Raw genomic sequence first — 144179 nt, forward strand, 5'->3', positions numbered from 1 at the left:
CTTTGATGCTTCTTGTAATTCTAAGGACTTCTTAGTTTTGACCTAAAATTCTTGGGGGTTGGTTTTCTGTGGGATTGATTTTTGTTGGTTCTTAGGTGGCAGCACTTACATACTCATTTTCACAGAGAGACAGAAAGCTGAATGAAAAGATCTGTATCACTTCAAATTAAACAGGAACAGAGAAGCATTGTCTATTAGAATTGTTAGTGTGAGCAGTTGCCTACAGAGTTGCTGGCACCCTGTTCTTAAAATGCATAAAAATAAAAAACTTACTCTAATTTAAAGAACTCCTTGCACTAGTGACTTATTAAAAAATAATAGAAGGCTAAGTCTTGCTGCAAGGCAGATTTTCCTTTAATTTGCACCTATATCTCCATCATAGCTGTCATGGTTTTGGTAAATATGAAGTTTTAAAGTTAATAAAAAAGAGTACTATGATCTTGTTTTATTTGGTCTGTGTCAACTACGACTTGTATTTACAGCTCTTCACTGCAAAAAAAGACCAAGAAATCCAAGAAAAAAAATGGAGCATTCTATAATATTTGTTTGACTTCAGACATCAGGGATTCAAGCAAAATGTTAACTGTTTTAGACATTAATTAGACATTAACTATTTTAGAGTTCCTGATGGAAAGTTGTGAAAGTTAGGTATGTGAAACAATTGAAGCATCAGTCATTGGGACTCACATATTGCACATTTCCATATTGTTTCTATGGAAATCTTAAGAAATGGCATCATATGACTGGCCACAAGCATTATAACTGCTTTAATGCTACCATGTATGAGTCTGTTTCGAGAATCTGGGTCCAGATTGTGAAATTCATGAGAAAAAGTTATTTTTTAATTGGATAAGAGTGGGAATAAGACTGACTTCAGAAACGGGGTTTTTTTTCAGATAGTTTTCTAATTGTCTAGAGGATTGAATCTGCTGGCCATAAAATAATTGCAATTATGAGTAGTGGATTGGAAATCAAGCATGCACAAATGATAGTCACAGTCATTCTCTCAACCTCTTCCTATATATTAAAATATTTAAACCAGCATATCAGGTATTTAAGAATAAGGTTGTATGACAGCTATACCACCACATTACTTAAAATAATATTCTTTTGTTGATTTTCTCAGGTAACTGTTGTGACAATAACTTTCTCACAAATATTATGACTAACAGACCTGGTTTTCTGTGTAAAATTTCAAAGTGATAAGATTTTCTGTCTTTTTTTTTTTTAAGGGGATTCAGCAATATTCCTCAAGTTACTGACATCTGAATTTGTCAAATTTCTGCACAACTGAAGGTAGGAAACTAAGTAAATCAGGGTATATTATCAAAATGTGTTAATTTGGATAATCATAATATTGCAGCCCGTGGGGAGGAAGAATGCATGGGGGGAGACATGAAGAATTAATTTTCTAAAAATAGTAAACAGAAAACAAAATCAAACCCTGTAAAGATTATGTTACTCCCTTCTCCCTTGTACTAATAAATAACTTTTGACACAGTTGAGAAAAGATGCTTGAAAGCCTTTTATGACTGCTACTTAGGAAACATAAATTAAAAAAGAAATTGTAGCAATGTAAGTCTTCCTGCTTTAAACAATGGAGCAAATTGTATACTTTGAGGCACACCTGACTCTCTAAAACATGCTGTGGATCTTTCAGCAGCAATTAGACTGCACACTGCATATTCATGTTTCATGTGAATGATGCTTAAGAAAGGAAAAATTAATGGGAACACTGATTTTCATCTATTCAGTTCTAGTAAAGAAGCTGTAGTCTATGAAAACCCAGAACATTTCAGATACAATTATTCAATCTTTTAACGGGGCTCTGGGTAATTTTGGTTCAGGTTTCTAAGCGCTTCTTAGGCTGTTCAATCAGCTGCCCTTTGTAAAGTACTATGAAAATGTAAAACCGTATAAATGCTGTGTATCATAATTAGTTACTCACTAGTTTACTTTTACATGTACATTGAGTATCTTAGACAGGAAATACAGAGAACGACCATACCTGTACTTTGGAAGAGAGTATGTTATAATGAAATGACTTCTTCAGAAGACTCCTTAAAGACAGCAATATAGGAAATGCTTTATCTTAGAACAAAAGCATGGTGACTTCTGAATATTACATCACCAAATGAGGAACCCACAAGCAAGACATAATTTTTACTGTAAGTACTAGTACTATAGTCAAATACTTAATTTATTTAAACTTAACAGTTTTTAATCAGTTTCCATAAGTTGAGGTGGTGGACTAGAATGTAGAATTAACTTAATAGATCAATATTTAAATTGGAGAAAATGGCTCAATGACCTCACATCTGTTCTAAATAAATGTTTCTTATTTTAGTCAATGGCCTTTCTTTTGAAATATTGACTCTGTAGTAAGGTCTGTTTAGGCACAGTTCCTCTATATGTGTTGAAGACTTACCATATCTGAATGGCATAATTTAGGCAAACTGCATCAGTTATCAGTTAACAGTGCATCATTGCTAGTATGCTAGTAGTGAGAGTGATTATTTGGGAATTTAGAGATAACTTTAACTTTGATTTGACCACAAATATCACTTAAAAACTCTGCATATTTATTTACATATGGCAATGTGATATTTAATTTGGAACTTGAAGAAACTGTTGAGTAGACTGATCTGTTTAAAAAACCCGACACTTAGAGCATGCTTTCACTTAAACTTGTTAGTGTGAGTAGTCCCTACTGTAGTCAGATATGGGAGGACCTTGTATTTTTATTTGGGAATTATCAGCAGGTATGTAAGTTTTAACTGGAAATTTTTCTTGAGCCTTTAGAAAAATCCTAGCCAAAATCTGAGAAAAATATTAATGCTCTAATTCTTAGACTGCATGAAAGAGGAAACTCTGTAGATCTTTCTTAGACTAGAGACTTGCACTGTAGGTTTCTGAATTAGAGATTAGTCTTTTGAGCCACCACAAAAGGGTGTATTTCTTTTACTTTTGTGTAATTTTTCTTCTGTTTTACTGTCTTCCCCTCCCTCCCCACCCCCCCAAAAAGCCACCCAAAACCCCAAACCAAAACAACCCAACCTTTAGAAAATGTGTGCATCCTTCCAGTGGGATGTATGAGGTTTTGTTTGTGAGCAGGAATTGTCTCCTTCTGGCTGGTTGTCTGTATCCCTCACTGAGCATAAGGGTAAACATAATCTTGAGTAATTGTGTTGGATTGGGGATAAACAATTTATCACCTTCATAATGGAAGCTTTAGTACCATGTAACAAAACTTTATTCTTTGATGCAGTTCTATTGCTTGCAGAGTTATGTGTGTCCTTTGATCACTTTCAACTGTTCAACATATCTGAAAGTGAACTAGAATTTGTCTCTGTTTTGAATACTTAAGTATGCTGAAAGAATGCCTTCCAAAATACTTAACTCTTTTTATTGAAGGACCACTTTTTCTTGAATTGCTCGAATCCTTTATTTGATACTCCTTTTACTTCTTTAAGTAAGTGGGAATGTTGGGGCTGAAATCAGTGATTAAAAAGCCCAATTTAAGGTGATTTCTCCTTGGTTTACTTTCATCCTTTCTCTGCTCTCTCAGTATCAGTGATTACATACTTTTCTCTAGAATTAGTTTAACATTGCTCTCTGAAGCAATGTCAGAGTTAGATAGCCTGTCAACCATTAGCATTACAGCTGGAGGAGTGAGTAGTTAGGAAAACTATTTAGGAACCCTTAGGAAGCTGATAAACTCAAGCGTTTCTTTTTAAATACTGAAAATAGCACCACCACCACCACCAAATTATTTCTTATCATTTTTTAACCCAGGATTCTAAAAAGTACAGAAAACAGCTAAAGTAAGTTACGCTGAGGTACCAAGACTGCTGTAGCACCCAAGTGCAGCAGTTCCATAGCCTGCAGCACCACTACAGACTCATGACAAATGAAGAATACATTTGCAAAGTCTAAAGGAGACCTCAGGCAGACAGAATGTAATTACCTAACTAGAATTTAAGTAAGGCCGTAGGACCACCTGGGAAGGAGGGTGTTGCTGACTCTTAGTGGAGTGCCAAGCAGGAAATGTTTTTAGATTATTTACTACATAGAGTAACCTGCAGTGCAGTCATATTTTAAAATGATAGAATACTAAAGAGAAAAATATGCAGTGTCAGTAATTTTCAACCCAGTAATGAAGCATAATGGAACAGAGCCATCATGCTATATTAAGCAATCTGCATTTTATAGAACGTGTGAATATAACTTCAGGAATTTGCTGTCTATTGGGTGAAATTACACCAACTTAATATTTATAAACAGAAAGTACTTTTCAGTAGAAAAGTGAAGGAAGCAGCAACTTTGTCTTCTCTGAAATGGAGGTTTCATACAGGGGCTTGTCTTACTAGGGCACCATCCTTTTCTGTACCAATCTGTGGCATTAAATCTGAATGGTATATGAGAGCACATCTCCAAAGAGTTGGTGCACCACATATAAGAGGGAGGTGGATATAAATAGTAGCTATGGGCTGTAGCACAAAACCCTTGTCATATGAAAACCAAAACATAATGCAAAAAAGCCAAGACATCAGTTGTGATTTGCTTTGAAGTCAGCATCTAATACACATTTAATCTGTACGTCTTTAGAGCTATTGTTGCTGTTTCAGTATTTGCAATATGGTGTTGCCAGAAAAGCCATAATCTAAAATGAGACAGGTGAACTAAGAGCAGAAATAAGGAAAATCATAATCTGAGGTAAAAGTCTGTCAAGAGAATGGAAAAGAGAAAATATCTCTGGTTTTTCTAAATGCCTTAGAAACGTGTGTTGTGTTTGAAAGCAGACGGGAAAAAGTAGAAGGCTGTCCCAGAACTGTTTGACACTTTGACTAACTAACTGTTTGCCTTGCAAATATTTTTGGGACAGACTAGATCATGCTCCAGCCAATAGATGATGTTTTATTCCTGTAGTCTCTGGTCCATTATTCCATTGGTCTTCAAAGTTTCTCATTTTCTAGATTAGTTAATCTAGTTATCAATAAATATAGCCAGACATTTGTCAGCCCACTCCAGATGTAAAGACTTAGATTGAAGAGACTATTTGAATTTATGTACACTTAGTATGTATGCTTTGTGTTTCTCCTGGCCCTTGGTGAGACTTCTACTGTGGTCAAGATTTTAAATTTGGAAGTATATCAGGTGAGGAAACAGGGCAAAACTGAAAATTCTCAGGGAAAAGAAAATGAACTAGTGCTTGAAAAAGACAGAGCAAAAAGAATATATGGAAATTAACTCTTAATACATTTAAAGTAAGAAGTCAAAAAGATAAGCGGTACTGAAAACATGTTAACATGCATCATGTTGAGATTAGCTAGATTTTTCATACTTTTATTTTAATGTGTTTTATTGACTTAGATAAAATGGATGGTAGTTTAATTTTCTCATATGTATAACCATTTCCCATCTTAATTAATCTGTAATTAAAAGAGAGGATTTACTTCCTACATCCAGTTCTGGAAGAGAAAGGAGCCACTCTATGCTGGCAGGCAAATTCATATAACATTCAACACGGTGTAACGCTGAGATCTTTGGTATGATGCGGTAAACCACAAAATAACATGAAGGCAAATACCTTTTTGGCCTCCTTCCACTGTTTTATTTATTACATCCTTCTTCATTTTTGACTGGTGCAGAGGAAAATAATGCATGATTTAAAGTAGTCATGACCACTTTTCAGCAATCTTGTGTTTTGAGACAATACTTCCTACATGAAACATTAGAGAAATATATAGAGTTATCCGTGTTTGATTTGAGTTACTCACAGAGAGCACACCTTTCTAAAGAGAGGTAGGAGTGGGCTGAGAGAGGGATGATTTTATTCAGGCAGTGTTTCCTGTAATGATTAAATGCAGGTCAGCAGTGAAATGTAATATACCACAGTCCAGGATTCCATAGGGATCTAGTGCACCTTTACTGTTTTTTTTTGTTTGGGTTTGTTTTTTACTTTCTGGTTTAGACCAGCATCTATACATTCCTTTCTGTCCACACACTTTTGACTAATTTAACCCAAAAGTTTGGGTAGGTTCTGGTTCTTGTCAATACAAGCAATCCATAGAATTTTGACCTCTTGAAGCATTGTTGCAGCAGCCCTCTCCTAAATGAAAATGAGTGACAGACATTGCAGAATGTTCCCCTATCTTCAGTGTTCAGCTTCTCTTCCTCGTGTTTCAGAAGGAGATGGAGATGAGCTTTCTTTGGTAACAGTTTATTCCTTGAAATCGCATGTCTAGCACTTAGTGGATTAAGTAGATGTTATGTTCTCTGTAAATTACTGTAACTGTCATAGATTAAATGGTGCTCTGCAGCTGTGCAAGGATACAGTATCAAAGCAAGGGCTTCTAGTGTTGGGACCAAGGGAAGGTGAAGAGCTGAGAGCGGCCAGTGACAAGGCTGTAACATTTAATGCTCAGCCTGTACAGACCAGGGAAGAGAAGAACCAAGTACTAATCCAGGCAAGAGAGACACTGTTGTCAGAAAGAGGGTGCCTGGCAATAGAGCTTTCTGCTTTATAACTCTCACCTCTATCAAATGCTCAGAATGACCTCAGTACAGCTCTGCAGCTTTCCATCTTTGTATGCTTCAAAGAATTGAAGTCCTTTCTATGCCTAGACTAAAGCAACCCCACTTCAGTAAAATAATTGTTACTGGATTGTTACTTTAATCCTTCTGCTGAAATGTTGATATTTTATAGAACAGCATTAACAGCAAGGCTTTTTTCATTCTTAAACTTTAAGATCAGCCCTCTGAAAGGAAGAGTATATCTTAATTCTTGACACAAGTCCATTGCATTGCGGGGACATTTAACAAACACGTTCTGCAAGAATGTGCACTCTCAGTTCTATAAAGACATGCTGTTCTTAGGCGTAAAAGCAAAGTTCCTTTGCCAGTCTATAGTGTTTTTAGCCAAAATCCATCTTAACAGCTACATTTATTTCAGAAAAGTATGAAATCAAAACCAAAAATCAGGACATGCATGAAAGAGCAAAAACATTAAATTGAAGCATCAAATTTTGCAAAGTTCTAGTTTAAAAAATAGTAGGAAGAGAATCAGGATGGTTTTAAAAAGAAAAAGAACATTGTTTCTTTGCTCCATAATATCTAACATGCTTTAACAACTGCCTAAGTTAAAAGGAAGGCATTTTCTCACCTATCTAGGGTGCACAGTAAATATTGAACTAAATGGAGTGTCTTTTGTTTTTTCTTAAACTGAAGTTAGAACTGCAGAGCTGCATTTTTTCCCAGGATGAATACTTCTGTAGCAGAAGGAGCACTTTTAGTCAGCTTTCTAGTTTTAACTTTGGAGCCACATCTTTGATTCCATCTTATGAAGTGAGTTTACAAACATGCAACAGTGACAAAAGTCTATCTTGAAAGTCTTTTCCCAGCAGGCAAGAAACCTCATTCTAGAAATGTGTCATCTATGTGGAGGTCTGTACAAGTGTGAGGCCATTGGGCTGGTGACACTCTAGTGTGGGAAGGACCAAACAGGAGAGGTGCCTACATGTGAAGTTGGTTCATGTGTTCTGCCTGCTTTGGGTAAAAATGGAGATATTTTCAAGATATTGTTAAGATTTTAAACAAATGATTTAATAAATTTAGAGATGTATGAACATCAGTTTTTTCACTAAATGAAGAAAGTATCTGAAATATGATAAAAATCAACTACCATGAAGAATGAAAGGTTGTTTTCATTACTACAGGATATTTGTTCTTAGAATTAATAGACAAAGGAATTGTGATTCCTGGAAATTGAATATATAGCACTAAAGTGATAGTCATCAAAACCTACAAGTTTGATTCTTGGGTCAAATTAAAAGCTGTATCATCTACAGTGTTTTATTTCAGGTGATGTTCGAAGAGGCCAGTGTATCCCATATTAGTTATTTAAATATTAACCTGACCCATGTTAGATGAATAATGCCTGTTGCTGGTAGTGTATAACTAAGAAGCCGTCACTTCTATTTAATTTTGAACCTACACATGAACCAATTTAAAAGACCCAAACAGATCCTAACATCTCTTTTGAACTGATTATTTTTTTGTCTTAGTCTTGGACTCTTTACAAGTTAGAACAGCCACTTATATAAAGCTTGACAGCCAAATCAAGGGATACAAAATACATAAACTTAATTAGGAAACTATTTCATTTACTTTGGGATCAGGATTAAGATTATAATATAATGCTTTTTACTGATGCTATGTGGTGGGAAGAGAAGCCTGAAGAGTAACAATTTTTCCAGAAAATGAGTTAGTAGTTTTAGAAGCTGTTGTACTGGAACAACATATTGGAGATAAACAGATCAACTAGAAAGCAACTCAAGGGAGTTTATAACCTTGCTTTTTCCTGCTATCTGATGACCATATAAGTCTCCATATATAAAACCAGTGACATAGCAATCCATTCAGGAATGATTGACAAATAGAAGAAACTTTACCAACCCTATGTTCTAAGAAAAAATATGTTGCTTCTTTCTGTATTTAACATGGACCAAACCTTGCACCAAAGCTGAAAAAAAACCCCATTAATTTCATATGTATGGACTAAAAATATTATGTATATATTATTTAGGAGAAAAATTATTTAGATTCATTTTTACCCTCAAAGATTTGCAGTAATATATGCTGTATCATATTATAAACTGAGCATCTATTAATACCAGAAAAAATTCTTTCTTAACAGTCACTTGAATGATGGAGTAGTAGTTGCTGAACTGTTCATTTGAAAACTCATTGAGTTGCACAGTAATCACAGAATCTCCAGTTTTATTATCCTTTATACCGTTGAGAAATGCCTGCTGGATTGTTGTTCTGTTTTCATTTTCATCATGTTCCAAACCAGAATGTATCACTGTCTAAAATGTGTTGGTAGATAATAGAGAAAGGCAAGTGAAAGGTCAAATCTCTTGCAAACTGGTCAAACCACATAACTTAAATTTAAATTGAAACCACATTATATGACCAGAGATAACCGACTTAAGGATTGTAGTGTAATTTATTAAATAAAGAACATTATCATTAAGGGTGCCTGGGACTGCAGCACTGATGAATAAGGCAAAATTCCCATTGGCTTGCCTTTAGATGTGTGCTGGGTTCTTGCTTGTTTGAGGAAAGGGCATTTGTTTGGATTTTCTCTGCTTCACCTAATACCTCTTTTATTTTTTCCTACTCTTCACATAAAAACCATGTACAAAACAAAAACTCCTCAGCAGGAGACATGCCTACATAATGATTTCACCTTGCTAATATTGCCATTATTCCCTCAAATAGATCTTTCAATTTTCCCACCTACCATTTGCTTTATATCTGCTCACAAAACAACTTAGTCTATTGTGTGCACTTATGTACACACAGGGAAGTTAGTACAATGCTAAAGAAAGTGCTGACACCATGCTCCATTTTCTTAGACTTGTAAGTTTAACCCAAAAGTGCTCTTAAAAGGTTGCTGCAGGATCCCTTGTTCTGCCCCATTCCTTGGCTGATGAGAATAACTTCAGAGTTGTTACCACCAAACCAGAGCTGTCAGGAGGGATGCAGAGGTCATACCAGAGACTGTGCAGGTGATCTTTGCCACATGGAAGGCAGAAGCTCAGATCATGTCTCCATAAACATAGGGCTTGAGGATGTGCAGCCTCAATAACTCTGAGAGTTGAATCTTCACCCCCTTGAGTAAATCAATGAAGCCATGAAAGCTGCTGGTCATATGTGCTAAACTACACATATACCAGGAAAAATCTGCCTTCAGCCCCACTGTTCCTCTCACACGGAGGAAGCAGCGCTTTGAACAGCTGGTTACACATTTGAATAAGAGACTGTGTTTGACTATTGCAACACCATTGCTGCCCAAAATGCTTCTGTCCAACTCTCCTGTAAAAAGGAAAGCAGAGCAGCAGGGTCCATCTGTAATGCACACATGTTGCTGGCTCAGCCTTGGTGTACGTAGTCTGATCTCTCCCACAAATATGCATCTGCTTCCCAAGAATTCCAGGCAGGCAGAAATCAAGCACTGGAGCTGAATGTGACATTCTGAAAATCTCAATGAATTTGTATTATATGCTTTCTTTAAAGGTGTGTTCTCTCCAGTATAACTTTGCTATTGCAAAGAATCAAATCCAATACTGAAACAATATCCTCTATCAATTAATATAGGAAAAGGTTTCTAGAGTTTTCTTGAGCTCTTTTTTAGAATGTTGTGGTGCTTCAGATGAGACATAGACTACTTTCAAATGTTACTGTAATTATTTTAAGGAATTTTGAAAACCACTGTCAAGAAGAGTATGAAAAGCACAACTGTAGAAATTTTTTGGTGGATGGGACTGAAGTGGGAAGATATATAGCCTCTGTTGCTAATGTATATGGAGAAGTAACATACAACAAAGTGATGGGTGTCATCATACTGTTGCTTTAATTTGGAAAACCCATGTAAAGAATAAACTGTAGGACACTGAAAGTAAAATCCTATTAATGTATGAGTCACTTCTGCTTAGATTTGATGATCTCTGGAATGCAATTTCCTGTGAACAGAACACTTGCAAGAAACCAGCAGAGAAGGGCCTCACTGAAGAGCTCTGCTGACGTGGCTCAGTCGGTATTTCACAATATGAGCTATACTTCACCATCTGTCTTCTGTGCCATGATCATCTCTCTTCATACCGTCAGCAAACAGAGACAAGACACTCAAGAGGTGATGCACGCTACAGCTTCCCTTGTTCTTTGTATGAACTACTTGGAATTAAGTCCTTTTTTAGCAATTACCACCCAATGTGACAGTAATGCCCTCATGGTGGATGTGTTACTGAGAAATGGTTGTGTCTCAGTCTTTGAGACAAAGTGGAAAGCAACAATACTTGTCCTCCTCAAAGTGGGGCAGACTTCTTGCTTTTACCAGTGTATGATGCAAAGGTAAAATTAGCTGTAAAGCTCCACTGATATCAATAATGAAACTCAGTGAAACCAGTTGCTTTGTGGATACTCAACTAGACAGTTTTTCTTCGTTGTTGCCTGGATGCTGTATATGAACTGTGTTGACATGTTGACATGTGTATACTTGCTTGTATAGCAAGTGTTCTGGGAATCTTTTCTTTAGCTACCTAAAGTTGCTGCAAAAGTCTTCATTTTCTTTCTACATAAATGCAACCTGATACCAAAAAATGCAAAAGAAGATGATATATAACCTGTGCCTGCTTACCAAGGGTAAGAAAAGATTAATTTAATGAACAAAAAATTGGTAGCAATGGTATATGTCTGGTTATCTTAAAAAATTAGACTATATGTATATAATGCACCTGAAAAGCCTATCCTTTATGAATGTGAGGAGAAAAACCTGTTCTAGCATAAGCAAAATTCTGAGAGAGAAGAAACCAGATGTTACTGACTTTGCAAAATGGAGATTTTTGGTCACGCTTCATTCCATTCATCCTGTCCCCATACAGACTGAGATGCGAGAATCTACTTCAGGTTTCTGTTCAACTGAGGTAAGTATCCAGCAGAAGGGACATCACCAGAGCTCTCCCAGAATGCTATTGTGTAGTAAAAAGAAGGCACACAGATGAAGAATGAAATTCTGTATGGAAGTTTTCCATACATTACAGATGCTATTGCTTCCATAGAGAACTGAGCACTTTGTACAAAGAAGAGAACAACATCTTCACAAGTGCAAAGATGTGGAGTAGGGTGGCTTAAAAGTTCAAATTAGAAGCTGGTGGATATGGAATATCTCTCAACAGAGACATAATGACAGGAAAGAAAAATGCAGCTATACTATACAGGAAACACATTTATCAACAGGCTTTGCTGGTATTTCTAATAAACCATAAGAAACACTGCTGAAATCCTGGTTTTAGCTGTAGGTACAGATGGGCTTCTTCACAAAAACTCAAGTATTTTTAAAGCTGTGGAGAGATAGGACTGTAACAGCACAGTGATGGCAGAACTGTGGGTCTCCAGCTGTATGACTTGAGAATGTACTGTAAGGCAGCCTGTATGACAGATCTCTGTAGACAGAAAATCCTCAGCTCTTAAGCAGAGCTGGCACAGGTTGGCAGCCCTTGGAGATAAGAAAAGGGGGAAGTGTAAAAGCTTTTCTAATGAACTCCCAACCATTCTTTGGAAATTCTTCAACTTGGTGGGCATTTGTCTGGGAACCTCTGTGTTGGCTTCTCCAAAATGTATTCAGTGATCCATTGGGCACTGTGCACTACGATTAAAGTGTGCATCAGAGCTCTGTTTCCCATAATCTATGGGAAAAATGATGGGGTGGGAACTTTGCTTTAACAGCATTTATTCAGCACAGCATAGTGCCTTAGCCATGCACAGCTTTTGTGCGTGGATGTAATTATACCCTGTACTCTAGCTATGGGTGTCTATTTGCATTGCCGAAGAGTTGTGTATAGTAATAGGGATGTGCGACACTCATGAAAGCCTAATGCCTTCATCCAGCTTGGTGGCAGACAGAACTAGACAGCAGGAATGCACATCTGACATAGCAGGGACAAAGCTGTGTTATCCTTTGCTACCATTAATTGGAGATGGTGAGAAATTTTTTTGAGGTGTAATAAAATGTCTTTGATGACAGATGCCAGTCCTTCAAGGAAAAAATCTTTGCTCACAGTAAAGCATTGTCTAACTGAAACTTCCCATGGGAACCTGCATTTCAGCTCCACTATGGACACAGTAATGTGATTGATAATGACAGGCTAGTTAAGGTGCTGGATCAAGCAGATCAATACTGGCTCTTGATTCTTCCATATTCCAGGTGAGGATCCTGACCTACAGTCTAGTTGCTTTTGTGGGATGTGTAAGGGACTTTTAGTTAGTACTTAACAGAAAATAAAGTTTCTAGAAGTTTTAATTCTCGCAGTATGTGGAAGAGGGCATTCGCATGTGTGGAAAGATCCAGCTTTTGACTACCCATGCAGCCACTGCACACACTGCCACTGTCCTATCAACCTCTAACACCCTCTAGATGGAACAAGGAAAACATTTTATTTACCCAAAGTCAGAAGAATAACTCTTAACGGCAGAGAAGATGGAGATGGAAGAATCCAGAAAAGAAAACATTTAGTTAACCCAACAACCCACAGTCAGCCCATGCCCACTCTTCTGATTCATTTTCCTAGCTCTATCCACAAACACATATTTTGTTCCCTGTGACTGCCCCAGAAAGGGTTGTCCTCCTATTCACTGTGACATTTTTTCTATTTCACAAGCACACCCTCTTCTGCGATTTCCAAACACATATTATAAACAGAAGTATGTTGTAGGGGAAAGTAACCTCACTAACCTATGCAAATATCAGAGAAAGTGTGAGGATTATATTAGAAAGGATAAAAAAAGGATAGTAATATGAAGAAGTAGAAGAAACAGAAAAAAGGTGTTCCCACTATTTTTTAAATGTGTCTTTAAATTATTTACTCAGCACTTTGACAGCTTTTTTCATTCATCTTAATATTTAATCACATTTTTTAATTATATTAGTAACTTGAGGCTACTTCTTAACTCAGCAATAGCTTCATCTTCTATTAATAAATGGCACATATCCTTGGCTTTGACACTTACTTGCTGCAAATGTTTTGGCTTTGGTGGAACATGCAGTTCAGGACATTGTTATTGCCTCTTAAATCTCAAACCTTCCCAAGTGATCAGTACAGTGCTTCACCCTGATGATAACTTAGCATTAAAATGTTTGATTTCCACTGTGGTACTTGGTCCTACTGTTACTAAAAATACAGGAGACCAGAGAACACTTTCTTTAAAAAAAAAAATTATGTTCTTCTAGATGATTTTTTTTCTTCTCCTTAGTCTAGAGAGGGGACAGCATGGTACCTGAGAGCTATAGGTTGGAAGAATATTATATCTCAGTGTGTGTGACTGAAAGGGTTTGAGATGAAGGTCCTGGGCTTTTTGAGCTGCACACCAAATGAACTCCCTCGCTGGGGTTACAGTGCTCATGTGGCAGTGGGCTGCACAGTTTTGGAGGTGGTTGGGGGAGATGAGGCATTGGCATGACTTCTGGGATGCAGAGGCCATCCAGCCCGAGTCCTCAAGGGAACAGTAAAAGATCTTGGACTTGCTGAGCTATCCACTCTCCCCACAGCTCTCTGAAGTCTATGTGGCTATGAGGTCAGGAAGACTGACCACGTCTCCCCTGAGCCTCTGAGACCAATCTCCTGTTTTTGCGGGCAGCATGTCAGAGAAACCTTTTTTATAAATCAAACAGCCTCTATTTTACATTAGGTTTTTGTTCTCATCCTCCCTATTGTGATTTTGTTTCAGAAGCTGGCTTTTCTCATGTTTTTTGTGATTTCCAGCCAAAATTTATTCAAAGAATGGTTTGGGTTTTTTTTTGCCAACATGGTCCATTAACTCAAAAAAAGTCTTTTTGATTGATCTACACACAGAGATCAGATGTCTTCTCAGCCTTCATTTTGCCAGAATAAGTGAGCTGATCTCTTCGAGTTCTCTCTGACACAATCTATCTAAAGTGTCTTCTGCTCCTCTTTGAATTAAATGTTAGGGAGCAATGATGACTAGAACTAAGTGCACTTTTCCCACTGATATTTTACTGGGGCACATGCAGTTGCCATGCAGTGATCTGATAGCACTTTCTGGGCAAAGCCCATCTCCTATGTATTGTTGATACCAGCAAAAAGAATCAGTATAAAAAAGATGGTGGATTTAACAGGACTTCTAACAAAGTCATGGTGGCCAGGTGTAGTCCCTAGTGACTGGAAGAGAGGAAATATCACAGACATTTTTAAAAAGGGTAAGAAGGAGGACCCTGGGAACTACCGACCTGTCAGCTTCACCTCTGTGCCTGGGAAGATCATGAAACTGATCTTCCTAGAGCCTATGCTGAGGCACACAGAGGACAGGGAAGTGATTTATGACAGCTAGCATGGCTTTACTAGGGTCAATTCCTGCCCAATCTAACTAGTTGCTTTCTACAATGGAGTAACTGAATCAGTGGACAAGGGAAGAGCTGTGGATGTCATCTCTCTGGATTTTTGCAAGGTCTTTGACACAGTCCCCCACAACATCCTTCTAAGTTGGAGAGATATGGATTTGATGGGTAGATTGTTCAGTGGATAAGGAATTGGCTGGATGGTCACATCCAGAGGGTGGTGGTCAATGGTTCCAAGTCCAGAAGGAAGTGGAGTTTCTCAAGGGTCTGTGCTGGGACTGGTGCTGTTTAATATCTTTATTAATGATATTGACAGTGAGATTGAGTGCACCCTCAGCAAATTTGCTGAGGACTCCAAGCTGAGTAGTGAAGTTGATGTGCTGGAGGGATGCGATGCCACCCAGAGGGACATGGAAAAGCTGGAGGAGTGGGCCCAGGTGAACCTCATGAGATTCAACAAAACCAAGTGCAGGGTCCTGAACCTGGGTCAGAACAATCCCCATTATCCATACAGGTTAGGAGATGATGTATTTGAAAGCAGCCCTGAGGAAAAGGACTTGGGACTATTTGTAGGTGAGAAGCTGGACATGAGCCACCAAAGTGTATCTGCAGCCCAGAAGGCCAGCTGCATCCTGGGCTGCACCACAAGAAGTGTGGCCAGCAGATTGAGAGAGGTGATTCTGCTCTGGTGAGACCTCACATGGAGAACTGTATCCAGCTTTGGAGCCCTCAACACAAGGACATGGACCTGTTGGAGAGTGTCCACAGGAGGGCCACAAAAATGATCAGAGGTCTGGAGCACCTTTCCTGTGAAGACAGGCTGAGAGAGTTGGGCTTGTTCAGACTGGACAAGAGAAGGCTCTGGGGGGACCATATAGTGGCCTTCCAATACCTGAAAGGTCCCTACAAGAAAGCTGAGGAAGAACTGTTTATGAGGGCATGTAGCAATAGGACAAGGAGTAACAGTTTTAAACTGGAAAAGGGGAGATGTAGGATGGATACTAAGAAAAAATTCTTCAATATGAGGGTGGTAGCTCACTGGAACAGGTTGCCCAGAGAGGTAGTGGCAGCCCCATCCCTGGAGATATTCAAGGTCAGGTTTGATGGGGCTCTGAGCAACCTGATCTAGTGAAGAACTCCCTGCTTACTTCAGGGGAGTAAGATTGGACTAGATGACCCCTAAAGGTCCCTTCTAACCATACACATTTTATTATTCTATGAAATATGGTTAAAACAGACTAGAAGGACCCAGCTTATTATGGGGCACTTCTTTTTATTCATACAGTGATGACATCAGGATCAGGAACCAGAATGCACTGGCCCACATGGGTGGGGCTGGTTGTAGGTAGGTGTGAAAGAATCAGTACCCCAAATATGTGATGTTTGGTGGCTTTCTGCTCAGGGGCTGGCCAATTTGGGATCCTTTTCAGAAAGTGCTAACTGTTCCTCTTTCACTTATAGGGGAGAATAAGAATCTCCTTCCTATGGCCATAAAGCTTATTTTAGACTCAGATTATTGAAAGGGTTTAAGGATGATTGAACCCTGAATAGTCTTAGGCAGAAATGTAAGATTCCCTGTGCAATGTATTGCTCTGAACCAGAACAGCAAGAGGAAAATGAAGAGAAGCACCAGCTTCCCCCCGACCGAGCTCCAATTATGTATATCTAATATATATTCATCAGTTTACCCATTACAATTAGAAAGATTCATCAGTTATAATATCCAACCTGGGCACTTGCATTAATTACCACCAAGAGCACTCTGTGGTATCTGAAGAGGAGAAAGAAAAAGAAACATTCAGTGTTACAAAAGTAAGGAAAAAGTGTGAGGGGTGAAGGGCCTGGAAGCAGGTAAGGACTACAGCTGTTGCATCCAGGGTTCTCACGAACTGCATCAGGCAGAGGGATTAAAGGAGGATTGTGCCTTTTCAAAACAAAAAGTTTCTAAATAGAAAGATGGGCAAAAGCTAGCTACTACTCTTCCCTCCCCCCGCCCTCCCCCCCACCCCATAACCTCAGGCCAGAGTCAGTAGATATTATTTAATAACCTACCATTAAAGAAGAGCAGTCTAATTACCAGTTTGTGCTAAAAAAAAAGTCAAGAGAGTCATACTCTTTGAAAGAACAAAATTCTGAGAGGATTAATTACATGTGAGATACCCAAAACAGAGACATATTTAATATTTGTATAAAACCAAACATGTTTATTTTCCTGTTTATGGTATCCTAATTTTGAGATCAGATTGCAGTAGAGACCAGAACTAAGAAAAACATTGTGTGAGATACTGACTAAGGTTTAAAAGCAGCTGAGTTAGTTTGCCAGGGTGCAGAACACTCTTGGATGAGAAGGCAGGTTTTAGAAAGAAAAGAGGTAATGGCACAGTAAATTGAGATGACAAACAAGTCTTATTAATAAAGAGGGATTTATAAAGTTAAAAAACCTAACCAACTTCAGCAGTTCAGTTCTCAAGTGGAGTGAATTTGCAAGGAGCATTGTCAGAGTTTACACTTGAAGGAAAAAATGGGGAACTAAACAATGCTTGGCCTTTGATAGAGCTACTATTTTGGCAAGAAACAAAACTATCTATGGGAAGCTGTACCTAAAAGGAAATGAAGAATAAGTATTCTCTACAGTGAAGAAGATTGTTATGTGGAAATTGCTCAGATAGAGAGCCATTTCTGCTGACTGAAATGCCCCCTTGAACACGAATGGAATTGTTGTTGCTTATAAATTGGATATTGATACCCAGGTCAATATGAAATCTTAAGTCAATTTGAATATAAAGGAAAAAAGCCAGGCTGTGCAGTGACAAACCCAGCTCTGTAATAGCTGTATACAAACTAAATGTAATTGCAAAGCAGTCTCTTGAAAACAGAATTTTACTGATTATTGAGGGAGACAGAAGCTGGAAATGTGTGTGGTACTTCAACTCACAGGGAGAATGTATAAGCCAAAAAGCCAAAAGCACTTGGAGGTAGAAAGAAAAACAGTTTTTTAAAAAAACCCCAACAAACTAAATTAAGATATAAACAGAAGAGAAAGCAATATAAGACAAATTTCACAAAGAAAAAAAGAAAATTAAAACATCATTACAGTGGTAGGAGCACACTGAGGAAAACAGAAAAAAGATCAGGAGTTGTTAAATGTGCATGATTAAACTAACTTTCTGTCCATGATCTTGATACTCATTATATGTTTTGGAGATTTTGGAAACAAATGTCTGTTACAAAAAAGAAAAATGACCCCGTTCTCTCAGAGCACATTTAGAACTGTGCACACAAAGAGCTAAAGCACAACCTGTTAAAAATTTCTTGTCCACAGGGAACTCATGTTGTCAAGTCACTGTTTTCTAGGTCCCTTCGATAAAAATGGATGTAACAGTACTTTTCCACCTCAAAGAATTAATGAAATAAAGAGCACTTCACAATGTTTAACATATGTATACGCTACTGTAATGAGGCCAATACACACACCTGAGCTAGACTTAAAGGTCTGTACTAGAGACAAAATATATGGTAAAGACTAAAGGAATGACACTTTGAATAACTGGCATGCCCCCCATTCTAAATTAATTGGTGACAGTGTTTCCGTTAGGTTCATACGCTGTTTTTTAATACAATGGGCAAGTGGGTTTGTATCATAGTTCCACATTATCCAAAACCAAGCTCCACACACTTCTTTTAGTGTTTGCCTTTTGTGCTTTCCTGCAGTTAGCATTTTCTGAGAGCTGCGCTCAGCTCAACACCCAAGGAAACTTCTTAAGCAGGTAGGCTACTTCTGTGCCATGGTATGTGGTAGTCCTTCCTATTTTCCTGGGCTCAGAAGCAGATGCAGGCTGAATGACATGGCTGTACTGGGGCAAAACCATCCCCTTGTCCCAGCGCTTCCTAGACCCAGTTCCCATGCCAAAGAAAGCTGAAGCCCAGAGCCTGAGCATAGCCATGGCATGTTGTAGCTGGGTGTTGGTCTGAATGCTCAGTGGAGCAGGACCCTGGGGCATGCCAAGGCATGCAGGGGAACATAAATATAGACAGAGCCATAGATAATGTGAGAAATGAATGCCTTTAAGTTTTTAGGCTTCCTTTGAAGTCGATGGGAATTCGACTGAATAAGGTGTACATAAAAACGGAATAAAAGTCTTCAGGTTTGGCTTGTTCGGACATGGGGGCCAATAGTAAATGCTTTATTGCTGAAATCATAAGCAGCTAAATATTTGGGGATTAAGAACACCCCACCCAATGGCTTGTTGGTTAAAGTATTCACAGGGAGGTAGAAGATTTGAGCCCAGATCTGTCCTGTCTGTTGGGTGGATGCTTCAGCTACTGAGCCACACCAAGCAGTGCCTTTTAGCTCTTTGTTCTAGCTGTCCCTTTCCTTCCTCTCTTCCCACTTTTTACTCCATCCTTGTCAAGTCCCTTCAAAAGTCCACCGAACATCTGGAATCTGAACTTTGGACAGATCCTCCCTTGAGAGATATAAAGTGCAGAGCTCAACAGGGTTTAGTACACTTCTTTTTCTGTAGCATTGCCCAATGGCTACTTGATGGCAGTTCCTGGAAGACTTCTGTGAGCTCCTCCCATGGGTGACTGACTTTCTCCATATGTTATATACGGAAATAAGGTTCTAACTTCAGTCTGCATTTGTTTGAAAGGTGACTAAAGCTAGACTCATGACCACAAAACACAGTGACTTTTAAATCACTGTATTGACTAAGATTGAAGCTCAGAAGATTGTGAAATCACAAGAGAGAATGACCAAAGTTTGTCTAACTTTATTCAAGTGATGTAATCTAAATCAGTGGGACTGCTCCTCAGTAGCTGAGGAGAAGTGAATCTGGACTGCAGGAAAGATTCTTTCACCCACTATTGTCCTCTATTATTGCAGAGAGGAAAATCATATGATTCCTTCCACAAACTGGTGACCCTCAGGTTTCCAGCTTGACATTACAAATCCTTTAGCATTAAATGCATAACAGTCCCAGGAACAGAAAGGTACAGGTTTTACTACAGAAGCATCTTGTATGTCAGCATGTTTCTAGTAAGGGACCTCAGAGAAAATTCGTAGTAAGATGGGGACCCTCATGCTGCAGGGTCAGAAATTCATACATCTGCATGCCAGCAGACTGTTCAGCTAGGTGACAGCTCTATCTTTGTTGCGATATAGGGCTGTTTTAAAAAGTTCATTAAGCTACTTTTATTTATTTCATTATTATAAACTGCAATACAATAATATATTTCTTAATATTATAGTAATAATTAGAGCTTATAGCTGCTGTACAAATGCAGTATGTGTAGGTAATACAGATATATACCTAAACTGTGCAAGTGGTATATTGAAGGATGTGTCACAGTTAGTTTGTCAGTAATTGTTGTGTATAGCTTCAATGTTATTTACTTTAAGACACACGTGGCCAGGTGTGACACTTCAAGTGGTGTTTTTCCATATACAGCTTTCTGTTAAATATTCTACACTGCAGCTATCATGTGTGCAGGCTCTTCCCAAAGTGGTCATTTTGAATGGTTAGTGGTTCAGCAGCTACTGACAGGTTGCTTTCTTGTCTAAAAATAGAGGAATGTGTGAATCCTTGTACACAGCGGGTACTCAAGTAGTAATGAAAGTGATTGATGATAAAAAGATTTCTTTCTTCTCCTCTGTCATCAACAACCTATTGGGATCAAGAGAACACTGGGATAGAAATTAATCTTCCTTGAGTTATTCTGAACAGTCAACTGATGGGAGATTTCTTTGATCTCATTCAGTGAAATTGATTAATTCTGTTAATTACTCTGTTTGAACTGAGTTAGCAGGAATTTTCTGTGTGTTGCAGCATCCTTGATGGTTTGTCTTCTTGCATGCCAGACAAGTAAACTAGGTAAAGAATTTGAAGGGAGGTGGTGTCACTGTAGTGTTTGCTGACTAAGATTGATGGTGACTATCAGTGATAAATATCTGTAGAAGTGATCAGATGTAATTTCTTTCTGTACTTGGATTTTTCATTGAAACTGTCATTGGTTAAAATGCATAAACAGTCCTTGGAGCAGCAACTCGTGTCTTCCTCTGCCAAGTGAATGCATAATCACTAAGGTAGGAATGTTTCTCTTTCTCCCTCTGTTCTTTTCCCACATTTTCCTGAATTCTACAGAAGAAACGGGATTACATTAGATCTTTGTGATGCCTACTGGATTAAGAGATTGTCATAAATCTAAGGATGTCCCTTGAATCTCATGCCAACTGCTTATGAGCCTGATGCCCTCTGGGTAGGTTCTCATGACCATTGGCAGTGGGGTACTTATCTCATACCTGTAGTCCCTTTTTTTTTTTCCAGTAAGCAGACTGAATTGTACAACCAAGAGGAGAGACTTTGGGTGCTTGGGGCTGTAAGAATAGGCTGACATACATTTGTCCCATACTGAGGAGGTGGTTGCCTAAGGTTTGTCAGTCATCCTGAAATCCGTTTTTACTCTAATTATCTTTCAGTCAAAAATAAAAAAAAAATATAGTAAAATTTTGAGATTAAAAAAAACCCTCAGTGTTTGTTTTTGGAGAGAGGTGTGAGAAAAGAAACAATAAAACATATTGTAGCTACATCTCCTCTAGCTAGGCTTCAAGGTGATTTGTCTTTCCCATGTAGATAGCAGGCACTTAAGACAAAATAATTCCCAAAATAACTGGAAGTCTTCTGTTGCTGGGATCTAGTTCTCTTGCATCTTTCCTGCCATGGGTTAGTCATGGCTCAATGAAAAGGCCTTTGTACTGCCCTTCTCTGACAGTGTGGGCTCTGCGGGAAGTGGGCAGCGAACTGACTGAAGAACCTCTCTGTGCAGTACTTGCCCTGGGAGTAAACAGGTCATTTTCCTGTTTTCAGTAAAATCCTTTCTGCTGGTGGCAAGGGACATTAAACTTTCTAAGCAACCATGTATATTACCTTATTTTGCACAGATATGTAAGTCAGAACAAGAAATACAGTTCAGCAATGTTTCCTAGAGACCAGACACAATCACAGGGCTGCACTCTCGAGTCCAGTAATGTGTTAGGATCGGTGATCTCCAAGCATGGCCTGCTGGAACTGGGGGAGTCCCAGTGATAGGCTCTCTCCAGGAAGGGGAAAGGTGTGGATTTAAATTCCATTATGCACAAGAAATAATCGGAGTCCTTTTTTCCTCATATCCTCAGAGAGTCTTCCAATCATTGCACTATTGCATAAACACTTTCGTTTATGTTTTAAAAGAAAGTGGTAACCATCCCGACATATTACATGAAGTTTGTTCTGCTAGCCTTCCAGAAAAGCCTACTAAATACACTCCCCTAAGGAGATAAGTAAGGAAGGCTTATTTTCTGGATCAGCTGGGCATAAGAATGCCATTAGTGTTGAGCAGCATGGTGGGTGGCTTATTTGTGTCCAGGAGCAGAAAGCTTGCTGAAGAACACCAGTGGTGAAAATAAAGCCATGCAGGAATGAAAGGAAATATTTCTTTGGGATCACAGTTTTGCATATAGGCACTGCTGTCCAATTTGGATGCTGTCTGTGCCCTGCACAACTATACAAAAAACCCGAAGTAGCTGACAGAGGGAACTCCAGAACTGGAGGCAACGCAGACATGCCACTGTATTTGAGACAGTTTGCCATGCCAAGAGGTCGGTTACTAGTCTGAGTGTGCCACTGCAAAGGCCTTATCTGCCCCACCTTCAGGACCTGGCAGTATTTTTGTCTTATGCTTCACAATCTTATGCAGGCAGCAGCTTGCTCCTAATTCCCACATGGCTCCTTGTTCAGGGTTCTGACATGATGATGTACAGGCATATCCAAAATCCTTCACACCTGGATTATGCACATTTCTGTAGATCAGCAGGACACAGGACATACTCCCTATGTTAGGAGTAAGGGATATGGGATATTTTTCTCACAAGTCCATTTTACTAGTTACCATACTGTGATCACAGCTGACTTTCCTAAATATTCTGGGCAATTTTATGAGTAAGAAAAAATCATCATATCTTCCCTCTAAAATAAAGAAGGAAATTGCCAATGAGTCCTCAAGAATGTGGTACAAATGTTCAGCCTGAGGCTTCCTAATTCGCTGCTTTTGTTGTATTTCTTCCATTGAGATATTCTTACCGGATAATGCCTTAAGTAAATTTTTTGAGTACTAATCTCCTTAATATCTGAAGTCATTCTGAGAGAGAACATGAAAAGCTAGGAAAGCAATAATTTCAGGAATTGGTTTCTTTATGGCTTTTCTATTAACTTTTCTTGGCAATCATGCTTCTTAAATTGGTATATTCCCACTTTCAACAACAACAACAAAAAAATCACAGAAAGATTGCAAAAACTGTTTCAGGGGATGCTTATGCTTTATCTGTTACCAATATAAATAATTCAGGAAAATAATTTTTATTGAAGAACACTTTTTACACTAACGTCATGATTGTTTTACAATCTTACTTTGCCCATTTATGTGACAGAGCAAGTGATCTTTTTGGGCAAGGGATTATAAAAATAGTAGGATGTTGAGGATTTTAGAAATAGAACGGCCTTCATGTCCAGGCTGCTAAGATGTCATGGAAATTTCATAATATTAATTTTAGCTGTTTTATGTGAAGGGGTCATATAAAACAACTTTCTCACCAATCACAGTCCTATGGGTATCTGGTTCTACTTGCTGCCTGGGGTATTTACCTCTGAGGTAAATGTGGGCCAACCTTCTCCTATATTTTGTACCGACATTTTCCTCGGAGCTGGAGACCAGCTTTTATTGCTGCCTCTAATAGCTGAAAAAAAACAGGAAACTGTACAAAAACAGTGGACCAATCTCTTTGCATGCTTAACATCTGTGGCACAATGCAACTGAAAGACATCATTTCTAGAAAAAAAGTAAAGATAGATTTACAGATAATTTAAAGCTGAAAGGATGAGTACAAAACTTTATCTTGTTGTCCTGCCAACACAGCCCACAGCTGCCAGCCCAAGAGAAACCATCAAGCCCAGAATTTCAAGGTTTAAAGAAAATAGAGGGAAGAGTAACCAAGGATGCAAGCGCTGAGCAATGCCAATGCACCATGCATCTGAATGGCAGCGAATTCTTGCTGCCCAAGCACCTTACCAAAAGCGAGCTCTGCTCACCCAGCTTTCTGCCTGCATGGTGCTAATGGCATCTTTTATCACAGCAGAAAGGTTTGGTCATTGGAAAGGGCAGATGATCCTCTGCAGATAAAGCTGACAAGTTGTGATGCCCTGATTTTCAAAGTCAGACTTTTAATTTGATATGAAATTACCTCTTCACTTCTGTTTAGGAGCTTAAGAGTCAATCTGGGAGATAATTTTTTTTCTCAGAGTTTTAAAATTTGAAACTCTGTGCCTCTTTAAATTAACTAACCATTTCTCACAACTGCCACGTTTCGACACCAGCATTAGCGTACAGCTTCGTTTCAGAGCGTGATTTGTGAGCTTTGCGCCTGGTGTTGGGGGTAGGAGAAGATTAAAAAATAATTGAGAAGAGATAAAATAAGAGGTCTATCCTTAGAACAAGCTATCAAATTAAAAAAAAAGACTATCAAATGCCTGTCTTTCTATAAAAAATCTATAGCATATACATGTACATCTGCATGTAGCTGAACACGCAGAGACTGACAGAAAACGGAGTCTCTTGTGGACATTTGGAAATAATTCATAGATTTCATTGCACTTTCTCTTATGGCTATTGCCTTGTAGAGGAAGCCTGATGGTTTAAAAACATGTATGACACTTAATGTTCTCCTTTTTCATCTCCTCATTTATATTCTTTATTTCTGCTAGCAAGTTCTTTCATTATCCCTGCACGATATTTATTTAGTATTGCCTGGGTTATTTTCTCTTGTCTTTGTCTGATTTGTTTTGTTTCCTCCAAATTTTATTTGTAGATTACTCTACAAGAAAAGCACTAATGCTATTTTAGGTGGTTTCCAGTGTCCTCTGTCTGTATTTTATTTTATTTACAGATGGCTGTGCCATAGATCTGTGTCACTATTTCCAGAGTTCCCTTAAATGTGGATGTAGGACTTCACAAATATAAAAATAAAATCCTCAGCTCCTCAAGATATAGTTTAGAAGTAAGCACCTGCTTGCTCACTCAAGGAAAACTACCTTTAGAGTCAGCACAAACATTGTCCATTCTCTTGTGTTCAGTCTCATATGTACATTCTTCTTCTTACAAAATACACCAAGCTTTTTTCCAGCCTGCAAAGGCAATACGGAGATTAAGTTTCCATCTCATAAGTCCTGGAGTAGCGCCATGACAATCTACGAGGACAGTTGCATGATTGGTACAAATGGGTGTGGACAGCCAGATATACAATCTAGACATTCCCGTTGTCAGTCTCCTATTTTGAAGAGACCACAACTAGCAAAAATGAAAAAGAAATTACAAAGCAGCAATTTTGTAGAACATTTTGATGATTACAGAAAAACATTTTGTAATCATCCCAGAACGCCACTGGCTTTCCCTCAAGATCAGTAATTCAAAGTAGTAGTGAGCTTTTCCTGTGTATAAATAATCCATAAGAAAGGTGACATATAGCAATTCACATTTATCATTGATGAGAATGGCATTGGAAATTTAGTTTTAATTGTTGTTTCTGATGCTGTCCAAGCATAACAGATTTGTGAAAGCAAATACAAAAAAACAGTGGCAGAACATGTGACAAATAAATCCCATTAGGTCTGGTAACACAACACAGGCAGGGAGGAAACCCGCTGGGAGATTTGCAAGCCAGTAAAGAAAAATACACATCCACAATATTAATTACAACAGCGAATACTTTATGGGTTCTAAAACAACTTCCCACTTGCTGCACGTGGATAAATAGATAAGAATTACTAGTGATGGAAAGAATTAGAACCTAATTAAAACTGACAACTGAGCTGTATGAAAATAGATGGGCACATGTAAACAGTATTTCTAGTAATTGATGAGGTGAGAAACAATGGCTTTTCTGTTGAACAAATAATTTTGTCCCACTGTAAGACTCATGGTAGATGTAATAGCTTGCTAGTGAGGTAAAACTCATTAATACATACCCTAGTTGCACCACATATGCCTGACTCGTTTGATTAAAAGCGATTGCGTGTTTTTAAATGGGACTGCTTTGAGGCTTATAACCTTTTCAGAGGCAGATGAGTATCACTGAGCTGCCAGTGTATCCTGCCTATTGCCTTCTCTTTAGCCTCCTAACACTGGCAGTGGGCTGGCAGGGTGAGGCCTCAGCACAATCACTGGGAGAAGGCCCATGTCCTTACTGTCATGTGAAGCACGCGGTCTGTCTTCTCATCTGCTCAAAGAAGCAGCAAGCCATATGCCATTAGTTTCCCGTTTAGTGTAAATCCCCATCACAGGATATGACTAATGGTTTAATGGCAAAATACAGTAACATGGCATGGCCTTAATGTCATAATTATCCATAAAGAACTGTCAGAGATCTTTTAATGTCTCTAAAGAAGTCAAGTGACAAGTCATTTATAAGCCCCACTGAATAAGTAAAACAAATCTTAAAATGAACTTACTAAATAAGTCTGGTGGCATTTCTGTTGAGCTCTGTTGTAAGAAAACTTAGCAGTAGCAAAGATTTATCCTTGACTTTACCTGGGTGTGTAATTTGGGCCAGTTCTAAGAGAGGTAGAAGTTTCCTGCTCTCATGTCGTGAGGAAGTGTTGTTTCCTTTAGAAAGGAAGATGTTGGTGTCTGCAGCAAGACCTGATGCCTATGGCAATACACCATTTGATGAAAGGCATGGGTCCTCTGCGGCTAATTAAATAGGTGTCCGTATGAATCGTCTCTGGAAGTCAGTGAGGGAAATGCCCTCACTGGAAGCCTTGCCATAACACTCCCTTGGGAATGTAGAAATCCTTGGCAATTAAACAAGAGTGAAGAAGGCTGGAACTTGTGGTGCCTCCTATTGCGCAGCCGGTTAAAGGAGAAAAGCATGTACTTCACCCAGAGGTGGGGGCTTAGCAGGATCCCCTTGCCCCAGGTACAAAGCAAGTGGCTCTTCACGGCCTTCCAGGGAGGGGATGGCTCCTGCAGTTCTCAAGAGGAAAAGAAAAGCATTAGTGATGGACAAGGGTGCTTTTTACATACGCTTTTCAAATTGGTCTTTCTAGGGTGATACTTTTCTGCAATAACTATTTCCTTCCAAGTGTGCTCCTGTCCTACCAAAGCTATGTTTAGATTATCTACAGCTGTTATTTGTATGAATATGTGATTGCTATGTTTATCACGCAACTTTGACTTCCTCTGCATGCTGCATGCCTGTCTCTCTCCGCTGAGCCTACTTTTAACATTTCAAAGAGTTGAGCAGCTTCCAGCAGCCACCGTCTGTGAGTAATGTGGCCATACTAAACTCATGCCAATACATTTTTAGACAGCATTTGACAGTCCTGTACTTGTGAGTCTTTCTCATGTTAGCGTGAAATACACAAACCTGCCTATACTTAATCTTACAGGCATTTTTTTTCCTTTAGTTCGCTCAGATAGATCTCTTTCTTTGGCTCAGTAGCAAGGCCATTTGCTCACAAGGTTGGAGCTCCGTGTTGTAGCCCCTTTTACTACTTAATCTTGTCTGTGTTGGTTGGTCGTATGTTTTCTCAGTGACACGCTGCATTTGAGCGTGTTTGTTTAGTAAAGCCTGATGCTTCGAGCTGGTTGAATGTCAGTTCCAAATTTGAGGGCAAAATGGTCACACACAATATTCAAACAATGTGTGGTGTACGTTACAGAAAAAATATTAAAGGGCATGGCTCCACAGAGTAAACTCTGGTGCTGTGAAGGCCTCCAGAGGATAGGAGTTGCTATATGCAATGTTTTTTATTGAACACCACAATGAGAATTACTGGGTTTTTTGCTGGGTTTAAAGATCCCTATCATTAGAGGCACCTACAGTATGTGAAGTGCTTGTGTTTGTAGTAGAAGTGACAGTGGACAGCTCATGACCACTTTAAGAAAGCAGTAAGCTCCAGCTGAGGACTGCATCCGGAATCAGAATAGGTGGAAAGTATCATAGAGAAAGTATCATATATTAGAGATATTTACTAGGTAATTAATGAAGACAATTACTTTCACAGAGGCAGCTTTTCAGCTATTGAAGTTATGGCAGAAATGTGGTCCCTCCTGGAGAAGATCTCCAAATGATGTCTGTCCACTGGGTGGAACACCTGAACTTAAGGCCTGATCCAAACCCTCCTGAAACTACTGGGAAGCTTTCAAATTATAGACAATGTTTGACCCTTTTTCAACGTTAAATAATTCCTCCACTCAAGAAAAAACAAAATCTTATTCAAAATATTTAGATTGCTAAAGTAGTACTATTGTAGTATTATTTCTTACAAGATTTTATGGATACACGGGTCAGCATGGAAGAAAAATTTCATGCCTGTTTTCCCACAGGTTGTTGGAGGAAACCCTGTGAAATGTTTCTTTTCGGTGAGATAGGAACAGACAGTGCTCATATAGACTGATGGTTAAAAAATCTTTTGGGGAGAAAGGGGGAAAGATGATGATTTAAAACCAAAAAACATAAAAAGAGATCCAGTCATGAAAATTCTTCCAGCTTCAAGAATCCCTTGAGCAAGGAGTGCCAGCAGACAGGAATGGGCATTGCACTTCTGTAGTTGAGGACTGGGACTGTGTCGATGAAGTCAACCGTATGACTGAAGCTCTACTTGCAAAAGGGTTTGTTGGATTGGACCCAGTGGCTCTTGTTACTCGACAACTGCTTTGCTGGTTCATGGCGATGGGGAGCGATGAGCTACAGCTCAAACTGAAACAGCAGATGCAGCTTCCTGCCCTATGCTGCATCTTCTGGAGATGTGTGAATGCACTGGGGAAGATTGGTGTGATTGATGTTGCTGAAATTAGAGTCCTAAGGAACTCAATATTACACTCATTTGTATTATGTCACATTGATATGGAGAAGCGTTAAAATAAGTGACTTCTAAAGTGTTTGCTGATGGTGCTGCTGATTTGAGCAGGATTATAGCCCATTAAACACCCAATGTATGACTGACTTTGGCCATTTCACAGATACAGCCTCGGGCTTTAAATGCCTGTGACCTATACACATTTGTTAGGGTGAATAATTTTGTAATGAGTTTGCAGAGACTTTTTAGAGTGGCTATGGGAGCAGTTTTTTTGGATTCTCTTGGTAAATCCTCCTCTCCTTTTTAGGCAAGTGTAGATGTTCATCACCTCAGTGTCAACAGATACCCCATGGATGATGTCACAGGTGATAGATGACCGGGAAATTGGGGAGTTAGCTCCTGGCAAAGATACCGAGAATAATTTCAGTCTTTTAGTGGCAGAAACCACAGTTGAAGCAGCATTTCTGATGTCTGTCTCAGACAAAAATGGAAGGAGGGAGGACGCTGGCGGTGCGTGCGATAGGAGAGCAGCTACCATCCCTGACTCCGAGATCCCACCTAGTTAACTCCTTGCAGCAAGACAGCGGGCTGCAAAGCACACGGGTTAAAATTCAGGCCAAGCCGGGAAGGACGGAGCCGCCTTGCTCCGCAGCTCCCGGTGAGGGCCGGGGTCTCCCCGCTCGTCCCCCTGCTCCCGGCTGCAGTGACATTTCCTCTAGTTCAAAAGTTCACCGGGAGGCTCTGGAGAGGCGATCGCGTTTGGGGCTGGAGCGGGGACCGCCGGCAGGTCCTGCCTCGCCGCGGGGGTGGCCGGTGCCTTCTCCCTCCCGCCTCTCTCCTCGCTCGTTTCCAGGCGAGACCTTGATCTCCGCAGCTACCGCTCTGCCTTCCCCGCCTTCCCCCTCCATTTTTTCCCCGCGTCCCTGCAGCATCTGCCCGCCATCCCGCCGGGCTGCCTGCGCAGAGGGGCGCGGAGGGGCGCGCACCCCCCGGCGGGCCGGGAGCAGCGGGGAGCGGCGTGGCGCTGCCCTCCTTTCCTCCTCCACCCCCCCGCCGGCGGGGGGCGCGGAAGGGCGGGGGGGGGGAGTGGGGGGGTGTGCAACCCGCGGAGCGGGTGCCCGCCGCCCCACAAAAGGCATCGCCGGGCTCGGGCTGCTCCGTACGCCCGGCGCACCGGAGCACGCACGGACACACAGAGGCACGCACACGGGCACGCACGGACACACTCTCTCACACGCACACACACACACTCACACTCACACACACTCACACACTCCGCGATGTGCGATGCGCGATGCGCGACGTGAGGCACCTCGCACGCCCCGGGGCCGGGGGGAGCCGGCGGGATCCGCGCTGCCAACCCGCCCGCCCCTGCCGCTCCCTCTCCTCCAGACCCATCCATCAGCCTCTTCCTCTCGGTCGGCTCCTTCCTTTTTTTCTTCTTTTTTTTAACATTTTTAAAAAAATTTTTGATTTGCTCTAACTGTATCTACCCAAGCCCTGAAAAAATGCCTGCCCGTGGAGCGATGAGAGGGCACCGGGTCGGTAAATAAGAAGTGAGTACGAGCACAATGGCGTGCCTCCCCGCTCCCAGCCCTGCGGATGCTGCATGCGCCCCTGCTTCCCCGGGCGCGGGGAGGGGGGACCTCGGGATGCTCCCTGCGCCGCCGCGGCCCGGGCCCCCTTTGTACCTCGCCCGGCCGCCTTCCCTTTCTTCCCTTCGCTTCCCGGCGCCGCGCCCCGGCCCCGCCGCCGACCGCCTCGCCCCCGCGCCGCTCCCCGACGCGGAGCATCCCCGCCGGTAGCAGCTCGGGGCTCGCCCGTCGCTGCCCGCCGCACCGGAGCTGCGCCCCTCGGGGCGGCGGGCATCCCCCGGCGCATTGCACCGGCCGCGCGGAGGGGGCGACGGGGCCGGCGGCGGAGCGGCGGTGCCCGGTGCCCGCTCCTTTGTTCACCGCCGGCGGTCGCGGCGGGTCGGCGCTGCCCCGGGCGGGCGCGCGGCGAGCTCGGTGGGGCCGGCCGGGAGTGGAGCGTCCCCCGCCGGCAAAGCCGTGGCCTCCGGCACCGTCCTCAGGGGCTCGGAGGGTCGCGGGGACTGCGAAGGGAGAGGGGAAGGTGGGGGGGAGGGGGCTCCTTCCGCCAAGGTGTGGGGCGCGGGGGGTGTGGAGGGGGAGCGCGGCTGTCCCCCAGGTGTCCGCGGGGCGGGGGCCAGGGCGGCGGGACTGGGAGGCGTGACCGTGGTGCCCATTCTGCGGGCTGTGGGGGGTGCCCCGGGTCCCTGCTCGGCCCGGGCTAGGGGCTGCCTCTGTCCCTCCTGGCCCCTTCTCCCGGCGCCGAGGTGCGTGCCCGGGAGGTGATCCCGCGAGTGCCAGTCCTGCCGGGGACGTGTCCCACCGCCGCCGCCCGGAGGGAGGCTTTCCTCTAGGGTTAGGTCTGGGCTTTTCCCTCCGGCGGCTCGGAGCCCTGTCGTGGCCGGTCAAAATGTAGTTCAAAACCATTTAAATCCAGGTCATGCGGTCAGCTTGCTGTGGCCATCTTCAGTCCCACAGGATATCTTCACCTGCACTTGATGTGGTGGATTTTTTTCTTGGTGTGCCAGTGTAGTTACTGGTAGTCACATGAGTTACTGGGATACTTGATAACACACTCAGCCGCTCTTTTCCTAACCCAGTAGGGTTTCGGAGCTGTAAATAAAAATACATGTCTTAACAAATGGGTGACTTTTCCTGTAAGTACACATATGTTTTACTGGTATTTTCTGAAAGGTGTAATCAATAGGCAATTAATGCTTAAAGACTGGCATGATGAGCAGCGCACTGCTTCTATGGTTGTGTCTGCAGAGTTTGGAAGTGATCACGTAACTGTTCTCTCAGAGCATTTGCTGGAGCACAGGGCAAAATAGGGGAGAGAAAGAAAGATTTGTCTTTTTCTGCTACCTCTGTAATGCTGAGGTAGAACACAGCTGGAAAGATGCTTAGCAGTGCTTAGGAGAGCAGCGGATGTGAAGGATCTCTGCAGCAAAATACCACCTTATACTAGTTTAAATGCAAGAGAGCGTGGGGGGTAGTTTAAAGTATATGCAGGAGAGTGTGTGTGGGGGGAACCTGCATTAGTGAAATGAGCAAATATCAGAAGGGGACAGACGTGTATAGAAAATGTTGCAAACACGTGTAAAGTGGAAAATACTACTCTGAGCAGCAGCTCTGTCGTAACGTGGCATGGGGTTTGTGTGAAAGATTCAACAGTTTAAGAATTCCAGTTGGAAGCAACAGAATCTCTGTAATTTCTTGGCAAGAAGTTCAGTTACAGAAATCTGAGCGGCACTGTAACTTTGTTTTTCTCTTTTTGCCAGTGGCGGCACCTGACTTGCTGGATCCCAAATCGGCCACTCAGAACTCCAAACCAAGATTATCATTTTCCACCAAGCCAACTGTGCTCACTTCACGGGAGGAAAGTGACTCGGCTATTAATGTTATGAAATGGAAGACGGTCTCAACAATTTTTCTGGTGGTAGTTGTGTATTTAATAATTGGAGCAACAGTATTTAAAGCCCTGGAACAGCCTCATGAGACCTCCCAGAGAGCCACCATTGTGATTCAGAAGCAGACGTTTGTATCTCAGCATTCCTGTGTGAATGCAACAGAGCTTGATGAACTGATTCAGGTAATACACACTGAACCCTCGTCACCATGCCTTAGAGGAATAAATTATATATGGCAGCACTGCTGTGATAAAGGGGAGAAGCTTTATTAGCAAAGCTCAGTATTGGCCGAGCGATGTAACGTGTTAAGACCAGAAGTTGAGCAATGGCTTTTTCATGCAAAGTCTCATGGTTGAAAAGCTATTGCTATTTTCAGGTCCAGTATGCTTGGTAGGCAGCCTTTTCACTGAAGCCTCCCATTATGCTAATTAAATGATTATTCATCAACGATATATATAATTAATAGTTCACAAAGGAATTGATATATTGATTGTGCCTTACTAGGTCTGTCAATATTTGCAATGCCTAATTCTGAGGAAGAAAATACACCATCCATTGCCTTAAAGGACTTTTAATTTACTGTGATTGTATCAAGCTAACTTTCCTTCCAGCTGTATGTTTCTTTTTATTGATTTTGTTTTAAATAGAGGAAAGTACCATGGACTTGCTAGTTTGATCTTAAATCTTAAATTTTCTCCACTTCTTTAAGGCACCTCCACAACTGATGTGCATCGGTGTGTTCCTACTAACGTGACTTTACTCTTGCAGGTCATCTACCTCAGAACCACAGGAAATATTTATTTGTGCTAGCACAGAGCTATATTGAGAGCCTCCTGAGGCCCTCTTCAACTTCAATCCCATGCTCCTATACTCTTATCCAGTGACACTTCAGGGAACAATAAGGGCCTGCCAAATATTGTCAATTCTGGGGATGAGACCATGAAATGGGAGGCTGGAGTGAACAGCCAATTGTTGGCAAGGACTGACCCCTTCATTAACAGTAGCCATGTAGCTGTCTGGGTCTGCAGAGCTTGAGATGGGACACTGGAGAGCAAGAGAGGGTGGCGAGCATCCAGATCCTGGCTAGCATGAGCTCTGGAGTGTGCCAGTTGCATGGGCAGCAAAGCTTGCTTTCTGGAGGTGATTTTTGACAGCAGATCTGGCTGGGGATTTAGAGTTTGGTTTTGCCTCTCTAGACAAATCTGCCTTGAGCATCAGCATAGAGACCTGGTCATTTGGTTGGGTTTTTTTTTTTTTTTTTGTTTTAAATGCAGAGCTCTGATGTACCAAGTTATAGTTATGGCACACCACTTCTGAAGTTTAAAGGAAAACTGGGAAAATGTCTTGCATTTTGTGCTTTCTCCCCTGGTTTGCTGGTAAAATTTGTTCCAAAACTTTAAATGACCATCAGGCAGTTCCTGTCTCCATGTGTCCTGTCTGGGCATGCCTGAGGAGGTGCTGTCAATAGGAATTTTGATGCTGGCTAATGTTTCAATGGTTTTACCAGCAGAATGTGAGATGAACTTTCAGAGAAATACAAGCACACATTTTGATTAAAACAATCCCTTGCAGGTAGTATAAATATCCCCACATGAAATTTTTAAGTCAGATCCTGTACTCATGAAGATAAAAATAGAATTTTTGAAGTGATATTATCTTACATCATCTGTGAGATAGTCCTTAAGGCAAAAACTGTTGAAATTTGCTCTGGAGTACTTACATATTTTAGCATTTATGATTCCCTACTGAGAAGCACAGATTGGTAATAAAAAAACCTCACTTCATCAGCATTCAATGCCCATTTGATGCTCTGTGTAAAATAAACGACAGTTTCAGTAAAATTATCAGAGCACAGACTTGCATTAGCACCCATCTTCACCAGCAATCTTGGCATGGGGGGTGACACAGCCTCCCGCAGCACATGGATGGGAGGTGGTTGTGGGAAGAGTTTGCTCTGCTTGTTGTTGGGGTAAAGGGAAACCTTGATTTCTCCTTCTTCCCTTCTGCTCCTCTGCAAAGAACACCATGACATGGAGGTAGGAATGTGCTGTTATGTTCCTTCTATAGGAGGAGACATAGGGAGAGACATAGGGAGCCTGATCCTACAAGTGCATTTGGGCACCTTTCTTTACGCAGAATAAGTGATAACAAACTACCCCGAGTTGTTTAAAGGTCTGGAATTAAGTGGCTTGACCAAAGTAAAATCAGAAATCAGTGGTAAAGCAGAGTCTCAAATCCATTTTTCCAAGACTAGGCTGCTACCCTAACCATGGAGTGATATTTCTTCCCTGCTTACCACTTTGTTGCAGAAGCTAAATTACTGGAATACATTTTGTCCCTCTGGGTTTATGTCTGACTGCTATTAGGGTATAATGCAGTGTTCCTTCAGTTTGCGTTGCATGTCTGTATGAATAAAAATAAATAGTGCGTGTGAGGAAAAAGTAAATGATATTTAAGAATTCACTGGAAGCTATAAAACTGAAAATTAATACGTACTAGTGTAGTAGGAAGCTGGAATTATTAGTGTGCATGAAGAAAATTACAGTTTACAGACTGTAATGTCTTCTTTAATCAAGTATTTACCTTGAGCCAATCTATAATGAAATTCATTATAAACTTTTCCTTTTGAACTTGGTGCTCTGGGATTCCAGAAACTGGTTTGGCTCTGGTTTGTGCCAGTCATTGCTCCAGTGTCAGGCTCTTTCAAAGTCTTCACAACTGCACAACTTCTGGTCTGTCATTTAATCCTTACTTGGAAGCAGGCTTCACTATTCCAAGACTTCTAACCGACAGTATGACAGTACGATGCGTAGTCAGGTGAGCAAATAGGGACACTTGTTTGAGGGCACAAATTCAGTTAATAAAGATTGTACAAGCAGCATGAAAGTCCAGTTTGCTAGCCATCTGGTTTCCACCACCTTTGCGAAGATCTTCCCATTGCCACAGAGGCAATCACAACACAGAGTTGTGAGCTTCTATAAATACACACAGGATAGGGAATTTTCCCTTCCTGTCTGCTCCATCCTTATTTTATCTTGTCAATCACCAAAAACCTTCCTGGCACAACAATATATAACGTTGCCAACTTTTTAGCACACGCAGCTTTAATCCCTGGGTTTTGAATTCCTGAAACTGTATTTTAACATTGATTGTGTGGCTCCTGGTAGGTGTACTGGGTGAGAAACTTACTTGCGTAGACTTTATGTCTTTTGTATATCTGTGAAACACGGGGCAATGGAGAGCCGCTATGCAGCATGGAGAATGTGCATAGTTAATGAAACCGAGTGCTCTGATGATGACAGCCAATAGCCTCAGCTGCCTTAGAAATATGACTTGGGTTTTCCTCATAGCTTTTCAGCCCAGTTGAGCAGCATTATTCATGTGTTGAGAGTGAAGTGGTCTTCATGACCTTTTCCATCTCTGACTTCCATGGTCCAGTGTTGCAAATCTCTTTCAGTCTAAACCACTTCAGGTACTTGTTGGCTCACTGTGATAAAATATACCTACGATGAACAACAGTGGCCTATCACCCTGAGATCTGCTTCCAGGTACATATTTTTTTTGATATTTCATGAGCACTTTTATCTAGTACCATACTTAAAGTGTGCAAAAGTCACGCAGAGCATAACTGTACACCCAAGAGGGCATTTTTCCCAGACAATTTAAACTCCTTTTGCTGTTGCCTGAAGCCATTATTAACAACACTAAGTAGATCTCTACATGCTGGTCACAGCAGTGCTGAGGTGAGCAGTCCACACCGCCTCAGTGGTGTTATATCTAAATATACAGTTAAAGAACTGTCCCGGGAAGCTTGTGAACATACAAGCACTACCTTGGTGAGTCTAATCAGGATAGACCAGCAAGCAGTGCATGATTGGATGCTAGACTTTGGTTTTTAAAGTTTCAGTTGGAAGGTCTTGAAATGATCTCCATTATAAACAGATGAGAAAGCATTGGTTTGGTGAAGGTTATATATAATACCTAATTCATTATAAAGCTGTAGAAAGGGATGTGACCAGACACTTTGCTACTGTTCCTTCTTTAGGAAGATGAACTCTTGACAATTCATTAGGGATGGTGTTTTGGTTTCTCTGTCCATGCTTCGTCTCAACTTGGCCCTGCCATGCAATGCAAAGTAACTTCCAGGTGACAGAATAAAAGAATTAATGTAGTTCAGACTGTGGATTTTATGTATATATGTGACAAAATATATAACCCTGATCTTCTTTTACACAAGTGACTTTTTACATCTCTCATGGAACAGGTTTTACCCCACCATTATGCTTTTTGTGGGCAGAAGCTGTAGAAACCCAGGAGCAATCCAGCAATACACATGTAAATACCAATAAGCGTTAAAAATGAAAAAAAACCCAAATGTCTAATTAGAGAACTTTTATCTCTAATTATTTCAATCCAGTTCTAGTTCTCTTTTATTGTGTTGACTGTTCCCTACAGTAAGCTTGCTGCTAAAAATGTTGGAGCTGGTTTCCAAACTCAGATGCACAAAGTGTATTGCCAAGTACCTCGAAAAATCTCCTGCTGTATTTATGCACCTGCACATAGTAGCAAATGCAAAGATACCTCCGGTTATATTGCTGATGTTCAGGTTGTATGCATGTCCTCCTGCAGTGCTGTGCAGCCATCAAATGCAACGCATATACCTTCGTGACATCTCTTGGGGTTAAAGTTTTGTCTCTGGGGACGGGTGAACCTCACTGAGTGTGATATCCAACAGCTTTGCAAAATTGTCATTACTGTGGTTTCATACACTTCATTTATCTATGGGGGGGAAATGAATTGGCTTTCTGCGCCCCGAAACTCATGTTGCCCCTAGGAGGTAAGGATGTGACCAGTATTGTCTCTTGTGGGATGTATTGGCCATGAGAGACAAGTATTTGTCCCCCTGCCAAAGAGAAAGCTGACTTTAAAAAAGAGAAGAGTTTTTTTCACCTAATTATGTGTTGCTCAGCAGTTATTTGTTTTAGTGTTGACCTTTATAAAACAAAATGGAAAAAAAATCCCTTAATCCCCAAGCATGAAGTTTGTTGTAGTATTTTTACATACTTTTTTTTCTTGCAAAAATTGGAAATAAGAGAAATTTCAGTTGTATTATTTTAAATATCTAGAGTACACCATCAAACTGGTGTGAATTATTTTATTTATCTTAGTGAGTTAATTCTGAAAGTTTATAGACTTTTCAAGTAAAGGTACACTGAAGCTTAAGTTATAACAGTATGTACCTAATTTTTGGTTCCTTTAGCAGAAACATCCTCCAAATGTATTTATTCTGAAAACCCTAACAAGTAGAAAAATAATATCACACTAAACAGCACTATCTTTCAATGTGTTCAAAGTGGTAATTTTTGTCTTATAAAGCCTTCATTTTGAAAGCTGAGGAAGTTTTCAGGGTGCTGCACCAAGCTGTTTCAGCAATAAAGGACCCTTGTAGAGTTCTAAATCCAGCCCCTTTGATGGCGTGTGGATTCTTCTGAAAACTACCCACAAAAATGTGCTTGCATTTAAAGCAAAAGAAAACAAAACAAGAATTAACAAACCACCAAGATTAGCTGAATTGACCTTGATACCACAAGTTGATCTCCTTGGGTTGTGTGTGGGCTTGTGGTTAACATGAGGACAACAGCTCTGTGTGCTGGGGTCCGCAGTCATGTCCCATATGCCTGTTTTCCTCTTACATTTGTGTCAACTGCATTCTCCCTTAGTCATCTCTTTGACTCTGAATGAGACCAAAATGTTTTTTTCTTTTTATCTCCCTTGAGGGAAAAGGTGGATTTTTTCTTTCTCTCTCTCAAGGAAAGACTGACACATTTAGGAATGACATGAGAGCAGTGTTTCTTTCACCAACCTGGCATCACCAGAATGTCATCCTGGCTTTTTATGTGATGAATCTTTTCTAAAATATTTTAATTTAAAATACATATTTTCCTTGGCTTCATGTTTATAGTTCAAGATAGCTAGGTACATTAAATTACTCCTCCACTAAGAGCTGATTTTATGCCTTTTTCATAGGCTTTTTTACAACATGCATTGTAGCTCCAAGGAATTAGTTTTGCTGCATCCTCATTAATATGTTGCTTTATGTCAGCCAGATAATCTCCATGAGCTGCAACCTCTCTGATTATGTAGAAAACTTTTAAAATAAAGAAGTGTAAATCCTTCTTTCTCTCTCAGAGATTAGAAGGTATTTGAGCTTGCTGTATAATTTTTGAGTTAATAAATCAGAGATGCAAAGATCTTGTTTTAACACAAATCTGAAATTTATCTAGACAAATTTAAAATTTATCATCTCAGCCTATAAGCTTGAATCAAATTTTAGTCATTTTTTTGAATCACAATTCTTAGAGACATTCTCAGTTCTGTGAGCTGTAGCTTACAGGTCCTCTGTGATAATTTTTGGAGGGAGTTTGAAGTTAGCAGTTTTAACCCTAAATATTCTTAGTCTTTTGGAATTCCTTCCAGCTTCTCTAAAAGAATGTGGGAACCATCCCACTTCTGGATCCTAACCTGGAAGCAGCAGGTGTTTGTGCTTTCTAAAATTTAAAGCCTTGAAAAGATTGATAGACCAGCAAAAAAGAAATTGATGTCATGACATATTTTATATATTTATCAGGGGATTCAAAATACAATTGCATCAGGTTTTAATGTACATGTCAGCATGTGAGACATGAAGCTTATGACAAATCACAAATACCAGTAGTAGGTTGCCTGTTGGTGATTTCAAAGCAACATGAAATGAATGGCTTTTAAAGTAGTTAAAACCTGGAGCACAGGAGCTGTAGTTTGTGTTGTTACCTTCTGTGTGTGTCTGTCCTTAGTAAGATGCCTGCCTGTCAAAGCACTCAAGCTTATGTATGCTTAATTTAAGTACACAGGCACTCCTAGCTGGTCCAGCAAGGTCTTGTTTCTCTTTTCTTCTCACTGAGTCTGTAAGTCTAGTTTTCACCTCCATCTTTTCTTTCTGCTTCACGTGTGTCGCAAATGAATGTTCAGATGCTGTTTTCTTCTTCCACAGTAAAGCTCCCCAAACTCTCCCTGTATCACCAGATCAGAGGAGTATTTATTAAATAAAAGATCTCTGTGACAGACCACAGACAATAACCTAACCCAGACCTGTCCTCCACACAGATACCAACCTGCTGTGGCCGAGTGGAGATGGGCTGCACAAGCCCCTGTCATGTGTGTGCTACTTGCTTAGGTTTGCTCATCTCCTGCTGGCTTCTTACAGCCCGTTCCCCTCTTCTGGCTCTGCACTTAGCTCCAGGAGGGAGGGTATTTTTTGCCAAACTTTCTGTTGCCTGGGAGAGTTCCCTTCATGGGCAGGACAAGTCCCTTTTCTGCAGGGGTTTTCTACATGGCAGTTAAACCAAAAGGAATTCTTCTAAGTGCACAATCTTTATCCTGTGTGAGCTTAAGAGCAATGCAGACTTTTGGGAGAATAATAAATGCGTTCTAACTGTCCTTGCCACTTTTCTGTTCAAGCAGGCTTGTTTCTAACTTTTTTTTGCTCCTTCTGGTGCTGGGGCTCTTAGAGGATACGTTTACTTCAGATGAACAGTTGCACAGGACCTAGAACCTAGCTAGCTTGCCTGCATCTGAATGACAGCTTTTGTGGTAGAAAGGGTGGCAGATATGACTCATTGGTAAGTCAGTTTTGCTAAGCAGCTGTCTGCATAATTCTTCCAGTCTTTAATCGCAAGCAGCAAAGAAAAGCTCTGTTCCCTGAACGTGTATGTACACACACATATATATGTATGCACACACAAAATTTATATACGTAGTCTGTTTGCAATGCATATTTAGAAATAGAAGTATATTTCAATATTTCTACATGTTTTTAGTTCAAGTACATTGTGAACATAGGGTGAAAAGAGTTTTGTAATTTTTCAATGTGTTGGGTACTAGTCTCCAGTGCAGATTACAGTCATGTGTAATACAAACTAAAACCATGGAGTCACAGAATTATTATACAAACATCATTGAAGTCTCTTTTCAACAGCAAGACTCAAAAGCATGTGCTTTTGGAGGCTCAGGAGTTGTTTGCTAACTGTGAAAAGCATCCTAGTGTTCCTGTGAACAAAGAACCAGGATTTCCATTCTTTGTAAATCAAAGCTGAAATAAAAACGCAGGACTTGTGCAGTAGCTGGGCTATATGAGATTTATCGTTACACTGGAGAGTGAGAGAGTGCCCTTGTCAAACGGCAGCAGGACAGCGAAGAAAGAAATCCAGGCTGAGAAATGAGTTTCCAGAAACTTTGAGGCATACCTGACTTTTAGACATCGCTTGTTAAATGATTGCCAGGAAGCACAAGCTAACTCCTGACAAGCTGGATAACGAAAGACTGCACGCTCTGTATTTTATCAGAAGCATAATTTAAGGTGCTTCTATTTTAATCTTTGGATAGAAAAGCTGAGAGTAATGAAGTGTTGTGTTACATCATTTCATGAAAGTGAAGTGACTGGAAGATGGTACAAAAGCACGTATTAAGCGTATTAAGAGCCGGGTGCGGAACAAGGAGATGACTATTAGGGTGACTGGCTTGACACAAACTCATTTTTGCCTGATCCCTGTATGAGACAGGGGTACAAGAGGCTAGCCTTCGCAGTTTATAACCTCTCTGCATGGCTCCTGTGGCTCTGCAGACCCCTGCATACTGAGCAGAGCTCTGCTGCCAACAGGCTGGCCTTTGTCAGTCATCTCCATTGACTTCTTGCAGGGTCAGAGGACCAGAGGTTGAAATCCCTGACCTAGGAGAATTGTCTTCTGTTTTCACAAAATGACTGTGCTGTTTGAAAGGCTGCTTTATCTCTTGTTATGACAAAAAAACCCCTCACAAAATTCTGTGTCTTAATCTGCAAGGATAGCTCAGCGCGGCCTCTACGGACAGATAATCAGCGTGAACACAGGGAGGTGATAATACAAAACTGTGCAATGCATTTACCAGAAAGTGCTTCTAAATTATATAAGAATTGAAAAGCTGACATTCAATTAAACTGAGATTTTATATTGTCACTCTCCTTTTCCCAGTGTTTGGCTTTCGACCAAAAAAGCACAGCCTGAGTGCAACGTGTATGTGTCTGTGGAGCTCAGGGCCTGGTTTTGAAAGTAAGGCAGGTCATGCCTGGCTTAGTCACTCTGGGCTCAAGTGTCTCTGTCTTTTTTCTTGGCTACTCTACTAAAGCTTATTCCTGAATACAGGTGTAAAGCCAGGTGGTTTGGATGTAGTGGAAGATAGGAGTTGTACTCAGACACAACTCCTGCCTATTCTAAGGTACAGTACAGAGCTAGCCTAAGAGTCCACATAACAAAAATGAAGTTCCCAAAATTTTTAGATACTCAAAAATTTTATCTCAATTTATTTCTACTATCAAAAAAGCCTACATTTTCACCATTACAAAGACAATTAAAGAAGAGCAGATGGTGAAAAAAACATCCCTTTTATTGTAACCAGAGGCCTTGATTAGGTGCTATGTGCAAGGTGACCCTTCCTCTGCTCAATCTTCAATCATCTCATATGAAAGAGCTAGCAGACAAATGCTCTGAAAGTGAAATAACCTATATAACTTGAGAATTGAATCTGCCCACATCTCTAGTTCTGTAGTGCTGAAGTGAAACTTTCTTAAGTCAGATTTTTGTTGGTATATGGAACAAAACCCAGAAAAAACAGAAAAATTGCCACTGAGGTGGTCAGTAAACTTTAATACTATAAAGTAATTTTTTAAAAGACAAGAAATTCACATCTTAAGATCACAAAAAGTGTTAACAGTCTGCAGCATGTAATAAATGTAGAGACAATGTAGAGTTTTCACAATTCTGACTAAGATTCAGAATGCCTGGAGTTACTATTCCTATTGTGTAAAGTGGGATAAACTGAAGGGCTCAGGTGTCAGAAAGAAGTCATGAAGGAAGGAAGGAGTGACATGCCCAACATGTGACAAATGAAGCGGTTGTGTTTGCTCTAGAAGTAAGGCATCAGTCAGGAGAAAAGGCTGAAGACCAAGAGTAAATTGGCTAAGAAAATTGACTCTAGCAGTACTGGTAATGAATGGTATGCTATTTGAACACTGAGGGTGAGATCCTGGCCCTTAGTGAAGTTGATTGAAATCAGCTTCATGAGCCTGGGTTTTTATCCCAGGCTAAGTAAATATTAATATCCAGTATTCTAGGTAAGCTTGTGCAGTAAATACAGTCAAAAAGAAGATGCTACCCTGCAATCAGTGCTCTGAAATGTATGCGTGTTAGTAGTTATGTTATATATTAATAATAATTATTAGTTTTAATATTTTAAAATTATGCTTGGGGACAGTCTTAGATGAGCATCTGCTCATAGGCACCGACCAAACTAAGAAGAAAATATGTCCTCTGATCCAAAGAGCTGAAAATGTAGTTACCCCTCCTAAAAATGTGCAGGCAACATTTAGAGACTTCATGAGATAGTAGTACTGATCTCAGTAAACCGGCAACCTTATATAAGTGTGGTCCTTGTTAGTAAGGAAGGCTTTTACAGAAGACTCTGAAGGAATATAATGCAGCAGCTTCATTAGTATTTAAGGCTGGCTCCTCCCAAACAGGGGGATAATGCAGAAGAAAGCATAGGAGTTTGGTAACTGAATAACTCAGTGATGAAGAAGGTATCATCTGGCCCTTCATGACTAAAATTATGTTTAAAACAATCGATAAGGTGAATCAGTAAAAATACGAAGAAAGTCAATGAGAAATACTGGCAATAAAAATACTTATAAACAATATTCAACAGATTTATTTAAATGGGTAGATATATTACTTAATATGAAAGAGTCTCTGATTTGGAAAAAAGAGGCAGCTGATGGGTCGATAAGATCATTAATTTCTTGAAGGAGACAAATAAGAAATTGTGTTCAAGTGTTTCTCATAACATAAGAACTAAAAATTACCTTGAAGCACATACAAATGTCACAAGGGAAATGCTTTATAAATGATCCACAAGTAAATTGCAAAACTTACTGCTACAGAATGACTTGGCTCTCAAAATGCAAGTGAGTTCCAAAAGGAGTTAGATAAATTCATGGTAAAATAATCCACTCAAAAACCAACCTGAACACCATGATGCAGATACATTCTCCCACTCAGAAAGTCCCCAAAACCATGCTGAGTCAGAAACTGGGGGGATGTATGAAGAGAAAGCATCACTTGCATACTTGCCCTGATTTTTTTCCTAATTAGCAGTTGGCAAAAATCAGAGATGTAATAATAGCGGCTAATTGTTTTTTGCAGCCATCTGTTGTGTTTTGTTAAGTCTGGCCCAATGGAGTAGTTTTGGGTTAAGTTGTATTTTTTTTTTTTTCCTGGAAGACTGTAGGTGCAGTATGGTGCAGTTAGGAAATGCATAGCTGTAATGGATGTTTGAGCAGTTCAGATTGGCACACCTTTCATATAAAAAAGATGCTGAGGTAGTGTGGCTTCAGAAATATGTAGGGATGATATAAAGCTCTGAAAGCATTTTACATCTGGGTCTGTATAAAATTTGGTCATGCTAAACTGCCTAAACAGGTCTGTTGCTCTGGGTAATGCATTCATCCAGTACAATAAACTGCAATAAAACATGAACGGCCCCATAAAATTATACTGATCCAGTGCTTTGCCCTATGATGTCCTCACTAGAGGGCATGTTCCCATTTGCAGGTACAAGGACTTACGATGAAAGTCCACTGCAATGAAATGGTACTCAAAATGTGTTCAGTAGGCTTTATAATGCAGCATGCTGGGGTTTATAAGTTAAAGCAGTATCTGGATTGCTTAAATTATAAAATCAATGGTTTTCACATGCTGCTTAGTCTGATGTGTCCCTTCCTTCAATAATGTAAGCACCTGTCAGTATCAGTGCTGCTGTAATTATTATTGCCAAGTTTTATGTGATGTACAAACATAGAAGAGGCTTTCATTCTTGCAAACCAAAGGAAAATTGAACTCTCTTCCCCTTACCTATCCTGTCTCCTTCCTTAGTAAGAATGAAAATTCCACATCTTTAATGTCTGCCATTCTGGTGTTTTAAAAAAATATATGAAAACAATTGAAGGTATAGAAGATAAAATGGTGCAAGTCTCTGTAAGATAGCCCAGCTGGCTTTCTGTTGACAGCCCTGGGTGTCAAAAATGGCTTAGGTGTGCCAGCAACTTCCTTGTGGCTGCAGAGATGCAGCTGTGGAATTTAAAATTGCTACTTTGTGCATCTGAGCTTCGAAAATGGCAAACTGGAGATGATGAATTTAAGTTGGGATCCTGTCACAAAGAATCAGTGGCCCGGTGAATTCAGTGCTGGTACTTTGTCATTTCTGTCCAGATCAACTGACATCCATGGGCACTGTTTTGAAGTACAAATGTTTTCATTTGCAAAGTATCACTGTATTTTGGGATTGAAAAATTATTGCTACTGCACAACACTGTTCCTCTGCAACAGACTGCCCACATGGAGAACCCTTCAGGTCTGCCCTATTGCCGAATGTCTTTATGTGCATCACTATTGCTGGACAACTTGCCAAGCAGAAACTGTTAGTTAAATGTTCATTTTAGCTTTGTAGTATTGCTTCCTCTCTTGTGCTTTTATTAAACATCAGTTATTATTACTATAAGGATCATGATTTTGACATAAGTCCTGTTTTAAAGTTTCAGAATGAAATAATAGCTTACATTCCTTAACGTATTTATTGCAAGTTTAAAAATACTTTTCCTTGATGTGTGCTGTTCAACTCAAATACTGGTATATATCTGCAATAGAGATATAACTAAACAGGAATACTCTTTGTGATAAGAATTTACGGTAGGTGACACTGCTGAAGTAGGAAATGTTTTGTATTTCTCGAGACCATGAAAATGTCACTTGTGGCAAGCCTGTTTATTTTAGCTGCTGAAACGGATTTTTTCCAGAGCCACATTTATGAAGTACATACCTGTATAGAGAGACATTGACACTTATTTTTTTATTAATATAAGGAAAATTTTATAACCAGAAGTGTAATTGATAATCTTTAGTTATTTAATTATCTGTTCTACCAAAGTGTTTTAATTCATTTGAGTTCATTTGATCCAAAATAATGCCTGGGTATTTTATCTTGGAATTTTAGAATGATTTTAAGAGGTACATTTGCTTGCCTAACTCAATAGAGGAGTATTTGGGGAAACAATCATTGTAAATCTTTGTCTGATGCACATTTTTCTTCATCAAATAGTTGCAACAGTAAAAATAATGGTGTTTTTCATCTAGCTAAGGTCATGCTGTTACTGATACTGCGGATTTTGCATTATCCTTAATGTTCTAAGATTTTACAGCTCTGCTGCATGCTGAAATGCTTGAGGTGTCTACTGAAGATTAAATTGTAGCCTGACTGATGAAACTCAAGCAGAGCAACACTGAACCTTTTCTGGTTTATTGTTTAGATTAAATAAGCGATTTAATCAATTTACTGTGTAATGTATATTAATGTCATTGTTTCATGAATATTGACAAAAATCTTTTTAAACTTGCAGCAAGTAGTGGCAGCAATAAATGCAGGAATCATACCTTTAGGAAACACATCTACTCAGATCAGTCACTGGGACTTGGGAAGTTCCTTCTTCTTTGCTGGCACTGTTATTACCACCATAGGTAGGACACAGCTTATTATCTTTTTATAGTAAATGAGCTGAAACTGTTTTGATTTCCAGTGTGTGTGTGTGTTTGTTAATGGTAAATCTTCCAAATCTTCTGGTATAAAGTAGAGAGTTACTTTTTAGCTGCTGGGGCAGAAATGACAGCTGTCTGTAAGGATCCTTAGCTGAGTAAATAATTGTAGGAGACAATGTTGTATATTTCTGGAAGGTCAGAAAAGAGGTTGTGGAGACATTTTCTAGGGAAAATTTGGCCAACTGTACAATCATGTCTCAAATAGTCCAGGTTTTAAAGCACATGTGCATTAAACCTTGGCTGAGAAGCATGGAATTTCATGTCTGTATAATCCCACTCTGTAGTGTTGTTTCCTCTAAATTCTGAAAAAGGTGAGAACAAGGTAAAGATTCAGTTCAACTTAATTTAATCAATTATGAGTGTTGGTAGGCAAATTTACATTCCAAGGCTTACCTGGAGGTGTCTATTGCATTCAGAGAAGTCCAAAGCTGTGGGGGGATTTATCCATGCTCACAAACCCAGGGAGTTTTCTGTGTCCTTTCTGCATCCACTGTCCCTCTGAGCCTGTGTGAACAGGAACAGTGTTTGATCTTTCAGCATCTTCCCTTTGACTACAATATAGTGCACATGACATACAGTTCAAAGGTGTAGTGTAGCTCACAGATCATAGAAGGGGAAGCCACAAAAGTGGCTGGAAATTTGAAGAAGAAATCAAATGAGAAAAATTTAAGACCTACATTATAAAAGTAATGTATAAGGAATTATAGCATTGTTACAATGATTACCACTATGTAATATTCATATGCAGATTGTGTTCTTGTCAAGTGATACCTGTTCTTTATGTAGAAGTTCATGAGTATTGTTGCTTGTGTTTGTGTATGTACATGTCTCTATGTATGTATAAATATTGCATCTACATGTAATATTTTTCCACATCTAGAGTAACAGGTTTAGTGCAGAGTTAAACTCTTACCCCCCCCCCGAGTTTAATAATATACTCAGTGATTTTATAGTAGTATGTCCACAAGGTGATAACCTAAGAAGTATTGAGAAATGTAATTGTAACAGATTATAACAAAGAAAAGCAAGAACCTTGAGAGGGTAGCTTTACGATCACTCTTATACTCTTCTGACAGCACCAAGGTTTATGTCATAAGTATCCATGGTCCTGTAGAAAGTGCTTAATGTTTGTTTCAGTTCTCAATAAGGATAAAAGCTGACATGTGCAAAGTGTTCAAAGGATTACAAAATTCAAAAATTATTTTAAAGCAGTGCAACACTTTGTTTCACCATTTTATTTCCAATTAAAACTAAGGCTTTTCTAAATCAAGACATTTCCTTATTTGATTTTTTACATGATTCTACCAAAACATGTGTGAGTCCTGCTTGGAGGAGGGGTGGGGGGGTGTGTGTGTCTGCAAAGGCATCCAGGCCTCAGCTCTGCTGTCCCCAAGAGGCAAGATAAACTAATAGGAAATACATATAAAAATTAATATTTCAGGTCATCTCTGCAAACCAGAGTAGTCAGAATCAGGTCAGACAAGGCAACTGTAAATATTTATTTCAGGTTTTATGATAGCAAAAAGGGGAAAAGTCTTCTGCAAAATATTTCAGCTTTGGAGTAACTGTGTTTTTGGTCAGAGACCCTTTCTGAGGGGAAGCTTCCAGTCAGTTGCAGTTCTGAGCTTTGCTTCTTAAGACTTCAGGACAGCGTGCTTACATGAGAACACTGGTGTCCTTGGTGTTGTCTTGCTGCTGTGAGCCATTGGGAAGATGTTTCACAGGACTTGAAGTGTGACAGCAGGTGGAGCTCTCATCAAAAGCCCTTGGAATAGGGGTTTTCTCAGGCAAATGGTGACAATTGTGACAATTGGGTGTGCTTCCCCTTGTTCTTTGTATTATTATGTGCCATCAAGCTATTTGGAGCTCAGAACAGTATCTTTTCATATATGAGTAACCTTTTGAAAATGACAGCATCCCTCCCGATTTGGGGACATATGGTTGTCATGTAACTTGATATTTTAATTTCCCAAGACACTAAAGATGCGGTTTATGAGCATCTCCAGAGAGCTGCCATAGGTTTCAGCCAAACAGATATTCTCAGCAGAGAAAGGCAGGAAACTTTACAGAAATAATTTCTAAATGTGATTTTATAAATATGAATAAAATTTGTAAATATTATGTTCTTTAGACTGTATACCTCAAGAAAGAAGTACTTGAATAGAGGAAAAAAGGATTACTACCATTTAGAGAAAATGATAGCTTTCCAGTGCTGCAGCAGATTCTCTAGCTTTCCAAACCTCTTATTAATATAATTTTACCTTATCATTTAGCCTACACTCCTCCTATTGATATCTCAGAATCCAAGAAATTAAAATGAAACCGTGAGTTTTTATCGACAGTTTTCCCAAATCTTTCTTTAATTACAGTAGCACTTGCATCCCACAAGTATTTGGCTCCTGGGGAGAGAGTATAATAAATAAAGCCTTTAGCATTTCCTTAAGCCATAAGTTATTGTTTTACAGTTGCTGTTATTATTGTATCACAGTAACGATGAGAATTTAAGTGAAAAATATTGACTGTGTATTTTGGTGGCTATTGGCAGCAGTCCAGAACCATCTGTAGTTTCTTACTCTTCTGGGTCTTCTGTATGCTGCTGAAAGGCTTTGTGATGGGGACATGTAAATCTGTAGAGCTTCAAAGCCAGCTTAACAAAACCAGAGGTGACACTAGAGGAGGCATGGCTTCATGTTTATTTTCTTTTTATTCTCTTATAATGTTTTATGTTATCCAATAAATGTTACAGTGCATATTATAAAATTAACGAACTCAATTTTAATAGGACATAATCTGTCATAGTGCTACTAGTTCTTTCCTAAGAAATGCATTTTGTTCAGGGCCCAGGTTTAAACAATTTCACAAGACATTATTTAGAAAAGTTCCTTTGTTGCTTTTTTTTCCCCATGTCTGAGTGGGTTGGATTTTGCATTGCACTTACTACTGTGCAACAGCGTGGAAGTTGTTTCAGGAAGAGACCTCACTGGTTATTGGTTTGGCTTGCTTAGTTAGGTATTCTCTCTGGAACATAAAAGGGAAGTGGGTAACATGAAGAAATGGGAATGTAAAAACTGTCTATGAAAAATACTGTTGCGTTGTTCCTGGGGATACCGTGCATGCTGCAAAGCACAAAAGGTACTCTATTTTTCTACCTCAAAATGTCATTATCTGGTCTGTCCTAAGACCTCATGTCCAAAGGAAAGGAAAAAAAGCTTTGAGAAGTAAAAAAACCCTGGTAACTTGATCCTAAAGGTAGAGATAATGCTGAGGAAGAGGGGGAAGTAATCTTTATGCTGCCTCTTTATTCTTAGAGCTCATTGTTAACGCTGCACATGGTTTTTATCCTCTAGATCATTTTCCTCAATAGGTAGCTTAACTCAGAAATAGGCACATAGGAACAACCTGCGTGTACCCAGCCTTCCCCCAAACAACTTTATTTTAGGGCCTGAGAAAGTCTAATATTACCCGCAGAGTTGGAAAGGAGATGTCTCTTGCTGCAAGCTTGAGACCTGTATCTAGAATAATGAAAAAAACAATGTAGACATGCCAAGGCCTTGAGCTTACCAGTTGTTTTCCCAAACGACTGCTGTCTCAGCACATAAAAAATGTAGTGTCAACCGTAATATTTGAAACCGTGTTATGAAAACCTCTCCTAGACTCATACAGATCTTCATCTAAAATAGCTGTATAACATCTGCTGTTACTCCAGCCAGTCTACAGTGACCTTGCAAGCAGACATGTAGTGGAAAGTGCACTTATTTAGACCCCTGGAAGGTGCAGTATCTTAAATAGCACTTGTGAGCATGTTGGAAGTGCCAGCAACCACAGTGGTAGCTGTGGTTTGCCAGAGCACATCCTTTCAGAGCTGTGTCTACATGGAGGCAAGCTCACAGAGCTCCATTAGTACCTGAGCACTTGAAGATACTTTGCAGCCATATTGATATCCAAGTCCAATAGTTTCTGATAACTGTTTACAAATCAAAAAAAGAACACATCATTTTCTTTTGTCCTTTTCCACTTTTTTTCACAGCCCTTGATTTTTCAACAGAGTTCTCATATACACGGGAAACTGAAGCTCTTCAGTTCACTCATGACTAAATTCTTTAACTTAGCATCTTATAGCTAGCTATGGCAGTATGGTTATATTTTTGAGTCCAAAAGCTTAGCAACCATTATTAAGGAGCGCAAAGGAATGTGAATCTTTAAAAAAAAAAAAAAAAACCAACAACAAAAAAGAAACACATTGTAAATATTTATGTTTTAGGGAACAGTTGTGAACAGCAAGCAGATAAGATTCTGAAAAAGGATTAATATTTTTAATTAGAAATCTGAACTTGATTTTTCCCTTTTAGATTTGCAATTATTTATGTAGCTTCAAATGCAATTTTATCGTTTTACCATTTTTCTACTGCCTGGACACAAGCTTTTCTTGAGAAGGCAGGGTATTTTAAAAAGCCTTATTACATTGCTTGTTGATTTGAAACAATAATAAAACCCTGCTGCTAAATCTGTCCCTTCTGGCACCATTTCCCTACATTTTTGAAATACAAAGTAGCAGAACAATGTTGATAACTAAAATATACAAAATACATTTGTTGTTATAAAAAGCCGGATGTTCCTGATAATACCTATTATGCCAGGTAATCTTACAGATAAAAAATTGCAAATTATGTTGAAAAATTTGTTCCATTAGTTCAGAAAAGTAAAATACATAATGTACTTATGTTCGAACGGTTTGTGCTACTGAAGAAGAAACATAGCAATCAAGGATGAGCATAAAAATTTTATTTAAAAACATTATTCCAATTTGCTCTTCACAATATAAAAGATGGGATTTCTGTTTCTATTTTGCTGGGATATCTGTGTGCATATTTGAACGGAAAGAAAGAAGAAATGAGCAAAAGAGAGTGAAGTCCAAATGTTGAGGTAATTGATGGAGGAGAGGGTTGATGAAAAAATTCTGAAAGTAAAAAAAACCTAACATACATTTTCCTGCAAATTATTCTGATATGTTATTTTCTCCATCACATCAACATTCAGATCTGCATTTGGCACTATGACTTAAATGAACTTGACTACGTGATGGACACTGCAGTATATGGTTTGTGAGGACTGGTTTCTTTCAAGGCTCCTCAACTCAAAATAATCCTTTTTGGTTACCTTTCCAAAGCAACAGATAAAATTTTGTTAAGGCAGGTTCATGGGTCTTATCCTCCACCAGTAGCTTATATGTGTGTGTCCAGATTACATATAGCTTCTAGCAGCAGTAAAGCTCAGTGTAACCAGTTGGTAAGACAAGCTGCAGAGCAATGCAGTAAATACATGGTCAAGATCCATGGTCTGTGAAAATGTGGTAGTGAAAGACATGCTGAAGGGGTTTCTAGGGATTAGGGTGGAAATGCTCCTTCTGTCTCCTACTCTGCAGAAGACTCCACCAAAAACTCCTGCTGTGTTACTGTGGTTACTATTGACTCTCAAAGTGTGTTAAATATGTATATCTCATCTGATAAACCATCAACAGAAAGAGCTTTTAAAAAAATAATAATCCCCAGGAGATGTCCTCAGAATTCAATCTTTCTTCTAGGTTAGCACTGTTCTTACCTTCCCATCCCTCTGCTACTGTTCTTAGAAGATATTAGGGCTAAAATAGCTTTTTGTTCTCTCTTTGTCCCATTCTACTTTTTCTCCTTTGCTTCTTTTATTGCTCCTGTGAAAAAGTGTCTGAATTTGACCCAGTTATTGGCTGTTGACAAATAGTGATTCACTCGTGCTCCGGGGAGACCTGGTAGGATTTGGCAACAAAATCTCCAAATATTTCATCTGAACTAAGCATACTCTCTCCCAGGACAGTAGTGACTAAACAAGATTTCCCCTGTAATTATTTCTCCCAGGAACAGTGACTAGAGACTGTATTACCACTATGCCCTCAATTTTCTCCTGCATTTGTTCAGGCAGCGAGAAAGAGGGCTTATCTGACTCGAATGCTGAAGAAATAACACTTGGACTGCACAAGGTTCAGAAGTAATAATTAGGATAAGACTGCTGGGAGCTAGGGAACCTGGAACAACAGTGGAGGAAGGACCATGGTGAAGAGCTGAAAGGAAATGTTATTAGGTGAAGAGCTCAGTTAGAGACATTGAGGGCTTGTAAATCAGAAAAATGGCATTAAATTGAATGAGCAAATCAGAGAAAAGAAATTGGGCCTCACTGAGACCCAAGAGAAGGAAAGGACTGCTTTTTTCCCAGCATATGACAGAATACTCAACAATGCTAAGGGGTGGCTCTGAAATTGAAGAAGTTTATGGGATAATACACAGCTTTAATTACACAGGGAAGTTCTTTCTTCCAGCCCTGTTTTGATACGTAAGTATCTGACATTCAGGTGTATGGTAAACTGCAAGCACAGAAAGGATCTGATTTTTCTGATGATATTGTTAATTTAAGTTATTAGCCATATCAGAAAAGCTTAGTGTGATGTAGCCTCTTAGTAATATGAATGTACAAGGGATTTTTTGTTGACCTGGTAAGTTCTAAATTCTGGACAAGAAATAGGGTAATGTATGGTGTAAAGGGATGCTGTCTCTTTAGGAAAGGTGGTGGCATTGATGAAATTTTGTATAATTTTTCATATGTTTTTTGCGCCAATCTTTTTTACACATATTTGATCTTTTAATCTTGATACAGAACACTACCAGCTACTCCCTTTTTGTTGTAACATTGAGTTTCCAACTATGTTTGTATTTTGGAATATTTTTTCTGACCACTTGGAAAGTTTTTCAGCATTGTTGTGATTTCATTACAAATTGATTTTGTCAAAACAGCCTTTTCAATTTAATTGATAAGCTTCTTTCTAGGCAGCACTGATGGTTTTCTTGAGTTGTGATGTCTGTGTGTCCCTGGAGCTTGCAAAGCAAGGACGAAGACATACCATTTTTTGCAACTTGATGTGCTTGTGCATTCTGACCTTTTCCTTAAAACTAACAAGAAGTTGTGTTGAAACAAATTGCCAGGTGTACAGCTTTCCATCACTGTTCTGCACCATCTGTAAATTCCTAAACAACAGGCTATGCTTACTGCAGTTCTGCTGAGGTCTTGCTGTGGAGTGAAAATGTCAGTTTGTCAGTTGTGACACAGTCCCCATTCTACACTACAAATGAGCACCGAGCTTTTCACAGCTTACTCTGATAATGCTAGTGTGCTAATGGAACTGGATTTGGTTTTCTTTATTCAGATTTCTCATTGCTGGCTGACCACTATAGGGTTTCTGAGCCTCCTGGTCACATCCTTTTTTAATTTCCAGGTTACTAAAGCTTGTTGTTTTTGATAAAGGAAAGGCTGCCAGGAAGAATTGGTGAATATGGTTATGCTGTTTTGCAGAATGCTAGGGTGAATGAAATTAGCTCCTGCTTCCTTTTTGTTTATTTTCACAATTGCATCAGGAGTGGTGAAACCAACCATGAGAACCTCAAATCCTATAAGCAGACAGAAGCACAAGATTTTGGAAAACACAGGAAAAAGTGAATGTTTTGTGCTTTTGTTTCTACTAAGCAAGAAGTAGCAAAATTGGAGTCAGTGTGTAGGGTTTAGAGATCAAAACAACAGCACCTGTATGGAGCATGCATATCCCAGCAGAATGACTGTTGGTAAGTTCCCCTTTCACCATTTTAAGCTGTTTACATTAGGTGCTGCTTTGTTCACAGATGTTTGCACTTACTGTGTAGTTGAGCTGCTAAACAGGACCTGCTTTTAAAAGGGGAATGGCAGCTGTAATTAATGCTACATTGTTTCTGTTTTTGGGTTGTGATTGCCTTTGAAAGTGAAGCTAGATATCAGCTAGATTTTCTGCCTATTGATTGTTTATAGAACGTAAGGTACTTTTTAGGTGTCTTTAGTATAACCTCTGGCTTCTGAAGGCTTTTAAGATCTCCGGTTAAGCAGTTTGTAAAATTTGGCCAGGTAGAATATTGCTGTATACCTGCCTGCCTAATTCAAGTCTTGATCTGTTTGTATACGGCATTGGCCTGAAAATACAATGAGGTTGGTTTTTGATTCCTGAAAATGTAAGATTGAAAGAATATTGCTTGTGTTGTGTTGGGGCATTGTTTGATGTATACATCAACTGTATGTCTGCTCAGATGTCTTGAGAATGTCCCTTGGCCCTCTGGCTGGTGGGAGAAAGTCATGGGCTAGTGATGATTGGGAAAAGTTTTCCAGTGGTGTACTGAACTGAAGACCTAGGATCTGCTAAAGAAAAGGCTCATTTGGTCAGGGTAGGCTCTCTGCCCACTATTCACTCAAGTGTTTGTACGTAACCTGTACCATCCCTGACAGCTGGAACTGGAAACCTGATGGATTCTATTTCAATTGCATTTGAAAGAAAACTATCACTTTTTTTCTTTTTTCCAAAGGATATAAAAAGGGAATTATACTGATAGTGTAGAAGAGTCTAAAGGCCTCATGAAGAGGTGCCAGTAATCTGAAGTCTGATGTGTTCTGCCACCAGCACTGTAGAGTAAAATAGCATCAAAGTATCACTACAGCACATGAGAATATCCATTAGCATTTTATAAAAGTTGTTCTTTTTTATACACTGAGAGGTCTCTGTATTTTATAGATTTCTCATTATTGCCAGAAGGTTTGCAGGTTTTTTTATGGACCCAAGCAGAAGGGAAGCTGGGTAGAAATACAGGCAAAGGGGAAATTAACAAAACCCATTAACTTCTTCAGTGAGTTTTTCTGCTGTATTGAATCCTCTGGTGCTTTGGAAAATCTCACCCTCTGGTGTCATCCTTTTTGCAAGAGCTGCATCAGTCAGTATGACTTCAAGCAAAGTTCTAGCTTACATCTCAGTGTGGGTTAGAAATTCATATTTTTCAGGACTATAAGTTTATTTCTACAGCAACTTACATATAATATGCATTTACAACATTTAAGATTAAAAGGATAAAAAATAAGGTGATTTGAACTGCTGGTGCAAGTGTAATTGTTATGTTCTGATCACTTCTGTTTTTCATTTGGGAGGAGCAGACATTTACAAATGGCACCCATGACTTTCAAGCTAGCAAAATAAAAGTTAGTTAAATAGTAAGACAGGTGGAAAAAGGACTCACAGGATGCCAATTTAGATGGCAGTGCAGAAAAGCCCTATATGTGCATTATCTATCCTTTCCTGGGATTGCTGGATTTCACCAATGAATAGTTAGGTGGTTTTCCATGTATGGAAGAAAAAAATCCAAGATATGTAAGCTAAAGGAAGGATAATTGTGTGCTACATACTAGCTAAAAGCAAGCAAGTAAGTATGTGTAGTAGTACAACTACTAGCCTGTAAAACATCTGATGAATTGCTTTCTTTCTCAGGGAGTACTTATATTGAGTACTAATGGTTTAAATCTTAATCTGGATTTGTGCAGCAGGATCAGGAAGAGTAACATCTCTTTTCCTTCTAGTTTGCTTTCTGAAAGCCACCCATTGTACTCTACCTAAGGCAGTCTTGGATTGATATTTATGTTTTAAGAGAACTGCTTAGAAATACCCTTTGATGTTAGCAAGAGATTAGCATCCAAGTTTTTTGGCGTTTTGGTTCTGTAGAGACAAATCTGCAGATAGTTTTACCCTTGTGGCTCTCTAGAGAAGCACTTTTCTCCCTTTTCTGCACTTGTGTGGGTTTCTGATATGTTTTGCTGGACCAGTAACCAGTCATAGAGAAAGCCAAATATAACTAAAGAAAATATATTTCTTCATATGGACATCTTTATGGTGGATGCTTCATAGCAATGATCACTGTAAATTCAAGCCTTACTTGGCAGGCAGGAATTTGATGGTAATCATGGTCCCAGTTAGTCTGCCTTACCTGCTGGGATCCTTATTCAAAACCAGCTGCCCACCTGAAATCAGTAATTTGGTATATTCAGATGCTGCAGGCATGGACGTACTCATTTAATACCTAGATGAATAGGTGGAAAGTATAAAGCAGTCTGAGTAGGAAAAAAGAGTTCCAGTCTTGAGAATTCAAATACTTTATAAAATCCATTATGGCAAAGGTGTTGCGGGGTTTTTTTTTTGGGGGGTGGGGGTGGGGAGATGGAGTGGGGGTGGTGTTAATGCTTTGAAAATAACTACACTTATTTTATTCCACAGAACTTTTTATTCTTTTAAATTAAAACACATTTAAGTTCTCACATCCTTCTGTTTTTCCATGTTAAGACACTATAAGGGTAAGGATGACCTTATTAAAAGTGGTGGTGGTTGTTATCTGCCAGAATGTCATGAGAATGCTTGAAATTTTAACCAAATGGAAGGATTGGGTACATTGCTCTTGGTTCCCTTCTTGCCAGATAGTCAGTCTTCAACTGTAACTTCTGAATAATTGCTTCCTTGCTGTCATCTCTTTCTGTACAGACTGTTCATCTTGCTTCCTTTCTTCAGGCAGAGAATCTGAATTAAATACTGCTCAAGAATGGATTGATGATGCTCACTACTTGTGGGGCTAACAAATAAACTTCTTTTCTGTCACTGGGGTTAGTTGTACAACTTATTTTAGTTCAGGATAGTTTTCTTTTTGGTAAGGATAAATAACTTTCACCATATGAAGAAACAGTGTAGGAAGGGAATTCTCTCCTCTCCTCTTTTTCACTACAGTTGCTGTTTCTTCTGGTCCAAATTCAGAATATGCCTTTTCTAGCTCTTCAATGATTATTCATAGTTGAGTTTATTTGTTCACCAATCATTTTTGCACTTTCATTCTGAAATTACATAATTGAATCATATTATTGATGATGTGCTCAGCTTACCTGCAGTCCTGGTAGTGTGGCACGAAGCAGTTATTGGGGGAAAACATGTGTGCAGGAGTGACCTCGGTTTACAGGTCTTTGAGGCTTTTTGCTGCGTGATGCATCACAGCAAACAAATGACTGCAGAACCAGCATGATGCTTGCCATCCACTGTTCTGTTCTTTGTTGTTCTGATGTGTTTATTTAGATCATAAACCCTTTGAAGAGTGTATTTTGGATCATAAGGGTAACAACATGGTCAAATTCAAGATATCTACAACTACTTGAAAGGTTATAGTGAATTGGATGTTGATCTTCTAAGTAATAAGTGATAGGACATGAGGAAATTGCTTCAAGTTGCACCGGGGGGAGTTAGATTGGATATTAGGAAATATTTCTTCACTGAAAGGGTTATCAAGCATTGGAACAGGGTGCCCAGGGAAGTGATTGAGTTACTATTCCTAGAGGTATTTAAAAAGCATGTAGCTGTGGTACTCGGGTACGTGGTTTAGTGGTGGATTTGGCAGTGCTAGCTTAATGGTTGGAAAAGATCTTTAAGATCATGAAGTCCAATCTAAATGATTCTATAATTATCCCACGTGTCTGTATCGCTCGGTTTAACTGGTGACATGTTAGGGAGATATCTTACAGTATGCAGTTATAACTGTTAATTTTTATTTTCTAGCTCTGCATTAAAAAAATAATCCTGCATCAAAGTTCTCTCAGATTAAGGATCTCTATCATTTAATCTAGTTTTATGTGATTTTTGAATACTTTAAAAAAACCCTAAATAAAATCCCACAATAGGCTAACTTAATCAGTCTGAAATGTTTTTCAATGCAGTGGTGAATCTTTTAATATTACTGTATAATGCTTTCCTGAAATAAGGTAATGTCAGAGTCTTCTTCAGACTGACCTGGTGGTACCAATTAATGTATTTATTGCACCACAGTCTGGTAAACTTCACAGAAAAGAAAAAAAAAACCCTCAAAAATATTTGGGCTTGATAAACCATTGTGACTGCTGTTTGGAGAAATGGCTGTGGGAAAATATATTTGCTAGAATTGAGGAAGTGTTAGGGCACTGGCAGCCATGGACATGTTCCTCATGAAGGCAAAGACACTTTAGCTCTCTGGCTTGCTCTATCCTTTCCCTGATAGAAGAAAGGATGGTGGATGCAAAAGGAGGTGTATTAGGGGTTGTATGTATTTTGGACAGTGTAATTAGAAAGTGTAATTCTACAGTCTGAGAAAAGGGAACTTCTCTGTCTACTGTCCATTTAGGAACTGGCCAGAGAAAATGTGCTTACCAGAACAAGAATCTGACTCACTGCTCCACTACAGATGATCAGGACTCAGAAATTTTTTGGTTTTGTGTATCTTATGTGACTTATTTAGCTTCATTTGAGCCCCGAAATGATAATTCCTTAGGCTACCTAAAAATGTAATTTAGGTTTGCATTTGCCTGAAATATCTTATTGTGCTGTGAGATGGTTTTTATTTAGATCATCTGTATGAAGACGCATCTATAAATTTGTAATAACTTACTACAAATAACTTATTTCAAGAACTTATTATGACTACTTATTAATGTATTTTTTGTCTTAGTAAATAGTGTTTAAATCTGTACTTGCAAGCATCGTATGCTCTGATCCTTTGACTGCTAATTAGTCATTGCTGTTATTGTTCAGCACTTTCATGTCTAAAGATAAATATGAAATATGAATTTGTTTAACTAAACTGATAGTTCCTTTGTCTGCTATAGGTCAGTGAAGACTTGAATTCATTATTCTATAGTCTTTGTTCTGGGTTTTTTTTTATTTTTCAGTCTTTAAACTACAATTTTCTGATGACTGGGTAACAGGAGTGGTAACCAATATGGTTCTGCAACAATAATTAGAGAAGTGAGTCATTGCTATCAGAAATGCACATGTTATAACTAAGCATTTGCTACTAGTAGAATATTAATAGATAAGAGTGAAGGTTCTAAAATGCAAGCATTAAAGATTTCATTGCTAGATGTCTTGCTAAATACATAGATTTATAAGTGCCTCTGAGGCTGCAGTATTACTAATAGTGTTTTTGATAGGTCCTGGCATAAAAAGAAAAAAATGAATCTTCACTAAACTAGTTGATTTTGGGTTAGTGTACAGGGTAAGATACCAACTTTCTCTTTATTTTCATTGACTTATGGGGGGAGACACAAGTGTTTGTATGGAGTGCTTCACTGGTGGGGTGAAAAATCTGAGTTGTATGTCTGTGTGGACAATATCAATTTGTCTGGGACTTTGTGCAATAGGTATTTGGTATGGAGGGACAGGGGTGTGTTGGAAAGACCATTTTAAGGGTGAAGTTGCAGGATACCTACTCTTGGAGCTCCATGTATTAGAACTTATTACAAAAACGATCATGTGATATCGTAAGTTCATCTTTTTTCTTTCACTGAAATAGTGATGCATAGAGAAGACAGGAGCATAGCTCCTTCAAGCACAACAGGAGAGCTGTGTTATACATTATACCATGTTCTGTCACCCTTTGAAGTAACCAGCCCTGGCAATTGCCCCCAGTAGTAGTGAGCTTGATGAACCTCTATGATAATGTAATAGGACAAATATTCGGTCCTCTGTGAAAGATATTTACAGAGTTAAAATCACTCTTGGTGATCAATAACAATAGGGGAGGGGAAATACAGGAAAAAAATGGGAATTTGGAAAACAAATGTAAATTCCATTTTAAATATCCTTAAAATATTTCTCAGATGAGTCTAGTGAAGGCAGTTCATAAACCTGGGAATGGTTGCATGGAGGAGTAGATTGCAGTAGGGTATGATCACTTTCTCCTGATAATCCCTTCTGAGTTTGGAAGAATGTCTTTTGTAGGGATTTTGTCTTTTTGAGTAAGTCTTGCTACATATTGATAAAACTGCAGCATTTTATGATGGAGAAAAATTACTATAACATGACCAGAATTCAATAATGTGAGATTACTTCTTTGTAAGAAGAGGTATAAATTGTAGGAAAAGGCTCGATCTTTTACAAGAGCCACTCAAAACAGCTGGAAGAGCAGATAAGCTTTTTGGACATAGCTGAGGAAGGACTCATTTACCCTGAATACTGTTGTTTTTGTGATTGTCAGCTACTCAAGTATACTTCACTTTTCTATCATTTTATCCTACTCAGTTCTTATGTTCTTCTACCATCCTGATTATATATTATTAAGCCTCTTTGAAATGTTTGAACCATCTTGCAGCTATTGAGACTCATGTCTGTAGTCCCATAGTAAAACATTTAAAAATGTATTTTTCTCATGTAGTATTTAAAATGAGATTTCCATAATGATATGCTGCTGGATCATCATACAAATAGAACCATAGAATGTGTATGGTTGGAAGGGACCTCTAGAGGGCATCTAGTACAACCTTCCTGTAGTAAGCAGGGGCATCTTCACTAGATTTAGGTCACTCAGCCATCAAGCCTGACCTTGAATATCTTCAGGGATGGGGCAGCCACCACCTCTCTAGGCAGCCTGTTCCAGTGATCTACCAACATCAATTGAAGAACTTTTTTCTAATAGCCAACCTAAATCTCTCCTTTTCCAGTTTAAAACTGTTACCCCTCATCCTATTGCTATGTACCCTTGTGAAGACTTCTTCCCCAGTTTTGTGAAGGCACATTTCAGGTATTGGAAGGTCACTATAATGTCCTCCCAGAGCCTTCTCTTCTCCAGGCCGAACAAGCCCAACTCTCTCTGCATGTCCTCACAGGAGAGGTGCTACAGCACTTGAATCATTTTTGTGGCACTCTGGATGCACTCCAACAGGTCCATGTCCTTCTTGTGAAGAGGGCTCTATTTTTTTTTATTTATTTATAAAAAAAAAAAAATACTGCTATGTCTAGGTGGGATTCTGCCTTAGAGGTGTTCACTCATAAGCCCACAGATGGTAGCCTCGTGTGCCAGTGGCTCCTCAGCCAATCACACATACCAGGGATCTGAACCTGTGGTTCCTCTTGGGCATGTGTAACTTCCCTGCCAGCCAGGATGCATGCAACAGTGAGCAGTGTGCCTTTGCTGAGATGATGTGATGTGTTTCAGAAGGGCAGCTGGCCATAGACACTTGCAATTGCAAGATGGTTCACGTGCTGGGTGTAAAGATCAAGCTACTTCATTCTCATGCTCATCCAGAAAGTTCAGGACTCTTCAAAAGAGATTTTTTTGTGATCTACTTAAAGTGCCTATGTCTAATGATGGGATAGAGGAATGAAGTATTGAAAGCTGTTGGAAGACATGAAGGATTACCAGATGCTCGTTAGAACAGTATGTTGCTAAGTAGTCATGTAGAAGCAGGATGGAAACTTTAACTCCCTGTAAATGCTCCCACAGAGATCTGCTTGTTAACTAACATCAAGAAATCATAGCAGGAGAAGCTGAAAAGTCATCTGGGATGGTGAATGCTTTATTGATGAAGGACCACTGGTCACAGAATAGTACAGAATGTGTTCTGGCTTTGGGGATGTTATGCCTCTTCCTGGTGCGTGGCCTTTGGAGAAACCAGAGAGGAGAAGCTTACCATAAGCATCAAAGCCAGGATGTTTCTCTGAGTTGTCTAGAAGCTTGAGTGGGCATTCATTCAGTGCTCTCTCCTTAGTGCCTGTCCTGGTTTTGGACAGGATGGAGTTAACTTCATTTGTAACAGCGGATGGAATGCTGTGTTTGAGAGTAAAATGGGAGTAGTGCTGATAACACCCTGATGTTTTTAATTGCTGTCAGACAGTCAAGGACTTTCTCAGCTCTTCATGAGAAAGGAGGGATGAAGCCAGGACAGGTGCCTAAACTGACCAAAGAGAGTATTCCACGCCAATTACGTCCTGCCCAGGATATCGGGGGGCTGACGGGAGGAAGGCCGAGGGCGGCTCCGGGACGCGCGGTTCTTGGGGGACGGTCGGGTTCTGGGACGGCTCTGGGTGGCATGGCCTGAGTTGTGAGGTTTGGTGAGAAACTGCATTGTGTATCAACAGCTTCATATATTTTTGCTCTAAAGTCCTGTTAGCATTGTTATATTTTATCTTTCTGTTATCTCAGTAAACTATCCTTATCTCAACCCACGGGCCTTTTAGTTTCTTGGTTTTGGGGTTATTTGCCCCTTCCTTTTCCCTTCCCTTCCCTTTCTCCCCCCCCCCCCCCCCCCCCCCCCCTCGCCCCTTCCCTTTTCCCTGCTCTTTTCCTTTAAGGAGCAGGCAGCTGTGTGGATCTCTGCTCTCAGCCGGGGTGAAATCACGACAGTGCCTCATCTTTTTCTAACAACTGTTTCATCTCAAGTTCATCTACGCTCACCTTTCTTGTCTCCTTTTCCATCTGTGCTCTCTCTGAGCTCACATAGAAAAGTAACTGCAGAATTAACAGAATATCTTGCCAGAGAAGGCTGCAGGTGACATCTGAATGAGGAAGGGGCTTTGAGACAGCAAGTGACACTGTTTAGAGCTGCTTCTTTATATCACAAAGCATTAAAAACCTTAGGTTTTCGACTAGTCCAGTTGCGAGCCTGCAGTAATAAATCTGCCACGTAATATTGCATATGGCACAATTATTAGCACTGAAGCTAAATGCTAAATCAAAGACATTTCTAAGGAAATTATAATCAGAGAAAAGCAGATTTGAGAGTATTGATACATACAGCTAGTAAATCTTCACATGAGTCAGATGGAATCATATTTGGTGAGACAGTGGCACAGGTTGCCCAAAGAAGCTGTGGCTGTCTCCTCTCTGGCAGTGTTCAAGGCCAGGCTGGATGGGGCTTTGGGCAATCTGAGATAGTGGAGGGTGTCCTTACCTGTGGCAGTAGGGTGGAACTAGATGATCTTTGAGGTCCCTACAAACCCAAACCATTCTGTGATTCTATAATTTCCTCACATAGGCATTTAAAAATAATGTGTGTGTGACATGATGTGTTTCAGATGCTAGGTCCTGAGCCTACAGATACCTGTGTGTATGCCTGACTTGAGCGTGAAAAGGATCTCTTTGGGTCAGGACCTTGGGAGGAGTCTTGGGGAAAATGGATGATTTTGAGGCTTGGAGAAGAGAAGATGTGTCTGGTGGTACAGCTGGATTCTGTATTTGTGAGTTTAGTGATGTCTAACCCCAGAACTTTTTTACTGTTCTGTTTTCAGTCTGTGGTAGAGGCATATGCTTCTGAAGTCTTCTTGTCATGACACTTTGTGCTTCCCATGAGGCCCTTTTTGGTAATATTAATACAAATTTATTTAAATATATTGGAAAAAAATAATTTAAATGCTGCTTTATTTATTGAATGCATTTGTCTCAGGGATGTCTGCAATTCCAATCTGAACTGGGGTAACAGGTGATTTCATAGCCAAATGGCTGCACCAAGGCTGTGTGACCCAGTAGCTTGTGGTGTTGGTGTGATGCTTTTGGTTCTCTCCTCTTTGCCCTGATGCTTCCCTTCTTGGTGAGAGGAGGCCTGCAGCACTGTGTGCTCTGCAGTTTTGTTCTTTGTGAAGCTCTTGACTGACAGGTGAACCTGGTGGCCTGGAGAGACTTTTGGTCTGAGTGATAGCGGGAGGGATCTTGGATGCGTATAATCGGTCCCTCTGAGAATAGAGATGTAACATAGGACTGCCTAAGGGATTCTTCAGGAAATTTTGGAGCTCTGAGCAGGGTTGTAGCTTATGTGGGTCTATGGTAGAAAACCAAAATATATCCAGCTTTTTTAAGATACTGTCTTAGGAGCTTTAGAGAGGGTTGGTGCTGTGATCAGGGCCTCTGGTTGAGTTCTGGATTCTAGTCTCATTTCTGGTCAGAGAGGTTTTAATAGAGCTAAATTCTGTGGGGCTCAATAGTTTGTCAACCTTCTTGAAGGGAGGGGGGGTATTGTGAAAGGAGTGTGGGAGCAGATAAAAGAAAGCTAATTCAGTAACTGTGGGTGGAAATAAAACCCATTTCTGCCTTTTTTCTTCTTTGCACATTCTCCCTTCTTTCAAGCACCCTCATCTGGAATGTCTTGTGTTACTTGGCTAAAAGAGGCAGTTTCCTCCAAGTTAGAAGATAACAAGCAACACACGGGTAGTGGTAGCTGAAGCCAGAACCAGATACATGGATAGTAAAATTAGGGGATGGTGGGTGACCAGGTCTATCCCTTGTGCTTGCTTAGAAATACAGTGGGGGCAAAAAAAGGACACACTCATGTGGCTTCCCTGAAGAAGAATTGAATTAGCAATCTGTTTGATTTTCTTTTTCTGAATGAACAATGTGGAGAAATTTTAAATTGTTGGTTTTGTTCATCAGGGAGCTTTTTCAGGAAGAATTTGCATTATGATTTATATTCTTAATTTTATTACATGGCTATCTGAAGGCCAGGTATATATCCAGGCTTGAGGTCTGTGGTTTTTTGTATATATGACAACTCTGCAAGGAGATCTTCATTCTCAAATCAACTTGAGAGTGGTAGGGGTTAAAAAAAGTGAGATAGTAGTAAAAGGGAAATATTAGTTACTTCAAGAGATTTTTTTTCATGATTTTTTTTCTCTAATCTTAAAAATTTGATTTGAACTTCCTTTGCTGTTAAATCACTTGCCCAGTTTCCCTTAACCTTCCACTGTTGCAGGAAGGACTGCATCCTAAAATACTGATGGCAAATACAAAAATAAATTAACAACTTTTTTGGTTAAATGCTGCCATGTGCAAAGGTGATATATTGACTGGAGAAACTTCTGGGTTTGAGGATATTTTCACGTGGAATCCTGTATGTCCTAGATTAAACCATTCAATTGAGTGTTCAGTTTGTGTGGTAGTTTCTAGATATTTGGTTCATCAAAATTATAGCAGCGCTGTAGGAAAGACTGGTTGAGCACTAGATGTTTATTAGTACTCCGTAGTGTTTACTAAGAGTTTATGAGTACAGGGCGGTATGACACAGCTGAGGCACCCAACGTAATTTTCAGCTGAAGAGGGCTGCACTGAAAAGCTCTGTGCCAGCTTCTGCTAAATGCAGATTGTATTTCTCCACTGCAAACATCAGATTTTTTTTTTTTTTCTCCCAGTTCTACAGATATATGTAAATGAGCATCTGGAGGCTCTTGTTCAGGACAGAGGTAGCATCAAGTGGCTTAGTCACATGCACTAGATTATATTAAGATGTGCAGGGAAAGAATTGTGGTATATAGAGCCAGTCACTCTCTCTGTAGTATTATTTCCAGTTCACAGTATGTTCTTTAGTGAAGAATTTGGGAGGGTTATTACCTATTTTGAGATGGCTATATAGAGAGTTAAAGTGGTTCTAACTTTTTCTTTGTCAATGCACACCTGAAAATATACTGAATCTACTTTAAAGATTATTGTTCTAGAGATCTGTGGAAAATTGTTGTACTGGTCTTGTATTTAGTTTGTATTTTTAATTGGCAAAAATCTTCAAGATAAGGAATGTTATTCATGTATTTTATGATCATCATGTGATGTCCAAGAATTTAGGCATCTAATCAGAACAGATAACCTGAAACTTCAATTTCAAAACTGTCTGGTACATGTGTTTTGGAGGGTTATGTACCAATTTGAGGATGATGATTTTTAAAATTTGATTCATCTTTTTTGTTTTGAGATATGAGACTGGCTCGTTGTCTGCAAATGCATGACTTTGGTCTATTTTCATTATTGTCTACATGTATTTCTCCTGTATGTGTGCATCCTGAAGGCAGAAGTGCTGAAAAGTTAGTCTTAATATCCTTTTTGGAACTGCATCTTTTTTTTTACTTAAATATGTCAATATGCATTCATAAAACTATTAGTGTATTTCTGGAGTCCTTTGGTTTAGTATGAGCTAATGTCTGGAGTGATTTTCTTGAACTGGGAAATAAGAAGGAAAGGCACATCTGGTGTACCTAATTAATTTTTTCATGAATGTGATTGTAATTGAAGACATGGAAGGAACAGGATACTATTATGTTGAGTATTTATATATTCTCTGTGTTTCCTGAGTGTGGGCACATGTAAGACTGATTTCTACTTATTTTCATTATGACTATTCCAGGTAGAGACAGCTTTTGGTCATTCAGCTCTACTTCTTTGGCGTCCTCTAGCATGTAGACATAACCATTTTATTCTGGTAGAAAAATGCATTTGGGAGCAATATTTATTTGGAGAACACTTCAACTGTAGACATTTGATTAAGCATTTATTTCTGTTCAAAACTTTTTTTAATGTATTTTAAGCCTTCAGAACTGTAGAACTAAGTGTAAATTATATTTGTGTAGAATTGTTTAGAAAAAAAAATATTTCTAGTCTGATAAACTTCATGTATGTAGTGGTGTAATACTTATCTACCAGGTAACCTAAATTGCCATCAGTCCCATCTGGAAGAACTGTTACTGCCATTCATTCACTTACAATGCTTGATGTCTGGTATGCTCCCCTTTTTGGAGTGGTTGCAATACACTTTTGTTATGCTCTAAAGACTAAACTACTACTTTAGATTGATTTCAGGAACTTTAGGATGGAAAACTCTGAACTCCCAGAGTTTCATTGTTTTGATAGGAGCTAATGTATGTTGGGCCACAGAAATGCATGCGATTAATTTTGTGGCCTTATTTGAGGGGTGCAAAAAAGGTGCATAATTACTTTAACACCTCATGAACTTTAACAACTAATGAAATCTAACAGGATTTCATTAGTGTCTTAGTCACCAATTGAGAGCCTAAGATGATTTTTTTGTTAGTTTGGAAAAAATTGAAATGCAGGATAAGAAATACTGTAACACTTGTACATGATCACTTTAAGTCTTTTGATTCCCTTCTTTCAGTAATGAATCCCACTGAGTCTTTGGGCATATGAATAGACATATGATAATTTATCTTTCATCCACTTGTGGTTTGTCTGTGTGTAAATGTAAAGAATTCATTTGATGGTTCTCTTTCTACCAAGAGACAGAGCATGCTGAAAAAACAAACTGGCAACAAACAATTTGTTTTCCACTCTTGAGTCAACAAATGAAGCTGTGAGATACCAAACTGACACAAATTGCTCATAAATATTTCTGGTACAGGAAAAGAAGTCCTGGTGAAAGCAGGGTAAAAATCATTAGGCTTTAAGTTAGATAGCTAAGTTACGTGCTACAAAATTAACTGTTGTAAACAGAGGACTGTGGTGTTTTGAATGAATAGCATCCAGTAGAATCAGACAATTGTAAACAAATTAATTTAGGCCTTACAAACAGGACTTCTAAAAAATAATGTCTCTGTTTTCCCACTTACAGTTCCAGTTAGGTTCAACTCTGGTTGACTGAGAAAAATGAGATCTACAATCAAAAGCTGCTGGAGTCAAAAATGTTTTGAGTAGTAATCTGTGTGATAACTCCATATAAATTACATGGGAGACAATAAATTTTGTTTAAATATTTGGACACCAACTAGCTACTCTTATTTCCTTGTTCAATGTAAAGAAAGTAATATGGTTGGGAAAGTCTACTTTTTCTTTTCCATGTTTGTGATTGCCATGCAAAACTAGCAGTTATTTAACAAAAACTTACAGAATCTCATTTGCAGTATTGGGCTTCCTTCAACATGTACAGGCTTGGTTATGTTTGTGTGTCTTTTTTTTAGGATCATATATTCCTAAACAAAAATGGAATTTTTGGAGAGAGCAGATGAAAGTATGATGAGTAATACTCTTGTACTAACCTAGACTCTTGTTCTCTGGGTTTTCACTTTGTGCCATCAGGATGGTGTGTGAAATAAGAACAAATATCTTTTCAGGATGGAAATGCTTACAATCAACCATTTAGTAAATATTTGTGTAAACAAAAGCTACATATTTAAATGTCGTGTCTTAAAGCCTGAAGGAATAGAAAGAAACATGCTTAACCTTAGTACCGGTTCAGATCTTCAAAGACTGTTTACAAACACTGCTGCAGAATATTTGTTAAAAACCCCTAGGTTTTCTGGCAATTATTTTCTGTGTGAGAAAGCAAATTGCATTTTAAGAAAACTAGTGCAGATTTTTTTCTCTATACAGGATTTTCTACCTGAAATGTAGCCTAGGGAATTTTAAATTCCATGCATATTTGCTATGTCAAATTGAAGTGACTAACACACAATTCACAGCAGCTAAAACATTGATAATTTTTTCCTATAATTAAAGATGAGTCTGAGCTACTATTTGCTTATTTTGGTAGTAATGAAGTAGTAGTGACCTTTAGTGTGGCTAATTGACACAGTTCTCACGTGCAATGCATTTCAGAATAACAATAGAAAAGTTAATATCAATATATGCTCTCTGCTATGAAGCTAATAAGAATATTACTCTTCTTATCTCTGTCTTACCCTTTTAGTTTTTGAAGCTGAATAGGGGCACAGGGTCATCATTTAATGTCATCATCCTCTTGTACCAGGAAGAGGCCTATTTAAAAGTCATTAAGATTTACTGTCCTTAGCTTGCATAACTGCTGTTCTGTCCATATGTCTCAATGCTTTCATGCTTTATGTGAAGAAAAACAATGCCATTTTATTCAGGAAAAGGTTTTCCTTGCCTTTCAGTTCAGAGATTGTTCCTTTTAATGAAAAGGGAGCAGTTGCTTTTACAAGATGTACTGACACTTAAAGGGGAGATGGAGAGGAAAAAAGTAAATTGACACTTCTGTATTTTAAAACAGGCTTATGGGTGAAGATGCTTATTCAAAGTAGGTACTAGATAAAATTGGAATCCATTAAACCTAAAGCTTTTATTCATATTCAAAGACATCAATATACACTCCCCAAAGGTGATGCTCTTTCCTTTTCTGAGGCAGTTTTACTGTTTGGCAGTGGTAATGCAACCCTGGGCTTCACTTGCTTCTGGTATCGTTTGCTTAAGGTCATGGTTCGCTTTCATGTGATCTGTCAGACACTAAAGGACAGAGAAACCAAGGAGCTGGACCCTGTAGGGTGTGAAATGCCCTCAAGCGGTTCAGTTCTAAATAGGACAGCAGGCTGATAGTTTCCACAAGGATCCAGGGTTGGGGAATGCCTTTTGGGAAGGCTAGGGAGGAGATAGGTTGTGCCTTGTGTCTCAGCCACAAAGCACTAAATAGAGCACTGAATATTTGAGTTGATTATTTGAGCTTTTGTGTCAAATTCTTAATTATTTTCCTCTTTGATTTTTTCCCTTTGATTAATAAATCATTTATTTTTTGTTTATTCTTAGTCGCTGTGCTCAGTCTACCTGAGACTGTATTTCATGCCTGATTTCAGGAGACTCTAAATACCCCATAGTCCAAGCATGACTCAGAGCTGTGTTTGTAGAGTCAAATGGCTTAGTCTAGGCTAACTTACTTGTTCATGTTCCAGCTCAGGGCTTTGGAGTGTAGAAGTAGTGAAATAATGCTTTTCATATGGTTAATCTTGGTATGTATTTTAGTGTTTCTTTTCCACCCGCGAAGTGAAATGCAAGGTTATATAAATTTAAGACCTTTAGCTGAAAGCCCCATTCTGTCTCATGCAGTATTCTGTCTCATTCTGAATTATTTTCCTAGATGTAGGTGAGGTGATTAGAGATATCTGAAAGATTCATCTTTGTAAAAGGAAATTCATATCCTGTGTATTTAAAAATAAGGTGTGAAGGAAACATTTTCTTGTGATTTTGCTACTTGCTGAAATTCTTGTCTACTGTGAATTGTACTGGCTTCTTCCAAAAGAAAGCAGGTAAAGCACAAACTTTAGAATTTTTGTAGTGCCTCACAATCTTTTTAATGGCTTTACAGCATGCATAGAGACAATTGTATATTCAATTACTGCTCTCTAAGGAATTTTTGGTTAGAATCACAAGCTCATATGAGACACTTGCCTAGACTGCTCTCTTTGCAAGAAAAATCAAGTGAAACTCTCCAGTGCGCTAGCTCACTAAGTGGCTTTGGGAAAAGGCACAGAGCTGTCCTGAGGGTTGGTAGGATGCTTGTGAGCCACAGGGTGTTCATCCTCCATTGCCTTCTGCTGGAGCGCTCTCGTTGCAGAGGAAAAACCCACACACCTACATAATTTTAAGTCACTAAAAATTGAAAACTGTGGAAGCAGAAATTAATTCCTGCTCCTTTGAAGGATTTTCAATATTTTTGTAGTCTTGTAATTGCACTTTCTTCAATTGCTTGGATAATGACATTATAACAAAAGATTTTTTGATATATAGTGAGAAATTCTGGGAAGTTAAAGAGCTGGTGACAGCATGATTTCCAGGATTGATTTCTGCCATATCACGACAGTTCAAAAATCAATTGAAGATCTATTAAGGATTTCATTTGACAAAGTACAGATGTTTGTTCATCTTTGCAGGTGTATATGCTGACAAAATGAGTGTTCCTTCAGGTATTTAAATGTTACCTGAATGGAGATAACTTTTAAAATGTTTAAATTTAAGCACGCTACTTGCTTTGCTGAATCAGGAGTATAACACATAAGTAGCAAGAACCAAAATGTAAAGTCAGTAGTAGTTAATTGTTTTCTGTATTTAGTTCAGCTTACATGTATTCCTAATTGTAAAGCTTGCCCCAGGAGAAAAGAAAAACAAAAAATAGAACAACCTCACACGTTCAGATAGTTGATGAGCCCCAATGACAAAAACATCTCATTTACTTTTTAAAGATAAAAATGAATAAAAATCTTCAGAACTTTTTCTTAATAGAAACTCAATAGTGTATTTTTTTTCTTGACCTTAACTCTTTTTTGACAAAACTTTATTTCTTAATATGCTGGTATATGTTAGGACTCACTGTGATGAGGCATTTTTTTAGTAATAAAAAAGTCAGCTATTTGACATCATATGCAAAATAATGTTTGTGTGTACATAGGTACATTCTCTTGAAGATGTCTCCTTCCTACCTGCCTTACTACATTTAAATAATCACGTACTAGATAAATATGTGCCAAGAAGGAGATTCTCTTCCCTGATAGTCTCCTTGCCTCCCATCTGCCCTGGACTGCTTTTCCTTTCCCAGGACTTCTCTGCCTATCCCAGATTCAGGGTAAATGGTCTGGATATATGGGCTGTGTTCTTGTAGCTCATAGGCAGGAATAGGTACAGGACACACAAAACCCCCCACAACCTGGTGAGGCCAAACATATGCATTTTTTGAACACTGACCTAGTGAAAAGTGTCTTGTGGTGACATAGGGTGTCTGAAAGAGTTAAAAAACACAAAAAAGTTGTAGTTTGCCTAATAGCTCAAGGTACCTGCATTTTTTTTGACCAATTGTATCAGTCTAATAGGTTCAGAGGGCCTAGCCTGCTGATTGCAGGATTATTTGACTTTTAGTTCTTGTTTCAAATCTGTGACTTCACAGACTATCTGTGCTGACACAAACATTTTTCCCAAGAGCCACTGGATGTCCTCACCACTGGGAGCAGCAGTGCTTCCAGAGAGAAAGGGCAAGCGCTGGACACTTGACATGTTTTAGCTGTTCCTATCACCCTTGTTGCTGTAAATTTGCCACAGTTGGTAATTTGCTAACACTTCTGCTTGGTAGGGAAGAGAGAAGCGTTTACAGGCAGAGGATGGTTTAACTCTGCTGGAAAGCACAAGCATTGCTTTGTACATGGGATGGAGAGGCCAGCAAGAGCTTGCTTTACCCAGCACCTACAATTGCTTTATTTCTAAACAAAATGCCAAAGCTGTTTTTTCAGTTACTTATAGGGAACAAAAAGGAAAGAGATGAAAATAAAGCCCCCAAAATCTAGGGAAAAATAATTTTGGAACTCCATTAAAGTCTGTGCTGGAAAAATTTTTCATAGATTGTCAATATACCTAATATTAGCAGTTCTTGTTTTCCTGTGGATCACTTGTCTTACTGTACTTTGTCTATACACGGATATTGTTCATGGCTTTGGTGCAGAGTGAGTGTCGCTTTGTCACGTTGATATGTCTTTACGCTTGATAAGAAGGTGGGTAGTACAAGTTTCATGATATTGTCAACTATAACTTTATGTTTTAAGGTACATTATCCTTGCTAGCTGTGATAGCCAGGTGTCTTGCTCCCATGGAGCAATATTACTTAAAGGAAAGAAGCAAGTGGGAACTTTTGAGTTTTGGAGCTGATTCAGTTTTTCTAGAAAAAGAATTAGACATAAAATAAATGCAAGCAACAACAAAAAGAAACAATTGTAAAAGGGACAGAAGTCCCACTACTGATGAGAAGTAGATACCCTCCACAGGGCAAAGTGACAGCCAAATGAAATTAAGAAGCTGTACCGAGAGGCAGAGCTATCTGAATTGATGCTTAAAAAGCCTTTTAGCAATTATTACCCAGTTCTTTGAGAAATTGCCTTAGCAACTGAATGTGAGTTATTAAATACTGCAATGGCATCTGTATCAGTACAGAGACTTTCCTTACAATGCTCCTTCACCTCTCCAGCACAGCACTTTGACTTGAAGAAAACTTATTTTCTATGAATATTTATAGCCTGTTCTTTTAAAAGCAGTTTTATTGATTTGATTACTGCTCCTACAGAACATAGATGAAAGAAACCACTGAAAGGAGATCAGCCTCTGTCTTGTCAATTCTTGAATGTTACACATTTTATTAATGTCAGTCTAGGTTTTTCCTGTTGTTATTCATAGTTGAGAAAAAGTTATACCTCATGCCTCATGGTAATTGAGGTGTTTTTTTTTTTTTAATAAAATGCCTTTTCAGGTTTGAACCAGAATTTTATAACCTTCAAAATGGTATGCTGACATTTCTGTGACAAAACTGTTTATGAGTGCATTTGTAGCTTGGAAGATGATCGGGGGCTGGAGCACCTCTCCTGTGAAGACAGGCTGTGAGAGTTGGGCTGCTTTTGCCCATAGAAGAGAAGGCAAGTGGGAGTGGCACTGTTCACCAAGGAGTGTAGTGATACGACAAGGGGCAATGGCTTCAAGCTGAAAGAGGGTAGGTTTAGATTAGCTGTTAGGAAGAAATGCTTTACTGTGAGGGTGGTGAGGCATTGGAATGGGTTTTCCCCTCCCTGGCAGTGTTCAAGGCCAGGTTGGATGGGGCTTTGGGCCACCTGATCTAGTGAAGGTATCCCTGCCCATGGCAGGGGGCTGGAACTAGATAATCTTTGAGGTCACTTCCAACCCAAACCATTGTATGATTCTATGAATGCAGATACTACCAAAGGGAGTGCTGTGCTGAGCAATGGTATTAAGTAAAGAACAAATTTCTAACGAAAACTAGTAAGAGAATTAGCTTTTAGAAGCTATAGTCACTAGTAGAGAAATGACAATTATGTAAGGCAGAGACTTTCAGTTCCTTAGCAGAGCACAGTTTAGAAAGAGGTGAAGGTACTCCTGCTATTGCACAGGATACTTCTTCAGCAAGATTAATAAGGCAATTTAAATACTTTCCTGTACATGAAACTGATTAACTTTTCAATTGAAGTAACTCAGAAGAGGAGCGTTAGCTACATGCCTGTAACGGGAGCCACAGCAACAGCATGTGAGTGGTGAATGTAAGATGCAGTGTGTGAAAACTTGTGCATATTTGTAACATAGAAATGTTGTGCTTCCACTGTAAGGGAATATTCAGTTCATCCAGTATTCAAGTTTGCTAAACTTTCCATCTATGCTTCAGGTACCCATTTGTAAACAGTAGAATAGGAATTTTCTAGTTACTTAACGTTGGGAGGAGAGTCACATGGAAGGCAAAAAGGTTTTCATACTATTACTAACTAAAGCCATAAAACCCCATGATGTGTTTCTTTGTAAGTATATATGTTCACAGAGAATGTGAACATGCAGGTTTTTGTAGCTTATGTGGAGATTTTCACATAGCCAGTATGAATACATCTACATTTGTTTAATGGTTATGTCCAGACCATTATTGAAGCTAAAAGGAGATACCTTATTTATCTGTGCATAAGTGCATATCTATGCCTTGGCTCTGATGGCAGGCGAAATACTTAAATGCCGATCTCCTCCTCCCAAAAAGCCATCCAAAGGGAAAGAGCATTTTAGCCACTAGAAATTCAGAGAGGTACCTTTCATAAAGATTTCATCAGATAGCTCCTCAGGGCCTTGAAAAAATATCTTTTGATCTCTTAAAATCAATTTGACGTTCAATATCAAAACACACATATGCCCTCTGAAAAAGGTAATCACTGTAATTGAGCTGCGTATTCAGGGTGGATGTGAACCTCTGTCAGTAGTGCCGAGAGTCGTGCGCAGTGTCTGGTGGCTGGAGATGGGCATGGCAACCAGTTCACATGGCTCTGGCCTTGTGGGGTTCAGCAGCCAGGAACTCAGCCTTTCCTCTGAGTCTAGGCAGTCTTCTTGGTGTCAAGTTTCTGTAATCCTTTTTTGAGTAGTTAAGGGGTGTGCGTGTTCACCAGGTTGTTAATCCCTCAGTATTGAGCTGTTACATCAGTTGCCCACATATCCAAACCTACAGCTGAGAGAACACTCTCATATCTCAAAATATATGATATTGTTTGAGTATAATTTCACTTTGTTTGCTACCTGCTGAATGATGTCTTGTGTAATTTTTGTATGTCAAAAACAGTGAGAAAACATTTACTGGTGTTTGAATTTACATTTTCTTGTTTGGAAAGAAAATGTTTCAAACCTTTCCCAAACCTTTCAATCCCACATGAGCTATTTGATATAAATGAATCATAAGTGGTGACACTCTTTTTCCAGTCAATTTTGCAAGTAAAATCTAGTCCTAGAACTCTCAAGAGCACCTGTAATCTCTCACATGAGAAATACTTAATTGCAGCCATCTAACTTCAGTAGATGCCCTGCTTTGTCTAGGAATTTTCTGTGAAAATACATTAATTTGGAGTCTCTATTCTTCTAAGTGGGCTTTGAAAATGTGTATCTAAGAGCTTTCTGAAAGGCAGAGATACCAGTTAACTAGAAACCAAGAGGATCTTTTTCTCCAGTTAAAACACAAATCAGTTTGTGTTTTCTATTTTAATTAGTTACAGCCCTCCCTTTTATGAAGGCTTGAATGCAAAGACAGTTTTATTTCTCACTTGCCAATTGTATGTGAATCTCTAGCATTTCAAACTTTTCCATGCTTGCAGCATAACCTATTGTCATGGCGGGGAGCCAACTAGATATTGAAACTTCAAATATTTTCTTTCTGCTCAAAAGCAGTGATATATTTGTAGTTATCAAAGTTACTAATTCCTACTTCATAGCAAGTCTATTTCAGATGAAAAAGTTACAGGCAGTTTCATCTGCAAATAAATATGTCAAAAAAGGGGACATGAAAATAAAAAAGAATCCTAGTTTATTTTTTTCTTTTTTTCTTTAGCATATCCTTGCTTCTCTCCCCAGCTGCCGAAGGGACCGAGGTTCCCTTTGAATCTGATTTGAATATATTTACAGTGGCCTCTTATTCTTAATTCACTTGGGGTTACTGGAAGTGCCTTTCAAATAGTGTTTCTTGTCCACACCTGCTTGTCAGAGCCAATGTATTCTAAAAGTCCTTAGGCCATTAAAGGCTTCCTAAACATATAGCAGGACATGAAAGGGATTTGGTGAAACTGGGAGGCAAGTTGTGCTCCTGGTTCTGAAAGTGAAGTGAGGGGGGTGCACTGGGGAAGGACAGTTTGAAAATGGTACTGACATTGTCTTGGGTGAACCAGATTCCATTCTGCAAGTTACACTTTGTACTGGTCACTGCAGACAACGTTGGTTAAAGCTCTTTGAGGGAATCTTTCTGATAAAATCAGCAAGGTTAAATAGTGATCTTAGTTTATTTACATGTTGAAAAGCAAGTGTAATGGCTTTAATGGGGAACCAACTGGTTCCAGCAACTACCAACTTAGTAGAAGTGGAGGAAGAGAAAAGCTATGTGGCACTGAGGGTGTGAAGAGTAGGCAAAGTACTGAGGCTGTCTGTACAATGGCAGTGCTGTCCTCATGCTCTCTAGGTAAATAGCAGGGAGGAAGAGGGGACAGAGCATGGTGTGATGTGGCTGATGCTCCCAGGCTTCTCAGTGAGTGAGACAGCTGTGGATAGGCTTTATGCTGGTTTCTGGAGGAGACATGGGAGCTCTGGAGCAATAACTGTGTCAGGAATTGCTGCAGCAGCGCTAAGTGTTCCTGCTCTGTGTATGGAGGAGAGCTGTGTGGTTCACTGGGACATGGGTTGGCATTCCTGTGGCTGCAGGCTCCTCTCTAAGCATAGTGCCTAAAATGGAGATTTCCTTTGGTTCTGCTGATTATTGTTTTTTTCTTTTCCTTAAAGAAAGGAATAACACTTTTCTGAGAGAACCCCCAGGAATTACATCAACCATATGAAATATAAATACATTTTCTCTCTCATTGCATAAATGATGGATTAGCTTTTCACTGGAGGAAACAGAGTAGGATGTAAGGACAGCTTGTGTAACTTGTGAAGTAGGCTGTGGTGTGCAGCATCCAACTGTTATGAAACATGAGACTGTAGGAAATATGATTAGTATGTGAGGGATGCCCCTTTGTCAATCAGTTCCCTGAAGCACATGTCCTGTCATGTGTGCACCGTGGTTTAACGTATTATGTGCAGTGAGCACCTGGATAGAGATAAACTGCAGCCTGTTGGAGTATTATCTTATCCATCAGTGTGTGAGATTTTTTTAAAAAAAGTATAATTAATAATACAAGACCTTTTTGTCCTTTAAGGAAGAAAAGCATTTGGCACTTTCCAGGAAGAAAAGCCACAATTTGTGAGGGTAGAAGTCAAATGAAGCGCAATCTTTTTCTTGAGCAAGACGTAACTCCGATTTAGGAGCCAAATGGGAGCCTTGTGTCCTCATACTGATTGACAGCAGATGAGAAGCATGCTGCAGCAGCAATTATGTCTCTGATAGCTGTGGGATTCACAGAGAAGAATGCCAGTTAACTTTATGAAGTTAACTGAGCAAAACTGCCTGCTTGGCATGTGTTTCAATGGGCTGGTATTTCATCACCATTACAAAGCACCACTTCTGTAGAGCAAGTGAATACATACCTTAAAAAAAAAAAAAAAAGGTGGGGGGGAAGAGCTATTTCCAAATTCATAGAATCATAGAATGTGTTAGGCTGGAAGGGACTTTTAAAGGCCATCTACTCCAACCTCCTTGCAGTAAGCCTGGAGACCCTTTAACTACATCTGGTTTCTCAGAGCTTCATCAAACCTGGCCTTGAATGTATCCAGGGATGGAGCAGCCACCACCTCTCTGGGCAACCTGTTCCAGTGTCTCACCACCCTCACTGTAAAAAACTTCTTTCTGATTGTCTAATCTAAACCTACCCTGCTCTAGTTTAAAACCATTGCCTCTCATCCTATCACTATATGCCCTTGCAAACTGCCCCTTCCCAGCTTTCCTGTAGGTCCCCTTCAGATACTGGAAGACTGCTATAATGTCTCCCCTGAGCCTTCTTTTCTCCAGGCTGAACAAGCTGCACTCTTACAGCCTGTCTTCATAGGGGAGGTGATCCAGCCCCCTGTGGCACTCCTCTGGACCTGCTCCGTGTCCTCCTTGTGCTGAGGACTTCAGAGCTGGACACAGTACTCCAGTTGTGGTCTCACCAAAGTAGAGGGGGAGAATACCCTCTCTAGATTTGCTGGTCACACTTCTTTTGATGCAATCCAGGATGTGATTGGCATTCTGGGCTGCAGATATGCATTGGTGCCTCATGTCCATCTCTTCATCCATCAATACCCCTGAGTCTTTTTCTGCAGGGCTGCTCTCTCATGTCATCCACCAGCCTGTATTGATAACAAGGATTGTTCTGACCTGTGTGCAGGACCTTGCACTTATCCATATTGAACTCCATGGGCCCACCTGTGTAGCTGTTCCAGGTCTCTCTTGATGTCATCCCATCCTTCTGTCATTTTGACTGCACTGCTCAGCTTGGTGTCATCTGCAAACTTGCTGATGGTGCGCTTGATTCCACTATCTGTCATTGATGAAGATATTAAACAAAACTGATCCCAGTATGGATCCTAGACGGACACTTCTTGTCACTCCTCTCCATCTGGACATTCCCTAGTATGAGTTTTATAAATCTGGTGTATCCAGACCCCTGATTCTGAACTGCATTAAGACCCTGCAGGAATTGCGACCTGGCTACTATCCAAGCTCCTGTTGATGCATAAATAGGCACGTCTAAGGACAAACAGATCTAAGCTGCTCTGTTTTCATTCCTGGTTGGTGATGAGTTAATTTATTTTAAATCTCAAGTGTCTCTTCTGCTTGATGCATGAAGGGACAGAGTGAACTCTGTGGAACTGAAGTTTTGTGAGTTATAATAAGCAGTAATTTTAGCCCTGGCTCTGGGTTAAGGAAGGATACTAGGTTGGACTAAAGGTGCTGGGACTCCATTCCACTTCCCTGAGGACAGATTTTATTTTCATCATATTAGTGCAGGGAAAACTTACCAAGTTGGAGGACTCCATGTAGTAATGAAAATTGATATTCCCTGTAACTTTGTCATTTTTGGTTACTTTGACAGGATTTTTAGTAATGAATTGGGGAAAATTTTAATATCAACTGAACTATATCTCAAGATTGTGTTTATTACTTGGACGGTTACTATATGGGAACTGGTATTGGGGCAAAATATCTGAGTGTCAAATATACTCCCAATGTGATTTATTTTTTATTTTAATGAAGTTGAACAGCTTTGTCTACCATGTAGTGAAAGGAAAGATTAGTTTTAACATCAGAGGTTTGGTGTAGTTTACCTACATGAGAGCAGAACCAAAAATTAAGATAACAGCTTTCATAAAGAAAATCCCTATATTTATGTTAAAACAACATGCTCAAACTATTCAAAGTGCTGATACATAGGTAAGCTGTTCATTAATGCTTTATGGAATCTTACAGTCATCATTGTGCATAAATATGAAGCTTTTTAAAAAGAGAAAACTGCCATTGCAAGCTCTCAATAGAGCTGATAAACAATTTTATCGGCTATTTTAGATGAAAATTTGATATATTTGCTTTATATTTACAAGCTTTTTTCCTGCTAGATAGGCAACTTTTTTAAAGAGGAACTTTGTTTAATTTCCCCATGGAAAATAAGACTGTTTCTGACAAATATTCCCCACCTTCCCACCCCCCAAGTATTTTTCCTTTACAGTGCACATTGCATTAAAAATTAAGAGTGTCAAAACTGTTGGGGTGTTACTACAACTGTGTCTGTAAAGCACTAAGTGATCCTTTGAAGGAAAAACTTTTGAATTACCACTGAGGACTGATACTCATGAAACTTGTCTGTAGGGTTCTGCTTAGGAGACCTTGGTCGTGTCATTAAAATGCTAATCCTTGGAGATGCATTTTTAGGATGTTTTGCAGATGCTATGCTCTTTGTTATTCCAGTTACCTTGTTTTGAGTGGACCAGCAGCAATCCAGAGATCACAGGCACATGAGGGGGCTCTTTTACACAAGCCAGTGGAGACAAAATGATTTTCACTCTCAAATGGATCTAGCCATGAACTGTAAATTGTTTCTCTAAGCTTTGCTTGCAATGTTGAAAGGACAAAGGCCTTTAATGATGAAGACTCTAAGCAGTTGTATTTATGCTACAAATGCCCATTTTGCTCATTTGTGTGTGGGGGCTTTTTCAGGCTGCTTCCCTTTGAAACAGCACACCTGATGGAAGATTGTATTTCGTTTCCAAGTACTTTGGCCTGACAATTACAAGTCCACTAATAGGTATTTCCAGGTAGCAGAGGCTAAGGTATAGCTTAGCCAATTAGTATTAACTACATGTAGTGGACAAGAAAAGCTGTCACTTAAAAAAAAAAAAAGTATTACACTGAGAGGTTTTTCTTCTCCACAGTACACGTACAATATAAAAGATGTTGGTGAATTGTGCAGCAGTTTATTTTTAGCACAGAGAGGACTATATGACCTATACTTTCATTTATCTTTTTTCTGTGTCCTATTGTTAACCTAATAGGGCTTATCTTTACCTGTTCTGTTCCTGCAGTCCTTTTAAAATATGGAATGCAATATTTGTAACATCTTAAACATCTAAAGTTGTTTGTGATTTAGGCTTTGGAAACATCTCCCCACGCACACAAGGTGGAAAGATATTCTGTATCATCTATGCCTTATTGGGAATTCCCCTGTTTGGTTTTCTCTTGGCTGGTGTTGGAGATCAACTAGGGACAATCTTTGGAAAAGGAATTGCCAAAGTGGAAGATACCTTTGTTGTGAGTATGCTGCCTATCTTATTTGTTCTTCATCCTGCTTGTTGTGAAGTGAGCAACTGAAATGAAAAGTCAGAAAAACAGGGTATAGCTCATCTTTGTAACCAGATGTCTAGCGAAAGGTAGGAAGACCTTTGCAAAGTCTTAATATGAATATTGAATGCTCCAGAACACTTCATCCAGTTCTCAACAATAATTGTGGTTGGGAAGAGGAACAAGATCCAAACCACTTTATTTTTTATTTGCTTGCTCTGATGCTTACCTTTAAAGGTTTTCATATAGATTGTGCTAGGAAATCGGTGACACAGTTGAAAGAGTGGAGTTGTAGACATAATAACATGGATATTACTGTTACTGCTTTGAGCTCGTTTAAAGAAGGTATTTGGTGTCTGAGTCTAAAATCACAGTTTTAAAAATCTTTACTCAGATGCCATCATACCTGACTGTTTACAGTCTTTAGGCACCTATATTTTCAAGTTTATGGGTGACTAAAGCTTTGGGCATTCACAGAAGCAGAACAGCCTAATTGGTACAGAGTCTGTTGGTTCTTCCCTGACACTGGATTACTCTTTGCGGTCTCCTCACTAGGCTGTAAGATGTTCTACAACTTAATATATTTTCAACCTCTTCTACTGAACTGCATAGCCTAGAAGTTCATGTCCTTTGCCTTCTTTAGCTACTAATCTTTAACTGTGCATGCAAAGTGACACAGCTGCTGTAGAGGAGACAACCTGCCAAGCAAACTAGATGCTTCTGCATATACTGACAAAATTCAGTGACTGCCAGTCCTTAATGACCAAATGCCTTGAATTTTAGCAGAGGAACTTAATTTTCTTACTCTGTTTTACACACAGAGATGTTTATTAAGGTTGTATCTTACAAATGCAGCTATTAAAAACGTATTTACTGAGACTTCTGAAGCATAGCATAAGTGATAAAATGAAACTTTGTACAAAGCCTAAATTAATTTTATTAACCTTTAATGAAATGTTATAGATTTAACTGTTACGTAATGTTCAAAACATATGAAATACTACTTGTCTTTTGATGTGTAGAATATGTCATATCTGGAGAATCCTTAGTAAGCTGACTGACTCTGTAGCTGTTTGCATCAGCACTGCAAGTGTTGGAAGGATTGCTTTTCTGCAACAAGCTCTAATCAGGGCACCCTTTCTATATAGAAAGGGCCTGCCGTGGCTTTATTTTTAAAACTAAGGGAACTGGGGCTGTGTTAAGTAGCTTTATGTAATAGATAAACACAAGCTTTCAAGCTTTTTAAGAAAAGGCTTGGGTTTGGACTTTTAAAACATCAGTTCAAGTCCAGACAAGGCACTGGTGAACAAAATCCATCTCAATTGACATTTGTCTAAAAGCGGTAAGAACGTTCCATAAGAACTTGTTATTCTTTCTGTTTTTTATAACTGAATTGTACCTTTTGCTTAAAAGTACAAGAGATTTTGTGATATATTTGTATATCTAGTTTTGAGTACAACACCTAACAAAATGTGGATTAGTTGGTGGACCCAACAGACGGCCACAGTAATGGATGGGTGAAGAAAGACTGGAAGTAATTTACTTGTTCTAAAGAACATATGACTGAAAGAAAACCCTTGCAAAAGCTTGCTAGAAAGAGCAAAGTAGCAATAACTTTGCCTTGTATAAGACCATAAACAGTAGATTTGAGCTGAAGAGAGGTTAAACATTAGGAGAACTTTCTGATGACAAGAATAGTTAAGCATATTCACATGTTGCCTGGACAGTAATGTGTCTGCAGTGGCTCATTTGAATTGGTTTTGTGTTGGGCAGGTTTGGAAGAGGTGATATCTCCCTTCCAGCTCTAACTCTGTGGGTCTGTTTAGCCAGTTACTTGATTAGAGAGAACAGTATGGTTAAAATTTGCCGGTTTTATTCAGTTATTTGTGAATGTACAAAAGTAGGGACATCACTAGTGCAAGCACCACTTGAAGCTCGCTCAAATATCTAGCCCCTGCTCAAATATCTAGCCCCCACTCAAAACTTCAGCATGATCAGCTGTTAATATTAATGAATTCTGCACATGCCACTCACCCAAATCAAACCTGGCTGCAATGAAGAGTCCAGCAGTGCTCTGTATTTCCTGCTAGTGAATGTTTCTTAGAGTATTCATGTCTGAAAACCTTTCAAAATAAACCCCTGCTTTGATTCTCTGTGTGTTAAGAATTACAATGCACTGTCCTCTGGAACAACATAGTGTTTGCTGTGGGTGATTGGTGCCTATGTACAGTGATGCAGTTTTATTAACAATGGGTTTCCTCTCTTTCCCCTTCCCTTTCCAGAAATGGAATGTGAGTCAGACAAAGATTCGCATAATTTCAACAATAATATTCATACTGTTTGGCTGCGTGCTGTTTGTTGCTCTTCCTGCAGTTATATTCAAGCACATAGAAGGCTGGAGCACGCTAGATGCAATTTACTTTGTGGTTATCACTTTAACTACCATTGGATTTGGGGACTATGTTGCAGGTAAGAAAGACTTTCTCATAACTCTCTTATAATATTTTATGCAGTGGTATGTGTTCTGTGCTTTTGAGGTGGACACATCTGTGTTGTGGTACCTCTCTCCCAATTTTGCCCTCTGTCATTCTTGTGTCAGTGCACCTGATGGGGGGCCTGGCCCTCATCTTCAATCCTGTGTCAGGCTAGAGGCAGGAGGTGGGACAACAAAATGCATGATTTGTGTCTCTGCTTACTCATCTTTTTTTTTTTTTCTTCAGTACTGTTAAAAGATGCTTTACTTAATTTTTAGGTAGATTTTTTGTGTTTCTAAAGATTTAGTGAATTACAAAAACTAATACAGTATTTCAGTCTATTGAATATTTTTCCAGCTGGATAATTTAAAATATCTCACCTTATGAAGTTACATGACATCGCTTTGTGTGCATCTCTTTAAAAGTGGTGTTCCAGAGCACTGTTTCTGCCATTGAGATGTCCCTAGTGCTATTGAATTCTGCTTCTGTGCTTTGTCTCTTTGTTTGCTACATATGCATTTGTCTGTTGTGTATTGTAATGTCAGGAGAAGATTTATCACAATGACAACATTTCCAACTTTTATGGTTTAGACTGGTTGCAAATAACCTTGTCAAACTGAGCTACTGTGTCAGACTGGACCAGTTCTCTGCATCAAATTTTATCTTGTAAAGGTGTTAGATCGCTTCTCAGAAGAAGACCGAGTAAGTGCGTGTTGTTGCATCGAGGAAGTGTGTTGGCCCAGGTCAGTGATGTGCTGAAGTGAGGATTGGAAATTCAGAGCTTTCTGCTCAGAATCCAAGATGTTCTTTCTTCAGCCTGATCTCATGCTTCTGCTGCAAGGCCGTTATCTCTCTCTTTCCTGAGATGCCTCTCTCCCCGCTCTGAGCAAGGCAGTAGTAGCTGGGAAAGGTAGTTGGGAAGGACAGCAGTGCTGGGCTGCTGATGGCGAGCTACCCTTCTGCAGGGAGGTCTGTCTAGTAGGTTAGACATGCATGTGGCATGGGCTCATCCTGTGTCCCATCAGTAGGTCCCGCTGTTGCAGGAATCCAAAGGCACCAAGGTAAGGATCTCAGGTTGGGTAGCCCCTCCTACTGACTCGCAGGCCTGCCTGAAGTTTGCCTTGATGGCAGGGATGTGACTGGTATTGTCACTGCCAAAAATTTTTCAGGTTGGTGAAGTTTCACAGAAACCTCTGCAGTGTCTGAACTGTTTGGCATATCCATGAATGATCTGGGTAAAATGGGGTGGATGTAGTTAGCAGTGAAGATACTGCTGTCTTAAAAAACAAAGGCCATGTGAGAAGTTGACAAAGATTCTTATATAGACCGAGGCAGGAAAATGGCAAATTAAACTTATTAGGACTCTTATGTAGTCTTTTGTGATGCTTCTATTTCTTTTGAATGTGTCTCACTGTTTTCTCCCTTTTCCTCTTCCTTTCCCGTATTGTTTTTCTTATTTTGATTTTTGTCTGCAGGAATTTGTGATTCTGGTCAGATTTTTAACTAGAACTAAGTAAAATATGCTGTTTCCAAGCCAACAGTCTGGGTGTTTTAGACTTTTGTTCCTGAGGGGTACATGTATGTCAGGGAATAAAAATAATGGTATGTAAAAGCCTGGTTACATTTACTGTAAAGCATTCTGTGAAATGGCCCACTTGGCTCTAACTAGAACACGGAGTACATTCATCAGTGCTCTCATTATAAATTTCCATGGATTTTTCTATTTGTAGACCACTTGATATCATAATTTGTTCCTACATCATGTCTGGCTTTTAATTTTACCAGGAAACACTTTCTCTTTTGACTGAATGTCCTACACTGTTCTGTGGCTTATGGCCTTTTATGGTTCACTAATTTATTTATTTTTTTTAAAGTTGCACTGTAAATAGGTGATGTCAATGTCAGGAATGTTTTATATATATATATATTTAGAGTAATATGCACAACACTTGTACTGTAACATGTTTGACTTAAAGTTTCTCTGTGTGAGAATTCTATTTGTACTTGCAGAGATGATGCTCAAGAGAAAAGGCTTAGATGACTACATCATAACTGGGAGTTAAAATTGCCACTAGGCTGTATTTTGTCAGAGATGAAGTTGACAATATCATCTTTGTGTGAACTAAAATATTCAGTTTATGGCAGATAAATTGTAGGATTTTTCAAAAAATATCTACTTGTTTTCTTGTCTTTCTAGTACATAATTGTTAAAGAAAAATTCTGAAAAATAGGTAAGGTACTCACAGGCTGATTTGTGTTGTGGAAGCTTACACTCATCAGTGTGCACAGATACTAAGCTACTTGAAGAAAACTGGTGTTTCAGGCTCTCAATAGAGCTGATAAAATTTGTCTTAAGGGCTAGGCTTCCTTATTAATTTTGAAGAAGTATGCAGAATCTTTTGCATGCTAAAGAATTAGTAAGTGGTCTTTATATATATATATAATTTTAAATTTTATTTCTGGCTTGCATGTTTTTCTTTTGGTACCATGCAGACACTAAGAGCCAGGGATATTTTTGTGGCAGGCTTCATCTAGAACACTCTCCTTAAGGTTTAGGAAACCGGAGTGCCGTAAACAGGCAAAACAAGCATGTGTAATTAAGACACATAATACTGTATAAGGTTGTAGGGGAGGCTGATGTGGTGGAATTATGAGTATTGTGTCTGAAGTTATGGCTCTAGAATGTGACATTCTTGGTTCTGGTTTGCTATGGTGAGACATGAAGCAGGCAGAATGGCATTTCAAGCTACTTAGTGCCTAGATGGCAATGCATCTGGTAAAAAAGCTCACTCTGACATTAATTTATTCTTTTTTCTGACTTTTTGGGGTTTTTTTCCTGGCCAGGAAGGCATGTTTGTAAAATAATACTGAGGCTGAAAACTATCTTCTTCCACTCAGAAGTATAGTCTGATCTAAAGCAGAGTGGTGGAAAGTGATATTCCAATTTGCAGTTACAGTGCAGTGAACTCTTAGCAATAAAACTGGCTATTCTTGTAGCATATTGGAGGTCCACGGGATATTTCATGATTATGTGCCAGTTTTGGCTCAAAGTTCCCTCAAAACCCCCAAAATTCCTAAATATTACAAAAGTTTAAAAACTTAGGGTAATTTGGGGAGGGAGAGAGGGGTACTGTCATACCAGGAGAGGGGGAGAAAAACCCCACAATTGCAAGCCTTACATACAAATGTCGTGGCCATGATATTGTGTCTATTGGATTTAAAAGAAATATTTCCTACAATATCTGTCACTTGGAACTTGCTGCTTTCTGAAAATACTGCAGGTAAGAGCTGAAGAGAAACCTTGAAGAGCTATTAGGAGGTAAATGAGAGTGGATATCTGAATAGCTGTATCAAAAGGGAGCCAACAGAACTGCTTGGGATTTGGGAATGTAAGGGCATAGTGGTGCAGATCATTATGTTAGAATTTCTTGTAGAATTCTCCAGAATTTGTCTACAAATTCTCATTTATACTGGAGACAAAGTGCTTTGTTCCCAGAAATTACAAAGCATCCCATTTTGGATGAGATCTAGCAGGATGTAGGCTGCTACTTGGATCCTATAGAAATTTTAGCTGCAGTTGCCACCAGCAAGAGAAGCCTTAAGGTAAACAGAAGACTGATAACTCAAGGTGCACGCAAGGAGAGTAAAGGATGAAGAGCTTTTGTAGCGAGTGCATGGTCAAGAAAATGTATGAACAATATTCCAAAAAACATATAATGTTTTTCTGTCTTACGAAGTGTCTTGATTTTTTTTCTAGTTTTCAGAAGGGTTAAGTGTTTATTTTAATAGGGAAATAAGTATTTTTTTTTTGTAATTGAAGAAAGTTTATTGTAGGTTTTCACAAAAAAGGACTAAAATTGTACGACAGCCTGCACTGTCTTATGAAAATCAGGGCATAGTCAAACATCCCTTTGCTGTTTTCAAGAGGAAACTTAGATATCTTTTTCTAATGATAGAAGATAATGCAGCCAATATTATGAATATTCTGCAAAAGAGAAAAGGAAGAGATCTGTTCATGTCAAAACCCTTTCTTTTTAATATAGTGAAAGATACTGTTGGGTAGTAAAGTTGGCACTGACCTAAGTGTGTATTATAGATAGATGCGTATATATATATATAGCCTGGCAATATATTGTTCATATGTGCTGATAAATCCTTCCACTGCTGTGCAGATTGGAAGGTATAATTAAATATTTGTAAAGGAGTTAATTTATCAGGCTTCAAATCTAAATTAGATGAGATGTCCAAAACTTGACTGAATTAAGTAGAGGTCAGAAATATAAATAGCACATCAGTAGTCTGTTTCACAGCAGGCCATACTGATGATCTAAGGTTACACTGCAATCAGTCCAATTCAGTAGATCACAGAATTTTGCAAGTCTCACTTCAAAAACATATTCTAACTTGGTTTGCTTCTTTGAATTTATTTTTTGGGGGAGTGGTGGTGTTATTGGGCTTTTTTTCCTTGTTTGAGTTCTGATTTATATTTTTTTTTTTTTTAGATTATTGCTTCTTTACTGTTTTGATCTGCAATTGAATTTGGTGTGTTGCCACTGTAATACTGATATCTGGGTCTGTGCAGTATTGCTTGGCCTGAGACCCGGTTCGCAGAGTACTCGGATATTTTAGTCTCCTTTTATGTCACTGAACTGGAACTCTTCACCTGGTGTCACAGCAGCCAAGTTGATCTCTTCTCGCTATGTGGTATTACTTACCCAGCAGAAAGACCTCTACAGAAAGAAATTGCTGTCATGCTGAGCAAGAGGTGCATGTCAAGCATCCCATAAAGAGCTGTGTGCGCTCCTGCAGGCTTTGTGCCTTTTTTGGCATTTGGAAGTGCTCTTTACCACCTCAGGACTTCACGTCCATAAGAGGGGCTGTCTGGTGTGAACCATGCAGCTTGCTTTAAGCTTAAGTCAGCATGCCATGTCTTGCTCAGCACTGTGTAAGGAGTGTTTTATAGCTGTGGTTTGTATTCTGAAGTAGCTCTCCATTTGCCACTGAGTGGCATCAAGTAACTCGCATAGCGTACTTCTGTTCCATCTCACTGACAGCACAACGTTTTCTTGTCCCAAGCATGCTGCTTTTCCATGTTCCCAGATCAGCTAGCCTTTCTCTGTCCACTTCTGCAGTCCTCAGAGGTAATTCCTTTCAAGCTGCAGGGCTGAACCTCCATACTTTGGAGTGGGACAAATGATGTTTCTGGATTAAGCCTGTTGGCCAGGTTTGACCCAGTGGGGGTGATGGATAGCTACTCAATGTTTGCAATTAAAACGGTGCTTGGATTTAATCACACTTCTAAACCTGGAATAATTTGTGCTGCTGATTAAAAAAAAAACAAAGACACTTCCTAGTTTGAAAGGACAGCTTCTGAACAACCCAGAAATCTGTGCTGGTATGGAATAAAGATACACACCGCCAACAGCATTTTCTACTTTTGAAACAAAATTGGAAACAAACACAGAAAACTTTACAGAAATGATGGCACATTTCTATTTTGAGTCAGCCAGCTGTAGAAAGGATGGGGGAAAGTGGCACAAATAAACTACTTTACGTATTTACATAAACCAAAAATACGTGTATTTGAAAGCCTGATTCCTTACCTGAGAAGCAGAATCTGTCCTAATGCTCCCTTGAAATCTTCAATGCCATCCTTCAGTAAACACAGATATTTTCACCTCAGTGAGGGGTATGTGTGTAGAGGTATCTTTTTGGCCAAAAATGTTGAAAATACCAAATCACTTAAGTTTTTTTGTGGCTGTAAGAATGGTGGCAGCAGCAATACAACAGCCTGTGATAAAGGTAGATGGAAAAAATTCTGATTTTCTCCTGGATTTCATGGGAATTTGGATACAGTCTTTAATACAGAACATCTTGGCAATGAACATTGGCTGCTTCTGATAAAAGATTATGGCAGTAAGACTTCGAGTAAGTGCACTCCAGTTGAGATACCCATTTCTTTTTTTTTTTTTTTTATTGTGGTTGCAACCTACTTCAGGTCCTTGGGCCCCACAATTGGTTTTGCCAAACAAACAACAAAATTCAGCTTCTGCACTCTTGGCATTTTGCTCCCTAAAAGACTATATAAAATGATTTGCTTTGCAAAAGAAAGATGATAGCATTATTAAGTAAATTAGGCTATGAAAAAATCCATGAGCTATATCATGTTGGTGTGCTTTTTACAATGTTACTGGGAAAATCATATGAATTCTCATACTTCAGTAAAAATACATATATCTATGCATACTCATACCCATTTATGTGAGTCATAAATCAGTAGTAAATTAATTCTATTTATTTTAAATTCAGGAAAGGTTGACTTTTGATCATGTTGTCCTACTAGTGAGATTCTATTTGACTTTGCCAGGTAATGTTGTAGCACTCTGCTGTTTAAGCATCACAGGAGGCAGTAGTTAGGGCAGACATCCTTAGGTATGTGTCTCTCACTGGTATTCCGTTAAATTGAGACTTCACCCAAAAAGGAGCTGAAATTCAGAAACTCAACAGCCAATTAATATTTCAGCTGCTAAGCCTTTTTCAAGAGCATAACTTCAGGATAGTTGAACTCCTTTGGGCATGGCTAGATGGAGCCATCTCCTGGCTAGACAGTAAAGAAAACTCTTGATTGACCATGAATCTGTCCTAACTCCTTCCCTGGTAATCTTGATATAAACAAATTAGGTATAAATTTTGAAGGAAATATTCCCTGCAGGCTGGTAGGGTTAGGGTCCAATTTCAGTTTATAAACTTAATACTTCAAAAATTAGAAAAGACCTGAGGTGCTTTATATGATACTTTCTTGTGCATTGTATGAACGGTTGGAGAGAGTGAACCAAGGAGCATGGTTCATTACTAGGTCTTGACAGTGAAAGACATGGTGGTAATCAACCATCTTCTGGAATGACAATAAACTTTTGGCAAATAATCCCTAAAATCCTGTTTTACTGGATTGACTGTGCAGGTGTTGAGGAATAACCATTTTTGCAATGTGGATTCATCTCTTGGGTAGTTGAGTAAACCATAACAGATTTTACTGGTGAAAAGGCTTACTGACATGAGAATAACAAAATTTCTCTCTGTGAGGGCTTCCATACAAAGGTAATCATCAGTAAAATTCTTTTTTTTTTGCATATAATCTCTGTGGTGAAATAAATAATAGAGCTAGGAAAAAATGTTACTCTTCATGCAAGTTAATCTTGTTCTATAACAGGGTGCTTGATATTTTGGGGTCAATTTTCCTTTGACTGCTTCAGTATACAGGTACCTAAAGCAACATATTGCAAACCATAGAGACTAAGGTGCCTGAAAAGTTTATACCATAGGGTCTCTGCAGTTGTGGGCAGATGTGCACAACAAACGTCTACTTGCAAGAACCCAAACTAGGAGCCTGACTTTATCATAACACAGCTGAATTGCAAGTTTAAGGATTCTGTTTTATTATACTGCAAGATGTGAAATGTGGGTTATTTTGTGTTGTCAGGAGCTCTGGATGAACATAACTTTTTTTGTCTGCGTGTGTGGAAATAAGGCATCTGTTCTTTATGTCTGTAATAGAACTTTCGGTTACAATACAGCTATCTCTGAAATTTATCCTTTTCTCACTTTATCCCTGGAAGGAAGTGACTGGTGCTTACAGCAGTGGGATTCAAAAAAGCTGCCTTCAGCTAACATCTATATGAACTGCTTTTTTTGAGTGTGATCAGTGCAGCTCAAATCCCTGCATCCTGGTTTCCTTCTCTGCAAAATGGAGATGATAATGTTTGCCTACCCAACAGGGACAGTTGTTAATGCAGGTGCTATTCTTTACTAGGGCTAAAAGATTCATGTAAGTATTGAGATGTGTTTCAAAGCCCTTGCAAACCCAGGTTTCTCAGGATATGAACACATTATGTATTCCAGAGCAAGACTGGCATGCAGTACAGCATTGTTACTTGGAGCAGGTGGGAAGCCCTTTCATTCAAACCATCATCAAACTTAATAATGATAAATCAGAAATTGAATCAGTCTGTGTTCTTCTTTTTTTATAAAATTATTATTAATGTTTAGCAATCATTGTCTAAAATTTGCATATTAAAACCTGTGTTTTCAAGAGTGGATGAGACCATTGTTTATTCAAATACAACAAAATGTCTTGCTTTTTTTGCATAGGGAAGAAAATGGAAGAAGCTTCAAGAAATATAACTTCTTCTAAGGAAAATAATTTTTAAATAGTTTTGCATTTATAACTTTTAAGTCTGTTTTAATTTTAACTGTCTTGTTTTTCAGGGGGATCAGATATTGAGTACCTAGATTTTTATAAGCCGGTGGTATGGTTCTGGATCCTTGTCGGACTTGCTTACTTTGCAGCTGTCCTCAGCATGATTGGAGACTGGCTAAGAGTCATATCAAAAAAGACAAAGGAAGAGGTAAGAACACTTTGAAAGTGGAAAAAATACTACTTATTTGAAAGCTTTGATTAGAAGTCAGGTGAGCTTATAGCTGCTTTTGCTTAGGGCGTGCGTCAAAGATTTTATGTATGAAGCATCTGCTGCAGCTCAGACTGCAGCAAGCTTTGTACTAGGCCACTCAAATACACAGTGATTTCTCTTTTTTTTTTGTTTGTTTTTACATGGCTGCATATGAAATTAAATTAAATGTATTGTTAAGTTAAATGTATATAGCCAACTGCCCAGGACTTGTAGGAAAAAAATAACTGAAAAGCTTATTCCAGGGAGTAGAATGCAGTCCTGAATTTTTGAGGCAAAACCCAATCTGCTTTGATTTTTTTTTTCAATGTGGGATGCAGGTATGTAAAGAAAACTACTACATCTCTAAATATTGATATTCAAATACTTTTTATCATTTTATGGTGATAATAGAATAAATGTTTCATAACACACAAGGTATTGAAGTTATTTAATTATGCTTGGTTATATTTTTATCATAATACCTCCTTATTTGTAGTCAGGTGCATTGCTTTCAGTTCAAATATATTTTTACTTGTCAGTGTGTATTTATCATTCCAATGATGTTATATCTGGATTTTTTTTGTCATTTAAGAGAATGTTCTGGTTTAGAAAATGTTGTAGGATAAATAAAATTTCCTTTAATTTGTGGCTAGCACATTTCAGGTTTTACTAGAAGTTTGAGAAATAAATTATTTTTGTTTTAAGCATCATATTTCTTCTAACTAATTTAACTTCAGTTCCTCTGCATGCATCAGTTCATTCATTTCTCAAATATAAAAGCTCTAATTTCTTTTTGATGGAATCAATCTGTTGGCTATTGTGCAGTGGCTTACTACTCGGGTTGTTTAAAATTGTTTTCCTGGCTGTAGGGTATAGCATTAATGCCTGGTTGTAATCCTGGCAGTCCCTGAGTTCCCAAAGGCCTTGCTGTAAAGGGTAGCTTACCCCTAAATACCTTCGCTCACTACAGACTCTCAGGGTCCCTGCTGCTTTCTGACCAGAGGGCACCTGTGATGGTGACAGCAGAAAGGAGGGTGTGAGCTGGGCACTTGGGCAAGATTAAAGCCCATGTTGTGAGGCACGTGGGGTGGGTAGCCCTCTTTCGTTGCCTTTGTGATGCTCATAGCTCCTCACAGTTTGACGTTGTGGCAGGTCTGTTGTAAGTACACTTTTATCAGGCATTTCATAAACACTTAACTCTGAACTGGAGGACAGTATTTGGCCAGTTTCATCTGAAGAGTATCATCTTTCTCCTGTGCTGTAATTTTGAAAGGATGCTTGTAAGCCTTACTCGTGTCCTCCAGAGGTATGGAGCAGCAGGCATTGCACAAGTGTTCCCATTTGCAAGTTCAACAGTTTGCAGGATCGCTTCTTTTTTTTTTTTTCCCTGGAAAAGCCCTGAGGGTATTTTTAACGCCCAATCCTCATAATTTACACTGGCTGCAGGGAAAACATTAAGTCACTTCAAATGCCATTGACCTGCATGGGTTTTCTTCATGATTTTGAATGTCAGAATTTGGTTGGTCTAACCCATTTTTCCTTCTGCATGAGTAAGAAGTAACAGCTGGGCAAGTACACGTGGTGTTTGCGCACTCCCTTAGTGTCTAACTGTTCTCAGCTTGGGGCACTTCCTAAACTGCATTGCATGTCCTTGGATTGCTAGTTTCTGGATTCTTGGAAAAAGAGTGGTACAACTGAGGCACTATGTCTTGGGGCTAGGCAAAAATTCCTTGTTCAGGCCTGGTTTTGTTTCATTTCCTCAGACTGGTGACAGTTTAGTTCTTCACACAACTTCATAAAATTAACTTGGTTTCTAATGGCACTTTTTTCATGCTCATCTCTTATCCAGAAAGTGAGATTTCTGGATGAGATGCTAGCTTGACTAGATAATTGTACATAGCACACTGAGGTATTAATCTTGTTTAGAGTGACTCATTATCTATATTATTTTGATGATAATGTATTAAGAATGTTTTAATTTATAATGTCTTGTTTTTAGTTGATACTGAAGCTATTTTAACATAGACTTACTTTAGAAAAGATTTAATGAAACGTGAGTAGAACAAACTCATGCATTAAATACATGCCTATTTTTACCAAGTAAAACTCCATTTGAAAGGTTATGTAGTACAGTGCTATGCCAAACTTTCTTTTCTCAGGCACCAGGAATGTCCTATTTCATCTTTCCATTCTTTCTCACCTTTGTAGTCTAAACAAGCATATTAATTTTGTCTACAGAAAGGAAAACCTCATTCTTGAGATATATCCACATGCTTTTGACTGGTGCAGGTATTCAGGATTTCGCTGTATACAAGTGTCTCGTGTTTTAGGTTAGTCTAAAGACAGACATAACATAATTGGTACCATTTGTTCAATTAATTTTATCTCTGATCAGAAATCTCCCCCCCAACTTCAGCCATTGCTCAGGTATGTCTGAGAATTCCTGACAGAAAGGAAATGTTTTAGCAGTTTAAAAATGCAGCAGTTTTAAAAATGCCAGAGACCAGTTTGGGAACTGAATTATGGCATAGCACAATTTGTGTGCTAGTTAGCATTACAATAGAAAATAGAAATAGTTTTCCATATTTCTAATTTGTAGGAGGAAAGTTATATAAATACCTTGCTTTTTGTTGTAAGATTTCTGCACAGCCAGCATTGTACATTCACTTCACAGGCAGATTTTTATGCTAAAACCTGCTGCTCTTAGCTCATTCTTACTACCCCTCAGCTGCTGCACTCAAACTTTCCTAGGCAGAATGTAGAGGAAATGGAATCATCAAGTCTCCTCTATGCCAGCAGAAGCCTGTACTGCCTGTTTTATCGGTTAGACCTGTATTTACAGTGATCTGTTCCAACTCTTATGAATGTTGATTATAGCGCAAGAAACTATGTGGAGGTCAAATAGTAGAAATGAATGTAATGGAACATCCTAGTTTGAAGAATGTTTTTTTGACTGTCTTTTAAGGAAACATTCGGTCCATCCTTGGAAATAGCTCATTATACCTAACAGTAGCCTTTGAAATTAGAGACAACATCATATACTGAAATCTACTGGGAGGCAGAGGCTATGATAAAATCTACAGGACGCTAAATAGCGCGCTCTAAAAATTGAAACCGTTTATTTCCTAGGAAATATGAGACACAATCTTCCTTCATGAAATGTATTCACTATGGGTATCAACACCTACAAGTAAACAAGATTTTCTGGAGCATTTGTATCATAACTTTCATGCAAAAAAAAAAAAGCAATAAACTACCATGTTTCAGGGAGAGAGGAAGTCATTCAGTATTGATCGGTTGTGTTGGTTTCAACAGTCTAAGACTGAGGGCTGACAGCAGCCAAGTCTAATGAATTGTACCAGAGTCCAGGATGAAGGGGTTGCAAGCATTGAAAAGCCTCTTTACTTCCCAACAACCAATACTATAGATCAGACAAAGTATGTGATATCCCTTCCGATAGGCAGCTGTAGTAATATCTTTTTTGATTTTCCCTGTAATCTACTATAAACTAGTTTTTACTTTAGAATATTTAGGGTATATATTGTGAAAGGAAACCTCCATATTCTGGGAAGTAGGCATGCTGGTAATGAATATCACCTAATACCTGTCATCCTGTTCACATTTTTCTTAATGCAGGTGGATTGCTCCTAAAAGCAGTTTCCGTAAGACTTTGTGGTAATAATGCATTTCACTGTTTTGACAAAAGAAAACATCTATTTACTTTTGTTCAGGATGTTACCAGGAAAGAGGGATGAAAAGGGTGAAAGAGGTGCAGAAGAGGGGTGGCCAGCAGGGACTGACCCTCTCTACTCTGCCCTGGTGAGGCCCAATCTGGAGTACTGTGTCCAGGTCTGGGGCCTGCAATACAAGAATGATGTAGAGCTGTTGAAGAGTGTTCAGAGGAGGCCACAAAGATGATTAGAGGACCGGAGCACCTGTCCTATGAAGACTGGCTGGGGGAGCTGGGCTTGTTCAGCCTGGAGAAGAGAAGGCTGCGGGGGGACCTCATTGCAGCCTTCCAGTACCTGAAGGGCGCATTTAAACAGGAAGGGAATCAACTTTTTAAAAGGGTAGACAATGGCAGGACAAGGGGGAATGGATTAAAACTAAAGGAAGGAAAGTTTAGATAAGATATTAGGAGGAAGTTTTTTAGAGAGAGAGTGGTGAGGTACTGGAACAGGCTGCCCAGAGAAGTGGTGGATGCCCTGTCCCTGGAAGTGTTCAAGGCCAGGTTGGATGGGGCCCTGGGCAACCTTGTGTAGATCCAGGCTGGAGGTTGGTGGCCCTGCCTGTGGCAGGGGGGTTGGAGCTCTATGATCCTTGGGGTGCCTTCCAACCCATGCCATTCTATGATTCTATGAAAGCTTGCCATGTGCAAGTGGAACTGAGATCAAAAAAATCTGATCAAATGTGCAATGATCCACAATAATGCTGTATTTTTAATATCAAAATCCAGATAACCAGAATGTCTGTCAGTTGTTCAGGTGGCTTTTGTTTCCTGAAATAATCTCAAGAGTTTTGAAGGCCTCAAATGGGGAGGGAAGTGAAAGACAAGTAGAGACAGAAGTGGGAGTTTTAGAAGGATAGATCTGCTGCTGGAAGTAGTTCATACAATAAGATAGATGAAGTGTCAGAAAGTCACTGGAACATAATGTGTGCTGTAATCTTAAGTAGGCGATCTGTCTCTGAAGTTCAGCTTCAGCTGTACTAGCTTAGCTTAAACTCCCTCCTCTTCATTATTCTCTATATTTTGATTACTCAGAGCACTTTTAAAGTCTTCTGATTTTAGTCTCTCTTAAAAGGTAAAATTTCAGCAGGAATCTTTGTACTTGTTATATTTTTCTTTTAATTCAGTATGCAGCAGTTTCTGCACTTCAGCATTTCCAGCAAAAATGCCTACCCAATCAAGAATTCAGTCATTTAGGATATAAATTTCAAATTGTTATTTTTAAAATGAAATGCTTATGTCCCTTGGCCTCATGATACTCTTTGTTAAACTCTAGTTTAGACTTCATTAGATTCAATGCAGTTGGGTTTCATCTGCTTCTAACCTAGTCATCTATATTTCCTTCATAATCAATGGAAGGAAATTAGTGTTTCTAGCATGATCCATTTGAATTTAAGACACCTGCCATATGAGATGAATTACATTCTAGAAGAGCCTATTCTCGTCATTGTGTGTCAAAAATCCAGGTGACTGACACAGATATTGGCTGAATTTGGACACGTGTCTTTCTTTTGAATTGAACAATATGGATCCAACTTTAAAGGCCATGCTGAAAATTACATGAGAGAGCACATTCAGTTCCTGTGGAAATTCAAGATGCAATTGTTATCTTTATTTATAAACAAATGTTACTCATTTGAATCAACATTCAGTTTAATCTTCTTGGCATCAGTGTCAGAGCTGTCATTCATGACTGTCAAAACAGAATTATTCTTGTCATGATGATGCCATGGAGATTACTGTAGTCCCTATATTTGTTGCCTTTTCATTTTACTGGCTTTAGGCTAAAGGTCCTCACCCAGCATAAGGGTCCCAACCTAAAGAGAACTTGAACCAATCTTTCATATCCCCCAAAAAGGGACCCTAAATATCTGGATTTTGATGCATGAAAAGATGAAAAAATGAGTGGACTCAGGTTTTGTAATGTTTTAGAGAATTTAGCGTACCAGACAAGAAGCTGCTCAGTGAGGGTGTGCAACCAGGAAGGAAGAAGTTTTTTGTGGCAGTGATCTTTTAACCTGACTCTCTTGTTGTTTTAAGAAGCAAAATTTGTACACTTAGAAATGAAGGTGATAATACCTCTTCAGCCTGGTGGCCTACTCAGTTCATTGCATGGGTAGGTCTGACATTATGGAATTTTGTTCCTAGAAAACACTGAATCATAAATATTTGTGGGACATAGTCATGATGGGAAAGAAATTGCATGTGAAGTCCTTTTGCAATGCAGTCACGAATAGGGTGACAATTCTGAGATGTGTAAGCAGGGAATCACTGAATTTCTGTAGGAAAGTGGTGTTATGCCTGTAGATGCTATTCAAAGGCATATTGCCAGAAAACAGGCTCTCAATCTATGGTCTAAACTTCAGAAAGAATGCAGGGCTACAAAAATGGCAGAAGAGCCAACTGAAGAGAAATTGGTCTGGCACTAAGCTTTTTCCAGTCCAGGCAAGATGTACAGAAAAAGAATATCTACATTCAAAAAGGTGATTTTTTTTTAAATAATAATCTATTTGCGATAGGGAAAAATGTAAAATCTTTCTACATTAGAGCCATATGTTTACAGTCAAATTTGACTAGTGACAAGACAAAAAAAAACCCCAAACCCTCAAAAATTAGGGACAGGAATTCTGTCCCTCCATAACCTCTCTGGGTCTCAGATGTATTAAGAGTGGTATTGGTGTAAGGGGAAGGTAGAAATGGCTGACCTGGTTTTGAATGCAATTTGATCTCTTCAAGAGATTATAAATCATCCTGGTGATGTTCTCATCCTGCCCTAGCAACAGCCTGTAATGCTGAGTTTCTGTATCGATCACTCTTACAAGTATGCTGTAGTACTACGTGTAATAATGAATATGAAAGAACATGTTGTTCTGAGAGCCCTAGGAAAACTGATCTGCTGATGGTTTGTGACACTGAGATGTCTGTCTTTATGGCTTTGTGCACTTTGGACATGTGATTCCTGTTTCACTTCACTGCACACACTGGTAACATCTACACTCTTATCACTTTGGTGTGGTAGTAGAATCACAGAATCACTAGGTTGGATAAGACCTTTGATATCAAATCCAACCATGCCTTTACCCTACTAAACCATATCCGTAAGCACCTCATCTACCTGTCTTTTAAATATACCTAGGGTTGGTGACTCAACCACCTCCCTGGGCAGCCTGTTGCAAATCCTGATGACCCTTTTGGTGAATAATCTTTTTCCTCATGTCTAATACGAACCCGCCCTCATGCAGCTTGAGGCCATCCCCCCTCATCTTATCACCTATCACTTGGGTCATAGAATCATAAAATATCCTGAGTTGGAAAGGACCCTTGAGTATCAAGTCCAACTCCTGGCTCCACACAGGGCCAGCCAAGTCAGAGTATGTGTCTGAGTGAATCGTCCAGATGCTTCTTGAATTCAGTCAGGCTTGGTGCTGTGACCACTTCCTTGGGGAGCCCGTGCCAGTGCCCAACCACCCTCTCAGTAAAAAACCTCTTCCTAATATCAAACCTAAACCTCCTCTGTCACAGCTTCATGCCATTCCCTTGGGTTCTGTCACTGGTTGCCAAAGAGAGATCAACATTTGCCCCTTTGTTCCCCCTGTCAGGAAGTCATAGACTGTGATGAGGTCTCTCTTCAGCCTCCTCTTCTTCAGGCTGAACAAACCAAGGAACTTCAGCCTCTCCTCATATGTCTTCCCCTTCAGACCCTTCACCATCCTTGTTGCCCTAAGTATTTGCATTAAGCCTCTTAGTTGGAGATATTAAAGTCAGAGAGAGATGTTTTTTTCTGGTATTTAGTGTGTAATAACAACTCTTAAAGTGATGGGTGTCAGTGTGGCACAGATTGCAAGTGGTGTACTGCCTAACTACAAGTCCATGAGCAGCGCAACACGCTGTGCCCACTGAGGTTGCGTGGCACGGCTGGTGCCTCACCTGCTAGCCACTACAGTCTGTCTTGCTCTCCCCCTGGGCTCCCCCTTGCCTCACCATATTGACTGGATGCTTCAGGGAAGATGTACTTGCTTTCCCAGGTAGTGATGCTGAGAGTTACTGACTTTACAAAAAATAAAACTGGAGCAAATGACTTATAGCTCATAATAAGATAAATTGATTAAAGAGCTCAGTTACAGCAGTGGCATTTCTTGGAGTTAATTACCCATGAGGGTTCTCTGAATGTACATTATCATGGTTTTCATTAGGAAATCTTGAATTTTGGGGACAAGATGTAATCGATCCTATAGGTTACTGTGACACATATATCTGTGATTTATCAGAGTGACATTTAATCTGGAATCTGTTCAGCTCACATCTTCATGATTAACATTCCTGAAAACTTCTTTAAGCTAATCTCAGCACTTCAATATTGTTAGGAAAAGAGAGCAAACTTGTCAGTAATGTGGAGTGTGTATGTATTTGATAGCTGTCTCGTGGACAAGCCCCCAGACAAAGCCAATTCAGCAGAGTGCCCTTGCATCTTCAAGAAGTTGTGTTGGCAGAGAGAAAGCTGGTTTGCAGTCATGGTTTAAAAGGGCTGAACAATGAATGGAGTAATTTCCTTTACAAGGGATGAGTGCCATTGTAAAACTAGTGTTGAACAACCAACGTGAAGCTTTAATCAGACAAATACCGCTCCAAATATTGACATTAAAGTTAAGAAATAAACAGTTTTTGCTGGAACTTGACCATGTAGTTACAATAGCTGTTCCTTACTCAGTACCAAGTCAAAATTAAAAGTTGGGTCTTATGTTTTCTTAGCATATTTTTATAAGTTAGAAAAGTCCAATGAGTGTATGAAACAATCATTGTCTCAACTTTCTCCCACAGGAAAGGGACAATCTTTCAACTGCCTGCAGCTTGGGTTTCATTATGCTTCTAGTATAATTTCTTAAAGTGTTTGCTATTTCTGGCCACAGCAAAGCCATTGGCTGTGTAATGCAGACAGAATACATGCTGTTCTCCTGAATCACATCAGGCTCAGCTGGTAGAGCTTTATGTAGACCTAAATACTTTCTTGCGGTTAATACAGGTGGATGTCATTCACTCTCATCAGGTTGGAAGAGGGGTCGGATGGCTCTCCAAGGTAGATGAAACAGCTAAATAGAACAGCTGATTTTTATAGGAAAAGGTCAGCATCTTTTTTTATCTTTGGAAGTTTATTAATAAACCAGAACTTTAGGGACTGAGATAATCAGACCAGTAACTCGCATGCAGTTGAGACACACAGATGGAAGCAGGTTTATGTAAACTAGTGTCTGATGGGCAATCAATAATAGCTCTGAGGAGGGACCTAACATAGGCATGTTCCTATTTCTGGAAAAAAGGGTAAAACAAATTAAGTGTGGTGACTGTTAATATATCTGGTTCTATTTTTTTAGACATGATTTCTTTATTTTGCAGGCTACCTGTTTTTATTTTGTTGAATCAGACCATGATAGAACAAAAGGGCCATTTCAGAGTCTGCCATCTGTCACATCTCCACAAAACATATTCCCTCAGCTGCAACCATGGATGTTCCTCCACAAAAAAAAACCCAAACAAAATTCATGGGCATTCCCATTGGAAAATGTAGTTTATTTCATCCAAGGCATCAGATGTGGTCATGGAAGTTATGTGGGTGAAATCAAACAGTCATTGCTCACCAGAATGAACTCACAAACATGACTTATTACAGCACTGAATTTCCAGCGGGAGAGCATTGTTCCCAAAACACTTCTGACCACCATGGCTACAAAAATACAACCGCCTATGTAATTTAAATGTTACTGTGGAAGATGGCAATTTCACAAAATAGAATCTTTTCTCTTCTCCTCGAATATTTTCCTGAAAGAGGGACATATATAGCAGTCAGGGGAACAAAAAAAAAAAAGAAAAAAGAGATCACTTACTGCTTCATTTGTGCCATTCCCTTTGAAATTAAAATCTGGTAGCCTAAAGACCTGGTGTAAAATTGCTCTCTGCTAAAGACCTGAAGTCCTGACAGAATGAAGGAATAGAAGATAGTGGTTAAGCACCTGGGAAAGCTCAACATGGGCATCTCATTAATGCCTGTAGTATTTCTATGTTGCATTTTATTATTGTTTACCTTTAAATACAAGTAGAGCACAGTCTTCTCTAAATACCTGCCTGCAGGTTACAGCACGATGGGGTTTGGGTACTTGCTAGTAATGCTGTAATTACAGAAATACTAAAAGTCAGATAATTGCAACAGGAATTTTATTTAGTTGGACTATAAATGACTTTCCCTTAATGTTCAGGAAATGCACAGGCTTCAATAAAAGTGTCTGTGAAACGTCTCTTTTTCACTTCTGTGCTCCAATCTTCTCTAGCCTATAGACAACTGAAGTCATCACCATCATTCATGGACAGCAGTAATTCAGGTGGGAGAAGAATGCTTGCCCAGAACTGTGGGGAAAGTGAGATGGCAGATAGACAAACCCTCCTACCCACGCAGGGAATCAACCCACCCAGCAGCTGCATTGTTAAACCCATCAACCTTCTCCATACCTACTTTTTTTTTTTAATTTCATTTTTAAAGTGGGACTTAGAGAACAATTTCTGTGAATGCTGGATGAGTTTCTTGAAAGCTGAGACAAAATGTTATGTACTCTGCTGCCTGGATAATGTGACATGTACATGCTCTTTTTAGTTTTGTCTCTGAGTAGCATATCATGGAGAGGTTAATTGGGTGTGTTATTTTTAAGTAACAGAAAAAGTACATTGGAGAGGAAAAATGAAGCTGTGAAACTTTGGAGAATGCATTAGGGATAATTGTTAGAATTTATATACCAAGGAACATCTAGACTGTTAAGAATATCTGTAAGGAAGGCCACATTTTTACAAAAAATGTAGTCAAATGGATTATCTCCAGCTCATCTACCTGTTCTTTGATTCTTTTTCTTTTCTCTTGTACTAACACAGCTGTTGTAAAATGTATGAGCTCTGTATACCAAAGGAAACAACGTATAGTACAGCTCTAAAAGAAAAAGCTACACATGTTATTTAGAAAAATATGGTTTCCTTTTTTTTTTTTTTCATAGCATATATAAAGGTCACTTTTTTTCTTGTTTGGTACTTGGTGGTTTAGTTCCTCCCAAGTACAGCATGCTCCATCCAAGCAGGATATCTTTCTTCCCGCTCTAAGTAGAAGTAGATTAACTAGGTATACTGCAGAGTTGAGGATTTTATTTGAAGAACCTTCCTGAGAGGAGCAAAACTAAGGCAAAGTTAGACAAGCATGTGTTCCTTTTGGCCAGTTTAAGGATGTCTTTAATTTAGCTTGTCTTTTCTTTTTCTGTTAGTCCACAGGTGTGGCTTAATTCAAAGTACAGCTTACTCATGTAAAGGTTCTGGTTACGTGGTATGTGAAGTCCAGACCACGCTTAATAGGAGGAGTGGTCTTTCTTGCATGGTGGGCAATATGTTCATATGATTATTTGTTGAGCCCAGAAAGATCTCAAAACTCCTGACAAGTATGAGGAATTAGAGTAAATGTAGTGAAAAATGAACCAGGATCTTAAATATCTTAAATTTGGGGTGGGTGTGGTTTTGGTTTTTTTTTTTCCCTTTCATCAATATTATCCCTTTGGACATACTTATATTCTGGGTTATGCTGTTGGCCTCTACCCAAGTGCAAAGCTCAGATAAACAGTGAGAAAGCCTAAAACATGGTGGTGATGAAAAGGAATAGAGAGTTTTGGTCTTGCCAGTGATATTGGCTGAGAACCAGTTTTAGGTTGTTATTGATTTAGATCGATTTTGTCAGGAGTTGGTGAAGGAATGGCTGCTGAATGTCCATTTTTTTCCTATTTCTGTCAAATTCAGTATGTCTGTGTTTAAATGATACTGGTGGTAATGTATGCACACAGCCTGGGAACTATTTGGTCATTCGGGAACTTCAAGCAATAATGTTTTTTTGTGTTGTCAAAACCAAACAGACAAACCCTCCCAAAAATCAAAAGTGACTTGGACAGGAATCGCTTCAAAGACATGCTTCAAAATTGTTCAGAGGCTATTCCTCATTATATCCTCATAGAACCAAAGTGACATTTCCACCACAGGTAGACAGAGACACCTTAACATAGACATTTAGAGATGCTACTAGAGATGACCCTTGGTATTTCAGATGTACCCATAGGACTGTCAGATATGAAGCAGAATGTATGGGATATGCAGGTCCATCTACAGTGATAGCTGGAGGCCATGCAGCCTGTGTTGGGCAAGGAGTTGGCTGTTTATTTGGTAGAAAAACACCTACTTTTTCATGGTGCAATGTGCTGTGTGGAATGTTTAGTTCTGCATACCATTATTATATTTCTTGAGAATTCGTTATTGAGATATCTCTTCCCAGGACTCATAAGGCAGTTGGGAGTTTCTTTGTAAATACCTAATTAAGCTACTAGGTGTTGATGTTCAAGGTACAGTGTTAACAGTCCAGAGTTGATACTTCTCTGAAATATGTCTTAACATGTTGCAGTCTATTTTGGATTTGTTGTGGATGAAATCAACTCTGGAGCTGTGCTAGGGCCTGTGTCCCCCTTACTGGTGGCATTTCTATTCTCTGAAGGTTAGGAGTGAGCAGCATCACCAGGTCAGTGCTGCTTTTTGTGTGGCTGAGTCAGGTGATTGCACTGTGACATGTTTTTCCTATTACTTTTGAGTTATTTTGTCATTCAGCCTTATGTAAACTACTTAGTTGTCAATAGTTTCTGTGACTAAGAGGTCTCTTCCTTGTGTCACACTGCCCCAAACTATGACAGCTGCAGAGTCTCCGGACTTGTGTGCTGTAATCAAGTGAGAGAATTGGAGAAAAGTAAACAATTCTTATGGGAGGTAGGTATGTTAAGATTACTTTTTTCTTTGACCAGTGTAGACAACTGGCATTTCAATCACTTTGCATAAGACAATTTGTGACTGTCAGCCCCCCAGATGAAGAGAAGCTGTAATGCAGTAAGATAAAATGTCATACCCTAAGGATGCAAAGAACCTGAACATATACAGAAATGTCCCTATGGATAAAGGAGGGATTAAATTATAAGTGCAAGTCACTTACGTACACTGGCAGCTAAAACCCGCACATTTCTTCCCCTATAACCTTTTGTGTTTGAGTCCCTAAGTGCTATGGAATGAAGAGTTTTATTCTGAAGAGATAACATTTTTGAGTGCACTTCGGTTCACACAAAAGCCAGGGGCTGAAAGCAGTAATTTGGGGCACACACAGTTCACACGGCCCTGAACTTGTAGTTTTTCATGCTGTGCCAATTACCTCTGTTTTGCTACTAATGCGTTTCAGTTCTGCTTAGCAAAAGCACTGCATTTTTCATCATTTCTTTTTTTAATGAATCTAATATACTGAAACTGTGCCAAGCAGCGTCACAGCTCTGGTCTGGGCTATGGGAAGGTAGAATTGAGTCCACCATGTTCATGTTCCACAGCGCCTTAATTGGAACACGAGCCCGTCTCCAAAGGCATATGTAACAATGTTCTTCAGCTGGCTGCTTGCTTCTCAAAAGAAATCTAATTAGAATTTAGTGATTGGATTCCTTAACAGCTACAGTTTTAAAATTCTCCTGAATAACTTCCATGCACAGGAGTTAAAATACAGCAGCTAGCCCTGTGCAACACAGGTTCCTCACCAGGATGTGGTGAGGTGGGCTGGAGAGGGAATTCCGAGCCTATTCTAGGGGCTGCATGGGCTTGCTTTTGTCAGAAGCATGGCCAGCTGGTTTTATCTTTGCTGGGAAAACACGAGCGAAGTGGGAACTGAAACAACTAATGAAAGGAAGGTTAAAAAGCACAGGGGGAGACAGCTCAAGATGCTTGTAGCTTCCAGTAGGTTGCCAAGGCACAATTTTAAACCTGCCAGTCTAATAACATTCCTTGGAGGTGATGGCATGCAATGCCACAGATGGGTGGCAGAGCAAAATAACTGGTCTGGTGAATGCTTATGCAGCTGGTGAGGGGTACAAATGTGTAGGGTAAAATAGGGGCCCGTATAAAGGCTCTTTGCTCCCCTGGACAGAAGCATGGTCCCAAAGCTGTGCAGCCTGCCTTGGGAGAAGGACAAAGCTGCCCCAGGGTGTGTGCTGGTACTGCCTATCGTTTTTATTACTTGTTTACTACAAATATTGTACTAAAAATATTGTAGTGACTGAAATATTTCAGCATTACAGATTTCATTATTTTCAGATCTGAAGTGCAGTGTGTCTGATCCTAATTGCACAATTTAAATACTAATAATCATTCAGCTGGGCAAGTCCTCTGTGTATTACAGATAATAATCCTTGTTTTAGAAAATATACATAATGGGTCCACATTAGTCATCTGTGTAATTCACTGAAGCTGAGACAAATGTAATAAAATGACCCCTGGGTAAAGAGATCTTTTTGTTTTGCTTCTGGAGGGGGGAGGTTTTCCTGAAACTCTGTCACTCCTGGGTGAGATGATTATTTTTTTTACTTTCATTATATTCCTGTTTTCCGCTGCACTGCAAAGCATGAATAAGCCTGTGGCCACTCTTCTCTGATGGTTTAACCCCCCGCCCCCCCATATTTCTGCGTTTTTGTTTTTTTTTTTATTTTTGTGTTCACCAAGTCCCAGCTTGCTTGCCAATGATTGAAACTCTGCACTGATGAGTACCAATTAGACTAATTTATTTAAGTGGGTTAATTCTTCCGAAATGCTTTGCTTTGGAGTTATATTTATCAGCAGTCTTATCCTCCCTGTGCTATAGTTTCCAACTATTAAACTGCCTACAAAGCAGAGATTTAAAGAGAAACAACCTGTTTCCTTTGCAGTTATAATAAGATAATCTCCTCAATATATGCATCCTTTAATTATCTGTAAAATTTAATATTGGAACAATGGTTTGATTGAAATGCAAGACCAAAAATGTCAACAGCGTGTAAAGGCCGTGGTTTACCTCCTTCTATTACATGAGTGATCTGCTCAGTCTTCCTTATGCCAGATCTAAGGAAAAATAAGGATAACTCAGGTTTCTGTGCCAGCAGCTGCCTTCCTCCCCTGCTCAGCCCCTACCCTCAGAGCTTGGGCTCAGGGTATGCTCCGGCTTCCCTATTACTCAAATGGTGGAAAGGAGTAAAGATTATGGGGGTTTATAGTGAAGTGATCAGCCTTTGCCATAAAAGCTGTTCGTACAATCACATACAGAGCCAGAGCACTGGAACTGAGCGGGTGGCAGGGCTTATGTGTTTATGTTCATGAAAAGGTGACTGTGGGACAAAAGGGCACCTTGCAGCCAACCTGACAAGAGGGTTAGGCATAGCAGGGGAAATACCTCTCTCCAGCTGCATGGTGATGGTACAGCAGCTGTGTGTGGCGACTGGCAGGCTCTATTTCCTTTGGGCGTGATTGGTAACAGCTCCTGGAGTTCCACTCTGCGGTTGTCTCCATGCTACTCTTTAGCAATGTCATTTTGGTGGAGTCTGGGTGGTAAGCAGACACCTTGCTGACATGACTGGAACTGCTGCAGTATTAGTGCTACGTTTGGGCAAGCACAAAAAAAAGAGACTACAATCAGCTGACGTTTTCCTTTAAAAAAGCTTTTCTGTCTAAATTTAGAAATTTCTTTGCCAAGTCTCCCAGGGATCTTTCCAGAGACGGTAAAAGTGTGCATAAATAACCCTGCACCTTAGTAACAATACATAGCACAGCCTGGATTGCTGGGATTTCAGCATCCCCTGACCAGCTGGGTACTGTGCAGCTGTCAGGGCGCTATTGTTGACTGCCTATAATTAAAGAAAATTTAGCAGAAAAGATTTGTTGTGTTTTTTAGAATAATCGTTAACTCTTGCTGGTGCAATAATTCTTGTTTAGTTGCTTTTGATAAAAGAGAGCCTGTGGCATGAGAAATCTGTGTGGCAGCAGCATCTCTCTGCCAGCCCAAACACTGATCCCTCACTGGGCTCTTGAGCCTCGACAGTGTCTAAAGTCTTCTCCCCATAATGCTTCCTTTGTTTTTTTTTTCTTTTTCTTTGTTTTTGCCCAAGGTAGGGGAATTCAGAGCCCATGCTGCAGAGTGGACAGCCAACGTCACCGCAGAGTTCAAAGAAACTCGAAGGCGCCTGAGCGTGGAGATCTATGACAAGTTCCAGCGAGCTACCTCTATCAAAAGGAAGCTCTCTGCAGAACTTGCTGTCAACCACAATCAAGACCTGACTCCCTGCAAGAGAACCCTGTCAGTCAACCATCTCACCAGTGAGAAGGACATCTTGCCAGCTCTAACAAAGACGGACAGCATTTACATGAATGGTTTGACACCACACTGTGCAGCAGAAGAGATCGCGGTTATCGAAAACATTAAGTAGCCGGGACTTGGGATCCCAGTCTCTGAGAAGCTCTCGGCTTGGACTAGCCATTTACCTTTTTTTCCTCCGCCCTGTCGATGATCAATGCTAATTAGCATTTTATATGTGTGCATGAGTTTCACAGAAACTACAGTCCAGAGTTACCATCACATCTCTTCAAAGACGAATGGCACTTCTGTTATCGAAAGATGCTGGAACAAGCAACGTCTTCTGCCTTTATCTGCCCAGACTGTTTTTCACTTCTCCTAATGTGCCATACGGCCTCAAGAATGAATCACACTTGTTTATGGTAACAATGTAGCTTTGAGGGATCAGTCCTTAAAATTTCAGGGTCTACCTTACTGAGCCTAGGAATGGACTATTTCTGGACTACAACACATTTGTAAATGGCAAGAAATTCTTATGCAGCCTTTTACCTAAGAAATTTTTGTCAGTGCCTTATCTTTTGAATAACCAGAACCTCTACAGTTCCTGTATGGTTTTTTGTTTGTTTGGGTTTTGTTTTTTTCTTTTTGCATGAGAAGTGTATTTCATTTGACCTTTCATTCTTCTTGAGATGATGGTGTTTTTAAAGGTGTCTGTCATGAAGATACCAACCAGCATGAATGAATGCCAAAACAATCATCAGACAATGTTCTTAGCTCTAAATTTAAAGGCACTGCAGTTTCAAAAGTTGCAATCATGTCCCCCAGAAGCATTTTGTTTTACTCAGGTCCAGATGATACTTTTTTCACACTGACTTGTGGAATTTTTGGGCCCTTTTTGGGTCTTATTTTTTCAAGCAGTGTTCAGCAGTTGTGTATTTTTTTTCCCTCTGTGTCAGATGTACCAAAAAAACCTGCAGCTTATCTGTCACTAAATTATTTGGTAGATCATGAGCAAATAATTACTATTTTGAAGAGAGGCAGGAGAGGCTTTTAATTGCTGTATTCTAACAACTGCATCCAGAAAACAATGCAGAAAAATAAAGCGGGATGTTTTTGGGGGTGTTTTTTGTTGTTTTTAATAAGCGTAACCCTTCTGCCAGATATTTGCTCTATGAAGAGGATTCTTAAGTTCCTCTTCAAGTCAAGTCACACCAGAGGCCATATGATATTTTACCCAGGAATCCTGCTGGAGTGCTTTCCTGACTGTCACGCTGTACAGTGGCTGCGCGTGCTGGAGCTGTGACTGCCGTGGGAATGCAGTTGAAACTGGTATCACTGTGACTTTCTACATTTCAAATAGAGATGGCTCTGAATATCTAAGTGCAGGCATGAAGAAGAGCTGATAAATAGCACAATCTGAATCCCAATGATTGTTCACACAGGATAGGCTGACAAGAAGCAGATCTAAACCAGACTATGGGTTTTCTTTATTGGTTTTAAGAAAATGCATTAATGTTAATTTTATATCTTCTCTTTTGCTTATAGGTGTACATGAGATTCAGAAGAAATGCAGGGTGGAATGGATAACTTTGCATTCTTTTCTTATGTTAGTCTATCGTAACCTGGCTGTACATAAAATGAATAGAACAGGCCTTAAAGAATAATTTAGGCTCTGTGTAAATTAAAGAAGAATGGGACTTTGCTGATTGGGCATGATTCAAGTGGCAAATCTTACAGCATCTCTGACCATTAGATAACATGCAAGATATGAATGTTAATGTTTTTTGGATGCTTAGCTTGTTTTCTAATAAATATAAGTTAATATGTAAATTCAGTCAATTCAGTGTAAATATCAGTCAATTAACATTTACAGAGAGTATGCTTTTAAAACTAAGGAAGTTCCATGACACAGCACCGAGCAATGCTCTTATAACAAAGACCCTTGTCTCCCCAGCACAGTGTTCTGAATGTCCACATGGCGAGGGTTCGTCTTGCCATGTATAAACTGTGAATTGTAATGAAAAATAAAGTTTTTAATTAAAGTAAGCTTTTCTGAATCTCCTGCTTGCTACAACTGGAATGCTAAGAAGTAGTTTGTGGAACTGATTTTTGTGCTTTCATTGGTTACAGAGTATAGCAGTTTGCCACCTGCTTTAATTACAGCTGGTTTAGCAATAAAGGCTTGACGCACCCAGCGCGGAAACTTTTTTTATTTTCCTTGATATTAAAAATAATGCTCTTTCTTTGCTCTACCTTAAGTTGTGTTTCCTGCTATTTTGTTTCAAAAACTTGGCTGGCTCCAGTTTCTCCTGCCGTGCACTACAGAGCTGATGACAAGTGCTCCATCTTCGTGCCGAGGTCGGGTGCCCTGACACTTCTGTGCTGGTGGTAACCTCCCACAGAAGTGCTTGAACAGGCAGCTCTAAGGGCAGTAGCCCTGCATGCTGGATCAGTCACTTCTGCCATGAATATTTCACAATGGCCTCTTTAATTTAAGCCTTGGCCAAGGGAATGATAGCCCGCAATGGTGTGGTGGTAAGTGGAGAGGAATGTCATCTTGCATCAATCCACTTGTGGGGGATGTGTCTTGGTCCCTTTCTGATTTTTCAGAAGGGGGCTGGTAACATGTAATGTTTATTGCCTTTTGACACTTGGAGATGTGATGCCAAAGGTTAGGCCCTTGGATCATTCTAAATAGCGTTTCCCTTTACCAACCTACAGAAGTGAGTTTCTACGTGGCTTCTTTTATCTTAAAGAAACTTTTGGCCACCTCAGGATTTGCTGAAAAGGGTACATAGTTTTGAGATCCTGTCACGCTGTTTGAGATACAGGTACAGGTATTTGTTAAATCTGTTCAGTGTTTATTTACTTTCATTTTGTATGCAAACTCTGGGAAAAGAACCCCTGGTGATTTATACATAAAACATATTGTTTCTTTTTACACTTTTGTAGCAGATCTAAATTATCCTTTCTTATCAAAACAAATCAGGCTAGATTTACCCATTAGGAGTAAAGCATTAACAAATAAAATTCTTGTAAGTTTAACTGAAGTCCAGATGGTATAAGTAGGTAGAGGTGTCATGATCCAAATATGCCTAGTACCATTAATGTTACTGGGAAATATTTTTCTCCCTCTCCACATACAGTGATAGCCATACACAGCATTTCTTATCTAAGTGAATTTATATAACTTGATAAGCTCTATAAAAGTTTTTCTTTTTATTCCTGTAAGAGCAGACTTTTATATTAAAAATCTGTGTGTTTCTTGCCGTTGGATATCATGTATAGCTCACTTTCCCTTCCAAAATGGATCTACAAAAGCATGAGTTAGAACAAAATTCCATTTGTAACCTTCCTCTCTCACACACGGAGACATTTCCAGACCATTGGGATACTTGCTGCTTAAGCAATCCTGCAAAAGTGGTATTTCAGTTTGCTAGAGGGCTGTCTTCTCTTGTACTGCCAATCATATACCATAAAATACACTGGCAAAACATTTTGGAGACAGAAGTTCCAGCACATAAGAATCTGTGAAGGCACACGTGCCATCTAACAAAATAATTTATTTCTCACTGTTGGAGGAAACCTTACATTAATAAAAAAGGAATCTGTTAGGGAAGTAGAGGAAATTTGTAATGGTTGCTGTCACCTGTGATAACCCTGCCCCTTTTTGCATTCTTGGGTAAAGTGTCCAGAGTGTCTATGCCAGTCAAAGCCTCCATTTTTTTGATAGCTCTGCCTGAGAGCCAGGGAGAGTGAGTAGCAAAGACTGTTTTTGTGCTCTGTTCTTACTTAAGTACAGGTGGAAAGGTTTACTTTGGCATCCCCTCTACATTTTGTAGCTCCAGGCTGCCTGTCCTCCCTTTCCCAATATTTAAGCAACCTTGAGGTGCTGAGCTGGCTTGGGAGGGCCAAACCCAGAAGCTCACTGAATCTCATGAGCATCCTAGCTGTGATCACCCTCTTCACCTCTTCCTGATTTTTTTTTTTTAATCTGTAAGAGAAAGAAAGTGGGAGGGTGACAGAGGAATCATAGAAGTGCTAAAGCTTTAAAGGGACCACCCTTGAACTGTAACAGGCCTTCCCCTTCCTTAGGTCACTAAGCAAACCGATAAGACCAGGATGGCAGATGGGAGAAAATCTGGTCTCTATGTTTGTATTGAGATCCTCTGGCATTATTTCTACACCGATGGTCACCAAATTAGACTACAGCGCACCCCATGGAAGAAGAAACGGAAAGTTGCTCTACTTAAACTCAATCCTACATGCTTGTTACAAGTCCGTGTATGTATAGAATTCTATTTCCTGAGAAGGAAATTTTCTTGTCAGGGAAACTACATATAGTGTCGAAATACAGCAGTAATATTTCTAATAAATTGCTGTCATACAGTTATGTGGTAATTGCCTCTTCTTTCCTACCTTGCAGTACTCTTTGAAGGAAAAGTGTTTTATATATTAAGAAAAATAAATATTTTACATGAATTTGTCATAGTTAAAGTAATTACTTTGTCAAAGAAATGCAAGTAAGGTTTTTTTTGTGTTGCCCTGCAGATTTAAATGAACAGCATAACCTTACGGTAAGCACAGTGTTCCATTTGGGAAAAATAGAGAAGGTGTTTATTTGCTGTTGTTAGAAATAAAAAGCTGTTGAGCTACACAGAAAGATTAAAAATGTTGGCTCTGTCATTTGAGCAAACATTCTCTGCTTTGCTAAATTATTGTTACAATCGTAATGAGTTTCTGTGAGAATCGATTGTAATAGTTTTATGATACATGGAATACTTGAACATTTTGATTTTAGGACTGGCTTATCTTGCTTTCATAAACTTTCAGAGGGATGTGCTGAATAAGTTTGAAAACAGGCGCATTACTTGTTATAGAACATCATTTTACCCTTTATACATAACAGTGCTTGCACAGCTTTTTATTCTGGAACCAGATGTATTTCTGCCTTTAATATATATTGATGTTATTGTATAATCTTAAATTGACTTAAATCCCCACTTCGGTACATTGACTATTGTTTGACATTAATTTAGTGATTTGAGAATATAGCTCAATTTAAAATCAGTATCTTAGAAAGCCAATGGACTTCACAGCTGTTTATGGATTATAGCAGTCTGTCTACACTGATGATATAATATATAATTCATTATTTATTACCTGGTTTAGTTATTTCTAAATGTTTATCTGATTGTCTAGTCTGGATGCCGAGACAGAATGCAACCTGTTTCTATGGCTCGCAGCTATTACACTAGACCACACTATTGGTATTGGAATTCTTTGTGACTGAAACCGGGATAATACATTGTGTCCTGTCCCCTCTGTTACTAATTATTATTAGTAGTAGCATTCATTAAGCATTCTGGGTGCACTGTTTTTTTTCTGGAAATGTCATGAGAGTGTTTATATAGACATCTATAGTCTGACTTTGGCAAATTAATGTCCTCGGTGAGAAACTCCTTTTAAAGGATTTACTTTAACTTGATTGTTAATTCTAGCTAATTCTCAAGACTAATTATATGCAGACAGATCATTGTTCTCTAGAGAAAGGCATATAATATGCATATAATAGAGATCCTGATGGCAATGTACTATTTGTCATTAGCAATAAATAACAATATTCTGCAGCAGATGAACAACCGCCTGGAATGACTTCTTAAATAGTAGTTTAGTGATAGCTCCCTTTTTTTTTCCCTTGTGCTATTAATTTATCTTTCAAAGTAAACAGGGAGGTCTGAAGTTTTTCAGAAGAGATATATCTTCCACCGTAAGTGTATTTTAGTCTTGTTTGGCTCAGGGGAGACAGACTAACTTCGGATGACTAGAAATATTGAATCTATTTGTTAAAAACTCTCTTCTGAGAACATGAGAGAATACATTGCTATACTGACTTTTATACCAGTCACAAATCATGTTCTGCTTTGTATGGATTTTGCATTTCCCCCAAAGACTATAACATTCAGGCACGCAAACTTGTTTAACTAGAGCAATGGAAAAAACATTTCTAAAATTTTTTTCCAAAATCATGATTTTCTCCAGAGTTTTCATATATTTTCCTGCAATTTCCTGATAGTTGAGTGCCAAACCTGACAGGGATATCTGACTATTGAAGTTAATTATCTGAAAGGGGCAAATACAGGATATGCTCTCACAAGGTAGAGTGCATCACTACAGTGAACAATTCCTGATAAAAGTCCACTAGATCTGGCAGTAAACATGATCGAGAGAGGTCCTGCTTTAACTTGGACAGGCATCCTTGTCATATCCTTTTTTGTAATTTGTAGGGCATTTGGAATAGTTTGCTTGTTCTGTGGCAGAAGAGAGGAGTTTTTACAGGCTTGAAGGCACTCTATTGCACAGCTGGCCAGAGTATTGGCCCAAGAGTTTCAGTCTAGGCTCTTCTGAACTACAGAGTGAAAAGTCACAAAGTCTAAATGCTTTTTAAATAGAAAATACCTTCATGGTTTGTAGCAAAAAGAAGGATAAAAAATTAGGCTCCACTGTGAAAAGTGAAAGTGGGAGTAACATGTCATCTACTATTGTGTGCTTTATAAAGTGGAGGTGGTACAGGCACAAAGACCTTTTCATTTCTCAGTGTCCTTAGAGACTGTCAGAAGAGAGTCAGAGCATAACCTACATTTTATCAGCGTACTCTCGCTTTTTTGCAAGCTCTGAACGTGCACCAGCCACAAATGTATTACACTTTTCTGGGTGCCAGTTGACTAACGAAGATGGGATAGCTTGAAAGGGAATAAACTTCTTCACTTGCTCATTTGCCCAGGTGAAATAAGATGAGATGGGTTTGGCATTTGTAGGATGGGAGCAAGCAGCCTTTGAGAACAGGCACTCGACAGCTGAATGCTGGATGGAATTCACTTTTTCCAATATGAAGCCCTTGAAACATCATTTTACATAGAAAAAGGATTCTGGAAAAAATGGTTCCCGTTTGGTCTATCAAGACCAGAGCAGAGACTGCAGAGTTGTTTTTTATACAGCCACTGCGTGCTCCTTTTGAGCTTGGCCTGTCTTTTAATGAGCAAGACTTCTACACAGACTTAGCACTTAGAAGTGGTCTCTACTTCTGTGGGCTGAAAATGCAAGAAAACAGTTCCATGAAAATTAAAGTGAATATTCCATTAAATTCTTGCTGCTGGCTGGTGATTGTGGAAACCAGGCTTAGAGCTGGAATTAACTGCTGTTGTCAGCACCGAAGGGCTGCATTTGCACATCAGTTTAACTCTGCTAACCTCAATCAAGTTGCTTGATACCTACTGTCCTTTAACAGAGCCAACTGCTCCAAGAAGAGTAAAGGATTGCAATGGAGAATATGTAGGTGCATTAACATACCATAAATCCTTTGTTCTCTTAGTTACAAATCTAAAGCCAGTTACTCCATATAGAAAAACAGAACATACAAATGCATAACCAGCTACAAAGATATGTCAGGATATCTTCATTTTGTTTTGGTTTGTTTCTGTCTGTAGGCTGTAGTTAAATGACTTAATATGTTTTAATTTTTTTCAGTGGCATCTTGCATAACAAATGTAACTCAGAGAAGCAGATTTATAGGCTCTATGCCTCTGGTTTGCACATTTCTGGTCCTATTAGAAATCAATAAAATGATCTCCAGTGCAGGTAGAAACGTTATTTGTGAGAATACATACATGAGATATTGTAAAGATGGAATTTTTTTAAAAATTGACATATTCCCAAGTAATATGACAAATTTTGACAAGAATACATTGCTGTGGGGGTTGTGGCACAAGATGATGTATGAAGAGGACAACATGATCATGTGCAGACCTCCATGGGTTGCCGTTTCCCGCAGTGCCTTACACAGCTGTTGGAATTGCATGCAACCAAAATAAAGCTGTTTTCCTATCTCTTCCAGCTTGCCTGCCTGTCAGTTTTGTAATTTCACAAAAAAACCCCGACCTTTGTAGCCAGTCAGAAGAACAGAATGGCAGGGGATGCTGACCTGAAAGGATCTGGGGGCAGCTGCAGTGATTAATTCCAGTTCTCAAGTTTTTTTTCCTCCACCTGTGCTCCCTGGGGACTGTGCAAGAAACAGAGCTTGACACTCGAAGTGCTCTCTCATCACTTGGGTTTGAAACTGCCTGTATGCCTCCTCTAAATCTTATCCTGAGATAAATAAAGATGAATTCATCTTGGGATGCTGTTTGGACTTGCAGAGATGGCATCAGGAAAACCAAGGCGCAGATGGAACTGGACTTGGTGAGGGATGTTAAAAACAAGAAGGGATTTTACAGGTACATTGGCCAGAAGAGACAGGCCAAAGAGAGCATACCCCCTTTGGTAAATGAGAATGGAGAATTGGCTGCAACTGATGTGGAGAAGGCTGAGGTACTGAATGAGTTCTCTGCCTTGGTCTTCTCCGGCAGCCAGGATTCTCATAATTCTCAAGTCCCAGAACCTTGCATCCCTGGACCTCTAGGTGGGAACTGGGGGAGTAAATCCCCACCACCACCATCACTGTAAGAGCAGAGCAAGTCTGAGACCGCTTCATGAGACTGAATGTCTACAAGTCTATGGGGTTGGATGAGATGCATCCCAGGGTCCTGAAGGAGCTGCTGATGTGGTTGTTGAGACGCTCTCCATCATATTTGAAAAGTCACGGCTGTTGGGTGAGGTCCCTGGGGACTGGAAAAAAGGTCACATCACTCCCATTTATAAGAAAGGGAGCAAGGAAGACCCAGGGAATTACAGGCCAGTGAGCCTCACCTCTGTGCCTGGGAAAAACATGGAACAGATCCTCCTGGATGACATGCTGAAGCACCTGAGGGATGAGTGCATGATCCGGGACAGACAGCACAGCTTCAGCAAGGGAAGGTCGTGCCTTACCAATCTGGTGACCTTCTATGATGGAGTGACAGCATCAGCAGATAAAGGGAAGGCAACTGATGTCATCTACCTGGACTTGTGCAAGGCCTTTGACACAGTCCCCCACCACGTCCTTATCTCTAAATTGGAGAGATGTGGATTTGACGGATGGACCATCCAGTGGGTAAGAAACTGGTTGACAGAACATAGACAAAGGGTGGTGGTCAATGGGTCTATGTCCAGGTGGAGGCCAGTAACAAGCGGGGTCCCCCAGGGGTCTGTCTTGGGACCGGTGCTCTTTAAAATCTTTATCAATGACATCAATGATAGAATTGAGTGCACCCTCAGCAAGTTTGTGGATGACACCAAGCTGAGTGGTGTGGTTGACACAACAGAAGGAAAGGAAGCCATCCAGAGGGATCTTGACAGGCTGGAAAGGTGGGCCCAGGTGAACCTAATGAGGTTCAACACAGCCAAGTGTAAGGTGTTGATTGCATTTGGGCTGGAAGAATCCCAGACATAGATACAGACTGCGAGAAGAGCTTATTGAGAGTAGCCCAGCTGAGAAGGACCTGGATGTCATGGTGGTGAGAAACTTAACATGAGCCAGCAGTGTGCTCTTGCAGCTCTGAAGGCCAATGGTATCCTGGAGTCCATCAGAAGAGGGGTGGCCAGCAGGGACAGGGAGGGGATTGTCCATCTCTACTCTGCCCTTGTGAGGCCCAATCTGGAGTACTGTGTCTGGGGCCCGCAATACAAGAAAGATGTAGAGATGTTGGAGAGAGTTCAGAGGGCCACAAGATGATTAGAGGGCTGGAGCACCTCCCCTACGAAGACAGGCTGGGGGAGCTGGGCTTGTTCAGCCTGGAGAAGAGAAGGCTGCGGGGGGACCTCATTGCAGCCTTCCAGTACTTGAAGGGAGCGTTTAAACAGGAAGGGAATCAGCTTTTTAAAAGGGTAGACAATGGCAGGACAAGGGGGAATGGATTAAAGCTGAAGGAAGGTTTAGATTAGATATTAGGAGGAAGTTTTTTAGAGAGAGAGTGGTGAGGTGCTGGAACAGGCTGCCCAGAGAGGTGGATGCCCTGTCCCTGGAGGTGTTCAGGGCCAGGTTGGATGGGGCCCTGGGCAACCTTGTGTAGGTCTGAGGTTGGTGTCCCTGCCTGTGGCAGGGGGGTTGGAGCTCTATGATCCTTGGGGTGCCTTCCAACCCATGCCATTCTATGATTCTATGAATTCGAAGATGCCAGTAATGCTTGGGACAGTACTTTTCTCAGGAGCTTTTGATGGTCAGCCTATATTTGAGCAAGTGACACCTGAAGCACGTGACATTAACACAAGTCCAGAGCATTGCAGACCAGGATACTCTGAAATCAGGTCCTTTACACCTCACTTCATATTCCTCTGGCATCCTACAGATGATGATAAAAGCCAGAACTAAATATCATTAGCCTGAAATAATCATTCCTTCAGTTAAGTGGAATTCCTTCTTTCCTCAGTATGTTCCAGCAATATCCCACCACTATGATATTGCCACATCCACTGTGTTATACAACAGTTTGTGAATTAGGTTGATCTACTCTATTCTAGTTTGTAGCTGATGCAGAGAGGAGCAGCAAGAACCTCTTTATGCAACAATCGCATTAGGATGTCTCTGTAAAAAGAAAAATAACACTACCACCAGACATTTTCAGCTCCTAACACGGAAGGCATTCTGCAACTGCATTTTGTTTTCTTTTTACTGCTGGAGATTAGTGCCAGCATATGCTTCCCTTCACGCTTGAGGGAAGATCTACAGGTATTTGATCTCATTTCCTTCATTCGCTGTCAAAAATTCTCTTTTGCTGTGGTAAAAAGACAGAGTACTCTTTGGCTACTATTGCACCAAAGTACTCCTAGTCACTGGTTTTGTTTCCATGTTGCTGAAATGCTCTGTTTATATCTGTGTACTTTCTCTTGTCCTGTGGTTGTGAAATCTGGAGACAAGGATCATCTCTTTGCTTTCTGCTGTGCTCTCTGCCATGTACAGTGAGGTTCTCTGTTCATGGCTCATCAGTGTTTAGTAATGCAGATTCACGCTGTGATCAAACAGTTGCACCTTTTCGCTGGGTTGGATACCAAAATGCCTAATATCTTACTTGCAGCAAGGAAAATGAGTCATCTTGAATACTTCAGTCATGTAGTCTACCAGCAACTTTTTGTGCTCCCTTGTTATCTTGGCCAGCAATGGTTCATTTGTTACCCTGGATATCTAGCAAAGTGCAGGGTGATTCTGAAGAAAGGAAAAAAAAATGTTGTGCACAGAAGAAATCTTTTTGTATTATGATGTTAAATTGCTGTGTGTTTGTGGAGTGAGGACAATACTTGAATTCTTAGCTGATGCAGTTTACTGGGAATGATTTGTGGCTATGTAATTAAATAGGATCACCACATTGAATAGTATGGGAACCACAGAGAACAGGTTAATTTTGTTTGTCATGTTTATTTGAGATCACCCTAAATATCTCTCGAGTCACTCAACAGCTAAGCACATGGATCTGTGCACTTTCCCCAGTGGGATGAGGAAGAGAATTGGAAGGAAAAAAGTAAAACTCATGGGTTGGAATAACGACAGTTGACTAGGACAACAAAAGAAGATAAGAACAACAACAATACTTATACAAGAATACACAAAGCAGGTGATACATGAGGCAATATGCTTACCGCCCAGAGCCCTGTCAGTCCCTGACAAGCTGTCCCTCCTCCTCAGCCAGCCCCTGTTACATATGGAATATGACATGATATGGTATGGAATATCCCTTGGGCTAGTTGGGGTCAGCTGTTCCAGCTGTGTCCCCTCCCAGCTCCTTGTGAAAATTCACTCTTTCCCAGCTTAAAACCTGGGCACTCTACTGATGGGTACATAAAATCAAAGCCACTGGGTGCCTGGCAGAAGAGAACTGCTGTCTCACTGAAGCTTCATTGTCTTGGGCTGTAAAGCAGGCTCGTTAAATGTCACGTTTTTTCTAAAATATAGGCAGCCCTTAGAGCACAGACTCTTGTATAGCATACAGAGGGGGATGGACTTTGGACCTCTGCTTTAAGCTGTAACGATGGCTCCCTCCGTATTCCCTTTCATGGGAGACAACAGCAATTATTAATTTACTAAAAGCTCTGCCACCCTATCGCAGTAAAACACTAGACATGGAGCTGCTTTGATAAATGAGGTAGCCAGGTTGCTGGAGTGCTTCAGAGGTGCTACTCATGAAAAGTCTGAGTCTACTGGCAGGCACATGAAATGGAAAACGCACAAGAGAAAATATAAAAGGAGAGCTTTGCTTTGAGTACTGCTACCGCGAATCAAAAGCCCAGGAGGAATAATCCTGGGTTTCATATCAAATAAACTGTCGCTAAAGGCAACACAAATAACTCTGCTTCCTATAAGATGGTTATTAAAGGGATGTCCTTTCATGTGGGTAGAATATCAGGCCATACATTAATTTCTGTATCTTTCTGACTAACTCTCTCTTCCAGTCTCATCCTGGAGTAGGGCAAGAGAGGGTAGTTTCTACCCACAGGAACTGAAGGATTGGGCAGGAAAATAGAAATACAACATTTGCACAGATAATTTCAGTGTTGTGTGCCTCAAGGGTTATAAAGTTTGGATGAAGTGTGTTGCTAAAGTGAATTTCCAACCATTTTTTTAACCCTGTTCTTGAAATCTTGCTTTTCTCTAGTTTCTGAATAGGGAGAACAATAACAAAACATCTTTTCTTGCATTTTCTTCTTATTTCCTTGTATAGGCAAACCTCACATGTAAATATCAGAACTGCTTCTGCTCCAATAACCCACAGGGTAACACTGTTGTTAGAAAAAAGTGGGGGAGCGAGGACAAAGCAGGAAAGGGTTTGCTTTCAATCAACCAGAAGTCTTCGTATTTGCAAAAGCACAATTTATGCAGTGAGTGGGAGCTTAATACAAGTGCAATTAACTATAATGATGCTGCTAATATGCTTGAATGTTCATTCATCTTAGTACTTGAAGCCACGGAATCAAGTCACTTTCAGGTCTGTTGGGGTCTGCAGCCACCTGCACTCACTGTCAGTGTTGCTGAGTGGCAGAAGGGGAAAAAGCTGCTGTGGGCATCTTAGAACTGATCCTGTGGCGGCAAGGCTCACTGAGTGGGAGCTACTTACAGCTGGCCTATGCTGCACACCATCCAGAGCTCTTCTGCTGGCCCTTCACTGGAAAGATGCCTCCTACATATTCCAGTGACAAATGCAGACTTGAGCTGGAAACAGAACAGTCACATCACTGTGGGAGTTCAAGTCACCTAAGCTTTTGGAAGATTTTCTTGGGAGTTCAGTAACTTGCCAGCTCAGCAGTTTTGCTTTCTGAAACTGTGCTACTGTGTGTGCTTCACAGTGTGGGTCCTGAGCTGCATGAAGGTGAGGGAAGAGCTTACCTCAGTGGTCCCTTGGATGTTCTCCATTCTGCAAAGCAGCCAAACCTTCTGAAGATGCTTTTTTCCACCCAAGGAGGTGTCAGTTGCATATTTGTCAGTCTTGATTAATTCTATATGTAGGAGGAAAGATAGACTGACAAATTGGGTTACAATTGGATTTTTGTTGGTTTTTAATAAATGATGCTAGGAAAAAGAAGTGGATGAAGAGGAGGAACTCTGCTTCATCTTTATCCTTCTGTAATGTCATTACTCAGGCTGTCTGCTGATCTTGTCAGTCACTAGAGGAAAACAAATATCTTGCTTGTCTAAAAGGGAAAAAAAATACCAAAAAAACCACTAAGGTGATCTTATTCATCTAAGTTCCATATAGGAAAGGACACAATATGTCCAAATTTTGATTTGCAAATCACAGGGAGATGACATAAGCACAAGAGATAAGGCTAGAACATTATGTGATGGGATTGATCCATTTTGTTTTATCCCATTTTTGAGTGACCTACTGACAGCTGAATTCTTACTATGTGTAAAAGCACATAAAAGGGTTAGAAGTTATTCTAATGCATGTTAATTAACTCTGTACTTTATTGTAAAAAAGCAGTGAGCAGCTGATAACTTCTAACCTTCACTTTTATTATATTACAGAATGTTTTCCTTCTAATTCACAAACCCTCAAGTTTAAAAAATCAGGCTTGACATAAAAATGTCTGAAATGACAGAACATGAGAAGAAGAGAGAGAGACCTCTGATCAAATGAGGGGATGCAAAGCTTTCCAGCTAACATGAAAGCCTAATTACTGAGGTGATACTTAATAATTGATGTCTTCATTCAGATTTAGGTCCAATAAAGTATTTATGTACCTAAAAATAGTCAATACAGAACCCAATTTTCCATCATTTGGTCCCCAGATAGGGACCCGGAACCCTATCATATTATTGAGGCCCTAGAGCAACAAAGCAGCCAAGGAAATTTCTCATCTCATCAGAGAAGGGTTAAGGTTAGTGCCCTCAGCTTGACCACAATTAGCTAGGCTGGATGTGACTCTGCTAATGATGCAAAGGATGTAGCAGGGTGGCTGGAAGCCACTGAGCTCTCTTTTACAGTCTGATAGAAAGCACCAGGGTTTGCTAACACTTAAGTTGTATTTTCCTTCAGGCTCCCACTGAATCGTCATGTCAAGATCCAGTTTAAAAAATGGAAATGCTGAAAATGAAGGCAAGTGTGATGTTCAAGATTTATCTGAGGATGATGAGACATGCTTCTTCACTTCCTCCCAGAGCCCTTATCAGGACCTTTTAATGTGCAGTCAGAGAAGGCTGAAGTGGGGTTTGCTGCTGCCCCTTTTTACTCAACAGCTCTTACACAGTAGCTCTCTGGGAGACTGAATTTCTTTACCTGGAGAGGAGGGATTCATGCATCCCTGACAAACAGCTGAACTATAGGGCAACAGGTCACACTAGCAAGGTAGGACTTTTACTTTTGCTCAGAACTGGTGCACGGCAAATCACGGAGCTGAGGAGGTGAAAGCCCTGCAGCTTCAGTGTGAGCTAGTTGGTTCTACAGAAGTGAGCCCTATTGCTGACCCACTACCCAAGTTGATCAAGGTAACAAAGAGGAAACCAACTTTAGAGACATAAATTGGCAGAGTCTGCAGTCTGGGAGAGGTCCCAGGGCACTAGCCCAAGGAGTAAGGCTACTTTTGAAAGTTCCAAAAGTAGTGTGCTCTGAGACTGAAGGGATTGATCCACATCTAGTGAAACATGCTGGGTTTGTTACCTCCAGCAAGGCGTGGTTTGAGCCTCCTTGTTCTCTGCAGCTGTAGTGGTGGAAATTATATCAAGTGGTGGGTGTGGTGGTAAGATCTTTTGAGTCAATGGGCTACATGGAAGGCTTCTGTAGGGTAGCTAGCTGTGATGGTGGGCTGAGGACATGTGATGCCCTTGGAGGGTAACTGCATCCAGACAAAGCCTGGTGAGTAGGTTAAAACAAGGGGGGAGGGTAGTGTGGATACTTGTCCTCACTTTGAAGGGGGCATTCCATTCAGGCCATGTTGGACAAGGGGGTTGAAGGCCTGTCAACTAATGGTGTTTTTTGTTTGGTTTTGTGTTGGGTTTTTTCTTTAAAATGATGGCTGACAGCTTAGCTGTTGTTCTGCTTCCCACCAAGACTGTTTAGGACTGGAGGGATTGCATGTCTATGTGTGTGGCTGCCAAGTAGAGGGGTGCTAGTCTAGAAGTGGCCGGTCTGCAAGGTGGCCAGTCAGGCAGGTGCCCGGTCTGTAAGGCGGTGGGTCCGGCTGGTGGCCAGTCAGGGGGGCCACTGGTATTAGGCGAGTGGCAAGTCTCTCCAATGCAGCAGGTCGGGTGGGCAGCCGATCAGTTGGGTTGCTGGTCTGCAAGGCAGGCAGGCAGCAAGGTGGCCGGTCAGGCAGGAGGTCAGTCTGCAATGTGGCGGGTCAGGCGGATATCCAGTGAACAAGGTGGCCGGTCTGCAAGGCTGCAGGTCAGATGGGTGCCAATTTTGAAAGGTGGGCAGCCTGCATGCCGGCCAGTCAGGTGGGTGCCGTGTCTGCAATGTGGCGTGTCAGGTAGGTGGCCATTCTGCAAGGCTGCTGTTCAAGTGAGTGGCCAGTCGTCAAGGCGGCCAGTCATCAAGACAGCGGGTCTTTGAGGCATCCGGTCCTCAAAGTGGTCAGTCAGGCAGACGCCTGGTATGAAAGGTGGATGGTCAGCAAAATGGCCGTTCAGGCGGGCAGCCAGTCACCAAGGGGGCTGGTCTGCAAGGCGCACTGTCAGGCAGGTGATGGGTCTTCAAGGCGACTGGTCAGGTGGGTGGCCGGTCAGGCGGGTGACTGGTCAGGCAGGTGGCTGGCCAGCAAGGCGACCGGTCAGATGGGCACCCAGTCTGCAACATGGTGGATCAGTACGGTGGCGGGTCAGGCAGGCAGCTGATCTGCAAGACAGCAGGTAAACAAGCTGGTGGGTCAGCAGGGCAACCGTTTTGCAGAGTGGCTGGTTAGGTGGGTGGCCGGACTGCAAGGCTTTCTTGAAGGACAAAGCCACCTTGCTGACTGGCTGCCTTGCAGACTGGCCACCTGCCTGACTGGCCGCTTTGCTGACCAGCAGCCTTGCTGACCGGCTGCTTTGCTGACCGGACAGTCAGGTGGGTGGCCAGTCTGGAAGGTGGACGGTCAGGAGGGAGGCTGTTCTGCAAGGTGGACGGTCAGGCAGCTGCCTGGTCTGAAAGACACATGGTCAACAAAGCAGACGGTCAGCAATGTGACCAACCAGGCAGGCGGACTGTGTGCAATGTGGCCGGTCAGAAAGGTAGCCAGTCTGCAAGGTGGCCGGTCAGGCGGGCGGCTCGTCTGCAACACGGCTGGTCAGCTAAGTGGCCTGTCAACAAGGTGGCGGTTCAGGCGGGTGGCGAGTCAGCAAGGCAGCCAGACAGCAAAGTGGCCCCTAAGGGGGGCAGACAGTCAGCAAGGTGGCAGGTCAGCAAGGCTGCCAATCAGTCAGGAGGCCAGTCAGCAAGGCAGCCTTGTCCTTCAACAAGGACAGGGGTAGGCTCCTGCACCACAGAAGGAATAACCTGTTAGACCTGCCGGGAGTGAGATCAAGCCTTCCTGAGGGCTTGATGGTATCTGGGTCGAAACCGCAGACCCACGGCACCAGTGAGCAGAGGGTTGTGTGGTGCCCCTTGGGTGGTACTTGGGACCACAGCTGGACTTATCCTCAGGCTTTCCTTCAAACCATAGCCTGGTTTGAAGCTGAAAGCCCTGTGTTGTTTTAGGGGCCTTGGAGCTTGTTCCTGCCTGTCCCGAGTGCTGTCAAGCAAGCCTGAGCAGTCCCCAGGAAAATGCACACACCAAGCAGGAATTAATGCCTTTGGATTTAATGCCCAAAAGCTGGGGAAATAGCCAGCCTCTTTTCAGTGGTCTGTGGAGATAGGACCGGGGCAATGGCTGCAAGCTGGAGCACAGGATGTTCCGCACCAAAATGCGGAAAACAGGAAGGGGGGTTGGACCCGATGATGTCTGGAGGTCCCTTCCAACCCCTGCGATTCTGTGATACTGTGATCGCTCGTGCTTGGAGGTTTTCCCGGCGTTTGACCGCTTCTGAGGGGCGCCCGGACGCATCTGTCTCTCTGCGTTTCTCTATCCGCGCCGCTCTTTGCTGCGGGGCGAGGCGCTCCAGCTCTCTGCGGCGCCGCTGCCAGCAGCAGCCTTTCCCCCACTCCCACGTTTACCGGAGCGGGTAAAAATCTTGCCCCGCTTTTCCCTCCCTCCGGACACACTACCGGGAGCGGAGGCAGGGCCCGGCCTCCCTCCGGGCGATGTCCGGGCCCAGCTGAAGGTGGGCAGGGCCCGGAGGCGGCCTGGGGCGGGGCGTCGTCTGGCAACGGGAGACGCTCCGCCAAGGCCCCGCCTTCATAAACCCGAGCACGCGGGCAGCGGGCTCGGCCAATGGGCAGCGAAGGGACGGAAAGAGTGGCCAATGAGAGATAAAGAGGAGGCCTCGCGGGGCGGGACTCCGGGGGCCGGGCCGGAGGGATCCGGCGTGCAGGAGCCGGCGTTTGGCACTCGGGCTCGGAGCGGCGGAGGGAGGGGTTCTCCGAGAGTCATTTCCCCTAACCCTAGTTCGGGCGTCCTAGCTGGGGGAAGGACGAGGAGCAGGAGTGGCAGGAGGAGGAAGGCTGCCAACTGCCCGTCCCAGGTCCCCTCCAGGCAGAGAAGGTCCCGTGACCCCCAGGCCCGGCCCTGTTCCCAGGTAGGGCAGCAGCCATGGTCCCGCTCAGCCTGTTGCAGATGCTGGACGTGGCTATCGGGACGCCCGAGGTCGGGGCCGTCAACTTCCTGGTGCTCCACAGACTGCTGCAGACCATGCTGGGGTACCTGCGCCTGCAGGACCTGCCCACCCAGCAGGGGCGCGACCTGGTCATCCTCCTGGGAGGGCACCTTCCCACCAAAGAGCACCCCAGAGAAGAAGGGAGACTGGGCAGAGATCTGGGCACAGGGCATGGCTCACACCCAGGAAGGACCCATTGCAGGGGACGTCAGGCAGCTCCCAGATTGCAGATGTAGGGCAGATAGAGAAGATAGAAGAGAATGAGAGCGGCATCGCCAACGTAGAAGTTCCTCCCAGTGGTCCCCCACCAGATGCTCCTCCTCTGGAGCCCATGCTGCAGTCGTGGGGCCCTTAAAGCTAGGCCTGGCTTCAGCCCGAGCTCGCAGCAGCACATGGAGCTTCACTGTCAGGATGGGATAGAGTTTTGGGGAACAAAATCTCTCCCTTCCTGCTCCTGACTTACTGATGAGCATTGTGTCCGCTGCTCAGTCGACTCAGAGGCTCCATCAGCACCTGGGCCACATCTCCCACGGATGTCCCAAGGGCTAAACCCAGCCCCAACTGGGACTAGCCAGGGGCCTGATGCTGCACAGCACTGAGCCTTCTGTGGTTGAGCTCTGCTGGAGAACCCCCCAATGGTTTAAAGAAGCTTGGCCAAGGCACTGCAGGACTGGATCCTGCCAGGGCTGGATCCGGCCCTTCAGTGGCCATTCAGGTGAGTGGCCGGTCAGGTGGGTGACAGTTCTGCAAGGCGACCGGTCAGATGGGCGGCTGGTAAAACAGGCAGCCTGTCTGCAAGGTGGCCGGTCAGTTAGGCAGCCAGACAGGTGGGAAGATGGGTCAGGAAGGCAGCGGTCTGAAAGGTGGCCAGTCAGGTGGGCGGCTGGACAGGCGGGCTGCCAGTCAGAAAAGTGGCCGGTGCGCAGGGCAGGCGGTCAGGTGGGCAGCCGGTGAGCAGGGCAGCTGGTCAGGCAGGCAGCTGGTCTGCCAGGCAGCCGCTCAGGTGGGCAACCAATCTAGAGGGTGGCTGGTCATGCAGTCAGTTGGTCAGGCACCGGGTGGCTTCACTGCAAGGTGGCCGGTCAGGAAGGCGGCTAGTCAGGCTGGTGGCTGGTCTGTCAGGCGGCCATTCAGGCAGGTGTCAAATCTAGCAGGTGGCCAGTCAGGTCGGTGGCCGGTCAAGCGGGTGACTGTTCTGCTGGGCAGCCGGTCTGTGACGCGGATGGTGAGCAAGTCGATCAGGCGGGTGGATGGTTTGAACGATGGCTGGTGTGAAAGCCAGCTGGTCAGGCGGGCAGCCAGTCAGGTGGGTGGCCAGTCAGAAAGGCGACTGGTCAGCAAGGCAGGCAGTCTGCAATATGGCCACTGAGCAGGGTGGCCAGTCAGGCAGATGGCTGTTAAGACAGGTGGATGTTCTGAAAGGCGGTCAGGAAGGTGGCTGGTTTGCAGCGGGGCTGGTAAGGCAGGCAGCTGGTCTGCAAGGTGGCCGCTCATCATTGTGGCTGGTCTGGCCAGCGGCCAGTCAGCAAGGCAGCAGGTCAGGCAGGCAGCTGGTCAGTTTGGCGTCCGGTCTGCAAGTCGGCAGGTAAGACGGGTGGTTGGTTTGCAAGTCAGCCTTAAAGGCATGTGGCCAGTCAGGCAGGTGGCTGGTCAGCAAGGCAGCCGGTCATAAATATGGCTGGTCAGGCAGGCGGCTCATCGGCAAGTCAGCCAGTCAAGCACGTGGCCGGCCTGCAAGGCAGGCAGTGAGGTAGGCATCCAGTCAAGCAGGTGGCTGGTCTGCAAGGCGGCTGGTCTGCAAGGCTTCTGGACAGGCAGGTGGCCCATCGGGAAGTCAGCCAGTCTGCAAGGCTGTTAGACAGGCGGGCAGTTGGTCAGCAAGATGGGTGGCCAGCGTGGTGACCTGTCAGCATGGCAGCCGGTCTACAAGGTGGCTATTCAAGCTGGCGGCCGATTTGCAAGGTGCCTTGCAGTTCCAAAAACAGGCTAGCAAAGCTCTGATAAAACTTGCACAACAGCACTCCAAACAATTCCAAAAACAGCACTCTTAGGTTTCTGTTTCTGTCTAGAGGAATACTGAAATACAGCACACTGATTACAGATATTTGAGTGCTGTTTTTTTAACCATTAGGTCAAAACAACCAGTGTCCATAAATGCAGCTTTATGTAGTTCTGTTTCTAACAATAGCATTAAAGAAGGCAAAAATTCATCCAAACCTCGAGTATTAAAGAAGGCAAAAATTCATCCAACCTCCTCAGCTTTCTGCTGCCTTGGAATGCTGATAAAATCCATTATGGGCTGTGTGGATCAAATGTCATTGGATGCCAGACATCTTTCACATCTGTGAGCTTTACATCAGGCTTTTAGCAACGCCTTTGAGAAATCTATACCTTCATTTGAAGCTACCTTTATGTTAACCAGTACCAGAAGGAGACTCTTGAAAAGAGGCAGTCCATTTGCATGTGGGTCATACAAAGTTAAAAATGGTCACTTCTCCCTGAAAAGATGCAGTCCGTTTGTATGTGGACTTGGTGTATCTTCATCCTGTTGTTCCAGAATGATATGAAGATACCTTGGTCTTTTTGCATGGGGCAAAATCTGGAATCCAGCAAACTTCATTGACCTCCAGATCTCACTTATAGCTGCTTCACCTTTTCAGAGCTAAAAACTTTTGGAGCTAGAAAAGAGAACAACTCTACTTGCATCATATCTACAGACAAATCAAGTGACTGAAGAGCCAGTTAAACCATACTGCGCTCCTTAGGTTTCTATTTCTGTCTAGAGGAATGCTGAAATACAGCACGCTTGTTGTGCAAGTTTTATCAGAGCTTTGCTAGCCTGTTTTTAAAAAATGAAGGTTTGTGCAGATGCCTCAGGCAAAGGTTTTATACTTCTGAAGCAAAATTTCTTTTAATGATGTGATTGACAGTAAATTCTTTCTCTACCTTGCTCAGTCACTTACTTTTAAGTAAGAGGAGATCCTCAAGACAAAGACGCTGGTGCTCAGGAACACTACTGGTCATGAAAGATTTATGATGATGATGGGTGTTATATTGGGTACTGAAGATCTACTGGTGACAGGAGAAGATGGAGTTAGTTAATTACAATGGATTACAACTCCACCTTCAACAATCCCATGGGATTGTTAGCTGCTGTTTGCTGGAAATCTTACAACACAACTGGCTGTGCTGCTCTTGCCCTCTGGATAAAACGAGTTTTTTTTATCTTCCTGACTGCCAATCTTCTGTCAGAGTACCAAAACTACTGAAGTTGTTTCAACCTGCTTTTTCATTTTTGAATCTTCAACTCAGCTTACTGAGGATGGTAACGTAAATCTGTAACTGTTTGATCTGGAAATAAATCTTTATTTTCAAGCAATACAAAATTAGGGTATTTTTGTTTCCATTTTAACAATAACTACTCCTTAGGATGCTTTGACAGTCCTATCTTCAAACTGGCAGCATCCCAGTCATTTGCAGCAGGATTTAGTTTACTGTTGTAGTAAGGGAAGTATCTCAGAGTCATCAGCACTCATCTTGTGTTGCAAACAGAGGTGTCTTTCTGTAGTTTGTTCTCAGCCAGCTAAAGTTGTCTTAGTTGAAAATCTATGGCATGTCTGCTTTAATCAAGGATAAAACTCAGAACATATATTTGGGGTATTTTCCCAATCAATCAACTCCCATCGTAACAGAAACAGAAATGAGTTGATTTGCTGCCTCCTAATGATCATCATTGACTAAACTCAGGGACTTTATGTTGGTGTCAGGAACTTTATGTTGTTGTCATGGGATTTACTAATCAGTGTCTGATTCTGCTTTTAATTTAGCTGCATGGACAAGCAGTACAATTTAACTTCTGGGGTTTATTTTTATATTTAGAGTTGGTAATCTTAAGAGCTGTAATCTCCAAGGATATGCAGGGTTTTTCTTCAAGCTTTGAAGTTTAAATTTAATTACTGTGCACATAACTCTTGAGTAGTTATCGGCAATTTGATAAGAATGACTTGTTTTTTCTGTTGGCTTTCACAACTAGCCAGTAGAATAACTTCTGTTTGTTTGCTAAGAAATTATCGTGAGCTCTAGCAGCGTGCCCTGGAGATACGTTTCAACTAAGATAAGGATCTTCTCCTTTCTTTTTCTCTCCTTCAAGTAAGGAAACAGATACAGGATTTAGTTCTTGCTAGAAATCATTTTAAGGAACTACTGTTTTAGCTACTTATTTCTGAAAATTGAAGTTTACTTAAAGTTGCGTGCATTGGAAACTGTATTCTTGATCACTCTGCCTGATATAAAATTAGGAAGATGACTATGTGAGATACAAGTGTCCCACTACCTTAGAAGTTATCATTCTTCTGATGTCTGATTAACAATTAAAAAAAATCTTTGCCACAGTTGCAATATTTCACTCACCCCGGCCTAAGAGTCAGTGTACATTATTAAATCATAAGCCCTGATGTGTTTCTGCAGATGTCCTCACCAGTTTTATGCTTTAATGATGTGGGGGAAGCCACGTAAATGAACTGCTGTTTCATGGGTTTCCCTAAGGACTTCTGCAGATTTCATTGTAAATGTGGAGTAAGGTTCTGGTAGTGAACCACTGCCTGTGTTGAGATGGCTAAGGCCATTTATCTGCTGCAAACCCCACTGCAGGATCTGTGGCATACCATGGGCCTTTCCTTCCAGGGATGTATCTGGAGATAGCAATTATACAGCAATTTACTAAAATCAGACCAGGGCTTACCTAACCATAAATGAAGCTAAAACAATATTCCTAAATGGTAGTCCTACTAAAAAGTGAAATTTTTTGAAGCCTAGTTCTGTATTTTGGAGTTTAGTTTTGTGGGTTGGTTTGAACACTAATGTAATGTACATATAAGTAAAATATGTTACCATCTAGACGAAGAGAACAATTCTCCCCTTCATTCACTTAGAACTCCTATTCTGCAATGTTGCACCACAGGAAGAAAAAAGATCATGCTTTATTTGAATAGCTAACCTAACTGACTGTATTTTTCAGTTTTGAATTCCCCCAACTTTTGTTTCTGATCTAGATCTAGAGCTTTCTTTGAAATCCAGAAAAACTTTCAAAGACTACACAACTGCTTCTAATTAAAGTATTTTTGATGATGGTGATGCTTCGATTGTTGCTGACAGTTTCTTCCTAAAGTAGTATTTCTTAAGATCCATCAGTGAAGACCATTTAATCAAGTTAGGTTTTTCCCCTGTGGAAAATTTAATAGCTTAGTTGCTGACAACTCACTCGCAAACTAGTATGGCCAGCTCTTTTGCCAGTAAGCCTTTTACAGATTCAAGCATAACTTCTGCTATCTAATTAATGGGATGTGGGAAACTAAATATACAGTAGCCTGTTTAGATAGATATGAAAGATATAAATAATGTTTGAGATCTGAGCCCATCATCCCTCTCCCTTATTTATACTACCTTGTTGTTCAGTGATTAAGATGTGAATATGCAACTCTCCTATTTTTCAGTCCTTTTTGTAACTTTAAGGTTTGCTGACATGCAGCCAGGATCAAAACATGAGAATACCACTAACATAACCTTTACTTGATGGTAACTGAAATGTTTTATTACTTTTCTAAGCCTGAAAAGAAAGAATGGTAGAGGATGGTTAATTACTTTTGAAAGCTGATTTATTCAAAAGCTCAGTAGAGCTTTCCACAGAAGCAGCTTTCCTGCCTTTATTTTTCATTCTATACAAATGCAAAGCCTGCAAACTGCACAGAAATTTCAGTACTCTGGGAATCACGTTTGTTGGTCAGTCACCAAGTGGAGCTGCTCTGCAGCTGTCCTGGCCCATGACTGACTGGCAGTTCTTGGTGCACAGCGGGTTTTCCTGAGGTCAGGAAATGACAAGGGAGCAGAGAGACCCACCAGAGCCATGGTGGTCACCCCACACCTAAAAAATGGGGAATAAACAAGAGGAGTTAGGCACTGCATACACCTGCAAGGCTGAAATCTTATTGCATCATGGAGATGTGGTGGGATGGCTTCTATTACTGGAGTGTTGGAATGGAAGAATAGAGCTCTTCAGGGATGACAGGCAGGAGGGATGAGGAGGAGGTGTCACACTCTGTCTCAGTGACCAGCTGGAGTGTATGGAGCTCTGACTGGGAATGCATGAGGAGCTGACCAAGAGTTTATTAATCAAGATTAAAGGGCAGGCAGGGACAGGTGACACTATAATATGGGTCTGCTATAGGCCACCTGATGAGGAAGACCAAGCAGATAAAGCCCTCTGTAAACAGACAGGAGCAGTGTCAAATTCATAAGCCCTAGTCCTTACTGGAGACCAGTGATGAGTGGCATTCCTCATCACTGGGACAGACACTCTTTAACATCTTCGTCAGCAACATGGACAGTGGGATTTAGTGCACCCTCAGAAAGACTGCTGATGCTGCCAAGCTGTGTGGTGCTGTCAATGCACTGGAGGGAAGGGACACTGTCTAGAAGGACATTGACAGGTTTGAGAGCTCCCATCCAACGTGCCTTGAACACCTCCAGGTGTACAGGGCATCCATCACCTCTCCGGGCAGCCTGTTGCAGCACCATACCACTCTCTCTGTAAAAAACCGTAATATCTAATCTAAACCTTCCCTCCTCTAGCTTTAATCCAGTCCCCCTTGTCCTGCCATTATCTACCCTTTTAAAAGATAGCCTGGGCTGCATCTAAAGAAACATGACAGCAGGTTGAGGGAGGTGATCCTGCCCATCTACTCTGCTCTTGTGAGTCCTCACCCAGAATACTGTGTTCATTTCTGTGGCTCTCAACATTAAAAGATGTGCAGCTGTTGGAGCCAGTCCAGAGGAGGACTCTGCAGATGATGAGAGGGCTGGAGCACCTCTCCTGTGGAGACATCCCAGGTTGGATGGGGCTTTAGGCAACTTGGTCTGGTGGAGGGTGTCCCTGCCCATAGCAGGGGGGTTATCTTGAAGGTCCCTTCCAACCCAAACAGTTCCCCGATTAAGGGGTTATGAAGGTCTAGAGCATGCTTATGTTGGTTTTTAGTCTAATGCATGTACAAGCTATTCAACAGGAAGAACTGTGCATGGTCTCCATACACTCAGTAAGATTTTTAGGTATCTTGGCTGTCAAGGTTCAGCAAATCTCTACTAATTACCTGCAAACAAATGATTCTCAGAGGTTCTTTTAATAGAGACTAGGAAGCCTGCATCCCTGGCAGAAAATCCATAAAGTGATTAGGGTTTTGCAAAGTTATAACTAAACTGAAAGTAATTTTCTGGGAAAATTCCCTCACACCTTCCATTATAACACCTAGAGCTATGCAATTCTGTGAGCAGCCTGGGACAGGAGTCTTAAAACTGAGACTGAAAACAAATCATGCGAAGGAGCTGAAATATACAATGCTCTGGGAGGGTGTTTTATTTATTTACTTATTTGTTTGTTTGTTTAATTTAAGCTTCACTTGAGGAAATGGTCAGTGTTTTGTCTCACTGGTAAATTGCAAGTCAGGAAGGATCCTGAACTCTTTGCTACAAAGTGCCACAACATGATTGGTAGATATGGTTGGTTGGTTGGTTGGTTGGTGTGGTTTTGCTTTTGTTTGTTTCATAATCCAAATCTCTTCCTGCTCTTCAAATAATAAACTCACTTAAATGGAAAAGCATAAAGGTAAAGGCACCTTTACATGCACAGATACATACCTGTGTGTGCAACAAGCCATGTTAAGCAGAATCAGGATCGAAACTGGGATTTAAGCTCCCTCACGTGTCTCCTTTCCTAAATTAATATTATCTGTCCAGTGTAAGCTTAGAGACCTTTTCTCTGATGTAAGGTCAATGTTACCAGTCAGGTTAACAGTGCCTTCAGAAGTAGCTGGTTTGGTTTCTTGATGTAATTTATAAATTGGAGGAGGCCTGGGAGGGAGGCGGCATAATAAATAAATCCAACACCCTTTTTCCTAACTGATTTTTTTTCTGAAGTGCTAAAAAGATGAGAAGAAAACATCAAAATCTGAGAGAGATCTAGCTTCAGTTCTGAAGGAGCCGGTCAGGAGAGGAAAAAGGTGCCAAATATGGTTTTGAGTCACCCTTTTACAATATTTAGATGTTTGCGAGTTACCCTTTTGTAATACTTAGATGTTTGCAATTGCTCTATTGACGTCAGCTGGCAGGGTGGGATGGCATTCTTCCAGAGCACTTGTGTTTTTGTCTCATTAGCAAGGAAGAGCTATCAACCCTTTTTTTTTTTTTTTTTTTTTTAATATTATGTCTAATTGAAGCTGTAGCTTCTGCACTGTGTTTTCGTTTCCAGCTACTTGAAAGGATCAAGGACAAGCTAAAGGGCCTCCTGTGATTTGCAAAGCATTAAAGCTCATAACCTCTGGGACTGATTTTAGAACTTGATAGGATTTGTTGGTTGGTTGTTTTTTGTTATTTTTTTTTTCCTTCCCAAACATCCTAATGCTTTACAGAAAAGTGTTTCAGGACCCAAGCTGATGAGCCATGTCTGTCTCTCTTTTTTTTTATTCTTTCTGCTTTTTTTTTCTGATCAAAGCAGAATCTCTTTGATGTACCCCTAGCTCTAGCTGTATCATAAGCAGTGTGACACACTAAAAAGGAAAAGAAAGCATTTGTGGAAGAAATAATTTTCTGAACAAGACAATTTTTCACTCAAACGACTAAGAAGCACATGGGCAAGGGCTTATACAATCAGTGTTGTTTTGATTCCATGCTCAGCCTTCAAGGAAGGGAGCACTTAAGCAAGATTTTTATTATTTCTTTTAAATCCCTGCTGCCTTTTCTTCTGGTGGTTCTTGTATGCCACCTCTCAGAGCCTCCCCCTGCACTGACCGCAAAAAGCCTGTTTATTCCATCCCAATCGAGACTTAAACAAGCATGAAGCCTATTGTGAGCAGAGAAAAATCAGGCCAAGTGTGTTTACATTGCAAGTTGTTAATAACAACAGCTCCTGGCTTTTGTGAAACACATTTCAGGTAACGAATGCAAAGTGCTTTTAAAACAGGCATTAATTAATGTTGACAACCTCCACCCTCTTCCCTGGCCATGAAGTTACTAATGAGCAGGGAATGTTCATTGGCTTGTAATCTCCCTTCCCAAATAAATGGTGACCTGCCCCTTGAGTGGTATAAAGTGATATGTGTACCAGGGTAGGTAGGGCTTTTCCATCTGCATGAGGATGGTGCAATTTTATGTGACCTGAGAAGCAAATTGGCTTTGTGGAAGGATATCTGAAGTATGTTTTGACTTATCTCTAGAAATGGCTGCTGTTCCTTAAATGTTAGGTGGAACTTGCTCACTTACCTCATGATGGGAAAGGAGAGGTTGCTCATAAGGTAATTGGGGTGCTGTGGTTCAGTTGGGTAGCTAGTCTTCTCTGCTGAATTTTACGGTCCTGTAGTTTTGTCTAGTGGTAGAAGATGTCTGACCTGATTCAGACTTAAAGAAAAATAAACAACCCTTTGGACTACAGTTGCTTTCTTCCTCTCAGCCTGTAGAAACTGCTTCACAGCTCCAGGAGCAAGCGGAGGTAGGTCTGCTCTGTCTGTGTGCTTAAAATAGCAGAATTAAGGTGGTAACTTCTTAAAGTGGATTGACTAGCATCAGGTATTTCATGTAGTTCTGCCCTTACTGTGCTAAGCTGTGTCATGGGTAATTCTGATGGTAAAAAACTGAAAGTACTTTCAAAGATCATAATAAAGGGAGACTTTGTATTGCGCCTAGATGAGCACAATTTTTTAGTGTTCACACATGCTAATACCTGGCTTTCTTATTAGTTTTAAGGTATCATCTTTGGGCAGTGTTTTCATGGCATATTGGTATGTTTTTGCTAACACAACAGAAATGTTTGCTTAAAAATATTAATGAAGGGTAGCTGGAAACCATTCACACTATTTATTGTACCTGTTTTTTGTGACTGTAGAGGGAACTTATGTCACATGTGCCTAAAGTATAGTGGCCACTTCAGCCAAGCCACAAATTGATGCAGGCAATGTGAATATTATGTTCTAGTTTTTGATACAATACTAGTATGAAGTAGACTTCCATCAACTTCACCAGGGTTTGGATGGGACTGGGATTTCACAAACTCTTCACAGAGTAAGGGTTGGAAGGTAGCTCCAGAGATCATCAGGTCCAACCCCCCACCAAAGCAGGTTGCCTAGGGCATATTGCACAGGTAGGTGTCATGGAATCATATCATGGAATGGCATGGGTTGGAAGGGACCCCAAGGATCATAGAGCTCCAACCCCCCTGCCACAGGCAGGGACACCAACCTCAGGCCTGGATCTACACAAGGTTGCCCAGGGCCCCATCCAACCTGGCCTTGAACAATTCCAGGGACGGGGCATCCACTACTTCTCTGGGCAGCCTGTTCCAGCACCTCACCACTCTTTCTGTAAAAAATTTCCCCCTAATATCTAATCTAAACCTGCCCTCCTTTAGTTTTAATCCATTCCCCCTTGTCCTGCCATTATCTGCTCTTTCAAAAGTCGAATCCCCTTCTGCCTATAAGCTCCCTTCAGGTACTGGAAGGCTGCAATGAGGTCCCCCCGCAGCCTTCTCTTCTCCAGGCTGAACAAGCCCAGCTCCCTCAGCCTCTCTTCATAGGGCAGGTGCTCCAGCCCTCTAATCATCTTTGTGGCCTCCTCTGAACCCTCTCCAACAGTTCCACATCTTTCTTGTATTGGGGGTCCCAGACCTGGACACAGTACTCCAGATGGGACCTCATGAGGGCAGAGTAGAGAGGGACAATCACCTCCCTGTCCCTGCTGGCCACCCCTCTTCTGATGGAGCCCAGGATATCATTGGCCTTGCGAGCTGCAAGAGCACACTGCTGGCTCATGTTAAGTTTCTCATCCACAGAATCCCCAAGTCCTTCTCAGCAGGGCTACTCTCAAGGAGCTCATCTCCCAGTCTGTATCTATACCTGGGATTCTTCCAGCCCAAGTGCAACACTTTACACTTGGCTGTGTTGAACCTCATTAGGTTCACCTGGGCCCACCTTTCCAGCCTGTCAAGATCCCTCTGGATGGCTTCCTTTCCTTCTGTTGTGTCAACCACACCACTCAGCTTGGTGTCATCCGCAAACTTGTTGAGGGATGGGTCTTGAACATCTCCAGAGAAGGAGACTCCACAATCCCCCTGGGCAGCCTGTTCCACTGTTCTGTCACCCTCACTGTGAAAAAGTTCTTCTGCCTATTGGTGTGGAACTTCCTATGCTTCAACTTGAAGCCATTGCCCCTTGTCCTGTCTCCAAAGACCGTTGAAAAGAGGATGACCTTTTTCCCCTGTGTCCCACACTTGAGATATTTATAAACATTAATAAGAATTCTCCCTATGCACAGATCTAGATGCTTTTATGTGGACCTGAGCTTTCTGTTGAGCTGCTTGCCCAAGCTTAACCAGCTGTCAAATACAGCTGAAAACTATGCAGCTTTTGCCTGATCATTTTTCTGCCGAAACTGTGAGCTTTTGAGCAAGGCCTAGAGGAATGATGTTGTGATGCATAAACCTTAAAGAGAGGAGGTTTGCTGAACAGAGGGCGCTTGGCAGTGTGGTGGCATTTACCAAAGCCTTCGCAGTTTTGAGCGCTACCAGGTTTTACATATTGTCACATTACTTTTGTTAGACTCTCTTTACTCACTGTTTTTTCATATAAATCAGCTTATTGAAGAATATGTAACTTAAAACCTGCTTTGGAAGCTTGCCCAGTGAAACATGAGCACACGGAGGGTGTTAAGTCTCTCAACCAGTAGATAATCTTTTGAAATATGATTTTTTCATAGGGGTTAAGTTTTAGACCCAAAAGTGAAAGCTACTTTGGAAGATGTAGCTAGAAATATTTGTCTAGACAGAAATACAAATCCCTAGATTAATTGTGTTAAATCTTTCAGTAGGAAGTCTTACTGAATTGCAAACTTGTGAAGTGTGGTATGGGGATCTAAAATATGCTAAATTAGATTTCACCTTAGTCAAGATGTACCTTGCTAAACAGCCTTGTAAATGTTTTGACTGAAGCATTAATCCACAGCAGAAATGCCTCTCTCTTCTGGGTTCTGTTTTGGAGGAGTGGTTGTTGGGTTTTTTTTCATACTGTGATAATAAACAATATTATACTACAATTCCTTTCTCACACCCCAGAATCTGTTTCGATATCTCTACTCAATTCATCTAATTTAGTGGCAGTCCAATTGTATCATTTAAAGGTAGAGAGACAGTCTTTAAAAACCCTTTCCTTTTACCATCTTTTTATCTAAAAGGTCTTTTAAAATATACTTTAACAGCCTGATGTAAAATTTTTGCTATATAAACCTTTAAATTAATTTGCTTTGCTACTCTTCTTGTTAATCTTTGAAGCTAAGGATCCAAACCATTGCTTATAAATAAACATTGTCCTTGGGAAAGAAAAATACTATTCAATGGCATGAACATTATTAGCTCACTGTTTTATTAAAGTTAATGTTTATTTAAAAAGGAAAAGGAATAAATAAGTACTATATTTACAAAACTAGGCTGACTTAAAGAGCCAAGTGCTATATTTTTAACATAGCTGTGCATGTCCTGGTGTACATGTAGCTTTTGGTTTTGGTTTTTTTTTTTATTTCATGAATGTAATTATACAGTGAGCAGACTAATGGCCCATTTTGTCAGGGGCATCCTGCCCCTACGACAAGCCATCAATTCCTACTTCAAAGGAGAGTATGATGATATAGGAGAGAATTTTTCCCCTGCATTAGTCTTTTCTTCAATCTTTTCCTTAATCTTTAAATTTTAATCTGTAGCTACTCCGAGGCATGAAGTTACAAACTTTTGTGGCTGATTGGTATAACTTTAGGTAGATGCTATTGATTCTAGTACAAGTGTGGCACAGGTGTAATATTAATGTAAACGTATTTCTATTAATAATTATCTGAATTGTCACAATGCCTATGTAAACCAGTAATGGGCCAAATTTTTACTGTGGTAGAAGCTCTGCAAACATAGAATGAAGATATTTTCTGTGTCCCTGAAAGTCTCAGAATAGAGGCAGTAGTGAGACAGATTTTTATTTGCATGATAAGGAGTCACAGTGATGTATCTGAGGCTTGATGCCCACCAACTGTACTGCAGTTTGTAGTTAGAATTTTAAGCAGCAGCTGCAGCAAAGTAACTGAAGTAAGCTCATTGAGGTAACCTGATGAGTTCCTTGCCAGCACAAGGGGCATCATAGGTGAAAGCAAGGAATGGTAGGTATCACAACAGAAAGGGGAGGGAATAGAGGAGAACTTAACTGTGCTGATGGACTGAAAGCTACAAGAAAAAGATGCAAGAGGACTGGTGATGTGGAAGAACATTAAGTGGTGCTTGGAGAGAGGGAGCACTTCGATATGATTTCCACTTACAGTTTAATAATACATTGAAGCAAAAATGCAGAGACAAACACTCCAAACAGAAATTATATTGACAAAATTAAGTTACATCCTGTATTTGCTCTTGTTACCTCAGAGTATGTTGTCACACTAACTGATATCTAATTTGCAGCTTACTGGTTTGGCAAAATCAATGTGTCAGTTGGGCAGCTCAGCCCATGAGATGCACGTTAGATATGCCTTAAAGCCATAATGTCAGCCATATTTATTATGGTCCCCTATAATGAGTATGCATTTCATAGACAAATAGTTTGGAGCCGTATGACTCAGCACAGCCCTGCAGTATCTGTCAGGGGACTATTTTCACTTTAAGGAGTAACTTTTCAACTTAACACGTAGCAATATTTATTTAATTTTTTTCCCAAGCAGGAAAAAAGTGGGGGGTAAGATCAGGGTTCAGAAAAGAGCAATTAAAATGCACAAAGGACTTGCATATGAACAGTTTGGGGCTATAATAACTTGATGAAGAAAGATATGAACCTTAGAGCAGACTTCAGTGACTTATTTCCACATAGTTCTTCCCTCCAATATAACTTGAGAGCAACTGGCTCTTCTGAAGCCACACTGTGAAGCATTCTCCTGATCTTCTATTTTCTATGTGTGGCACCTGAGAAATCTGAATTTATATTGAATTGTCAGGAATAGCAATCACGCTAACAGTGAAGGATGAAGTCCCTGTCGTTTATTTTCTGCCATTTACTGAGTAGTGAATTACAATTCATAAAACCATTTCTCTGCTCACACTGTGCAGTACCCCATATTACTAAAATCATTTGGTTTCACAAATCTGATTAGGTTCATACTATTTCTGAAACAAGACATTTCCCTTTCTGTTATCTTGGATAATACAATTTCCAGTGTGCATTTAGAAGATCAGAGAACATCAATGACTACAGCTGCTCCAATTTTTATGGTGCATATTGTTCATGGTTCTCCACAGCTAAAGATGACTTTATGTGCTTCTGATTATTAAACCTTATAATAACATGAGGCATGCTATGCGATCAATTACAATAAATGACTTTATTGCCAATACCTAGCAATTTCCTGTTATTCTTATCTCAATTACTTTAAACAGAACAAATTGCCTAATGGTGATTAAGTGTGTTTTATGAGCAGGTCAGCGTGACCTTAAGGTGGTAGGGGCAATGCATGAAAAGGGTCAGAGAGCCTTGAAGATCCTCAGTCATACTTGTTCATTATCATGTCTCACTAGGGAAAGAGCAGAAGGTTCCCATCTTAGTTGTGCACATCATAGTCCTGAGCCTCTCTGTAAGTGTGCTAGTTCACGGCAGACTATGTTTTTCAAGGAGGGAAGACAAAGATGGCTGTTATGATAATGTCTAACTAAGTGCTAAACACCTATGGGTTGACTTATAAATTATTGCATTAAAAAAAAATTCAATATGCAACCATTTTATTAGCCTTCTGAACCTTTGACTATTCCTCTGTAGCAATACAAACAGTCTTGGAGAGAGGACTGAGATTCTCCTGCAACCTCTCTGAAATAGCAAGTACAAAAGACCACAGGGATGGCACTGAAATGATGCTAGTCCTTGGCAACATGTCCTGCATTGCTGGACTCCTCTGAAGTAACAGACTGAAATCACAGGAGACTGCTGTGAAAGGGAATCTTGTAAATGCAGGGAGAAATACTTCCTGCACCCAAAAAGATATAATCTGAACTAGAAGACAGGCAGAACTTGAACTTCATTTTATAAAAAATGGTCCAAATTCCATATATCAAAATAGATAACACTTGTGACTATTATCCCATACTTGCTCCTTGTCATGAGGAGCAGGAATTACATCATTAGGTAATTTACAGCAAAAAGTGAGCATTTGGGAAACAATTTATTGGACTAGGATGAAAATACCATTTGATAAAAATATTATAATAACCAGATAAAAATATAATAACCAGATAATGTCTTTGAAGCATCTCAGCCTTCAACTTGTCAAAAACAGGACACCTAACTTGAGTATAATGATTCATTGATTTTTCTTGTTAATTATTAGAATACTTCAATTAATTTTATGTACAATGATAACTGAGGCTTGAAAATACATTACAAAAACATGTTTGGTCACATTTGAACAGTCTTGAAAAATATGTTACTAGAAAATAAGCTAACTGGAAAGTGAAAGGGAAATTATTTGCTTTTCTTTCACAAAGATGAAGAATTTATCTGTTTCTGTTGGTGCAAAGTGGAGGGAAAAAATATAAAATAAAGCTGGAGAAAGTAATGCAGTTTTAAACTAAGCAATTTGTATGCCTAAAGGAAGATTATTGTTTGCTTTCAGTTTTCTGATTTATTTTTCAAAATGGAATTGAAGTCCATTTATTGGGAGCTTTTTCTCAATAAGGGTCTAGTTAACTGGGGAAAGAATTTAAGCTCAAGGGTAGGTTTGTTTTTGTTGGTATTAAACGTCTATTAAAATGTTGTTTCCTTGTATGAATAAAGTTTCTGTTTTATAACAGCATCCAGTGTTGTGGAAATTGAGGCAGATTTTCTAAAAATACTTTGCTAAATAAATCATAATGAAAATGCTATTAGAATATTCTTTTCCAGTTTGAAGGCTGCAGAAGTCAAGTTTCAAGTCCAGGCTTGTGTATTGGGTCCAGAATTCTTCCTACTGACCTGAGGGCCTAATTTAATAACCCAAGTTCTCTGGGCTGCAGTTGGCAAAGAGATGCTGAGTGGGGCGTGTTGCCCCAGCAGGCTCTCCCCATTGACCCTGGAAGGAATCTGAATGGGCTTTAGGCACCAGGGGTCTGTGCCCCGAGGTTCAGATCTGAGAAGTTCTGACACCTGATTTTTCTCAGGTCTCATTTAGACAAGCAGCTTCTGTGATTCTAAATTCAAAAACAACTTTAAAAAAAGACTGTATCCATATTTAAAGGTGTCTGGCTTGCTTTGACTTCCCAGAGTATTATACAAGTTCTGGTCTTCACAGGTGGCGAGTTAATACAGTGCTTGTAATAAAGCACTTTTCAGGCTTTCTCCTTTCCCTTTAGAATTTCCTATACCCCATCTGAGACTGATATGGTGAGAAGTTCTTGCAAATAGCACTATTTTTTTTAGTCTGAATGAGCTCATGTTCTGCAGCTCTGCAGTGCAATGGGACCCACAATTTTTTTGAGAAGCAATTCTTTTTATACAACTCCTAACCTTTTCTGTCTTTCAGGCAACGATAAAAAAAATAATCCAACTTGTCAGCAGCTCTCTCTGAGATCAAAGAGGAAGGGAAAGTGGATTGTTAACAATAGACTATATGCCATCTGAACAGGCTTAAATTATGATGAGGTATAAGGTGGGGACACATTTTTGATGCAGAGTTCTGTGACAGAGCTTGAGTATTTTGAAGCTTTAACAAAAGCCCTTGATGGGTATTTTTGTGTATGAATAGAAAGAAAGTTTTGCCTTAGTGAAAACCATGTTATTTAGTCCCACGTTAGTCCTGAAAAAATTCTGAAAGAGCAAAATCATTAATGTATTGATTTCTCAAAGTACACTGATTTAGCACAGTGTTTAACCACTTGCTTAATACTTAAAGTATATAAGGGCTATTTATTTGTTTAAAATTAACTGCTTTCCAACACTTTGTTAATTTGGGGCTAAAATTTTCTGTTATGCCTGAGTATAGGGAAGACTAGATTAGGGAAATAATTATTTTAGAGTCTCCTGATATAGCTTGTCCTCTGGAGATCCTGCTCCTTTGAAGTAGGTTCTCTGCATTATTTTTGGAGGGTCACAGCCTGACTGAGAAGCAGGGACAACTATTCCATAAGTTATTTTCCTTAAGTATGCTGCATAATGATGTAATATTACATGCTTGCAAAGTAGATGTGTCCTTAGTCCCTGAAAACCGTTAGGACTGGTCTTCCTTTTCTGCATGTGAAAATCTCTGAAGATCCTAGGAAATTTTTTTTTAATGCACCCCATTGTGTTCATTGAACCATCTGTTCAACTCGTACTACCCTCATGGTCTAAAACTGCTGTTGCTGCTTCTGGGAGAATGCAGTGGAAAATGTGTTTTATCAACACTTGCTTCACTGGGAGGAAATTGAATCCATGACCCTGTCTTTAGCTTGATGAGTTCAGATATGAATGTTTTATCAGAAATTTTCCGAACAGGAAGGGACCATTATCAAGCTCATCAGTGATAAAGCAGAAGAACGTGGGAGTTTTTCATTTTGAGCCTCACACCTGGACTTTGAGAGCTCATAAGCAGATGTTTTGGGGTTTTTTTCCCATTTTGGAATCATCATTTCTAAGGAATCGAGCTCAGACGTTGTGAACACCTGGCAGGGAAACAATAGAATCACCAGGTTAGTTGACCTGAACATGTCAGAGCACTTAAATTCCTTCTTGGCAAGTCAGTCTTTTTATTTTTGGCCATCTAGTGTTTTTCAATGTCTCAGACTACACTGTTGAAAGAGTTGTAAGAAAAAGTCACAGGAATTCATAGAAATTTTGCATTTCTGGGACAGCCGTACTCTCAATATCGATACAATTGGGTGCCTGGAGTTCACAATTAGGTCTGTGTGAGACCGATACTCATATCGATTCAGAAGCTCTTTTGTCACTTTCCTTCTAAGTCAATGATCTCTCATGTGAGCCTCATGAGAGAGGTTTCTGGTGGAGTTAAAGCTCACGTAGTCCATGGGTACTCTTTTTGGCACTACTGGTTTTTTATATTCATATAATCTTAGTTCTCTATAGTCATGATATTGTGGAGACCTTTTCAAAACACTTAAGAGAACTATGGTTTTATGGTGTTAGGACAAAGCACAAAGCTTTGTGCTTGTGATAAGCATGCTGTTTCTAGCATTTGTGGAAACAAATAGCTATCTTATAATTAAAGAATGCTCAACATCTCTCTAAAAGTACTTAGCTGACAACATTTTAGCTGTTAAAATAGACATACCTATACCATAATTTTCATGTAGGTTCTAACACAATTTTCTTAACTATTCTCAGTACATCAAAATAGATATCACAATTAAAGAAATGTAAATCATAGCAATTGTTGGATGTATCCTGTGTCCCAGAGTAGCATACAATACACTTACTAAAACATGACCTATGCTCATGCATCATAATCATATATTGATTGATTAATTGTATCCATCCTTCTGCAACAAGGTGTCTGCTTGTACCTTTTACAGTAAAAGTCCCAGAACAGGGACAGTGTCCCTAGATGACACCTTGCAATCTAATCAGTTGTGGAGATACTGAGCAAGTATTGCTGCCAGGAACAACTACAATACTATAGTTTCTGTTTTTTCAAAACCTCAGCACCACTTGGGTTTAGCAGTTTAACTGATGAGTGTTTTCATACTTGGACTACTGTGCTAAAGGTCTCCGAAGACTGGAATCAGTACTAATCATCAAATATAAAGGGGTCTGTCAAGATCCTCACAAGATCTTTTCTATGGATATGCATTTGAAATTATGAACTCTGTGCTGTTTGTTGGCAGGAGAGTTTGTATTTTCACATGCATTAAAACAGTGAAGTTACATGGGTTTGTGTATATATATATAAAATATAATTCTTACCTAAAAAGTTAATGTTAGTGTTTGTAACTATTTTCTATGAGTTTGAGGAAGGATTTGCTAGAACAGAAATAAGTATTTCATTGTGGTACCCAGCAATGATACATGGGGCATGACAGAGTCTCTAAGCGTACTACATTCCATTCTTCTACAACATATAAAGGGACATACTCACTTCGGTGAGGTCACTGCAATTCTTGCAGCCAATCATGGTAGGACCAATGATTAACCTACCAGACTGTGTTAATCCCTGTAATGAAATATGTTTCATGAATAACTTCTGGGTAGAGAATTCTATT

General features: G+C 40.3%; 1 protein-coding gene across 1 annotated transcript; it reads left to right on the forward strand.

Moving 5' to 3' along the window:
* Nucleotides 1–2134: 2134 nt before the first annotated feature.
* KCNK2 (potassium two pore domain channel subfamily K member 2) lies at nt 2135–106906 on the forward strand (the record flags this gene model as incomplete). Its single annotated transcript, XM_084262210.1, has 7 exons — nt 2135–2168; nt 32159–32469; nt 45807–45924; nt 79751–79911; nt 82224–82410; nt 90681–90820; nt 106589–106906. The coding sequence occupies 7 exons, from the start codon at nt 2135–2137 to the stop codon at nt 106904–106906; spliced, it is 1269 nt and encodes a 422-aa protein (XP_084118336.1).
* Between the last annotated feature and the right edge of the window lie 37273 nt (nt 106907–144179).

The sequence above is a fragment of the Gallinula chloropus genome, assembly GCF_964237585.1.
Source record: "Gallinula chloropus genome assembly, chromosome: 3".
NCBI lineage: Eukaryota > Metazoa > Chordata > Aves > Gruiformes > Rallidae > Gallinula > Gallinula chloropus.